Raw genomic sequence first — 126,992 nt, forward strand, 5'->3', positions numbered from 1 at the left:
AAAAGACACATGCACCCCAGTGTTCATTGCAGTACTATTTACAGTAGCCCAGACATGGAAGCAACCTAAAATTCCATCAATAGAGGAATGGATAAAGAAGATGTGGTACATATATACAATGTAATATTACTCAGCCATAATTAGGAACAAATTGTGCCATTTGCAGAGACATGTATGGACATAGAGGCTGTCATACAGAGTGAAGTAAGCCAGAAAGAGAAAAACAAATATTGTATAATATCACTTTTATGTGGAATCTGGAAAAATGATAAACTTATTTGCAAAGCAGAAACAGAGACACGGACCTAGAGAACAATCATTTGGATACCAAGCTGGGAATGGGGGTGGGGTGGGATGAACTGGGAGATTAGGATTGACATATCTACACTACTATGTATAAAATAGATAACTAGTGTGAACCTACTGTATAACACAGGGAACTCTACTCAATGTTCTGTGGTGACCTCAATGGAAAGGATATCCAAAAATGTCAGATATATTTATACAATTCACTTTGCTGTACAGCAGAAACTAACACAACATCGTAAATCAACTATACTCCCATACTAATTATTTAAAAATATAAAGAATTGATTATTTTTCCATTATTGCAAGAATTTATTCCTGAGTGAAGATAAAGGCTGTAGCATGTACTACAAAGTTTTTACTAGAAACAGAAAGTTGTAGGGTGTCTCAGTATGTACCCAAGTTTTAGGATCCATTTAGGATTTTGACATGTCTGACTATACTTGGAGAACTGGTGGAAAAGCAGTTCCAGGGGCCAAGCTACCAGAGGGGCCAAAGAACCTCTTGGAATATAACTCATGCACAGGGAAAAGAAAGTCACAGAACTCAATATGAGTTCAAAGACAATGGGTCAGCCCCATTAGCAAAAGTGATTACAGTTACAGCACAGGTGTATATCACTCAGTTGGATTAGTCACTGACCCAGCTCCCTCAGAGGGAGTCACGTTTCAGTCCTAGTGGGATACCAAACATGAAAAAGAGTGAAAATTATAATGAGCTCTTTTACCTTATCACACAGCATGACACAGCTGTTTTACCTTAGCTGTGCAATTTACATGGCACATTAAGTGTTTAATCCTTACCTCAAATTATCAGGACCATCAATGTCAGCAACCTGACATAGAAGATGGCATCCTCAGTTCTTATATCCCTCCCAGACAATGGCAGTAGATATCACCAGCCTTACTGTAAAAATGTCATCAGAGGCAAGAATCTTTAACAGTTAGCAGTAATTAGTGGTGCCTTCAGAGGCAATGGGTTCCATAGCTTTTGGGGACATAGTCAAGGACAGGAGACATTATTACAGCAAGGAGAGGAAGAAAGTGGGGGGCACCAAGTAGCAGCCAAGAGGACTGGTTCACACAGAATCTGAGAGATGCCCTAAGGACTCTCAAACCTGTTTGTGATGCACTGGGGCCTGAGACAGTTGAAGTAGAGCAGGTACTAGACTTTTTAAAGCAAATGAGTCCAGACTTATAGAAATACTTTTTGATGATTGTTAAAATAACTGTATCTTACATCCATGGTGATGTGACCCAGGAAATGAAAGTCACTTATGGTTATATTACTATTGTAGTAAGAAAATAAATGTATAACAGAAAAAGAACTATGTTAAAAAATGAAGAAAAATCAGGCAAAATCATTTTGTCTAGTGATGTTAATGACTTAATTTATTAAACTAAAAGTGGATGAACTAGGGGCATAAAGAGTAAAATCAACAATCCCTCAAACACTATAAATGAGTGATTATCAATGAAATATATCAGTGATGAAATGTATCAATTATCAGTGAGAGATTATCAGCTAACTGGTAATATGTGTATACTGAGAAATGCTAATACATCTCAAATTCTCCAAATCTAACATTGAGTATATTAAATATCACAATACAACATCATAATTATATTATCTACAGTGTGCCAGATGCTTTATATAAACTAGTTCACTCAATCTTCACAGCAACTCTGAATGTTAGGTACTATTATTCCCATTATGCAGATGAAAAAACTGAGACTCAGAGAGCCTGTGACTTGGCCAGATATACTACAAATATGTGGTGGAACTGGGATTGCAATCCTGTTTTGATTGACTTCAAACTTGATGTTTCCTCTGCTACAACATGCTGCCTTCCAAGAAGGTTGATTTTAAATATTGAAATGAGTATGGAAAAATGTATAGCACTGTCACAAGAATAGCACATTGTTATTGTGACTCAGGGAAATCTGCTTTTATTTAACATCTAATTTGTATTACAAGTAACAAGTCTCATTTGGTGAATATTAAGTGATGGACAAAGTGTGTTTTGGAGATCTGCTTATGAGGAAACTGGATTTTATAATTGAACCAACCAATGGTGATGAAACTGTAGCTTTCATCACAGAAAAAACATGCATCTTATGTAAGTGGGAAGGGAAATGAATGACACTGAAGTAACATCTGAAAAGGTAATGACTGTACAATTTTTCTTTTTTCACAAGTATAACTTATTTTCTCTTCAAAAAGAAACTTTTGAACCCTGAATTCTTATATGTCAGGTAGCAGGTCAGTTCTAGTTCTGCATAAACTTTGGGAGCTGATGGAAATGTGAAGAGAAATGTAATGGCATGTTTCCAGTCTTGACAACATAATTTACTCAGTTTTGACTCACAGGTTGGTGGATGAGAGCCAGACAGCTTCACATTTCCTTGTAAAATTTTTACGTGAGCTAGTTAATCAGCATACAAATATTCAGAATTTTCCTGAGCTGAAGATGTACAATTGAAAAATTAAAACTATTCAATGACTTCCCATTGTTCTCAGGATAAAAGCCAAAATCATTAATGGGCCTAGAAAGCCCTGCATGGTTTAGCATCTGCCTCTCTCTTTGCACTTCACCTCTAGTCACTCAAACCCTTGCTTACTACACTCTGCCCACATTGCTTCAGGGTCATTGTACATACTGTACCCAAATATGATACATTACTAAAATTATTTTGTCCTCCCATCAGAAAATATTTCAAATATAACAATAAGTATATAAAATGCTAACTGATAAATATGCTCACAAGGGAACTATTTGAGGAATTCTGGATTAATGAAATAAAGTTTACATTTATCAAAAAAATTACCTTTTATGAATCACATGTCTTGATAAAATTAAACATGCTGGGCAAAGCTAAATGTTATTTGCTTTTTTAAATACAATATTATTTTTTTCTCCAAAGAATTTGAGGAAGCTCTAAAGCCAGTTTTAAAGAGCGACATTGTACTCTTCTCATTCCCTTCTGTCTGCTACTTAAATGTATGTACATAACAGGGGGAAAAAGCAGGGGGATGTAGAATAAAACAAACTTAAGAGATCTAACAACCAAACGTGATGTGTGGAACTTATCTGGATACTGACAAGGGAAAAATAAATTAAAGTCATCTTTGTGGTAATCAGGAAAAATTTAATATAGCCTGGGTATCAGATGGCTTTAAGGAATTACTGTTAATTTTGTTAGGTATGATAATGTCATGGTAGTTACATGAAAAAATAAGTTCTATCAGTTAGACATGCATACTGAAGTATTTAGGAGTGAACAGACATCATGTCTGGATTTGCTTTAAGATATTCCAATAAAAGGCAAAGGAAGAAACAGATACAAGGAGATTATACTAATGTACATTGAACACCCAGAATAAACTCTGAATGTTACAAAAAAAAAGAAGCTACAAAAAGACAAAAGGAAAACACCAGTGAATTTTTTTTTTTTTTTTTTATAATCGAGGTATAGTAAAGGACTTTTTAACTATGGCTTAAAATCCAGAAGCCAAAAAAGAAAAGATTGATAATGTCAACTACTTAAAAAAATATCTTCTGCATGACAGGGACAAAACCATGAAAGAATTTTTTTTTTCTCAAATGAGTAATGAAAAGCTGGAAAAATACTTGCAACTGATATAACAGAAGAGAGCTAATCTTCCTAGTTTATTAAGAGGCCTTAGAAATTGATATGAAAAAGACAAATAATCCATTAGAAAAAGGGGAAAAAGACATAAATGCACAGTTCAGGGAAAAAGGAATATGAATTCCCCATATATATATATATATATATATATATATATATATATATATATATATATATATATATAATGCTCAACCTCACTCATAATAAGAGAAATATACATTAAGATACAAATATAATTTTTACCAATCAGCTTTGGCAAACAAGAATTCTCATATATTTCAGTAGGACAATTCCTATGGATAATTTGGTAATTATAAAAAATACAAATGAATTTATTCTTTGACTCAGTACTCCTAATGAGAATGTATGTCTACAGATATACTTGCATATGTATACAAGGATATTTATTGGTATACTGTTTATAATTAATAAAAGATTGGAAATAGCCCAAATGTCCATCATTAGTTTAATAAATTATGGGATACCAATACAATGGAATACTATGCATCTGTTTACAAAACAAAGGAACCTCTCTATATATACTGATATGGGAAGACCTCCAGGATACATAGTTAAGTGAAAAAAAGTAAGAAAAAGAATAATTCATCCTTTTGAATAAATAAAGGATGGAAGTGATATGACATATATCTTCATTTTCTTGTATTTACATAAACACTGGAAGTATCCACAAGAGCTAATAAAAGTAGTTACTTGTAGGAAAGGGAAGAGTGGTGTAGATGAGGAGGGGATGGGACTTAATATAAACCTTGATTTATTGTTATATTTTTGAACCACTTGAGTATATTACATATTCAAAACAATATAAATAAATAAAATTTTAAAAGTTAACTCCTCAGCAAACCTTCCACATTTTATATCATACAGGATTAAGTCTTTTCCTTTACTGTGCTCCCACATTATTTTATATGCAGTTTTTTATAACACTCCACAGTTAGTACCATAATTTTTCTTTCTTTTCAGTCAATCCTACAAAGGTATGAACTTAAGTGTAGGAATTTTATGTTAATGCATCTCTGTCTGTTTCATAACGTGCACAGTGCCTGGCATGTGATAGTTGCCCAATAAATTGTCTTTTGAATGAATATAACCTTTTCAGGTACACCTTGTCTTAATGAATCTTTTCCTATAGCATCTTGCTTTTGCCTCTTTTATTGCATTTGTAACACCATTGTAGTAGAATTATTTACTTAGATGTGTTTGTCTTTATGAGATTGTGAATCCCTGAAGTATAATAGGTATTCAATTAGGATGGTGAACTTACAGACCTTGAAAAATTAGAAATAATTTTTCCATAATTCTTAACAAAAGATACCAATACTATCATAATATGTAGTGATATCTAAGATGAGCACTCTCCAGTAAAGTAATAGATTCTCGGTAGTGGAAAATAAGAATCTAAACTTTAAGAAAATCTTTGTTCATTACACTGATGCCTTTATCCATGGAGACTTCACACATCCTACAGTCCTTTATTCAAGTGTATGCAGAAATCTATTAAGCTGTTTTAACAATCTCCTTTTGGTTTAATTTCCAGAATTTCAATGATTAATTTTGAAATACATTAGTGGCATTTAGTTGGACTTTATAGAACAACATTACGTAGAACAACACTAATGAATTGGAATTGAAATTCCAAGAATGATAGGGATATTATCCTAGAGCACATAAAATACTTGAATGCATGAAAGCCCCTTGGCCTAGCTGAAATGTAGTTATTTATATATTCATTCATTCAGCAAATATTTTTTGAGCAACTACTATGCTAGGCATTCTGAAGTATCACAATATAAAAATATATGGTCTTTGTCCTCAAGGAGGCATTATAGCATAGTGGTTAAGAACACATTGACAAAAAAAAATCATAAATCACTATATTGTACTCCTGTAACTTATATAATATTGTACATCAACTATACATCAATCAATAAGAATGTGAAAAAAACTGCACATGAAATCAAATAAACCTACTTTTGAAATATTGCTTCTCGCTTTACTAGTTACATTAACTTGAGCAAGTTACTTAAACACTGTGCTTAGTTTTCTGTCAAACAGGGACAATAATAGTTATTTCATAGGCTTTTCATGAAGGTTTAAATGAAACAATGGACATACAGTGGTATACACAGTTGTTGGCACATAATAACTACTCCCAAAGTGTTTCTTTTCAGTCTTATCACCTAAAAATAGAAGTGTTATTTTCTGCAGTCAACATTTTCATAATATTAGAATTCATCTGCTTTATTATAGTATATCAACGCATTCCAAATACTTACAGGTAGACTTGGTATTCACACATGGTATGCTTATCCTAATTCTCAGGCTCTATGAGGCATGGGGGAACAACTTCTTAGAGTAGTGAGGATGTTAGTGAATGAAATTGATGAATGATTATTAGTAATCTTAAGAAGAATAAAAGAGGTTCCATAAGACTGATGATGGGAGGATATCATGTTATTTATTTGAGTGAAAAAATGGAATTCTAAGAAAGATTCTAAATGTACTAAAAGGTACTTTGAAAGGAAATGGTGATCACTAAAAGTCAGTATGGGTTCACTAAGAATATATTATATATATTATGTTAGTCCAGCAGACCACTGTTACCTAACTGATAACCCTCAGAACATTGAAAGTTAATAGGATAGTGCTGCTAAAACAAACATACAATAAAACCACACAAACACACACACACACACACACACACACACACACCAAACTTTTCTATGACCAAATAAATTTAGGAAACATGAGATTAAGCAAAGTTAAACGTGCCTTCACATGTATCTACTGCAGGACTTTTCAGTGTTTTAATATACTAAAGTGTGTTATGTTTCCAACAGCATAACATATTACGTAGTCTTTCCCAAATGGTAACACAGAACTATTTTGTGGGGTTTGTGTGTGTGTGTGTGTGTGTGTGCGCACATTACTTATCAACATTACCCAAACTAATTTTTTTTTTTTTTTTTTTTTTTTTTCTGTATGCAGGCCTCTCACTGTTGTGGCCTCTCCCGTTGCAAAGCACAGACTCCGAACGCGCAGGCTCAGTGGCCATGGCTCACGGGCCCAGCTGCTCTGCAGCATGTGGGATCTTCCTGGACCGGGGAATGAACACATGTCCCCTGCATCAGCAGGTGGACTCTCAACCACTGCGCCACCAGGGAAGCCGCCAAACTAATATTTTATAAAATAGTTTTGGAAACACAGGTCTAGTTTGTTTCTTTATAGTTACTAGAGTAGTAGAAAGGATAATGAGCAGACATATTTCAGTTTTAGAGGGCTGAAAAAAATAATTTTATTAATCTAAGATGAAAAACTGTCTTCTAGATGAGTCAGCTTTAAACATTTTTCTTGCATAACCCCTGAAAGAATTTTGAAAAAAAAATCCTCTCACACATTTTTAAGTTGACATCAAATGTTTTTCATCATAATTTAAAATTTAATTTTAGAAAAAGTTGGATCACAGGACATTCCTGGTGTTGCAGTGGTTAAGAATCCTCCTGCCAATGCAAGGGACACAGTTTTGAGCCCTGGTCCAGGAAGATCCCACATGCCGTGGAGCAACTAAGCTCGTGCACCACAACTAATGAGCCCACACGCCACAGCTACTGAAGCCTGCACGCCTAGAGCCTGTGCTCCGTAATAAGAGAAGCCACTGCAATCAGAAACCCATGCACTGAAACGAAGGGTAGCCCCTGCTTACCACAACTAGAGAAAGCCCACATGCAGCAACAAAGACCCAGTGCAGCCAAAAAAAAAAAAAAAAAAAGTTGGATCACAGATGCTCAGAATTGCCTTCATTATAAACATTTTTAATGACATACTCTATTCATTGGTCTCATACGTAGACTACTTTTAGTTATTTATTAGTAAATCAGTATTTATAATATAATAGCATGTACAAACCCAACACCCAAAAGGAAACATAAGTCTTGACAGTAATTTGACTTTTAACCATATATTTTCCCCGTGCTGTTCCATTCCCCTGGGTCACCTACCCTGAATCCTGTGTTCACTGTTCCCTGGCTTTCTTTTTTATTTAGCTTTATTGCATTTGTATGTATTGTGAAGATATATATCTTATATCTTATATATTATATATGTTATATATATATATAATTTTAGATGTTTTAACTTTATAAAAAAGGCTTAATGCTATCTATAATCTTCTGGAACTTAATATTTTCATTCAACATTATTTTTCTAAGGTTCATGCATATTTTTGGACATCTTTATTATTTTAAAAATATTTTATTGGGCTTCCCTGGTGGCACAGTGGTTGAGAATCTGCCTGCCAATGCAGGGGACACAGGTTCGAGCCCTGGTCTGGGAAGATCCCACATGCCGCGGAGCGACTGGGCCCGTGAGCCACAACTACTGAGCCTGCGCGTCTGGAGCCCGTGCTCCGCAACAGGAGAGACCGCGACAGTGAGAGGCCCGTGCAGCGCGATGAAGAGTGTCCCCCGCTCACCGCAACTAGAGAAAGACCTCGCACAGAAACGAAGACCCAATGCAGCCAAATAAATAAATTAAATTAATTTAAAAATATTTTATTCAAGTATATAACATATGTAAAACATATATACCCCCATAAAGTGTGCAAATCATAGGTACAACTTGATGAATTGAAATAAACACACCTGTATAACTACTACCTACATCAAGAAATAGATTTATGTAGGTATTTGATATATTTTATATTATTTAAATGATGTTTCAAAAAGTTCAGACCCAAGTTTGTTGTTAATATGTTGGGATAGCGTTTTATTTATGTATTGATCTTGCAACCAGCTATTTTGCTAAATAAATTCGTTTATTATTTAAAGTAGTTTATCCATAGACTTCTTGGATATTCTATATACATGTATATTATTTATAAATAATACATTTAGATTTCTTCCCTCCTATCATTTATGTCTTTTATTTTTAACACCTTTATTGGAGTATAATTGCTTAACAATGGTGTGTTAGTTTCTGCTTTATAACAAAGTGAATCAGATATACATATACATATATCCCCATATCTCTTCCCTCTTGCATCTCCCTCTCTCCCACCCGCCCTATCCCACCCCTCTAGATGGTAACAAAGCACCGAGCTTATCTCCCGGTGCTATGTGGCTGCTTCCCACTAGCTATCAGTTTTAAATTTGGTAGTGTATATATGTCCATGCCACTCTCTCAGTTTGTCCCAGTTTATACTTCCCCCTCCCTGCGTCCTCAAGTCCTTTCTCTAGTAGTTCTGAGTCCTTACTCCCATCATGCTCCTAGGTTCTTCACGACCATTTTTTTAAGAGTATATATATATGTGTGTGTGTGTTAGAATATGGAATTTGCTTTTCCCTTTCTGACTTATTTCACTCTGTATGACAGTCTCTAGGTCCATCCACCTCACTACAAATAACTCAGTTTCGTTCCTTTTAATGGCTGAGTAATATTCCATTGTATATTTGTGACACATCTTCTTTATCCATTCATTTCTTGATGGACACTTAGGTTGCTTCCATTTCCTGACTATTGTAAATAGAGCTGCAATGAACATTGTGGTACATGACCCTTCTGGAATTATGGTTTTCTAAGGGTATATGCCTAGTAGTGGGATTGCTGGGTCATATGGTAGTTCTATTTTTAGTTTTTAAGAAAGGTCCATACTATTCTCCATAGTGGCTGTATGAACTTACATTCCTATCAGCAGTGCAAGAGGGTTCTCTTTTCTACACAACCTCTCCAGCATTTATTGTTTGTAGATATTTTGATGATGACCATTCTGACTGGTGTGAGATGATATCTCATTGTAGTTTTGATTTGCATTTCTCTAATGATTAATCATGCTGAGCATTCTTTCATGTGTCTGTTGGTAATCTGTATATCTTCTTTTGGAGAAATGTCTATTTAGGACTTCTGCCCATTTTTGGATTGGGTTGTTTGTTTTTTTTAATATTGAGCTGCATGAGCTGCTTGTAAATTTCAGAGATTAATCCTTTGTCAGTTGCTTCATTTGCAAATATTTTCCCCCATTCTGAGGGTTGTCTTTTCATCTTGTTTATGGTTTCCTTTGCTTTGCAAAAACTTTTAAGTTTCATTAGGTCTCATTTGTTTATTTTTGTTTTTATTTCCATTTCTCTAGGAGGTGGGTCAAAAAAGACCTTGCTGTGATTTATGTCATAGAGTGTCCTGCCTATGTTTTCGTCTAAGAGTTTGATGGTGTCTGGCCATACATTTAGGTCTTTAATCCATTTTGAGTTTATTTTTGAGTATGGTGTTAGGGAGTGTTCTAATTTCGTTCTTTTACATGTAGCTGTCCAGTTCTTACAGCACCACTTATTGAAGAGGCTGACTTTTCTCCACTGTATATTCTTGCCTCCTTTATCAAAGATAAGATGACCATATGTGCATGGGTTTATCTCTGGGCTTTCTATCCTGTTCCATTGATCTATATATCTGTTCTTGTGCCAGTACCATACTGTCTTGATTACTGTAACTTTGTAGTATAGTGTGAAGACAGGGAGCCTGATTTCTCCACTTCCCTTTTCCTTTCTCAAGATTGATTTGGCTATTCGGGGTCTTTTGTGTTTTGATACAAATTGTGAAATTTTTTGTTCAACTTCTGTGAAAAATGCCAGTGGTAGTTTAATAGGGATTGCATTCAATCTGTAGATTGCTTTGGGTAGTAGAGTCATTTTCACAATGTTGATTCTTCCAATCCAATAACATGGTATATCTCTCCATCTATTTGTATCATCTTTAATTCCTTTCATCAGTGTATTATAGTTTTCTGCATACAGGTTTTTTGTCTCCTTAGGTAGGTATATTCTGAGATATTTTATTCTTTTTGTTGCAATGGTAAATGGGAGTGTTTTCTTAATTTCTTTTTCAGATTTTTCACCAGTAGTGTATAGGAATGCAAGCAATGTCTATGAATCAATTTTTTACCAAGCTACTTTACCAAATTCATTGATTAGCTCTACTACTTTTCTGGTAGCATCTTTAGGATTCTCTATGTATAATATAATGTCATCTGCAAACAGTGACAGTTTTACTACTTCTTTGCCACTTTGGATTCCTTTTATTTCTTTTTCTTCTCTGATTGCTGTGGCTAAAACTTCCAAAACTATGTTGAATAATAGTGGTGAGAATGGGCAGACTTGTCTTGTTCCAGATCTTAGTGGAAATGGTTTCAGTTTTTCACCATTGAGGACGATGTTAGGTATGGGTTTCTCGTATATGGTTTTTATTATGTTGAGGAAAGTTCCCAATATGTCTACTTTCTTGAGGGTTTTTATCATAAATGGGTGTTGAATTTTATTGAAAGCTTTCTCTGCATCTACTGAGATAATCATATGGTTTTTCTCCTTCAATTTGTTAATATCATGTATCATGTTGATTGATTTGCATATATTGAAGAAGACTTACATTCCAGGGATAAGCCCCACTTGATCATGGTGTATGATCCTTTTAATGTGCTATTGGATTCTGTTTGCTAGTATTTGGTTGAGGATTTTTGCATCTTTGTTCATGAGTGATATTGGCCTGTTGTTTTCTTTCTTTGTGACATCTTTGTCTGTTTTTGTTTTCAGAGTGATGTTGGCCTCATAGAATGAGTTTGGGAGTGTTCCTCCCTCTGCTATATTTTGGAAGAGTTTGAGAAGGATAGGTGTTAGCTCTTTTCTAAATGTTTGATAGAATTCACCTGTAAAGTCATCTGGTCCTGGGCTTGTGTTTGTTGGAAGATTTTTAATCACAGTTTCAATTTCAGTGCTTGTGATTGGTCTGTTCATATTTTCTATTTCTTCCTGGTTCAGTCTTGGAAGGTTTTGCATTTCTAAGAATTTGTCCATTTCTTCCAGGTTGTCCATTTTATTGGCATATAGTTGCTTGTAGTAATCTCTCATGATCCTTTTTATTTCTGCAGTGTCTGTTATTACTTCCCCTTTTTCATTTCTAATTCTATTGATTTGAGTCTTCTGCCTTTTTTTCTTGATAAGTCTGGCTCACAGTTTATCATTTTTTTTTATCTTTTCAAAGAACTAGCTTTTAGTTTTATTTATCTTTTCTAACGTTTCCTTCATTTCTTTTCCATTTATTTCTGATCTGATCTTTATTATTTCTTTCCTTCTGCTAACTTTGGGGATTTTTTGTTCTTCTTTCTCTAACTTCTTTATGTGTAAGGTTAGATTGTTTACTTGAGATGTATCTTGTTTCTTAAGGTAATGATGTATTGCTATAATCTTCCCTCTTAGAACTGCCTTTGCTGAATCCCGTAGATTTTAGGTCATGGTGTTTTCATTGTCATTTGGTTCTACGTATTTTTTGATTTCCTCTTTGATTTTTTCAGTGATCTCTTGGTTATTAAGTAGTGTGTTGTTTTGCCTCCATGTGTTTGTATTTCTTACAGGTTTTTTCCTGTAACTGATATCTAGTCTCATAGTGCTGTGGTCAGAAAAGATACTTGGTACAATTTCAATTTTCTTAAATTTACCAAGGCTTGATTTGTGACCCAAGATATGATCTATCCTGGAGAATGTTCCATGAGTACTTGAGAATAAAGTGCATTCTGTTGTTTTTGGATGGAATGTCTTATAAGTATCAATTAAGTCCATCTTGTTTAATTTATCATTTAAAGCTTGTGTTTCCTTATTTATTTTCATTTTGGATGATCTGTCCATTTGTGAAAGTGGGATGTTGAAGTCCCCTACTATGATTGTGTTACTGTCGATATCCCCTTTTATGGCTGTTAGTATTTGCCTTATGTATTGAGGTGCTCCTATGTTGGGTGCATAAATAATTACAACTGTTATATCTTCTTCTTAGATCGATCCCTTGATCATTATGTAGTGTCCTTCCTTGTGTCTTTAATAGTCTTTGTTTTAAAGTCTATTTTGTCTGTTGTGAGAATTGCTACTCCAACTTTCTTTTGGTTTCCATTTGCATGGAATATTTTTTACCATCCCCTCACTTTCAGTCTGTATGTATCCCTAGGTCTGAAATGTGTCTCTTGTAGACAACATATATACAGGTCTTGTTTTTGTATCCATTCAACCAATCTATGTCTTTTGGTTGGAGCATGCAATCCATTTACATTTAAGGTAATTATCTATATGTATGTTCCTATTACCATTTTCATAATTGTTTTGGGTTTATTATTGTACATCTTTTCCTTCTCTTGTGTTTCCTGTCTAGAGAACTTCCTTTAGCATTTGTTGTAAAGCTGGTTTTGTGGTGCTAAATTCTCTTAGCTTTTGATTGTCTGTAAAGGTTTTAATTTCTCCATCAAATCTGAATGAGTTCCTTCCTAGGTAGAGTAATCTTGGTTGTCGATTTTTCTCCTTCATAACTTTAAATATGTCCTGCCACTCCCTACTGGCTTGCAGGGTTTCTGCTGAAAGATCAGCTGTTAAACTTATGAGAATTCCCTTATGTGTTATTAGTTGTTTTTCCCTTACTGCTTTTAATATTTCTTCTTTGTATTTAATTTCTGATAGTTTGATTAATATATTTTGGCATGTTTCTCCTTGGATTTATGCTGTATGGGACTATCTGTGCTTCCTGGACTTGATTAACTATTTGCTTTCCCATATTATGGAAGTTTTCAACTATAATCTCTTCAAATATTTTCTTAGTCCCTTTCTTTTTCTCTTCTTCTTCTGGGACCCCTATAATTTGAATGTTGGTGCGTTTAATGTTATCCCAGAGGTCTCTGAGACAGTCCTCTATTTTTTTCTTTGTTTTTTCTTTATTCTGCTATGTAGTAGTTATTTCCACTATTTTATCTTCCAAGTCACTTATCCTTTCTTCTGACTCAGTTATTCTGCTATTGGTCCCTTCTAGAGAATTTTTAATTTCATTTATTGTGTTGTTCATCACTGTTTGTTTGCTCTTTAGGTCTTCTAGGTCCTTGTTAAACGTTTCTTGTATTTTCTCCATTCTATTTCCAAGATTTTGGATCATCTTTTCTATCATTTTTCTGAATTATTTTTCAGGCAGACTGCCTGGTTCCTCTTCATTTGTTAGGTCTGGTGGGTTTTTGCCTTGCTCTTCCATCTGCTGTATGTTTCTCTGTCTTCTAATTTTGCTTAACTTGTTGTGCTTGTGGTCTCCTTTTCTCAGGCTGCAGGTTCATAGTTTCCATTGTTTTTGGTGTCTGTCCCCAGTGGTAAGGTTTTTTCCGTGGGTTTTGTAGGCTTCCTGGTGGAGGGGACTAGTGTCTGTGTTCTCATGGATGAGGCTGTATCTTGTCTTTCTGGTGGGCCATTCATGTCCGGTGATGTGTTTTGCAGTGTCAGTGGCCTTATTATGATTTTAGGCAGCCTCTGTGCTAATGGATGGGTTTGTGTTCTTGTCTTGCTAGTTGTTTGGCATAGGGTGTCCTGTACTGTAGCTTGCTGGTCATTGAGTGGAGCTGGGTCTTGGCATTGAGATGGAGATCTGTTGGAGATTTTCAACTTTTGATATTACATGGAGCTGGGAGGTCATTTTTTTACTAGTGTGCTGAACTTGGCTCTCCGACTTCAGTGGCACAGCCCTAATGCCAATCTGGAGCACCAAGAGCCTGTCCTCCACACGGCTCAGAATAAAAGGGAGAAAGAAGAGAATGAAAGAAAGAAGAAAATAAAATAAAGTTATTAAAATAAAAAATAATTATTAAGAAATAAATTTTAGGTAATAAAAAAATAAAAATAATGGACAGACAGAACCCTAGGACAAATGGTTAAAGCAAAGCCATACAGACAAAATCCCACACAGAATCATACACATACACACTCATAAAAAGAGAAAAGGGGGAATATATATATATATATATATATATATATATATATATATATATATATATAATTGCTCCCAAAGTCCACCTCCTTAATTTGCGATGATTTTTTGTCTATTCAGGTATTCCACAGATGCAGGGTAAATCAAGTTGATTGTGGAGATTTAATCCACTGCTCCTGAAGATGCTGGGAGAGACTTCCCTTTCTCTTCTTTGTTTGCACAGCTCCCAGTTTCAGCTTTGGATTTGGAACCCCTTTTGCTTGTAGGTCACCTGAGGGTGTCTGTTCTTCACTCAGACAGGGCGGTGTTAAAGGAGCAGGTGATTTGGGGGCTCTGGCTCATTCAGGCCGGGGGAAGAGAGTGGTACAGATGCAGGGCACATCTGCTGGGGCAGAGGCCAGCGTGTCATTGCACCAGCCTGAGGCGCACTGTGTGTTCTCCCGGGGAAGTTGTCCGTGGATCACTGGACACTGGCAGTGGCGAGTTGCACAGGCTCCCAGAAGGGGAGCTGTGGATGGTGACCTGTGCTTGCACGCAGGCTTCTTGGTGGCGGCAGCAGCAGCCTTAGCATCTCTTGCCCGTCTCTGGGGTCCGTGCTGATAGCCGTGGCTCCCGCCCATCTCTGGAGCTCCTTTAAGCAACACTCTTAATCCCCTCTCCTCACGCACCAGGAAACAAAGAGGGAAGAAAAAGTGTCTTGCCTCTTTGGCAGTTCCAGACTTTTTCCCGGACTCCCTCCCGGCTAGCCGTGGTGCACTAGCCCCCTTCAGGCTGTGTTCATGCTGCCAACCCCAGTCCTCTCCCTGCACTCCGACCGAAGCCTGAGCCTCAGCTCTCAGCCCACGCCCGCCCCGGTGGGTGAGCATACAAGCCTCTCGAGCTGGTGAGTGCTGGCCAGCACTGATCCTCTGTGTGGGAATCTCTCTGCTTTGCCCTCTGCACCCCTGTTACTGCGCTCTTGTCTGTGGCTCCAAAGCTTCCCCCCCCGCCACCCACATTCTCCGCCCGCGAAGTGGCTTCTAGTGTGTGGAAAACTTTCCTCCTCACATCTCCCTCCCACTGGTGCAGGTCCAGTCCCTATTCTTTGTCTCTGTGTTTTCTTTTTTCTTTTACCCTACCCAGGTACGTGGGGAGTTCCTTGTCTTTTGGGAGGTCTGAGGTCTTCTGCCAGCGTTCATTCTGTGTTCTGTAGGAGTTGTTCCACATGTAGATGTATTTCTGATGTATTTGGGGGAGGAAGGTGATCTCCATGTCTTACTCTTCTGCCATCTTGAAGCTCCTCCAATTGTGTTTTTATATTGTAGTTACAGACATTCTAACTTTTTAAAAGGAAATATAAATGACTACAAACACACTTAATGAAGGAGACCACAATAGGAGAACTTGCCTTACAAGTTTTCAAGATGCCCGTCTCTGAGGTCCGTGCCAGAGATGGGCATAGTAAAATTGATAGTAATTAAGATAGTGTGGTATTGACACAATGATATATAAATAGACAAGTGGAACAGAATAGAGATACCAGAAGCAGACTCATGCATGTATGATCACTTGATCTTTGGCAAATGTGACATTGCAAAGTGGTGCAAAAATAATTTTTTTTCAATTACTAGTGCTAGAATAATTTGATATCTGTTTGGAAAAAAATTAAATTTTATCTCTATCTCATACCTTACATGCAAATCAATTATGGGTGGATTGTAGCTCTAAAAGTAATTTAAAAACCACCACAATTAAGCTTTTTTAAATGAATATGAGAACATCTTCATGCCCTCAGTGTCTGGAAAGACTTCTTAAATAATTGACATAAAGCCAACTAACCATAAAGGGAAAGATTGATATATTTAAATAACAAAATTAAGAGCTATTGTTTATAATATGAAACTATTAAGTCAGGCTGGAAGACGTTATTTATAGTACAGATAGGGGACACAAAGCTGCTATTTGGGATAGAGACAAAGAAAGACAAACACATTTAAAAATGGGCAAAAGTTCTGAACAGATATACTGCAAAATAAAATATCAAAAAGACAATAAATATATGAAAAGGTGCACAACTTCTTAGTATACAGGGAAATGCACAATAAGATTACCATTCCCCACTAATAGGAGAGCTAAAAGAGAAACACAGGGTCCAGAATGAGAACCCCATAGTACTCTACATGATGCTAGTCATACCATGCTTGGAGCATGATATTCATTTCTGGGGATCACCCTTTGCAGAAGAGAGAAATTGACAAACCAGAACATATTTAGAGGAGAGACCTCTAGACATCTATCACAGCATATGAACAATGGTTAGAAAAACTGGAAATATAAACTTGGAGGAGAGAAGTCTCCCTGTTATAAAGGCTTTCACAAGAATAGAGATGAGTTAATAACTGGAAATTATTAGTATCAAAGAAATATAAAAGAAAATAGTTCTCAGCTCAACCTCATAAATTATTTTCTAAAGTTTTGAGCTCACCCCAAAATGGAATGGGAATGCATCAGGAATTGTGAGTTCACTGTAACTGGAGGTTTTCACAAGAATTGTCTAGGCAACTACTTGATGGAGTTATTATTACTAGGGTGTGGAGGGAGCTAGGGGTTTAGACTGACTTCTGAGGCCCTTTTAAGATTTATAATTACATAAATCGTGGTGTGTTTGCATGTGTATGTGTGTGTGTGTGAGAGAGAGAGAGAGAGACAGAGAAAGAGAGAGAGAGAGAGAGAGAGAGAGAGAGAGAGAGAGAGAGAGAGAGAGACCTCAGAGCAGGCCACTCTTTGGAAGAAATAATACCTGAGAAATCATCCTCCACCCTAACTTCATCACATTTCTTCTAATGACAAATGAAGAGTCAACCTTCACAGGTTGACTCACTACTCTTCTGGAATCAATGATAACCACTGAAAGAATAAGGGTCCAGTGGCCCTAGGTATCAAAAGATGTTTAGAAATAGTTGTTTCTCTTGCCAATGGAGTCCCATTGTTCCCTGAGATACTTTCTTGTTACTGTTCAGGGACAATGGATGAAATGACCTTGTAACTCTCTTCTGGAATTCTGTACAGTGCTAACAATGTTAAATCTTGCCTTTCCAAGCACAGAACATTTTTCCTATGGGTATGTGGCACCCTCTAGCGGCCACAATTATGGACATAATGTCTTGGGGGAAATCAGAATTCTAGACCCAACCAAGACAATTTGTGGCACCAAGTCCTAAAGTCGTGTCCTGCTGATGCACAACACCATGTAGCAGGTGACTGAGACAGGCTTAGAAATCCTAAGTACAACACTCTGTCATTGACTTACCCTATTCCCACTGCAGATATTGCCCTTGCTGCTGACACTTGGAAAGAACAACAGTAAGCCCTTCAGCTTGCAGGGGGAGTTTGTTTTTTGGGTTTTTTTTTGGATTTAGATATTGTTGTAATAATGTGTTGTCTGTTAATAGAAGAAAAAAAAGGTTATATTCCTAGTCTCCCATCTGCCAGAGCAGGAAGAGAGGTGGGGACCAGGGAATCATTGAAAAACATTGTTGGTGGTTCCAGCTAACTATCAAGACTCTTTGAATACCATCAAGAACCCAGCCACTGGGAGACCTTCAAGATGGCGAAGGACTAAGACGTGGAGATCAACTTCCTCTCCACAAATACATCAGAAATACATTTACATGTGGAACAACTCCTACAGAACACCTACTGAACACAGGAAGAAGACCTCAGATTTCCCAAAAGACGGGAAACTCCCCAAGTACCTGGGCAGGGCAAAAGAAAAAAGAAAAAGCAGAGACAAAAGAATAGGGACAGGACCTGCAGCTCTGGGAGGGAGCTGTGAAGGAGGAAATGTTTCCACACACTGGGAAGCCCCTTCACTGGAAGACATGGGGAGTTGCAGCGGGAAGCTTTGGAGCCACAGAGGAGAGTACAGCAACAGGGTTGCAGAGAACAAAGTGGAGACATTCCCACACAGAAGATCAGTGTGGACCAGCACTCACCAGCCTCAGAGGCTTGCCTGCTCACCTGCTCACCTGCCGGGGCGGGTGCGGGTTGGGAGCTGAGGCTCAGGCTTCAGAGGTCAGATCCCAGGGAGAGGACTGGGGTTGGCTGTGTGAACACAGCCTGAATGGGGCTAGTGCACCGCAGCTACTCTGGAGGGAGTCCGGGAAATAGTCTGTACCTGCCTAAGAGGCAAGAGACCATTGTTTCAGGGTGCAGGTTGAGAGGGGATTCAGAGCACTGCCTAAATGAGTTCCAGAGATGGGCACGAGCCACGGCTATCAGTGCGGACACCAGGGACAGGCATGGGATGCTTAGGCTGCTGCTTCAGCCACCAAGAAGCCTGTGTGCAACCACACATCACTATCCACACCTCCCTTCCCAGGAGCCTGGGTAGCCCGCCACTGCCACGGTCCCATGATCCAGGGACAACTTCCCCGGGAGAACACAAAGCACGCTTCAGGCTGTGGCACCACAGGCTCGCCCCACATTCTGTACTCCTCCCTTCCCCCGGCCTGAAGGAGCCAGAGCCCCTATATCAGCTGCTACTTTAACCCTATCCTGTCTGAGCAAAGAAGAGACACCTTCAGGGGACTTGCACACAGAGGCAGGACCAAATGCAAAGCTGAACCACAGGAGCTGTGTGAACACAGAAGAGAAAGTGAAATTTCTCCCAGGAGACTCAGGAGCAGTGGATTAAACCTCCACAATCAACTTGATGTACCCTGCATCCCTAGAATACCTGAATAGACAACAAATCCTTCCAAAATTGAGGTGGTGACTTTGGGAGCAACTGTAGACTTGGGGCTTGCTTTCTTCATGTAGCTTGTTTCTGGTTTTATGTTTATCTTAGTTTAGTATTTAGAGCTTACTACGATTGGTAGATTTTTTAATTGATTTGGTAGCTCTCTCTCTCTCTCTATATATATATATTTTTCTTTTTCTTTTTCTCTTTTTGTGAAGGGGCATGTGTGTATGCTTCTTTGTGTGACTTTGTCTGTACAGCTTTGCTTTTACCATTTGTCTTGTGGTTCTGTCTGTCCACTTATTTTCTTTTTTTTAATTACTTTTTAACATTTTAAAATTTTTGTTAATTTTTTTTAATTTTTTGCTTTAATAATTTTTCTTTCTTTCTTATTTTTTTCTCCTTTTTCAACTGAGCCATGTAGCTGAAAGGGTCTTGAGGTTCTGGCTGCATGTCAGGCCTGTGCCTCTGAGTTGGGAGAGCCATGTTTTGGACATTGGGCCACCAGAGACCTCCTGGTTCCATGTAATATCAAAGGGCAAAAGCTCTCCCAGAGATCTCCACCTCAGCGATAAGACCCAGCTCCACTCAATGACCAGCAAGTTATATTTCTGGACACCCCACGTGAAACAAACAACTAGCAAGACAGGAACACAACTCAACCCATTAGCAGAGAGTCTGCCTAAAATCATAATAAGGTCACAGATACCCCAAATCACACCACTGAACATGGTCCTGCCCAACAGAAAAAAAAATCCATGCTCATCCATCAGAACACAGGCACCAGTCCCCTCCACTAGGAAGCTGACACAACCCACTGAACCAACCTTAGACACTGGGGACAGACACCAAACACAACGGGAAATATGAACCTGAAGCCTGCGAAAAGGAGACCCCAAACACAGCAAGTTAAGCAAAATGAGAAGACATAGAATCACACAGCTGATGAAGGAGTAAGGTAAAAACCCATCAGACCAAACAAATGAAGAGGAAATAGGCAGCCTACCCGAAAAAGAATTCAGAGCATTGATAGTAAAGATGATCCAAAATCTTAGAAATAGAAAGGAGAAAACACAAGAAACATTTAAGAACCTAGAAGAAAAAAAGAGCAAGTAAACAATGATGAACAGCACAATAAATGAATTTTAAAATTCTCTAGAGGGAATCAATAGCAGAATAACTGAGTCAGAAGAATGGATAAGTGACTGAGAAGATAAAATATTAGTAATAACTACCACAGAGCAAAATAAAGAAAAAAGAATGAAAAGAATTGAGGACAGTCTGAGAGACCTCTGGGATAACATTAAATGCACCAACATATCAATTATAGGGATCCCAGAAGAAGAAGAGAAAAAGAAAGGGACTGAGAAAATATTTGAAGAGATTATAGTTGAAAACTTCCCAAATATGGGAGAGAAAATAGTGAATCACATCCAGGAAATGCAGAGACTCTCATACAGGATAAATCCAAGGAGAAACATGCCAAGACACATATTAATCAAACTATCAAATTTAAATACAAAGAAAAAATATTAAAATCAGCAAGGGATAAACAGCAAATAACACACAAGGGAATCCCCATGAGGTTAACAGCTGATCTTTCAGCAGAAACCCTGCAAGCCAAAAGGGAGTGGCCGGACATAATAAAGCAATAAAAGGGAAAAACCTACAACCAAGATTACTCTACACAGCAAGGATCTCTTTCAGATTCGATGGAGAAATTAAAACCTATACAGACAATCAAAAGCTAAGAGAATTCAGTACCACAAAACCAGTTTACAACAAATGCTAAATGAACTTCCCTAGGCAGGAAACTGAAGAGAATGAAAAGACCTACAATAAGAAACCTAAAGCAAATAGAAAATGGGAACATACATACAGATAATTACCTTAAATGTAAATGGATTAAATGTTCCAACCAAAAGACATAGACTGGATGAATGGATACAAAAACAAGACCTGTATATATGCTCTCTACAAAAGACCCACTTCAGACCTAGGGACACATACAGACTGAAAGTGAAGGGATGGAAAAAGATATTCCATGCAAATGGAAATCAAAAGAAAGATGGAGTAGCAGATCTCATATCAGACAAAATAGATTTTAAACTAAAGACTATTACAAGAGACAAGGAACAACACTACATAATGACCAAAGGAACAAATCAAAAAGCAGATATAACAATTGTAAATATTTAAGCACCCAACATAGGAACACCTCAATATATAGGGCAAATGCAAACAGCCATAAAAGGAGAAATCAACAGTAATGCAGTCATAATCGGGGACTTTACACCCCACTTTCACCAATGGACAGGTCCTCCAAAATGAAAATAAATAAGGAAACACAGGCTTTAAATGATACATTATAAAAGATGGATTTAATTGATATTTATAGGACAATCCATCCAAAAACAGCAGATTACACTTTCTTCTCAAGTTCTCATGGAACGTTCTCCAGGATACATCATATTTTGGGTCACAAATTGAGCCTTGGTAAATTTAAGAAAATTGAAGTTGTATCAAGTATATTTTCAGACTGCAACATGATGAGACTAGATATCAATTACACGAACAAACCTGTAAAAAATAAAAACACATGGTGGCTAAACAATACACTACTAAATAACCATGAGATCACTGAAGAAATCAAAGAGTAAACTAAAAAATACCTAGAGACAAATGACAATGAATACGCAATGACCCAAAACCTATGGGATGCAGCAAAAGCAGTTCTAAGAGGGAAGTTTATAGCACTACAGTCCTACCTCAGGAAACAAGAAACATCTCAAATAAACAATCAAAACTTACACCTAAAGCAACTAGAGAAAGAAGAAAAAAAAAAAAAAACAAAGTTAGCAGAAGGAAAGAAATCATAAATATCAGATCAGAAAGAAATGAAGGAAACAATAACAAAGATCAATAAATCTAAAAGCTAGTTCATTGAGAAGGTAAAGAATATTGATAAACCATTAGTCAGACTCATCAAGAAAAAAAGAGAGAACACTCAAATCAATAAAACTAGAAACGAAAAAGGAGAGGTAACAACTGACACTGCAGAAATGCAAAGGATCATGAGAGATTACTACAAGCTACTATATGCCAATAAAATGGACAACCTGGAAGAAATGGAAAAATTCTTAGAAAAGCACAACCTTCTGAGACTGAACCAGGAAGAAATAGAAAATATAAACAGACAAGTAACAAGCACTGAAATTGAAACTGTGATTAAAAATCTTCCAACAGGGGCTTCCCTGGTGGCGCAGTGGTTGAGAGTCTGCCTGCCGATGCAGGGGACACGGGTTCGTGCCCTGGTCTGGGAAGACCCCACATGCCGCGGAGCAACTGGGCCCGTGAGCCAAAATTACTGAGCCTGCGCGTCTGGAGCCTGTGCTCCGCAACAAGAGAGGCCGCGATAGTGAGAGGCCCGTGCACCGCGATGAAGAGTGGCCCCCGCTCTCCACAACTAGAGAAAGCCCTCGCACAGAAACGAAGACCCAACACAGCCATAAATAAATAAATAAATAAAGCAAACTGTCAACAAGTAAAAATAAACACTATAAAAAAAAGAGTGAATATTCTTCTAAAAAAAAAAAATCTTCCAACAAACAAAAGCCCAGGACCAGATGGATTCACAGGCGAATTCTATCAAACATGTAGCAAAAAGCTAACCTCTACCCTTTTCAAACACTTGCAAAATATAGCAGAGACAAATGCTCCCAAGCTCATTCTACGAGGCCACTATCACACTGACACCAAAACAAGACAAAGATGTTACAAAGAAAGAAAGCTACAGGCTAATATCACTGATAAACATAGAAGCAAAAATCCTCAACAAAATACGAGCAAACAGAATCCAACAGCACATTAAAAGGATCATACACCATGATCACGTGGGCTTTATCCCAGGAATACAAGGATTCTTCAACATATGCAAATCAATCAATGTGATAAACCACATTAACATATTGAAGGAGAAAAACCATATGATCTTCTCAATAGATGCAGATAAAGCTTTCAACAAAATTCAACACCCATTTATGATAGAAACCCTCCAGAAAGTAGGCATAGAGAGAACTTACCTCAACATAACAAAGGCCATATATGACAAACCCACAGCCAACATTGTTCACAATGGTGAAAAACTGAAAACATTTCCTCTTAGATCAGGAGTAAGAAAATGTTGTCCACTTTCTCCTTTATTAGTCAATATAGTCTTGAAAGTTTTAGCCACAGCAATCAGAGAAGAAAAAGAAATAAAAGAAATCAGAATTGGAAACGAAGAAGTAAAGCTGTCACTGTTTGCAGATGACATGATACTATACATAGAGAATCCTAAAGATGCTACCAGAAAAGTACTACAGCTAATCAATTAATGTGATAAACTAGCAGGACACAAAATTAATGCACAGAAATCTCTTGCATTCCTATACACTAATGATGAAGAATCTGAAAGAGAAATTAAGGAAACTCTCACATGTACCACTGCAACAAAAAGAATAAAATACCTAGGAATAAACCTACCTAAGGAGACAAAAGACCTGTATGAAGAAAACTATAAGACACTGATGAAAGAAATTAAAAATGATGCAAACAGATGGGGAGATATACCCTGTTCTTGGGTTGGAAGAATCAACATTGGAAAATGTCTATACTACCCAAAGCTTCACATTCAGTGCAATCCCTATCAAACTACCACTGACATTTTTCACAGAAATAGAACAAAAATTTTTCACAATTTGTATGGAAACACAAAAGACCCCAAATAGCCAAAGCAATCTTGAGAAAGAAAAACAGAAGTGGAGGAATCAGGCTTCCTGACTTCAGACTATACTACAAAGTTACAGTAATCAAGACAGTATGGTACTGGCACAAAAACAGAAATATAGAGCAATGGAACAGTATAGAAAGCCCAGAGATAAACCCACGCACCTATGGTCACCTTATCTTTGATAAAGGAGGCAAAAATATACAATGGAGAAAGGAGAGCCTCTTCAATAAGTGGTGCTGTAAGAACTGGACAGCTACATGTAAAAGAATGTAGTTAGAACACTCCCTAACACCATACACAAAAATAAACACAAAATGGATTAAGCACCTAAATATAAGGCTAGACACTATAAAATTCTTAGAAGAAAACATAGGCAAAACACTCTATGACATAAATCACAGCAAGATCCTTTTTGACCCACTTCCTAGAGAATTGGAAATAAAAATAAAAATAAACAAATACGACCTAATGAAACTTAAATACTTTTGCACAGCAAAAGAAACCATAAACAAGATGAAAAGACAACCTTCAGAATGGGAGAAAATATTTGCAAATGAAGCAACTGACCAAGGATGAATCTCCAAAATTTGCAAGTGGCTCATGCAGCTTAATATCAAAAAAATAAACAACCCAATCCAAAAATGGGCAGAAGACCTAAATAGACTTTTCTCCAAAGAAGATATACAGATTACCAACAAACCCATGAAAGGATGCTCAGCATGATTAATCATTAGAGAAATGCAAATCGAGACTACAATGGGGTATCACCTCACACCAGGCAGAATGACCATTATCAAAAAATCTACAAACAGTAAAAGCTGGAGAGGGTATGGAGAAAAGGGAACCCTCTTGCACTGTTGGTGGGAATGTAAATTGGTACAGCCACTATGGAGAACAGTATGGAGGTTCCTTAAAAAAACTAAAAGTAGAATTGCTGTAAGACACAGCAATCCCATTACTGGGCATGTACCCTTAGAAAACCATAATTCAATTAGAGTCATGTAACACAATGTTCATTGCAGCTCTATTTACAACAGCCAGGACATGGAAGCAACCTAAGTGTCCATCAACAGATGAATGGATAAAGAAGATATGGCACATATATACAATGGAATATTACTCAGCCATAAAAAGAAATGAAATTGAGTTATTTGTAATGAGGTAGATAGACCTAGATTCTGTCATACAGAGTGAAGTAAGTCAGAAAGAGAAAATCAAATACCGTATGCTAACACATATATATGGAATCTAAAAAAAAAATGATTCTGAAGAACCTAGGGTCAGGACAGGAATAAAGACACAGACATAGAAAATGGACTTTAGGACACTGGGAGTGGGAATGTTAAGTTGGGACGACGTGAGAGAGTGGCATGGACATATATACACTACCAAATGTAAAATAGTGGGAAGCAGCCGCATAGCTCAGGGAGATCGGCTCAGTGCTTTGTGACTGCCTAGAGTGGTGGGATAGGGAGGGTGGGAGGGAAGCTCAAGAGGGAGGGGATATGGGGATATATGTATACGTATAGCTGATTCACTTTGTTATAAAGCAGAAAGTAACACACCATTGTAAAGCAATTATACTCCAATAAAGATGTTAAAAAATTATATAAAACAGGCACTCTCATTTTGGATACACTACTCCACAGTGTATCAAAATATAAAAATTCAAATGTACCTACCCTCTTACCTAGATATAAATATTTAAACAACTATTATTAAGAGATTATAGTTTGTTTTAATTTTAAAATCATTCAGCACCACACAATTAATTAAATTATGCTTGACAGTTATTCTCTGCAACTATTATATATACTTGGAAATTCTGCTGATGTAGAAAAAAATCTAACCTCCAAATTGTTTTCAAATGAAATGAAATTTTATGAATACCAAATTTAATATTTAAAGAAGTTGACATAGTAATATTTTGTAGATATTTCATTAAATATTTTCTAATTGTGATTTTATCATCTTCTTTCTGTGTTATAGGGTAAATAATATTTTTACTTTCTCACAGTTTAAAAATAGGGGAAATTTCTGTTCTGGCAATGGTGGACTGGGTAATCTGAACAACCCTCTTACTAAAGGCAATTTAGAATTTTAGAAGACACTTAACAAAGTCTTTAAAAAAAACTTCAAAGACCTTGACAAGAAAGTGAGGAATTACCAGTGTAAGAAAAGGGGATGAATTTTAACTTCAAAGAGCTCAGTGATGAGTTAGCACTGCTTTTGCCCAGAGTGGGCATTTGCTGAGCAAGATAATGAAGCTCCTAGGCAGACTTCTCTTTCGGCATGCAGAATGAAAATAACCCACCTGGAGACAACTAACCCTGAGAGGGGTGTAAGAGCATAAGCAGTCTCCACTTGTGTAAGGAAAAAGCTGTCCTGAAGAAGTATCAGTTACGGCAAGGAGATAGAAGGAAAATTTAGAGAAAAGATTGATGTGGGAGAGTTTTCTCATCATAAAGCAGAACCTCTAGTGAATACAACAAAATGTTTCAGAGGAGTGAAGCATGGAGATTGAAACCTGAAGTAGAATTTCTGGATGAGAGACATCTTCTAGTTCTTATCCTATGTCATATGCACGACCCATATCTACCAGAAATTATTAGACACCTGTGTGGAACCGTTCCATGTGACAGATATCCTCAATTCTGTAACCTTCATTTTCTATCTGTTCACCTATGCCCATGCCATACACCCCAATTCTACCACTGTATGTACATCTCACTGAAACTGTCCTATGCCCTCCAGCTCAGCAGTTGGCCCAAAAATTCAGCACAGGGAACCAAAATGTATGTTTTTGGGTAGTGCTGTACTCATTCTGATGCCATTATCAGTATGAGTGCCTGGTGCATCAAAGGAGGTATGGGGCAGGGAAGTATATGTAGGAACTTACCTGCCACCTCAGAAAAGTTCCAAACGTTAGGGACTTATATCAGGAAAATCAGTGAGGGAGAAGAGGAGAGTAAAACCTGCTAAGAACTGTCCTTAGATTCCATTCTCTACAACCATGGCTATAAAGCCTCTACTCAAACCTCCCCAACTGAATACTTGTGATTGGGAAAACATCAGCTAGTTTTTCAATGAAATCAACATTCTTTTCCTCTCATATCAGGGCAATATTGGGTCCAAATTATAACATTATAACAATAGGCTGGTGTAACTATCCAGTTTGCTAGCAATTGCACAGCTAGGAATTTACTTTGAAAAAAATTTTAGAGATGTGGGCAAAGATTTATTGATACATGGATACTGCAGTCCTAACTACATAGAATAATTGAAAACAAGCAATATGTTCAATAATACAGAAATATTTAAATACATTTGGTACATCTGTAAAATGGAATCATGTAAAGCCATTAAAATAATGTAGGATAATATTTTCCGTCCTGTGCTAAGTTTTTTTTTTTTTTTTTTTTTTTTTTTTTTTTTTTTTTTTTTTTTTTTTTGTGGTACACGGGCCTCTCACTGTTGTGGCCTCTCCCATTGCAGAGCACAGGCTCCGGACACGCAGGCTCAGCAGCCATGGCTCACGGGCCCAGCCGCTCCACGGCATGTGGGATCTTCCCGGACCAGGGCACGAACCCGTGTCCCCTGCATCGGCAGGCGGACTCTCAACCACTGTGCCACCAGGAAAGCCCTGTGCTAAGTTTTAAAATATATTTTCTAAGTGACAAAGAGCCATTTACAAAATAGTAGGTATCTTGTAATAAATTTGAAAACTACATTCTCTCTCTCTCTTCCTCTTTACCACTTCTCTCAACCCCTCAACCCACCCTCTTCTATCTATCTCTGACTAGTTCGGAAAGGCTTACACCACCATATTAAAAGTAGTTATCTCCAGATACTGGGGGTGTGGGTGATTTTTTTCTTTTCAATGTTTGTTGTTTTCTGCACAAAGTATAAAATAATTTTATAATTTTTGAAAAATATTACTTCATTAAAAAATGAATAGATTTCCTGTGGCAATTGGTCACAAATACTGTTTGAAAACCCTTGATCCATCTTCTTTAGTCAGACCTTAACCTTTCCAGTTGAATTATATGAACAGATGGTTTTGGAGACTGCTCTATGAACTATTAAAATGAAGCAAAAATGACCATTCTAAAATGTACATTCCAGAGATGATTAAATATAGTAAGGAACAAGTATAATATAACCTACAATGTTATTTTCTAGGATAAAAGCATTGGTAAAGCCCCCCTGCCCCTTGTATCCCAAGTATTGTTAATAAGGACCAATAGATTTTGTTTATATATGAATTTATGGGGAAATTTTTAACTTAGGTTAATACATCTGTATTTAAAAGAAATGAAACACCTGAAATTGTCTTCCCATTTCTCAAAGTTCCTGATAAGATCCACTGGACTCATTGCTAATCCTGTCTGCCACTCAGTTCTCTGGAGATATTAATTTTGTCATATGGGTATGTAGAATACATAGAAGAGTTTTTCTTTCTTTCTCTTTATTTATTTTTTTTCATCAATTCAAAATAAACTATAGGTCCAAATAGAATATATGTTGACCACTAAGAGGTGGTAGGTTAGATTATGTTATTATATGGCAAATTATGCCCATTATGCCAAATCACAACCTGAGGGAAGATTTTCCTGTTCTGTGGTCTGGGAAGCACAATAAGTCACCCTGACGTTGACCATGATGAGGGTGGCTAGGTCACCCTGACTTACTTCAGCCTGATCATTTGTATAAAGATTTTGATTTGCATCTAATAAAAGTAAGAGTTGGACAGATGGAGAAGGCAGAAAAGTATGACGATGTGGGGAAAAGGCAAAGAAAGGAACAGGAAGAGCAAAGGCATGGGAATGGTAATAATTATGGTTATTGTAGTGGGGAGTCAACAATGATTATTCAAGGAAGTTAGTTTGGGGGAGCAATGGGTAAGACTGTATGGATAGTGTAGAGCCAGATGATGGTGGGAGCTCCTTAGAAACATAATCTAGGATTGGTTTGATAGTCAATAGAAACCTATTTTTTTTTTATGGTACACAGGCCTCTCACTGTCGTGGCCTCTCCCATTGTGGAGCACAGGCTCTGGACACGCAGGCTCAGCAGCCATGGCTCAGGGGCCCAGCCACTCCTCAGCATGTGGGATCTTCCCAGACCGGGGCATGAACCCGTGTCGCCTGCATCGGCAGGCAGACTCTCAACCACCGTGCCACCAGGTAAGCCCTGGAAACCTCTCTTAAGTATTTCAGCCTACATTGTCTTTAGTGACACATGAAACGATATTTTAGGAAGAAAAATAGCTAACAATTATTGAGTACTTTCCCTGTTACAGGCAGTGTATTAAAATGATATTTAAGAGGGTGGCCTTTGGAGTTGGTTGGACTTGAAGTCCAATCTTAACTCTGGAATTTACTAGCTAAATAACTTTAGGAATATTATTTTCCTGGGTTTGCTTCTTCATCTGAAAAATTGATGTGATAATATCCACCTCTTGAGGTTGTTGTATGGATCACAGAGTTTGGAGAAGGGGGAATCTGGGAACAGGAAACAGTTAGGAAGCTGTTACAATTACTGAACCTAGACAAAGATGATAAACCACTAGAATGGAGAGGGAGGACAAACTTCAAAGTAAAGGCAAAGAAGTAGGGCAGGTGACTGACACCCTCTCTCCACTCTCATTCATCTTGCAAGTTCCTTATTTCTGTTCATTTGACATAATTTGGGAAGGTGAAATTACACTCTTGAAGTATATGGTCCCTCTTTGGGCATTATCAATTGTTTGCTCATTTCCTTAGAGCTACAAATAACCATTTGCTCTCTCTGTTCACCATTTCCACATCTCCTGCAACATATGATCCAAACTCCCTTTCCACAGTCAGTTAGAAAGCAAACAAAACATAACAGAAATCATTCACGTTCTTACACTGTATTTTCAGTTTTTTTGATTTGCAGTTTCTTTCTCCATTCTTGAGTTTGCCAGTCAATCAGGTTTTCTGCAAATTCTCATGGAAGTAGGATTCTGTAATCTAATAAAAAGCAAAACTCAAAAAGAAAACCAATCCTGCTGTTTCTGGGCTTTGGGAAACCTGACACTTTTCCTAAACCTTCCAAAGCAGCGCTCAGTGCTTCAAGGTCCAATTCCTGCCACCATCTAACATCAGAACAATCACTACGTAATAGGAGTCTTAAAATGCACAAGGCTTTGAGAACTTGGTCTTTATCACTAGTGTCTGGATTCAACACAGAACTTCCTCTTTTAAAGAAGGCATCTTATTTGCATACATTTCTGAGCAGGAAGTTACACGCAGAAGTTTGAGTCTACGTGGGAAAAGACCTTTCATTGCAATCTAATTTAATTCAACTCTCCCTCTTTCTTTTTCTTTCTCCTTTCCCTCTTCTCAGGGAGGGAATAGTCAAAAATGAATGTTTCAACAGATCTCGCGGTGCTATTCGAGATTCCCAATTAAAAAAAAAAATTAGAAATGATGCAAACGAGCCTGTGCCTTCCGGGGTTTGGGGCTGGGACTGCCGCCCTCTGAGCCCAGTGAAAGCAGCCAAGAGAGGAGGCGGGGCTCTGGCGAGTTCCCCTTCCACCTTCCCCCACCCTTCTCTTCAAACCTCTGTAAGGCCCCTAGCTTGATTCCAGCCTTTGTTGCAGCTGCTCTCCAGGCGTTTGCAGGACTCAAACAACTACAGCCGCTGTTCCCAACCAAGATGGTGATCCGTGTGTATATTGCATCTTCCTCTGGCTCCACGGCGGTAAGGAGGGTGGGAAGCCCACCTTTGTTGTTTTTCAACACATCAGTCTCCTGCTGCCCCAGAACCGTTAAATTGCAGAAGTTAGTCTGGCAGATTCTCCTTCGGTAGACACCCGCATTTCCCACCCCACCCCCTTCTTCCCTTTCTTCTCTTTGTTGCATCGATTTCATTTTTCCATGGAGTTTAGCTTTGTTTGCCTAGTGATGTTAGTCCCACATTTCTTCTCTGAAGAAAAAATAAAGCTACCGAGTTTTGGTAAATGGGAGATGGTGGTATAGGGTCTTTGGGGTTAGGTGAAGAAGTCAAGAAAGTCTCACACTGGTAAGTTTCAAGAGTGGGACATTTCACATATTTGCTGTAGGTACTGAGGCAGGGGCAGGAGTGCACATCTGTAAAGGATGTAAAACATGCTGTTACTGATGATGACTGAGTGGAGGCCTACTGAGGCACTGTGATTATACTTCACAGAGTGAGACCCTTGTAATCAAAGAGTCATATTTTGCCACTGTGTAGGAGGGAGTATTTAACTTCAGCCTAAAGAGTCTGTTAGAACTAGACAGAATGGGAGAGGACGTTGGGAACAATGATATAAAGTTGTGTTTTTTTTTAAAGCAATGTAACAAGGGACCTGTTTTTCCCTTCCATATTGTCCCTTATTTTGACCTTTTTTTTTCTTTCAAAAGATGCTACTTCCAACAGTTTCTAACTGCTTCAAATACATTGAGAACTGGAAGGGAACTAACAAGTGCCTTCTTGTGTATTTGCAGATTCCAGTGGTGACTTCTTCAAATGATAGGGCAACCCTCTCTCATCCCCTGTGCTCTTAATTTTGAATAACAATTTTCAGCAGTTGTGGGGAGCAATAGGCTAAGCTGGGGTGAAAGCAGAGTGTATATCCATGGTAAATGAAAGTGTCTCTGTGTTTCACAGTTTAGGAGAAAAGCCAACAGTGGCAAGAGCAGATGTGTGGGCTCAGAATGTAGAATGTATGAACCCCCTCCCTCTTCTGAGCTTCAGAGCAGCAGCTATCCCATGTTTTTTGTTGTTGTTGTGTTTTTGTTTTTCTTTTGTTTACCCCCTAAGAGGATTTGGAATAGAACTGAAAGGTGCATGAAAGCACAAGGAGCTTGAACCTTCAACTTGTTTTCTCTGGCTACCCCTTGTGGGTGTGTTTAGACAGTTTTGAAATAGAATACTTAAAGTTACACTTTTGGAGCAAGTTTAGGTTGAAAAAAAGAAAACTTTTTATATCGTCTTTGAACTTCACTTTATGAGTCTCTTGCCTTATTATTTTCCATATATATTATTATACTTAAAATAATGTTCAAGCTGCCCAGAGTCTCAATTCCAATAAAATACTTGTAAAATTTAAAACATCAGCTTAATACCTTTAGTTAAATCCCTAATTAGGTTAAACAGATCAGGAAGCTAGTTTTGCTGATTTCACTTTGGGTGACATGAAGTTTCAGTGCTGCTATTTATTCTTTGCTATCTTGCTCTTCTACTCCTCCCCGAAAAGCAGATTCAAGAAGAAACTCCTTTCAGAATTTCTATTCAAATAAGAACAACTATATCTCTCTCTTTGTTAAGACTTAAGTTTCTTAGGGCCTTAAAAATGACTACTGTCTCCTACTATGTACATTATTAGATTCCATTGTTGAAGACTATGCAAATAAGAAATATTTATGCTTTTTTTTTGTTTTGTTTCAATTGTTTTTCTTATGGGTAATTATATATTTGTTTGTTGTTGCAGTAATTATAGTTCCTATGAACCTGTTATCAAAATTCTACTGCATATTGCCAAAATAAATTCTTATTTTATTATAATCTTATAGTATTTTTAAATAATATTAAAACAGGATAAAATGAGTAGACTTCAGAAGAGCTCCTTTATAACATAAATGGGGACTCTTCGGTTTGCAATACTAAGGTTTTTCCTTTAAGAAAGCTGTCATGTTGTTTTTAACATACGGTTTAGAAATTTTGGGGCAAACATCCTAACACGAATCCAGCAATTGTACAAAGTGAGATGGTTCTATAAGTGACTAAGTGTAGTTTTCTGAAGAGCATTTAAAAGAAAGCTTTTGGTTTTGGATTGTGAATATTTGACTGTTTTCTTACTCCTGCTAGTGATTTTCATAAAAATAACCAGTATTAGATGTTTTATCAGGCAAGGGAGGCTCTATGATGATTGCAACTTAGTGTGACCTTAACTCAAGACTCCGTTTCCTTCATAGACCAATTAAAAAAAAAAAACTTTTCAAACTTGTACGCAACTCTGCCCTAATACTGAGGTATAGCACTTGCTTCTCAAAAGTTTAGAAATGAGGGCTTCCCTGGTGGCTCAGTGGTTGACAGTCCGCCTGCCGATGCAGGGGACACGGGTTCGTGCCCCGGTCCGGGAGGATCTCACATGCCACTGGGTCCGTGAGCCATGGCCGCTGAGCCTGCACATCCGTAGCCTGTGCTCCACAACGGGAGAGGCCACAACAGTGAGAGGCCTGCATACCACACAAAAAAAAATTAGAAATGAAAGCAGGTATATTGGTTTTTGCAATGAATTTCTTGATAGTAGCCATAATAGTATTAGTTAGTAGGAACACTTAAGTGTGTCGGGTACTATCCCATTTTTTCTTGGCAATTTCTAGTCCTATGAGTTAGATACTATGATTATCTCTATTTTCAAGATAAGGAAATACAGGTTCAGAGAGGTTAAACAACGTTCTCAAGGTCACACAACTAGTAAGCCACAGAGCTTGAATTCAACACAGGCTGTTTGAATCCAAATGGCATATGTTTAAAGAAATACATCCTCCCAGTGATGCATGACAGCTAGGAGGGATACAGAGATAAATGTGAACATGAGGTGAGAGGTACAGAAGGGAGTAAGTCCTGTAAGTGGAATTGCTTGTGCATATACATACAGGAGAATAGAAAAAATGAGGAGCTAGTGTAGAGGAGGGATAGCATGTCTAAAGGTGAATGTCAGTAAATGGGCTAAATTCACTGAAGGCCAGGAAGATAGAGAAGACGCACATTTGGAACTGGTCTAGTATAGGTCAAGATGAAAATTCAGGTCTTAATACTTTTTTTTTATGAAAACCATTTAGCAAGAATGCACCTCCCAAGTTGTCTGTCTGTAGGAAGTGATTTCTGCCTGTTCAGAACTGTTCGTGCATGTTTTGACCTATTGTAACACAATAATATATGCCTTACTTTTTTCCTTGAAATTGTAATGTCCTATAAGTTTGCAGTTAATGGAAAAAGAATAGTAAGCACAGAACCTATAATAAACTTAATAAATTTCAATAACTTTTAACAAAAATCAACACTGACCTTTGATCAGGATTGCTAGAGAGATGATAGCTTGGAGAATTATAACTGGTTTGGAGTTTTCTTCCCATACTTCTTTCTCTCAGATCCATAATAATCTGCATTTCACGGTCTCTATGCATTTTAGGTGTGCTTGGTGTAGAAATTTTAAGATTGTGGTATATAGATAGATTGTAGATTTCTGACGGTATTATTTATGGTCTAACTTTTGTAAAATGATCTCTTTTATGACTGCTAAAACATAAACTAGTTGTAGCTTGGATTGTCCCTGTAGTAAATGAAATATATGCGATTTTCCTCTGTGGCATTATTCTGTGCACGAGTTATAGAAACAAGCAAATAAAATGAACACTTGTGATGGCCAAATCATTAGTCACTAGGCAGTATTTTCTTCATTGGGATAATATGGATATAGAACAACAAGCCACAGTTCTTCATCTATATGATTCAAAAGTAATTGCATTTAAGTGAAGAGTATTTTGCTCCTCTGTCTCTTTTTTTTTCATGATAAGGCATTTTATTTTAAATATAGCAGTGTGTATATGTCAATCCCAAACTCCCAGTCTATCCCCCCCACATCCCCCCTGGTAATCATAAGTTCATTCTCTAAGTCTGTGAGTCTGTTTCTCTTTTGTAAATAAGGTCATTTGTATCATTTTTTTTTGGATTCCACATACAAGCGATATCATATGATATTTGTATTTCTCTGTCTGACTTACTTCACTTAGTATGATAATCTCCAGGTGCATCCATGTTGCTGCAAATGGCATTATTTCATTCTTTTTAATGGCTGGGTGATATTCCATTATATATATGTACCACATCTTCTTTATCCATTAATCTGTCGATGGACATTTAGGTTGCTTCCCTCCCTCTCTTGGCTATTGTAACAGTGCTGCAGTGAACACTTGGGTGCATGTATCCTTTCCAACCATAGTTTTCTCCAGATATATGCCCAGGAGTGTGATTGCTGAATCATATGGTAGCTCTATTTTTAGTTTTTTAGTGAACCTCCATACTGTTCTCCATGCTCACTGTACTAATTTACATTCCCACTAACAGTGTAGGAGATTTCCCTTTTCTCCACATCCTCTCCAGCATTTATTGTTTTCAGACTTTTTGAAGATGCCCATTCTAACTGGTGTGATGTGATATTTCAATGCAGTTTTGATTTGCATTTCTCTAATAATTAGCAACGTTGAGTGTCTTTACATGTTCCTCTTGGCCATCTGTATGTCTTCTTTGTAGAAATGTCTCTTTAGGTCTTCTGCCTATTTTTGATTAGGTTGTTTGCTTTTTTTGATATTGAGCTGCATGAGCTGTTTGTAAAATTTGGAGATTAATCCCTTGCCAGTTTCTTTGTTTGCAAATATTTTCTCCCATTCTGTGGGTTGTCTTTTCAGTTTGTTTATGGTTTCCTTTGCTGTGCAAAAGCTTTGGGGTTTAGTTAGGTCCCATTTGTTTATTTTTGTTTTTATTTCCATTACTCTGGGAGACAGATCAAAAAAGATCTTGCTGTGATTTATGTCAAAGAGTGTACTGCCTATGTTTTCCTCTAAGAGTTTTATAGTGTCTGGTCTTACATTTAGGTCTTTAATCCATTTTGAGTTTTTTTTTTAATGTGTGTCTGGTGTTAAAGGATATTCTAATTTCATTTTTTTTATATGTAGCTGTTCAGTTTTCCCAGCACCATTTACTGAGGAGACTGTCTTTCTTCCACTTTATAGTCTTGTCTCCTTTGTCATAGATTAATTGGCCATAGGTGTGTGGGTTTATTTCTGGGTTTTCTATCTTGTTCCATTGAGCTATATTTCTGTTTTTGTGCCAGTACCATATTGCTCTGATGACTATAGCTTTGTAGTATAGTCTGAAGTCATGGAGCCTGATTCCTCCAGCTCTGTTTTTCTTTCTCAAGATTGCTTTGGGGCTTCCCTGGTGGTGCAGTTGTTGAGAGTCTGCCTGTAGATGCAGGGGACACGGGTTCATGTCCCAGTCCGGGAGGATCCCACATGCCGCGGAACTGCTAGGCCCGTGAGCCATGGCTGTTGAGCCTGCGTGTCCAGAGCCTGTGCTCTGCAACGGGAGAGGCCACAACAGTGAGAGGCCTGCATACTGCAAAAAAACCCCAAAAAACAAAAAACAAAAAAGATTGCTTTGGTTACTTGGGTTCGTTCGTGTCTCCATACAAATTTTAAGATTTTTTTTTGTTCTAGTTCTGTGAAAAATGCCATTGGTAATTTGATAGAGATTGCACTGAATCTGTAGATTGCCTTGTGTAGTATAGTCATTTTGACAATACTGATTCTTACAATCCAAGGACATGGTATATCTTTCCATCTGTCTGTGTTGTCCTTGATTTCTTTCATCAGCATCTTATAGTTTTCGGGGTACAGGTCTTTTGTCTGCTTAGGTAGGTATATTCCTAAGTTTGTATTATTATTATTTTTTGATGTGATGGTAAATGGTATTGTTTCTTCAATTTCTCTCTCTGATCTTTCATTGTTAGTGTATATAAATGCAACAGATGTCTGTATTAATTTTGTATCCTGCAACTTTACTGAATTCATTGATGAGCTCTAGAAATTTTCTGGTAGCATCTTTAGGATTTTCTGTGTACAGTATCATGTTGTCTGCAAACAATGACAGTTCTTTTCCAATTTGAATTCCTTTTATTTCTTTCTCTTCTGTGATTGCCATAGCTAGGACTTCCAAAACTATGTTGAAAAAAGTGGATAGAGTGGACATCCTTGTCTTGTTCCTGATCTTAGAGGAAATGCTTTCAGCTTTTCACCATTGAGTTTGAAGTTAGCTGTAGGTTTGTCATATATGGTAGCTTCTCTGTCTTTGTATTTATAAATTGAACATCAGTTTGATGTATGCTATGGTCTTTGTCGTAACTGCCAAGGTTTGTTTGAATGCTGTGTAAAGGTATTCATAAACTAAGAGCAAAATTAGAAACTCTTCATGAGATGACTGTTTTGATATGCTTTTTGGATGCCCTGAACAATGGAAAATGGCAGCTCTCCCGTGGCAAATGCGGGAACTCGAGATCATTGCCTTCAGATTGGTGCCCTATATTTGGTGACTGATTTCCTTAAACTTAGAGCAACAATGGCAAAGCCTTTGGAATAATTTGGCCCAATTTAAAGAGGCTTGGGAAACACCGTTATCAATGATGGTGATTATTTGGTACTTGAAAGTAGAATGGTTATAAGAAAGAATATATTGCAGAAGTGTAGTAAAAGTTTCCTCATCTAGTAGGAGGAAAGGATAAAATAGATTCATTTTAGCTCAAAGACTAGTTACTCTATTGAGGAAAGGGTTTTGATCAATAAACCTTAAGGTCAACCCTCCCCGTGTGTTGAGCTGGAAAAAAAAAACAAAACATAAATTGAAGCCCCAGACACAATCAGAGAGAATGTTCTAATTCTCTGTAGTTAACCTCTAAATTATTTTCTAAAAAATATATTGTGCCATAAAACATATATCTTTTACAGGAATATTTTCTGCTTTAATTGTATTTTCAAGGGTGAATGTTGTGTTTCATTTCTTACCGATAAAATTAAACAGGTTGAGAATCTGTTGATGACTATCTGACCATCTGTTTGCTTTCAGCTCTAATTTGCAACCCACCAGGAAACCTTTTAAACCCAGTACTCAATTACTTCCTCTGATGCAGACCAAAATTAAACAAACATATGTTTAGAGAGAAGGGGCAGCTTATTTATGATGACTATTTTTATTGATATGAGAGCAAAGCTGACTTTTCACACTTGACCAATAGAGAAGAATTCTAAGCAGGGGGATTATTTTCTAGCTCAGTCCTTCACATTTTGGCTTTATTAGTTTGTTTGAGCTGTTTTAGGTTGCCAGAACATCAGGCAAAAGTTAAATATAAACTGTAAAATATCACGACAAATTAAAAATTATATATTTAAAATTATTCAGTATTAGCGCTGCTAGATTTTTGTTTCATTACTTTTCATTAATGTGACTAATCAAGATTTGACTTTAGTAATAGTAAAGCCTAACATTTATTTATGCATTGTGTATGTCAGGTACTGTACCCAGTGCTTTACATACTTTATCTCAATTAGTTTAATACTTGTGATAACATTTTGAGGTAAGTACTAGTATTAGATCCATTTCATGTAAGTGGAAGGGATATCTCTAAGACCCAGAAACTAGGTACATTGCTCAAGATCAAATGGTTACAAATGGCAGAACTAGGATTAGAACCCAGGTTGTTCTGACTCCAGAACAGGCTCCTGAACACTGTGTTATTTACACTCCCTTTTAGAGTATAGATATTGGACAGAAATCGTGTCAATAATACATTAAAATCTTATGTGATTGGGAATCTATAACTGCCATTTAATAACTGATCGTGCTTGAAAAGAAAGAGAAAGACTGGATGATGCCTAACTAGGCAAATGTGTCTTCATCCATAATCTGCATGTGAGAGTTATGTGGAAGTGAGGGAGATAGGTTAGTAGCAACATATTCATATACAATTTAGTTCTTTTTCAAATAAAATTGCCTAACCAAGGGCACATTTTTAAATAGCATTTGTGACACATATTGAACTTTTATAACTTTGGTTCTCTTCCTTGAAAAGTATCTTTGTGTGGTTATAGACCAACATAATTAAAATGTGGCTTTTTATGATTCTATGAATCTAAATTGATCAAGAAAGCAGTACATCTATGACTTGTAAACTCTGATTCTGGACTCTAGTCTTTGAGTTCTGTCCTTTTGGCTTAGTCCTTTCTGGAAATAAGACCCTATCACAGAGTTGGAGCAGAGCCAAACAGTTTTGCTGAGAGGATTTCCATCAGTAGTCAAGACAAAAAGAAATTCACCTTTTAAACACCAGAGAATGTTCATCCCAGTTAAGAGTTACAACATGGGAAAATTTTGTGTTTGTTTCACCACTACTCAGCCAATTGTTTCACCAGTAGTGCAGCATATTTCTCAACACTGAAATTAAAACAGTAAATATATATTTAATAATGGCTGTATTATATGAGAAACCATTCTATCCAGTGTGATTTGGAAGCAAGATGAGCGTAGACAAGTACTTAATATGTTAAAAATATGATAAAGCATTGCATTTTAATTTCTCATGCAAATAATTTGTCAGCTTTAGTTGATAATAATAAGAGCTATCATTCATTGAGCACTTAAAATGTGCCAGGCATAGTGATAAGAACTTTAGGTGTGTTATATCATTTAATTCTTGTGACAACCCAATGAAGTCAGTATTCCTATTATGCCCATTATTTTCTTCATTTTTTTCCTTCTTTTTTATTGTGATATAGTTGGTTTACAATATTATATGTTTCAGGTGTACAACTAGTGATTCACAGTTTTTAAAGGTTGTGCTCCATTTATAGTTAATATAAAATATTGGCTATATTCCATGTGCTGTACAATATATCCTTGTAGCTGATACATTTTACACATAGTAGTTTGCACCTCTTAATCCCCTGTTATTTTCCCTATTTTTAGGAACAGGAAACAGGCTCAGAGAGCTAGCAATGTCAGAGAGCTAGCAAAGCACCCCTCGTGTCTGTCTGATTCCAGAGCCCATAATCTTAACCTTTATGCTGTTCTGCCTACTGAGTGTTATTTATTAACTACCCAGTATGAATGTAGCTATGAAACTACTTTAAAAGTCATTGTAAAATTGCTTTTCTTCTGAACTTGGAAAATCATGAAAAGTACTTCTTAATTGGTCTATAGCAGTACCAAGAATAATTCTAGTGGCCTGTTACATCATGTAAAAAACTTAAAATTCTTTAGAGCAGAAAATTAAAGTCATAATAGCTTAGTGTATATGATTAGTTAGATTGCAGAACATGTACTTTTATCCCAATATAAGAAAATTACCTTGTGTAAGACAGTCTAACTAAAAGTAAATAAGACACATTGTTTTGGGAAGGGAGTTTAAGATTTAGCTAGAGCATGTAGATTTAGGGTGAGGTATGTGTTATGGCCTGTTGTCTGTGAGATTTGAGTACGTCACTAAACCTTTCTTTGTTGCTCATCACCCTCACAAGTGAAATATAAGTGACATAAAATTAAGAGTATTATGGAAGAAAACTTCTGCAAGTATCATCATTGGAAATCTATTATTGAAAATTGTAGAATCTGACCTCATACTTTCAGAAACTTAAACGTAATTAATTGGTCTTGCACATCAACTAAATATTTTGAACTCATAAGAAGGAAGTGGTTTGGGTGAAGATTTTTCAATGAGTTTCTACTTAAAAAATTTAGAAATAAAGGTCTTAAATTAAATCTTCAGAGCAATGTTGAGAGGGCACTCAGGCATGGTGGTGGTGATATAGAGACTGGGCCAGGCAATAAGACAAACACCTGGTGAGTTTTTTTTAACATCTTTATTGGAGTATAATTGCTTTACAATAGTGTGTTAGATTCTGCTGTATAACAAAGTGAATCAGCTATACATATACATACAACCCCATATCTCCTCCCTCATGCATCTCCTTCACATCCTCCTTATCCACCCCTCTAGGTGGACAAAAAGCACCAAGCTGATGTCCCTGTGCTATGTGGCTGCTTCCCACTAGCTATCAATTTTACATTTGATAGTGTATATATGTCCCTGCCACTCTCTCACTTCGTCCCAACTTACACGTCCCCCTGCCCGTGTCCTCAAGTCCATTCTCTATGTCTGCGTATTTATTCCTGTCCTCCCCATAGGCTCTTCAGAACCATTTTTTTTTAGGTTCCATATATATGTGCTAGCATATGGTATTTGTTTTTCTCTTCCTGAATTACTTCACTCTGTATGACAGACTCTAGGTCCATCCACCTCACTACAAATAACTCAATTTTGTTTCCTTTTATGGCTGAGTAATATTCCATTGTATATATGTGGCACATCTCCCTTATCCATTCATCTGTTGATGGACACTTAGGTTGCTTCCATGTCCTGGCTATTGTAAATAGAGCTGCAGTGAACATTGTGGTACATGACTCTTTTTTTTTAAAAAAATAATTTATTTATTTATTTTTTTTGGCCGTGTTCGGTCTTTGTTTCTGTGTGAGGGTTTTCTCTAGTTGCGGCAGGCGGGGGCCACTCTTCATCGTGGTGTGTGGGCCTCTCATTGCTGCAGCCTCTCTTGTTGTGGAGCACAGGTTCCAGACGCGTAGGCTCAGTAGTTGTGGCTCACGGGCCAAGTTGCTCCACAGCATGTGGGATCTTCCCAGACCAGGGCTTGAATCCGTTTACCATGCATTGGCAGGCAGATTCTCAAGCACTGTGCTACCAGGGAAGCCCTACATGACTATTTTTGAATTATGGTTTTCTCAGGGTATGTGCCCAGAAGTGAGATTACTGGGTCGTATGGTAGTTATATTTTTAGTTTTTTGAGGAACCTCCATACTGTTCTCCATAGTGGCTGTATCAATTTACATTCTCACTAACAGTGCAGGAGAGTTCCCTTTTCTCCATACACTCTCCAGCATTTATTCTTTATAGATTTTTTGATGATGGCCATTCTTACCAGTGTGAGGTGATACCACATTGCAGTTTTGATTTGCATTTCTCTGACGATTAGTGATGATGAGCATCGTTTCATGGGTTTGTTGGTAATCTGTATATCTTCTTTGGAGAAATGTCTATTTAGGTCTTCTGCCCACTTTTGTATTGGGTTGTTAGTTTTTTTTTTGATATTGAGCTGCATGAACTGCTTGTAAATTTTGGAGATTAATCCTTTGTCAGTTGCTTCATTTGCAAATATTTTCTCCATTCTGAGGGTTGTCTTTTTGTCTTGTTTATGGTTTCCTTTGCTGTGCAAAATGCTTTTAAGTTTGATTAGGTCCCAATTGTTTATTTTTGTTTTTATTTCCATTTCTCTCAGAGGTGTGTCAAAAAGGATCTTGCTGTGGTATGTCATGGAGTGTTCTACCTATGTTTTCCTCTAAGTGTTTATAGTGTCTGGCCTTACATTTAGGTTTTTAACCCACTTGAATTTATTTTTTATGTATGGTATTAGGGAGTGTTCTAATTTCATTCCTTTACATGTAGCTATCCAGTTTTCCAAGCACCACTTATTGAAGAGGCTGTCTTTTCTCCATTGTATATTCTTGCCTCCTTTATAAAAGATAAGTTGACCATAGGTGCGTGGGTTTATCTCTGGGCTTTCTATCCTGTTCCATTGATCTATATTTCTGTTTTTGTGCCAGTACCATACTGTCTTGATTGCTGTAACTTTGTAGTATAGTCTGAAATCAGGGAGACTGATTCCTCCACTTCCATTTTTCTTTCTCAAGATTGCTTTGGCTATTCGGGGTCTTTTGTGTTTCCATACAAATTGTGAAAATGTTTGTTCTGGTTCTGTGAAAAATGTCATTGGTAGTTTGATATGTATTGCATTGAATGTGTAGATTGCTTTGGATAGTATAGACATTTTCACAATGTTGATTCTTCCAATCCAATAACATGGTATATCTCCCCATCTGTTTGTATCATCTTTAATTTCTTGCATCCGTATCTTATAGTTTTCTGCATACAGGTCTTTTGTCTCCTTAGGTAGGTTTATTTCTAGGTATTTTATTCTTTTTGTTGCAGTGGTACATGGGAGTGTTTCCTTCATTTCTCTTTCAGATTTTTCATCATTAGTGTATAGGAATGCAAGAGGTTTCTGTGCATTAATTTTGTATCCTGCTACTTTACCAAATTCACTGATTATCCCTAGTAGTTTTCTGGTAGCATCTTTAGGATTCTCTATATATAGTATCATGTCATCTGCAAATAGTGACAGCTTTTCTTCTTCTTTTCCAATTTGGATTCCTTTTATTTCTTTTTCTTCTCTGATTGCTGTGGCTAAAACTTCCAAAATTATGTTGACTAATACTAGTGAGAGTGGACAACACTTTCTTGCTCCTGATCTTAGAGGAAATGGTTTCAGTTTTCCACCATTGAGAATGATATTGGCTGTGGGTTTGTCATATTTGGCCTTTATTTTGTTGAGGTAAGTTCCCTCTATGCCTACTTTCTGAAGGGTTTTTATCATAAATGGGTGATGAATTTTGTCAAAAGGTTTTTCTGCATCTGTTGAGAAGATCATATGGTTTTTCTCCTTCAATATATTAATATGGCTTATCACATTGATTGATTTGCACATATTGAAGAATCCTTGCATTCCTGGGGTAAACCCCTCTTGATCATGGTGTATGATCCTTTTAATGTGCTGTTGGTTTCTGTTTGCTGGTATTTAGTGGAGGATTTTTGCATGTATATTCTTTATTGATATGGGCCTGTAGTTTTCTTTTTTTTGTGGCATCTTTGTCTGGTTTTGGTATCAGGGTGATGGTGGCCTCGTAGAATGCATTTGGGAGTGTTCCTCCCTCTGCTATATTTTAAAAGAGTTTGAGAAGGATAGGGGTTAGTTGTTCCCTAAATGTTGATAGAATTCACCTGTGAAGCCATCTTGTCCTGGGCTTTTATTTGTTGGAAGGTTTTAAATCACTGTTTCAATTTCAGTGCTTGTGATTTGTCTGTTTATATTTTCTATTATTTCTTCCCGGTTCAGTCTGAGAAGGTTGTGCTTGTCTAGGAATTTGTCCATTTCTTCCAGGTTGTCCATTTTATTGGCATATAGTTGCTTGTAGTAATCTCTCATGATCCTTTTTATTTCTGCAGTGTCAGTTGTTACTTCTCCTTTTCATTTCTAATTCTATTGATTTGAATCTTCTCCCTTTTTTAATCAATGAGTCTGGCTAATGGTTTATCAATTTTGTTTATCTTCTCAAAGAACCAGCATATAGTTTTATTTATTTTTGCTATTGTTTCCTTCATTTATTTTTCATTTATTTCTAATCTGATCTTTTTGATTTCTTTCCTTCTGCTAACTTTGGGATTTTTTGTTCTTCTTTCTCTAATTTCTTTAGGTGTAAGGTTAGCTTGTTTATTTGAGATGTTTCTTGTTTCTTGAGGTAGGATTGTATTACTATAAACTTCCCTTTTAGAACTACTTTTGCTGCATCCCTTAAGTTTTGTGTCATAACGTCTTCATTGTCATATGTTTCTAGGAATATTTTGATTTCCTCTTTGATTTCTTCAGTGATCTCTTGGTTATTAGTACTGTATTGTTTAGCTTCCTTGTGTTTGTATTTTTACAGATTGTTTTCCTCTAATTGATATATCGTCTCAGAGCATTGTGGTTGAAAAAGATACTTGATACAATTTCAATTTTCTTACATTTACCAAGGGTTGATTTGTGACCCAAGGTATGATCTGTCCTGGAAAATATTTCATGAGCACTTGAGAAGAAAGTGTAATCTGCTGTTTCTGGTTAAAATGTTGTATAAATATCAATTAAGTTCATCTTGTTTAATATATAATTTAAAGTTTGTGTTTCCTTACTTATTTTCATTTTGGATGATCTGTCCATTGGTGAAAGTGGGGTGTTAAAGTCCCCTACTATGATTCTGTTACTGTTGATTTCCCCTTTTATGGCTGTTAGCATTTGCCTTATATATTGAGGTGCTCCTATGTTGGGTGCATAATATTTACAGTTGTTATATCTTCTTCTTGTATTGATCCCTTGACCATTATGTAGTGTCCTACTTTTTCTCTTGTAATAGTCTTTATTTTAAAGTCTATTTTGTCTGATATGTGAACTGCTACTCTATCTTTCTTTTGATTTCCATTTGCATAGAATATCTTTTTTCCATCCCCTCACTTTCAATCTCTATGTGTACTTAAGTCTGAAGTGGGTTTCTTGTTTTTGTATCTTTTCATCCAGTCTATGTCTTTTGTTGGGAGCTTTTAATCCGTTTACATTTAAGGTCATTATCAATATGTATGTTTCTATTACTATTTTCTTAATTGTTTTGGATTTGTTATTTTAGATATTTTCCTCCTCTTTTGTTCCCTGCCAGGAGAAGTTCCTTTAGCATTTGTTGTAAAGCTTGTTTGCTGGTGCTGAGTTCTCTTAGCTTTTGCTTGTCTGTAAAGATTTTAATTTCTCTGTCAAATCTGAATGAGATCCTTGCTGGGTAGAGTAATCTTGGTTGTAGGTTTTTCCCTTTCATCACTTCATATATGTCCTGCCACTCCCACTCCCTTTTGGCTTGCAGTGTTTCTGCTGAAGGATCAGCTGTTAACCTTATGGGGATTCCGTTGTATGTTATTTGTTGTTTTTCCCTTGCTGCTTTTAATATTTTTTCTTTGTATTTAGTTTTTGATACTTTGAATAATATGTGTCTTGGCATGTTTCTCCTTGGATTTATCCTGTATGGCACTCTCTGTGCCTCCTGGACTTGATTGACTATTTCCTCTCCCATATAGTTTCCCATTTTCAACTATAATCTCTTCAAATATTTTCTCAGTCCCTTTCTTTTTCTCTTCTTCTTCTGGAACCCCTATAATTTGCATGTTGCTGCATTTAATGTTGTCCCAGAGGTCTCTGAGATTGTCCTTAGTTCTTTTCATTCTTTTTTTTTTTCTTTTTTCTGCTCTGCAGTAGTTATTTCCACTATTTTTTTCCTTCAGGTCACTTATCCGTTCTTCTGTCTCAGTCATTCTGCTATTGATTCCTTCTAGATAATTTTTACTTTCATTTAGTGTGTTGTTCATCATTGTTTGTTTGCTCTTTAGTTATTTTAGGTCCGTGTTAAACGTTTCTTGTATTTTCTCCATTCTATTTTGGATCATCTTTACTATCATTACTCTGAGTTCCTTTTCAAGTAGACTGCCTATTTCTTTTTCATTTGTTTGGTCTGGTGAGTTTTTACCTTGCTCCTTCATCTGCTGTGTATTTTTCTGTCTTCTCAGTTTACTTAAGTTACTGTTCTTGGGTTCTCCATTTCACAGGCTACAGGTTCGTAGTTCCTGTTGTTTTTGGTGTCTGCTCCCAGTGGGTTAGGTTGGTTCCATGGGTTGCATAGGCTTCCTGGTGGAGGGCACTGGTGCCTGTGTTCTGATGGATGAGGCTGAATCTTGTCTTTCTGGTGGGTAGGACCATGTCCAGTGATGTGTTTTGGGTGTGTCTTTGACACTATTATGATTTTAGGCAGCCTCTCTGCTAATGGGTGGGGTTGTGTTCCTGTCTTGTGAGTTGTTTGGCATAGGGTGTCCATCACTGTAGCTTGCTGGTCATTGAGTGGAGCTGGGTCTTAGCGTTCAGGTGGAAATTTCTGGGAGAGCTTTTGCCCTTTGATATTACATGAAGCCAGGAGGTCTCTGGTGGACCAATGTCCTGAACTCGGCTCTTCCACCTCAGAGGGTCAGACCTGACACCTGGCCAGAACACCAAGACAATTTTAGCCACATGGCTCAGAAGAAAAGTGAGAAAAAGAAAGAAAGAAAGAAAGAAAAAGATAAATTAATAAAATAAAATATTATTAAAATACAAAATATATTAAAAATTAAAAATAAAAAAGTAATAAGAAAAAAGAAAGAGAGAAAGAAAAAAAGAGCAACCAAACCAAAAAACAAATCCATCAATGATAACAAGCACTAAAAATCATACTACAAAAAAAAAATGAAAAGAAAAAAGGACAGTTGGAACCCTAGGACAAATGGCAAAAGCAAAGCTATACAGACAAAATCACACAAAGAAGCATACACATACACACTCACAGAAAGAGAAAAAAGGAAAAAAAAATATAGATAGATAAAAAAGGAAGAGAACAGCCAAATCTTTAAACAAATCTACCAATGATAATAAGCTCTATATGCTAAACTAAGATAAACATAAAACCAGAAGCAAATTAGATGAAGAATGCAAACGCCAAATCTACAGTTGCTCCCAGAGTCCACCACCTCAACTTCGGGATGATTCATTGTCTATTGAAGTATTCCACAGATGAAGAATACATCAAGTTAATTGTGGAGATTTAATCCACTACTCCTGAGGCTGCTGCAAGAAATTTCCCTTTCTCTTCTTTGTTCACATTGCCCCGGGTTTCAGCTTTGGGTTTGGCCCCCCTCTGCATGTATGTCGTCTGAGGGCATCTTTTGAGACGTCTGAGGTCTTCTGCCAGCATTCAGTATGTGTTCTGTAGGTATTGTTCTATATGTAGATGTAATTTTGATGTATTTGTGGGGAGGAAGGTGATCTCCATCTCTTACTCCTCTGCCATCTTGAAGGCGCCCCCACACCTGGTGAGTTTGAAAGGGTATAAGTAGGAAGTGTGACAAGATCCAGAATAAAGCCAATTCTATACCAGACTTGGAGTTTATGTGATTTTTTAAAAAAAGAAGTCGTTGAAAGGCAAATATAAAAATATTGTAGGAGAATGTGACTAAACATTTACTTTTGTCCAGTTGCATTAGGACTTATCATTATACTTTGAAGTTCAAATTGAAGAATGATTTTTGTTTGATATGTATTTGTATCCCTTTTATTGTATGGTTATGATCAGGGTCTGCATGGGGGCTTAAGAGAGGTGTATGCATATATCTGTCTTGGCATTTAGTCTGACTCTACCAAAAAGGTGATCTTGAACTAAAGCTACACATCCCAGTGGATCCTTACACTGCACAAATGTCAGGGACTGTGTGGGGGAGGTCCCACCAACCACACAGCATATGTATTCTTTCAGAAATTCTGTGACTCTAGATTTCATGGAAAGTGATGTACCATGTGATGTTTTGAAACACAAAGCATCTAACACAATATTATCTAAATAATTCATGTCTGGATACCTAAGTAGATTTACTATAAATCAATATCTAATTACTTTTTGAAAATCATTCATTTACAGAGATGGATTTTAGTTTTTCACTGCATAACGTGGTTGAATAGAGAAGTATTAGAATTGTACTTTCAGGTCAATGTATAAAACTAGGGTCACAGTGTGTAAACGTCTTATTGCTTGGAATATATAGAGAACATCTAAAAGGGGGCTATCATTATAAGAATTAACTACCATATTGTGCAACAGCTTATGTTAAGAGATTCCGTGGGAAGAAAATTGCATAACCTGAACTTTTGTGTTGTCAAAACATGTATTTCTTCAGTAAGCAATTAAAAGGAAAGGTAGTTAGACAATCTCCTAATAAGTGAGATAATTATAACCTAATTCTATACCCACGTTTGCAAAAGGACCACCATTTGATGTCCTTATAAGGCTTCATGAAAATATTTGAAGTTGCAATGGTGGACATTAATTTACGTGTCTATTTTGTTTTAATAAAAATGTATACCACTTTTCATTTCATATGATTAGTTGTGAGCCTTTATTATATGTAAAAGAATATGATAAAATAGACAGATGCATGTTGCTGTATATAATAGCATTAATTCTTTTTTCTAAATATTTTCTCAAGCTATAGAGATTGTTTCTACTATAGTAATTGTTTTCAAGTTACGTAAGGCAGGTTTCTGTACATAAAATAACAGATATTAAAGCCAAGTCAAAACATTGAACAAATTTAATAGTATATGTATACATACATACCATATAAACACTTGGCAGAGATGCTCAAGTGCAGAGCCTTACATAGGGTAGACAGTTTGAATACATTATATGGGCAGGCCCTGCTAATGCTGGACCTATAGGCTGTGTTGGGGATTTTCTTCCTTTCACCCCCAAATTTATTAATTCATTGAGAAAACATTTATTGCCATCCACTGGGCTAGAGTCTGGACCCACGTCCTCAAGGGAAAAAAGCCAGAAATAAAGATTCCTCAGCCTCTTCCCTGAGCCAGAGGAAGTGAGGTAGTAAGGAGATGTCAATTTTAGGGACTATGTTATACAGTCTACAAATAAGGAGTTGTATGTGAGGGGCTCAAAGGCAGAAGTACTTCAGGAACTACTTGCCTGAAAGTTGGTATTGCTGTCTCACAGGAATCAGTATTCTACCTCCCAACGAATGTCTCAAAGTACTTTGTCTACCTCTTCTAGCCACCCTGATGATGATCTCCTCCTTGAATATCAATTCTGAAAACAGCAATAGTTTATTAGTTCAATTCAAGCTTTACTTAGTTTTCCTGCCATTTCACTAGAGAAGTGTGGGGGAAGTAGATCCTAGGCACAATTTACACTTTCTTCTTATATGTGAACATTTTTCACAGGCATGATTATTATACAGTTATGATTAAAGCCAAATGTAGCAGTGATGACAAATTAAAGATATGTGGTATCACTGCCTAACTATTTCTATCAGTTATCTTGGGATTCTGGAACAAAGCATACTACGCCCCTTTTTCATTATCTGAAAAAAATGCCTTTTAGACTTCTCTATAATCCCTTCACTTTGGGACCACCCTGACCTTGAGCTTTTGTGTAAACAATTATGCCTTACAAAAATCTGGGGTGTATTCATTAACTCTTTTATTTATAACACCCCAACCATTTTATGTTTGCTCTCCCTCCCTGTTTTCCTTGGCTGTTTCTTTTTTGTTTTTCAAGGATTATAGGATTAAACCAACAGTATGGTTTAATGTTTGGTTCAGGGTTCTATGTATCAATGCCCTTTATTTACTTTGGGTTTAACTCATGCCACTGCTATGTTAAATTTCATAAGGATCATCTCTTGAGCCAGACTTTCCAGTGTGGAGGCTATTCAGTGTTTGCCTTTGGTCAAGCATATAGCAAAGAGGCTAAGTGCTGAAATAATCAATATTTCTCCTTACGTTTCCACCAAATCATTAGATAAATAAAGATAATTTTAGCTCCTCCTTCCCCCTCCCAAAATATTTCTAACTCTCCCCACCACAAGCATTTGAACCTGGTCAAAAATGGTTCCATCCATTACCAAGATTAATAAGCATCAAAATCCAGTTGGGCCTTATTGTTCTTGTGGATAAATTTTCTCCTAGTACCAGACTGCTCTTAAAATAGCATTATGGGGAATTCCCTGGCAGTCCAGTGGTTAGGACTCCACACTTTCACTGCAGAGGACACGGATTCTGTCCCTTGTTAGAGAACTAGGATCCTGCAGGCTGCATGTCGTGGCCAAAAAAAAAATAGCATTATGGCTTTCAAATGTTTATAACAGTGCTTTAGCGGGCTAAAGCAACTATATCTAGATAGAAAGGGCATGGTAAAAATTAATCTATTTTTTGATTAATGTCACTTGTTATTAAGAAACCTAGAGTATAACACTGGAAGTCCCTTCTTCACTGTGGAAAAAAAAATGGCTTTCAGTCTTTTCCATTTTTCTCAGTATCAAACATGTTAAAAATAAAATATGAAGAGCATCTGGGTAGAAGGAATTATAGGAGGTCATCCAGTCTATACACATAAGGGCTGCCTGTGAACTGTCCCAGAAAGATCGTAATCAATTTTCTCTTAAAAAACCCTCCAAAGAAGGAAATATACAACCTCCCTTGATAATATGCTGCAGTACTACTTTCTATTCCTTGTTGTTCTAGACTCTGGGACTAAGATTGTGGAAATCTGGGTGACCAATGAAGGTTATTTTTTACCTCTTTTTGTATAGTGAAGAGAAAGATTAGATTCTTGAAGCCATGGAAGCAAAGGAAGTAAAGCACTCTACAATACATAGAGATCCACCAGTAATCAATTCAACACATATTTCCTGAATACCTTCTGATAAAAACATTCAGCTCTGTGGGGGACAAGGTGTTCATCCTGAAAGAGTTTACAACCTACCTTGTTTTGGAAAGCTTAAAATAGGTCTGATTTTTTTCCCCTCTTCTCTTCTGCCCCTCTTCTTTTTTAGGAAGCATTCTGGGCCTTGTTCATGCCTGTAGATTAGTACACTCTAAGATCATGCCATAAGAGAATATTCCCTTATATTGGTTATTTTGTGAGATGTGATTTATTGAATTTATACTAATCTCAAAATAAGCATGAGAGTAAAAAAAAATCATGAAAAATAACATTTTAAAATCAATAATCTCCTAAGTCCAAGTATTGGGCATTGTTCATTCATAATAGTTGAATGTGTTATTAATGAAAAAAAAATCATACAACATGGCTAATGTAAGACCTAATGTGATGCCTTTAAAAGGTTCAATTTTGAGAAAAAATATTTTGTTATAAAATTATGGATTATACTACTTACTGTTGTAGAGAAAACACAGCTGTATTAGAACTCTGAACTGAAGGCTGTGACTTTTTAATGATGTTTAATAGTAATTTGTTTGGAATCCTTCTGATCATTAGTGTACTAATCAACAAGGGAGCCTTGGATCAGGGAGTAAAGGCGTTAGGATAATGATTAATCTCTATGCTTTTTTCCCCCCCTGTAAAATAGAAGAAATGACCTTATCTCCACTTCCCATGAATGTTAGATTTTTTAAAATGTGATGAATAGCAAGTACTTTGAGTTTCTTTGAAAGGAAATAATTTTTCTTTAGCAGCCTGAAACATTTTGGTAAAACTCTTAAGGCAGAATGGTCTTTTCTATTTTTCTTTTATAAGTTGGCATTTTGCATTTTGTTTTTAGTAGTCCAAGATTAGGCTTCAAGAGAACCTCAACTCCTTGTTTTCTTTTGAAATCCTAATATTGCACATGAGAGAGTTTTACCTATCATTTCTTTTTCCATTGAAAATTAACTAACCCGTTAAGGAGAAATACTATAGACTTTTATGTTGTCTCTCTCCTTCTCTCTCTCTCTCTTTTCTTTCCTCCACTTCCCCCCTTCCTCTCTCCCTCTCTCTCTGATTCTTTTCTATGCCCTTGTAAGAATGCACAGTGATATGCAATTAGTTGAATGTGACGTTTAATAGCAAAGTTGCGACCTGAAGAAGTTATATTTTAAGCTAGGAAAAAGGTACTAAGAAAAGATTATACAGGACCTTCAACTCAACTCTAGAAAACAGGCTAATAATGCTGTTTGTGACATTCACATTTACGAATTGGAATTGACACATATAAAACCTTATAAATGTATAATATTATTGTGTTCTAGAAAGATAATTTTATGCTATTGAAAATGATCACATGATTTTCATTGATAATCACTCTTTTTGGATGATTTCCTCCCTACCCTTCATTTCTTCTGAATCTATGTCAGTAGCTCTTATGCTTACTTGTAAAATATTAAAAATCTACTCCCTTTGGGTATTTTTCAGCTATTTCAGGCAAATTTACAATAGGTTCCAGTCTCAAGACCTTCCTAAAATTTAAACAAATTTTGTGAAACCGTATTATATATACCCCAAATATGGCTTTTTTTTTTTTTTTTTTTTTTTTTTTTTTTTTTTCGGTACACGGGCGTCTCACCGCTGCGGCCCCTCCTGCTGTGGAGCACAGGCTCCGGACGTGCAGGCCCAGCGGCCATGGCTCACTGGCCCAACCGCTCCACGGCATGTGGGATCCTCCCAAACCGGGGCACGAACCCGCGTCCCTTGCATCGGCAGATGGACTCTCAAACACTGCGCCACCAGGGAAGCCCAAAATATGGCTTCTTTAAAGTAAAATTTATGAACCAAGAAGACAACCTGAGGCACAGGTTATGTGCTTAACCCCAAAGTACATAGTTCGAAGCAAAACTGTGAGTGCATCAAGAATAGACACTAAAAGGCGTTTTTTGGGGTCACAATCTGTGAGATTAAGATGGTTTGTATATACTAACTTAATTTTATACAAAAGCTTATTTTAAGTCTCCCTTATGATTCCACTGCATTTGTCTTAAACTCCATTTTTTGACACAGTGTAATAAAAGGACCACTAATCATCCTTTGTTCAGCTGTTTTGTTTTGTTTTTGTTTTTGTCAACAGTCTTGTTCCCCAACTCTGGGACTGGGAACACAGTTTTGTTTTGTTTTTTGTGTTTTTTTAAATTTTTTTGGCTGCGCCTCATGGCATGTAGGATCTTAGTTTCCTGACCAGGGATCGAACCTTTACCCCCTGAATTGGAAGCATGGATTCTTAACCACTGGACTGTCAGGGAAGTCTCCAGTTTTTTTTTTTTTTTAAACAAAGTCATTACAGAAACCATGAGGGGATGGTGGTGTTAGTTTCTTCTTGGAGATTGCTGCTTAAAGCTGACTCACTTTATGTCTTTTCCAAAGAAGATAATAGATCAGATAATGACCTGATGAGTGAAATGTAGAGCTAAGTAAACCTGGCACCCTCATAAAGACCCTGCAAAAATGGAGACTATATTTCACTCAACACCCATGCCTTTCTTCAAGCCTTTCAAGCCTGAAGAAAGTTCTGCCACCCCCAATACCAGTTCTATTAATTTTATATAATTAAGAGTAAGGAAACATAATGGTCCTAGTTGGACTGTTAACCAAAATTTGGGCCACTACCAATTATATTGTAAATAAAGTCAAGGCCTCAGAAAGATTGCTGTACCTTAACCTAAGTATGGGCAGTAATTTAATTTTTCTTCGGAAAAAAACTGAAGTTTCTTTTTAAAATTAGGCCTTTGTCACATTTTTAGGCATCTGCATTCAGCCCAAGGTTCTTTTGGATATTCTTTGGTGAAACCTATGTATTTATAAATATTAGCTGAACTTTTGCTCCTATAAAGTTTTTTTCCCATAGTGAGTGAGGTTATGTTGATAATATTAATCTTGAGAAATAGGAGGACATGAATTAGGAATCTTAGCATCCATTTGATAATGTGTATATTTCTGAGAACTACAGGGTAAAATTCCAGCTGACTTAAATTGATACTTTATCATTTATTGGGAGAAAAATCATTGCCTCTCCCTCTGCAATCCATTCCACACAGGATCCTCATATTAACCTTCCTAAATATACTTTAATCTTTTCCAGAAGACACCCTCAACTTAGGTTATGTGTCTTTTTATAATCTAGTAGCACCTTGTGCATATTTTTGTATCATGGCATTTTGGATTGGCCAAAAAGCTCGTTTGGGTTTTTCATATGAAAACCTGAACAAACTTTTCGGCCAACCCAGTATTATAATTTTCTGTTCATATCTGTCTTTCCCACTAGGGTGTGAACTCCTTGGGCTCAGAGTCTTTGTTTTGTGCACCTCTGTTGTATTCTTAGTCTGTAGCACAGTGCCCAGTCCCCAGAACTATGTAATGAATACATGCTTATGGACTTAGTGGATGTATAAATGAATGCATGTGTGAATAAAGCACTTGATTTATCCCAAACAATGATTTCAGTAAAATCATGGATTTAATGTGCTAATTACCTATTTTTTATATTACACATTAGCATAAACACATACAATTAAAGAAACATCTTTAATCAGGTACTAAAAATCACCTTGTGTGCCATCAATAGAAAGCGCTGCACTAGAGGCACTGTTTGGTCCAGACATCTGAGTTTACTACTTCCTGTATGTGCCAGGTATATCATCACCTCTGTGCCTCTACTTCCAGTGTTTCCTCCACCTGAGTTATCATTCTTTTCCCATTCCACAGGCCTTGGTCTTACCCATCTTTACCCCTCCTCTCTAATGAAGTCTTTTCTGGCTACTTAAAGTAAGGCAGTTCTCTCTACCTCTAAACTCCTTTAGCATTCATTTGCTATATGTTTCATAGGGGGCACTCATCATATTGTTAGCTATGTTCTGATTACTCCATTAAACTCTCTGAGGATAGAGACTATATCATATATGTCTTCAGTCCCTAGCCCAGAAGAGATGTTCAGTAAATGCTTGTTGCTCAATTACTTTTCTCAGTGATGTTATTGCCTTAATAAAATAAGCAACATTAGTGTAAGATTTTATGTGGAAGGAATTGTATTTATCAGTGAAGTCTAATTCAAGACCCATATAATTTTTTAGGTGAACTGGACCTATAGCCCAATCTGTCTAACATTTTACCCAATGCAAACATGTTTTTTTAACAGCCTTTTAAATATTGACCTTCTCCATGGATACTTCTAGTAATTCTTCAAATAGATTGTTCCATTGTCAGAAAACTCTGGTTAATGTATACTAATAACTACTACTATTAACTCCTAAGTTAATAAATAGAACTTCTAGAAGATATCCAAGTCCTAATTTCTGGAACCTGTGAAGATTACCTTAAAAAGGGTAAACTTCACAGGTTCCAGAAAAAGGGACTTTGCTGCTATGATTCAGTTAAGGATCTTGAGATGGGGAGATTATTCTGGATTATCTAAGTGGGCACTAAATGTAAATATAAGGGTCCTTATAAGAGGGTAGCAGAGGAAGATTTGATGACAGAAGGGAAATAGGAGATATGATTATGGAAATAGGTTGAGAGTGATGCAAGGAAGGCGTCATAAGCCAAGAAATGCAGGTGGCCTCTAGAAACTAAAAGAGGCAAGGAAAACAGAATCCCTCCTAGAGCCCTCAGAAGGAACCAGCACTGCCACCATCTTGATTTTAGTTCCATGAAGCTAATTTCAAACTCTGACCTCCAGAACTGTAAGTGAATAAATCTGCACTGTTTTAACCTACTAAACTTGTGTTAATTTCTTTTTGTGACAATAAGGAACTAATGGAACTCCCAGCTCTGCCATTGATAAGTCGTATATTCTTGGCCAAGTCACTTAACTCTGTCACTGTTTTTGTTTCTCTTAGGTAAAGAGAATGGATTTAACATTGCCTATATTACAGATCATTCAAGCCTGTTGTGAGGAAATTCATAAAGTTGTACCTGAAATAAATGCTTTGGGCTTTTACAACAGAGATATCATCATGAAAAATGGAGGGCCAAAGACCAAATGAGAAATTGGTTGTTAGACCCCCAACACCAGTTAAAAACGTGATGCAAATTTTTAGATACTTCATGGATTTTAAACTGCCACATTCCATTTTGATCTGAAGGAAATTCCAGAGCTATTACTAAGGCAATCAATTAGTCTCTCATTTAAGAGTTCTATTTTATTTTTCTGCTTAAAAGCAACCGAAATGTTCTCTTCTGTACATTTCCCACCACCATATGCCCTTACTCTGCTGATCTATTTCAGAACAGAGAGCCTGTCTCATTGCTTACAAAATCCTTGGGGCTCGAATCTATGTGAAGAATGCACAATAATTCCTGAACAAACTATCAGATGGGACTGTTGACAGCTTCCTAGTTTGAAGGAAACCAGTTGTCTTATGTTTTCACTTTTGCTTTAGAAATGAGTTATTTTTTATTTGCTGTTTTGATAAGTCTCTATAAGGCACAATGATTTCATTTGCTTTTTAAGCTTTTAGTAATAATAATCTTTTACTTGCAAATATCCTTTAAATCATAGGATTTTTGAAAATCTGTTGTTGTTTTTTAGTTATTGTAAGCTGGGTGTGCTATTAAATCGCCTAAACCAAGAGTGGGCTGAGTACAATGAATGGTGAACGAATGCTTGGAGTATTAACCCACATGATAACATATTTCACTCATTTCATGGATTTGCACTCTCTTGCAATTCACAGAAGTTATTACAAAATAAACTGTGACCATGTTCATGTTCTCTCATATATTTCACTAAGCAGGCAATTTTAGATACTAGGGCTCTAGAAAATACGATTACAGTGATTGCACATAAATATCTATAGACCTTTCTTTGTGATAGTTAATGTGTTTACAAGAACAGTCCATTTTAACAGTCCAGAGTATATAGCTAATCCACTTTGTTTATATGTTTTGTGTATATAACTCTAAATTCCTTTTTTCAACAAAATGACATGAAGTGTGACACATGAGGTATAGCTTGTGAGTTACATATAGAACTTAAAGGTTTTAAGATTAGCTCCACTGAAGTTTGGGAATCCTGAGTGGCCTGGATGGAATGGTGGTCCTCTTTTGAAAAGAACATAGATAATTGGTTAACTCTTTTTTAGGGAAGTCTGTGATGCATATTCATCTCGGCTGCCTAGAATTCATTTTCTAGGAGGCTACGGAGGAGATATCAATGATTAAATTACATGGGGTTACTAGTAATTAGAGCATTTCTGGCCATGTGGTATAGTGGAAAATATACTGGATTTGGAGTAGAAAGTTCAGAGGTTGAGTTTTAGTTCCACCATTCATAGCTATCTTATAGTTTCCCTAGTTTCTGTGAACCTCTGTGACCTCAACTAAAAAATGAATATACTAATACTTGTTATACCTATTCCATTAGGTTATCGTAATGAATGAGTGAATATATATTCATTTATCAAGCATATTTTGAACATTTTCTATGTGCTTGGTTCTGTACTAGGCCCCAGGGATTCAGCAGTGAACATGATTGACATAACTCCTACTTTCATTAAGCTTACATTCTGATGGAAAAAGTAGTAAACACATAAATAAATATGTAATTACAACTTGTGATAAGTACCATGTAGGAAGAAGACAGGGTTTAGCATGAGAGCATAACAAGAGACTTACTTTAGGTGGTGTGATAATTAAGCTTAGTCCTGAAGGAAAAAAGGAAGAACCTGGTAGATGACATGCAAGAAAAAGAACATTTCAGGCAGAGGAATGGCAACTGCAAAGACCGAGAAGAGGAAATGAGCTTGGCATACTTGAGGAATACAGACAATCCCTGGTGTGGTTGGAACAAATTGAAAATTTTGAAATAAAAATGGAGTAGAAGTCAGAAGATAGAACAAATAGAGCCTTGATAGTACAATGGCAAACTTTATGAACTCTAAAATCTTCTGTAGGTTTAAAGTGGTGATAGCGTTGGTGGCACCACTATTATCAACATAATATCCCTGAGTCCTTTCATCCCTGTAATGTGTGGTATTAAGTGACTTGACATGTGAAGATAAGCCTGTGGATTCCTGTATTTGTACTTAGAGCTAAATGGGATGAAAACCAGATTTCTCTCACTTGCCTTAAGATCAAAAGTATGCTAGGTGTCTACCGTGGTTACTTTCCCCCAAATGAGATTATTGGTTCCTTGGAGTTCCTAATTAGTCCATACTAGGTTGAAGAGTTTTAGCTGTTTGTAACATCAACAGTTTCATTCATGTAAAATCAGTAAAGAATTCTTCTATCGAGAGTGGCCACTAGAAAGTATACGTCTTTACATAACACTTTTCAAGTAAAGCAAGGGCTTACTTTTCCAACTAATTTCTGGAGGAGATAGAGATTCAGGGAGAACTGCACATCCCTTTCCCTACCTGGATTATCTGGTTGTTAAAATGGAAGACTTCTTGGAACAACAACATAGCAGAGTAGGAAGTGTCCTTAGAAATTAGCTATTTCATATTCCTTGTTATATATATAAAAGAACTGTAGCTCAGGGACTAGACTCCAGGTCACCAGAATCCCAGGTCAGTGCTCTTTAGAACAATGTGTTCATATGTTGAAGTAAGGCAAATATGTCCGCTAGTTGGTGGTCTGTGGCTCTTCAGGGAGAGAAGCCAGAAAAAGCATGTTGAATTGCCCTTGGAAAATTTTCATGTAGAAATAGGTTTAAATATTGTTTTAGTAGAAGCCTGTGAACACAAGCATTGTTCACTCTTAATCTTTTAGGAAAATAGTTTTCTGCCAACAAGAATAATACATTTCACCAGACATATCTAAAGAGATGGACTTGCAGATGAAGTTTTATTTGTAAATTCGGAGTCAAGCAAATACTTATCACTCCTAACTCCTTTTGTCATTTAAAACAGCTGTGAAGAACAGTGTCTTTTTTTTTTAAGTGAGGAGAATTGAATTTCATTTTGTGTATATTATTAGCCTTTGAAGGTATCAGTATCTAACATTTGTCATTTTTAGAACAGAAAAATTAGGTTATAGTTTTGGACACTTCCTTTTATTAAGCTTTTCTATCTGAACCTAAGGATCTAAATAAAGTAGTAAACTGTATTATGGGATTTTTTCCTCTGTTAGAAAGCAGTCAACTTGTTGCTATAGCTGATTAGAGGAGGATTCCTAACTTAATAACTGCTAGTAGTTATCAATTTAACTGAATTGCTATCTGTTAAATGGTGATTGTGTTGTCAGTTTTTGTGAAGAACTAGTCAAATTTTTGCTGAAAAGTTAAGTATAGTTAAGTTCAAAAGAGATTATCCAATATGTGCAAGATTAAGGTGTGCTAGCAGTTTGCAAAATGACTCTTCATTTAAGTATTTGAATAACATTGGGATATTATATATATATATGTGTATATATATATATATCTATTTGGTCTGTCTCTGGTTCCTGGCACAGAACTCCTAAAACCTTTGGAGTATCCTTAGAGATAGGAGTGCCTTTTGTTATTCATAATGACACCTTTCAACCACACCTGAGTTTATTCTAATGCGGTGGCTCTTGGCAGGGTGGGGCCTCTAGATAGCTTCCAGGATTGGGGGGCTGGTCTCCAGAGACACTAACCAATAGATTAGAGGGTTGGAACATTTATCCCTTCAACCCCGGGGAGGGGAGAAGGGCTGGAGATTGAATTCAGTCACCAATGGTCAATGATTTAATCAATCATGACTACATAAAACCTCCATTAAAAACTCCTAAATGACAGGGTCTGGGGAGCTTCCAAGTTTGTGAACACTATATTCACATTCCAGGGGGTGGTTCACCTTGACTCCACAGGGACAGAGGCTTCTGTGCATGGGACCCTTCCAACCCTCACCCTATTTACCTATTCAACTGGTTGCTTATTTGTATCCTTTATAATAAACTATAATAGGAAGTAGGGCACATTCCTGAGTTCTATGGGTTGTTCTAGTGAATTATTGATGCTGAAGGGGGCTTGTGGGAGCTTGAATTTGTAGTTGGCCAGGCAGAAGTGTGAGTCGCCTGGGAACTCTACTTGTGGCTGGCATATGAATTGAGGGCAGTCTTGTGGGACTGAGCCCTCTAAATTGTGGTATCTGATCTAACTACAGGTAGTGTCAGAACTGTATTGATGGACACCCAGTTGGTGTTGGAGAATTGGTTGTTGGTATAGAAAAATGACATGTAGTTGTCAGAAAAACCACACAGTCATGTTGGTCAGTTTGTTTTGAGATTAGAATGTGAATATTTGCCATTTAAATTACAAGAGTCTTTTTTGATTCTGGTTTCATAACCTTATTAGCTTCCATAGGTTATAGCAGTAATATCTCTATGAGAACCTTTTGGAGCCTTATACTATATGGAACTCAGTCAGATAAAGACTAATGCCACGTTGATAGAAGGACCCCAGTTGTAAAAATGGCTGCTTTTGGTACAAGACTGCAGTGGCAGTATTCTCTGCGCATGAGCAAATGAAATTAAATGAGACAATGTATGTGGTACTTAGCATAATAATCTGCTACAAAGTAGATGCTAAATATATTACATATATGTTCATATATATGTGTACATATATATGTGTATATATATATATATATATATATATATATATGGTTAAAAATGATTAGATAAAACAATTTAGGAGATACAAACTTTAACTCTTCATGAAGCAGGCAGTCTCTATTCAGAGAACTGCAAAATGGAACAGAGGGCAGGAAATTTGTATAGAATGAAGAATAATGAACAAGGAAGAGAAAAATAGAAAATACTTAATTGGTTGGGACCACATAGTCAACCTTGTTTGGGGTAAGAAGGCCCAGGGTTGGCTTGGCGTTTGGGGATTGGCTGACTGGATATACTGCGTTTCGGTCAAATGGAATATTTACAGGGACATGAAAATGGTCTAAGTTTGGGTTTGCTGGCACGGCACCCTGGGCAGGAGGAGCTCCATCTTGTGTCTAGAAATTTATTTCAACTATACAGTTGACCCTTGAACAGCAAGTTTTGGAACAGCACAGACCCATTTATAGGTGGAATTTTTCAATAAATATAGTATCTGTTTTTTCATTTTACAGATCTTTAAGTTAACTAAGTTTGGGAAAACTTAGTGTTTAATTAGAGATCACAGTATGTGGAATCACAAGAGCTAGGGTTTGAGTCCTGATTCTATCCAAACTGTTTCAGCTTCCTGCCCGTGGGTGAGTCATTTATCAATCATTTTTTTTTTTTTTGAGGCAGAGATTTCCCCTGTTGTATGGGGATTTTTGACTGTGTCGGGGGGCAATACCCCTAACTCCTACCTTGTGCAAGGGTCAACTGTGTGTGTGTGCACACGTGCATGCACACAAACACACAGACACACACAGAGTAAAAACAGTGATAGTATTACCTAACTTCCTTGGCTGCTATAAAGTTTAAGTGAGATAAAATATTTAGCACAGTGCTTAAAACAGTAACAGTTCAGTGTTATTTGATATTATTGTTTTTATTATTTTTAAAATTATTATTATTATTTTATTAGTTATTATTTACTTTTTATTATTTTTATTGTTGTTATTATTGTTATTTTAGGTATACCTGGATATATTCATATTGTCCATAAACTTCTTTACTAGGTTCAACACTGTATACAAGTCATTTAATTCCCTCTGAAACTCAGTTAATAAAATGGGGGTAATAGTACATATACATCACAGAATCATTGTGATGACTAAACAGGATGAAGCTCTTAATGTAGTGTTTTGCATACCGTTAAGTATTCAGCAAATAGTAGTGATGATGATGATGATGATAAAGAAGATGGTGTCTCCTGCCCTCTGGAAAATAAGTGTAGGCTAGCTGTCACCTTTCCGAACAGTAAGACTTTTACTGCTTCACTGATACTCTCCCAGAACTGTTTTTCCTATTACTAAATTCAGACTTTCAACATGCATACCCATCTCTCTCTCTGTTCTCATGCCTTCCCCAGAGCTCTCGTACTTGCAGTGGTTTTTGCATGCCAACGTCAACTTTTTATTTGTGAAAGCACTCTCGGCATGGATTAGCTTACTCTTTTGGAGATCCAGCTAAAAACTGTAATGAACACTACATATTGTAAAATAATGACCCAGTATTTCATTCTTCGTTAGACATTCAGGGTCAAATCCTCAAAATGCCTATGAACCAGAATCTGACCCTGCACTTGTCTGACTCATCTCATATACCTCCCCACAATCCTGGCCCTGTCAGATCATGTCTTATTTAAAAATTTGATATTTTGTTCATTATCTATATTTGCATTAATTTATATTTTAAAAATGTCTTTAACATGTTATCTATCTTGATTACTGAGCTTTTATGTGCCCCTCAAATTTTCAGTTGAAGTGAGTGCCTCACTTCCTTCAACCTAGTCCAGGCTTGCTTGAAACAACTGGAGAATGTCATACAAAAATAGAAACACGTGATAGTGGGAGTCAACTTTTTCAGAGTATAAATATGGAAATCTACCATAATATTAGTTACATTTTTACTATCCTTTGGCTAAGAAAATAAATAATAACAAAAACTACTATACCACTTTCTATGGGGATATATGTATATGTATAGCTGATTCACTTTGTTATAAAGCAGAAACTAACACACCATTGTAAAGCAATTATACTCCAATAAAGATGTTAAGATTTCAAAAAAAAAACTACCATAAATTTGCTAACACTTTGAAATGAATTTGTATTTTAATTTACACAACAGTATCTAGACATATTAGAAAAGAGTTGTATGTTTTAGTGCAAAACTTATTCTTTTAGTCTCTAGAAAATGCTTTGTGTACTTAGAGATTTGTCAGCTTTTTGCAATAACTGTTCTTCCCTCTCCCTCCCCCTCCCCACAGTGATCTCTGGACCACAGATCAGAAACTAGTGCTATAAGAATTCAGATCTAAGAAAAATCAGTGCGCCTAAAATATATTCTAGGGAAGGTAAGGCTTGAGTTTGAAGAATGAATAGGACAAAAGGAGGAGATGGGTGTGGAAAGACTTTCTATTTATTGAGTGCCTTTGGGGATCCAGGCTCAAAGCCAGGCACTTTACATTCCTCTTCTCATTTAGCCCTTACATCTCTAGGAAGTAGGTGTATTATGCCCATTTTACATATAGGAAAACTGAGTCTCAAATTGCTTGAATAACTTGGCCTATAGCCAGTAAATTTGCAGAGCCAGTATCCATACCCAGGATTTTACGTTATCGTTAATCTAATAAGAAGGGCAGAAGTCAGCTACTGTTAATGCTGGTAAAGAAAGTGTGAATTTGAACTGGTAAGCCTGGAGTCCATAGAAATTATAGCAGTTGTACTTTCTCACTTGGCAGGCCCATCTTAATTACCTCAATGTTTTTGAATATCCTGTAGAGAAAGCTTATGTTGTTTCTAGACTATCATTCAACAGATTATTTCATCTTTGCCTTTACTATTAATGTTTAAATCTACTGCCTGGACTCATTCTATGGTCCAGAATAATCTATTTTCAACAGGCCATCTGAAGCAGGGCATAAAAACATCAGTGGTCCTGTGATTGACTCTCTAAATTCCTCAAGTTGCACGTGAAGAAGTAGCTTCCCATTACAAATAGGTTGTGCCAAAGTAGAAATACCTTAACTTGCTCACTTGCTGAAAATAATAAAGCAAGAAGTATAAAATTAATTCTGCATTATTCATGAGGAAATAGTTTTCCTTACTTTCTCTTTAGTTGTCTTTGATTAATTTTGCAAAGTGCATTTGTGAATAGTTCACTGAAACTTTTATTTTTAAGATTTCAATGATTCTTTTCTTCCAATGTTGTTCTGATTATTTTACATCCAAAGATAGCTAGTAGATGTGATTGTTGATTACATTATTTTAAGATTTATGTTACAGCAAAGTGTTCTTCATTGAGTTTTTTTTTCCCCCTATAACATGGAAGAACTTTCTTCTATTGTCAGAGGATACAGGACATTTAACATAGTAATAGACTTTATGGAAATTTCAAAATTTTTAGATGAGACGTAATTGGAATTACTCATCTTTTTATCTCCCCAATCCTGTCTCCCTCTAAAATTATTAAACCTTTCTGGATCTTGAGGCACACAAATACTTGATCATGACTGTAAACCTTGGTGGTAGAGGTTTACCAGGCATGTTTTAATATCATGAAGGATTTTAATTCTGGGCTTTAGACTGTGTCCGTTTTTCTTACTTTTAAAATTTGTGCATCAGTGTCTTTGCCTCATGCCAGTAGTTACTGCAGATATTTATGAGCTGGCATGTAGTCATGAAACACCTGGGTTTCCACAGGCTGCATAAGTTCAAATCCCATGTAGTAGTTTAAACCACCATTTACCGGCGGTTGTCTTGAGTAGGTTACTCAACTTTTCCCTCTCAGAGACTCTGTTCCTTTATCTGTCAAATAAATATAATAATATCAATCTTACAGATTTCTTTTGAAGATTAAGAGAACATGTGATATGCTTCACACTGTGCCTAGTGCATAGTGGGCACTTGATAAAATGTAAGGGATGATGATGATGTTTAACTTTAGCAAAGTAAACATGTGTTTATGAGCTTAAGGGTTTGGGATCTAGTATGCCTTTCAGAGACCACCTACCAAGCTGTCTCAGAAACGTAGTTGTCCTTATCCTTTGGGAAGTTTAAATGAGTTTCTTCCCATTTAGGTCACCACAGAGCATTGAGTAGAGTTCCCTGTGCTGTACAGTCAGCTCTCACTAGTTATCTATTTTATTCATGGTATCAATAGTGTATATATGTCGACCTCAATCTCCCAATCAATCCCAACCCCCTCCTTCCCCCCTTGGTATCCATACCTTTGTTCTTTATGTCTGTGTCTCTATTTCTGCAAAAAAAAAAGGAGTTTCTAATTTTAAAAACCCAGATCTTGGAAGAATTGGGCAAAGAGGACAGAGGGAAAGAGGTCAGATAATTTATCTTTTTAATGCTTGGGGTTCCTAGGTAGTTGGGTATCTCTGAAAGGCTGAAGTGGAAATAGGGAGAAGGAGAGAAAGAGTGCCTCAAGCAAACTGAGAAGCAGTAGTTCAGTTTCTTATATATGATTTACACACTGCCCACTTGCACCTAGAGGGGTGTTTTTTAATGCAGATCCCTGGGACATGTCTAGAACTCCTGAATTATATTCCAAGTCACATTAAGGTTTGAAAATCCATTAGTACAGAGAAATCAGATTGATCTGGGTTCAGGTCTCTATTTTGCCACTTATTAGCTGTACTCATGGCTTCCATCCTTCTCAAGTGTCCCTACCATCTCTACTCTTAGCTCCCTCTTTCCCTTCTTTTCTCCTTGTTATTTTATAACCTACACCAACCACACAAACTCACTTAGGCAGTTGTGTACTAGCCATCTTTTCCCCTGAGACCATTGAGATGTTATCACTTGACTAATCCTTAACTGAACTTGTACAATTTTCTAGCTGACAACTATTTTTTATTTGTTTATTTCTCATTCTCAATTGTTGGTCCTGACATGGCTGCCAGTCCTCCTTTCTAGTTTCTATGTGGTTTGAGTTACTACCTTGATCAATCTGATGCTAAGTATTTTTTACTTTTCTATTAGTCTACCCAGTTTACAGGCTTTATAGCAAGCTTAACTCAAGGGCACAGACTCAGATGTAAAACTTCAGTTTATAAAAGCTAAAGACCCTATCATCACTCAATACTTCCTTGTACCCCAGTGCTGATAATGTCCCATAGCTTGTTCAATAGAAAAGAGCACATCTGCTGGGCATGGGGGAAATGGACTAGGAGGCTGCATTTGAGCTGGATCTCAAAAACTAAGCAATATTTTCATTATCAGAGAAAGGGAAAGATCATTCCTGAGAGAGGCAACAGTAAGAGCAAAGATATGACTAGGGTACTGGTGAGTGACTCAATGTTAGGTATTCAATAAACATTTCATTGCTCCTCACAGTGTAGTATGGAGATCATCTGCTTCAGAAATCTCACAGGATGCTTGTTCAAAATTTCATTCATGGATGCTGTAAACCTATTGAATTAGGATCTATGGGAATATGACTCAAGAAGCTGCACTTTGAGTAACAGGTACAGCGTCAAAAAGCAACAAGTAGCTATGTATAACTAAGACTACAGAGCTGAGGACCTGGGAAGACAAACCCAGGTCTTTTTTAAAGGGCTAAAAACTACATAATTTGGAGAGTGAATACTGACTTTCTAAAAGAAGTGGCAGTGTTTGAAATTAGTCTCAGTCCATGGAACCGACCGAGATATAATACATAGGATTTTAGGAGAAAAGGAAGGAAACTGATCTGAAGTCCAGTAAGTTTTGTGGTTGTGTGTGTGTGTGTGTGTGTGTGTGTGAGAGAGAGAGAGAGAGAGAGAGAGACAGAGAGAGAATAGGATAATAGTACAAAGAATTACTGATATGACTTTGAAGTACAAGGGAACTTATAGTAAGAAAGAAGACACAGCCTGGAGACTTTGAGACCATGGGGATTAGATAGACTTAAGTGAGGAGTATGATAGTGAAAGAAAAGTGGGATGATTATATTGAGTTACATCTTTGATTATATTTACAAATTTCTTTCACATACATTTGCAGTAATACTCATGATAACTTATAAGTGTAAGCACCCATGTTACTCTATTGGACATTAGGAAGCAGAGGCCCAGAAATTTAAGTGACTTGCTTATGATTACATATCTAGTAGGTAGAATAGACAAATTTTTAAGCAAGCTTTCTGACTCAAAGTCCAGTATTATTGCCAATACACCAATACTGCCTCTCTCACCTCTGGATATAATAATAACTTCAGTAATAACAACAACTAACATTAATTGAATCCTATGTGTCAGACATTGTTTAAAGCATTTTATATATATTAATTCATTTTGATCCTTTTTTATTGAGTGCTTTTTGTCTGTCAAAGATTGGTTTCCCATCCTGACTTCTAAAATCTTTATATTTAACATATGTGCCTTTCCTATATAGACCCTCATAACTCTATGAAACAGACCAAAAGAAAAAAAAGTGTGAGAAAAGCCAAGAAAAGGGAGTGGTGGAAGGACACATAAATTACAGGACTGGACAGGTCATGTTTACTTGAGCTATGTTCATGAAGCCATCTCTGCCAATCAGTTGTGAGACAGTAGGTAAGTAGTAAGGCACCACCTAATTTTAAAGTGTTGATCAACATGAAGATTTTAACTGAGCCTCATCTTTTATGAACCTTGAGGTATTATGAGTATATGCAGCACATAATTTCATGCCTGTAGCCCAAAGGTATACTTTTCACCTTTGAATCGTTTCCCTTCTCAAAATAGACAGGCAGAGAGCAAAAACCAGTTGTGTATATATAGTAATCTTTGAACTTTAACCAATTCTAGATAGCTCTTCTAGTGGCTCATACATCAAGTATTTGGTTAACAGCTTTAAGAAAGAGTCTTTACTGTCCACAAACAGAGGACATTTTAGGAGTTGGGGAGAGGAAAATAAAACCCTAGGAGTAGTCAGAGATGCTAGCAAAGCATTTTTACTTACTTCACTCCTTTGCCTGCCTCTTTTCTGGCTTAGTTCTTGGGCCTGAAAGTTCGTATATTCTGCTTTTTTTGTGTTCCTTTTCTTCTTATTTAGAATTAGACCAAAACAGGCTTTGATTAAAAAATGAAAATACTGCTTACAGTGGTAACAGTGCCAATAGAATAAATCCAGTTAGTATTCTCAGGACGGGAGAACCATCAAAGTGATGCACTGTGTTTTAAAAAAGATCTTGAAGGAGTCTTTACTTAAAAGTATTTATTGAGTACTAGCAATGTATAAAGCATTCTGTTTGCTATTCTGAGGGACACAAACATAAATTAGGTATGTAACCTGCCCTTGAGGAGATTGTAATCTAGTAAGGATAACAAGACATATATGTTAATATGTGTATATATTTTTTTCAGAACTTTTTTTTCCACACAAGGACTAATAGGATGAGCAAGCGTGCTTTTTCTCAACAGTTAACTGTGAGAGTAGAAAGCAAAAGAGAAGCACAATGAATTGATTTACCAATTCTTCATTCTCTACTGTGAATAGCCATTATATGTTTATAATAAACTAAAACCTCTTCACTTGTAAACATAGCATTTATTGAATATATCATCTTGTTTTGCTGTACCAAGGTAGTTTTTTAAAAATTCTGATAGTACATTTGTTATTATACTCATGGGTTGTTTTCTCCTGAAAATAGAAGTCTTCTAGCTCAATTTATTTAAAACTTAACTCATCGTCTTTACTCTCTGCCACTCCCCTCACCATTCTTCCCTTCTTAGATATACTTCCCCCCCCAAACATATACAATACACATACATATTGAAGGTCTGCCTTCACAATGTCCTGTGTTTGCCAGTGGTTCCATGTTATTGTAAGTATCATATTTTAATTAAATGAGATAATTTGTCTTAAAAAGCCTAGTCCAGGGCTTCCCTGGTGGCGCAGTGGTTGAGAGTCCGCCTGCTGATGCAGGGGACACGGGTTCATGCCCCAGTCCAGGAAGATCCCACATGCCGCAGAGCGCCTGGGCCCTTGAACCATGGCCGCTTAGCCTACGCGTCCGGAGCCTGTGCTCCGCAACGGGAGAGGCTACAACACTGAGAGGCCTGCGTACCGCAAAAAAAAAAAAAAAAAAAAAAAGCCTAGTCCATTAATTAGTACATATTTAGTCCCCTTGCACTTGTCCCTTTGTATCCTGGAAGTCATCTTTCATACTGATACTTTGATAACTTATAGAATTTATCAGTTAATCACTGTCTGAAATTATTTTGTCTATTAATTTGTTTTCCTGTTATTAGATTATAAACTGTTTCCTCTCATTAGATTATAAACTCTGTGGGGACAGGAGCCTTCCTTGTCTGTCTTGTTTATTGCTCTTTCTCTGATGCCTAGAACGAGTGCCAGGAACCTAATAGGCTCGGCTCAATAAATACATGTTAAATGAGTGATTGATTAAATAAATCTTATTCCTTAAACTTTCCCAACGTATCCATCAGTGAAGCCTATCAATTTTTCTTTTAATAATGTCTCTTAGATTCTCCTCTGCACTTTTACAGCTCACACCTTCCAATTGACCCTGGACCCTTTAAACCTAAACAATAACTTCTTACCCATAGTCTGTTTTCAACTCATCCATTTCAACCCATCCATCCTGCATACTACTGCTCTTCTAATTTTCCTCAAACACTGTTTCCTTCATCTCATTTCATGGCTTAAGAACCTTCTCCAAATGCTTCTTGGTTCAAATGAAAGTAACGGGTGTAAAAGCTTAAAGTGCTATGTGGAGGTTGTCTTTCTGTTGCTTATTGGATTGTAAGATTTACCAGCAATCATTTCCATCCTGCCTCTTCCATTGTTATTTCCTTTCTAAAACACCTATGGATCTTTCACTCTAGTCAACATGATAACCTGATGGAAGCTCTGGAGCTTCTACCCAAAGACATACACATACACATTTTAGGGGAGTCACAGACCCTAAGTTCTAAGTTAAGAATACCTTTCATAATCTCACAATTAAGCATTCCATTAAATAACGTCTTGTACTGCTGTAAAGTTTCACATGCCTATGAGCTCCCTTCTTATGTAGTATTTTTATCTTCCCTTGTAGTCCCCAGAGAATGTAGTGCAATGCTGGGCCCAGAACAAACGTTTCATAAATATTTGCTGACCTGACATACAGACCCTTATCCATTTGTTTCTGTGAAAAAGCTAATAATAAGAATTCAGCAAAAGGGTTGAGAGAAACCGAGAAACCAGTAAGTAACTAGTAGTTAAGAAGAATATCTGTGAACTGAAATTTTAATTACAAAAACTAATTCTGCAAGGGGGTAGCACAAGGGAATTTGGGGGGGGGAGTCAGAGAATTGTTTTGATTGTGGTGGTGGTTACATGACTCTATGCATTTTTGAAAATCCATAGAAATGCATACCAAGTGAGTAAATTTCACAGTGTATAAGTAAAAATAAATTAAAAATATTTTTAATATAGTAGAGGTTTTTGTTTTGGGCCACACCATGTGGCTTGTGGGATCTTAGTTCCCCAACCAGGGATTGAACCTGGGCCCTCAGCAGTGAGAGCCTGGAGTCCTAACCACTGGACCACCAGGGAATTCCCTATAGTAGAGGTTTTAACTTTTAAAATTCAATCTACTAAGCAGCATTCTGGTCTCCATGTTTTAGAATTATGGACTTGTGATTATTCTAATCTAAGTCATAATACCTTCTATAATGCAAATTTGGTGTTGTACTTCCTCTTCCTCGTCTCTTTTTTCCTCCTCCTCCTTTAAAATTTATTTTTTGGTACGGTTGGTGAAAGTTTGCATTCATTGGTATACAGTAGCCTAATTTATATAAAGTTTACAAACCAGCTAAATTTTTTTCCTTTAAAGAACAAATTTTCAGGGCCAAATTGTGGTTCTTCATAAGGGGAGCCATATGTGCATTAAAAATGCAGAATTTAGACCTTAATTTAAGGTTTTTTTCCCTCTCACTAAATGGTGTTCACAAACAGGCATGTCTTTTTTTCAGTTGACTAGTAGATTTATTAGAATCATGTATTGAATGTATCCAAATGTGTTCCTTCCCTCTGCTGGATGGAAGAGCTAGAGACCTACATTCTGTGTCCTGCTGCCCCGCTGAATAAACAGAAATTATGGGTATCCCCTTTCTAGACCAGGCCATGCCATATAAATCAGTTCTCTTGCCGTGAGGGAGGGTTTGGTGAGGGGCCTACTCTGTGCTAAGTTAGAGGGAAAATTACTCCGATATACCAGATATCTTGATAGAAAAGGGTGAAATAATTGCAGCTGTCCTTTCAATGGAAAACTTTAACATTGCAAATAAATTCCATGTGTCTGCACGTGTAGTAGTTACAAAAAAATATGCCACCCTTAACTTTTGGTCAAACGACTTCACAGTGGTTCGATAAGAAAGACCAGAATTTCCAGACCTTCACTAAACACACCTTCATCTAGATGAATGTCACAGATCATACTGATCAGAAGTTGTAATGAGAATTGTTCTCTGAACTGGTCAGCAGCTGTGTTGATTTAGAAATGAATGTATTCAGTACAGCCTCAAGGGAAATATATTCGATAACATACCATCTGGTGGAGAGTAGAAACGCAATACAGTTTTAACTTAGATTTTAGATACCATAGATTTTACTCTAAATTTCTGATATTTCAAAAAAAAAGCCTGTTGTTTTAAATGAATACTACATAATTAAAGAAATTTTCAAGGACTTTCCCAAAGCAGGGAACACCTAGCTCTCTCCTTTTTATCATAAACTAAGTTGGGCAATCTAATAAATTGTATGATTATTGCTTGCTTTTTATACATTTTAAATCCATTTTTAATTTTAGTTCTAGTTTTGAAAAGAAAGTAATGCTGGGAAAATGTATTAGACAAAAATATGTACTAAAATGGAGAAAACTGCTTAAAGTATGTTTCTGTAAGTCTTAAAAGAAAGTAATTTTATATTTTAATCTTATACTTTTCTAAAGTCATTGGTTTTTTCATTGACTACTGGTTACCTTACTCCTTTTCAATCCTTAGAATGAAAACTTTCCTAATTATTTTAAATATACCAGCATTATTTTCTTATTTATACCTCAATTACTTAACTTCCATTTGTATAATGTGGTGGATTCAAGCAGCTGGAGTCAAGCTGCTTACTTTGAATCTCCATTCCACCATTATCTCACTGTGTCTTCTTGGGAAACGTTAACGTCTCTAAGAGCTATATTCTCATCTATTAAAATGAGATAATGCATGTAAAGTGCTTAGTGTAATATTTAGCACATGACATAAATATTTAAGAATATTTACCTATCACAAATATTTTACTAAGTGTAGCAAATTGAATTTAGTGTCCTACTAAATTTTAAACTTTTCTAAAACAGGAATGGTGTTTTCTCCTTTTATGTTCCCTGAAGAGCTAGGTTGTGGAACAAGAACTTATCTACAAGATTTCGGGGTTGGGGGGGGATTTCATGGACTGAAGAAAATAGAAAAAAAAAATTATTTTTAAATTAAGTACAGTATAGCAGCAAATCTCTTTAAACTATGTTCAACACTTTCACTTGTTTTTACACTAAGAAAAGTATATTTAGTGATTTTTCCCTGTTCCCCTACAAGACTAGTCACCAAAGTGTTTATGTGTATCAAACCTAATGTTAAAAATTTGCAGGATACTATGATGAAGAATCATTAACAAATACTTCTCATGTAGATCTTTTAAAAAATCCATTAATGCTTAAGGAAACTGCATATCTGCCAGTCAACAAACAGGTATTATGAGATTTTTTTGCTTTGGTAGATTGCACAGGGTTAATAAGTAACATTTAAATTTTAGAAAGGCCATGATAGGCATGGATTCAATACTTGTTTTCTGTTAATTATACCTGTGATTCTTTACTATAGAATGAGTGAGTCAGATGCTTAGGGAAATTAGATATATGTCAGTAAATTATCTACTATCAGATCATGAGGTGATTCCTTGGAATAATTCATTCCCCTGTGTGTATAAATTTTAATGAAGAGAATATATCTTATTGGCTTCCCATGGACAATGTCCTATAATCTGTTGTAAGCAGTGAAACACTTTAAAAATCATAAGGTAAAATGAGTATTTTAATTTCTGCAATTTACATTCCTTACGATTTATGCTTCCTTTTAATATTGATTAAAGTAAAAACAGAACAAAATAAAAAACAATTATCCTTACATAGCATTTTAGTAGTAACACCAGACATTAAAATCCTTCTTTCATATACTTTACTTTTAATAGGAATTCTGTAAAGATAACTGCCAGTTTTTGTTCTTTTTGCTTTTTTAAACTTGAATAGTATTAGATTTATTTCAACAAATAATTTCCTGAATCAGGAACAAAATCCTTAGGGTAAAAGCATGTTTACAGAGAGAATAAATGCTTTGCAGCTTGTCTAGACTTTAAAATGAGATCATGATTTAGTTTCTGTCTTTTGGCACACATATGGATATTTGGGTTTAGAGTGAGAGAAGTTAAAGATGTAACATTGGTCACAAGAATTGATTTTACAAATAAACAACCCATATTATGAGGGACTGCTGAATGAATGTGTTATCTCTGGATGTAGAAGAGTTCAGTCTTACAGAATCCATGATTTCTATTTTTAATTGAATTGCTATACAACTTTACTCCTACAATTTTCTATTCAGCCAGGTGGTGAAACTACAGGATTTCATCACCCAAAACTGCATTTGATGTTGATATTAGCTTCCCCTTCAGAAATGTATAAGACAAGAGCTGAGAACTCTATAATAGCCAAATAGGTTGTACATGGTAGATGCTGGCAGACAGTTTTCCATTCATCTCTTGTATTTGCGTACATCTTGTAAGCAGAGGCAATGACTTTTTGTTCTGTATTATCTTTTCAAGGATGCAAACAGCCTTGAAAAAATGAGATAGTGTCTCTCTCTAAAGCAAAGGGAAGATTTGCTTACTGCTCATTATGAAAGATCCAGGTTCCCTAACCTGGCACCCTGTGTCACCCTATAAGAATTGAGGGTCAGGGAATAGGTACAAGAAAATGCTGATACTCTGGCTACTGCTGTTGCTATGACCCAGAAATCTCATATTTTCTGCCACTATCCTTAAAACTGTGGCAGGTTTACTTATTAGTTTGAAAGTGGAGTAAAAATAGCAGACATTTCACCATCTTTGACAGCAGTTCTTATTTCTGGACATGCTGTTGTTCTCGATGGTCATAGTCCAAATAACAATGGTAGCAATTAAATTGCACCAAAAAGTCACTGATGAGCCCACAGAACTACCTGACTCAGGCCTCTTTTGTTTTAGCAGCCTTAGCTTGCTAGTTGGTTAATTTCTTAGACCATTTGATCCTGGTCTTATTTAACTAATTAGGTAATACATGGCAATTGTTCTCAGCTGGACAGTTTGGAATATGCTTTATGGCTTGAGTCTGGGAGTACATTCATATTGTTCACTGGAATGTTCATGTGAGGCACACTGTTCAGGCTTCAGACTAATTTTTATCCTATGGCAAATGCATTTGTTTGGGCCAGGATACAGAATTCTCTGAGTTGCCATGCTCCCTTGAAAGGAAAGTGTTTAATTTCCTTTGTTATGAAATATTAATCACCTCACTAACTATAGAGGAAAAAAATCAGTACTACAGCGAAGTTAGTGTGAAATGGTAGTATTTGTGTTTTTGTTTGTTTGTTTGTTTTTGTGTTTTCTGAAATCACAGGCAGCCCTTTAGGTGTAAGGATTATGCTATGGACCCACCATTAGCTGGATGTGGTTAGCAGTTATTTTCCCAGAAGGGTCTAGAGAGAGTGACCAGGGACATGCAGTTTTTTGTGTATGTGAAGGTAACCAGACCAAGAATTATATACTAACTGAGCCTACAACCCTGAAGAAGAATTCATATAAAAAACTTTTAGATTGTTAAACATTTAGTAATATACATTTCCTTGTGGATATTCTCACAAATTCCACTAAAAAAGCAAAAAAAAAAAAAAAAACATGTAATCATCATATGTTTGTGTAAGGCCACTTAAAGTTCTTTACCTTAAATAGACTGTAACTGAGGGTTAGCTTTAAATTGGGTGGCTATATTTGTTTTCAGTATGAAAAAAAGTGAAGTCATACCTATTTGTCTCACTATATGACAGTAATAAAGCATGCTATTTAGTTAGATAAGGTTTTAATTATTTGGAAAGCTGACCCTGTGATCTAAAATCTGACAATTATTTGTGAAAATTGCCCCATTAGATAATGTATACAAAGATTCACTATCTCTTGTTATTACAGGTTTGATAAAATAGTAATTTTAAGGGTAAATAAATTGAATTTAAGGAAGATGAACTGGAGCATTTTGTGCCATTTCCATGAATTTGATCAATGTGAAAAGATTATGGTTCTTTTCTGCATTTGATGCTTTGCTTCATGGTGGGTGTTAGACTGAGATTCTCTGCCTGCTTTGAGTGATGCCATTAGCAATAGGTCAGACCTCCCTAAAACAGTCTTTATGTTTTGTTCCCCTTCTGTCTATTGCTACAGTAATATGACTCTTGAATTTGAAAAAGTAATTGCCTTAAAATATTTTTATCGTACTGAGGGAGAATTTGGTCATAGCAAAGAGATGTCTTTGGGTTGAAAATTCAGTAGGAAATATGTAAATACAGCTTCCTTTCCCTCTGAAAAAGTAAAAGGAAGTGGAGAAATCATTTTCTTTCAACCTAGAGTGATTAGAAATTGCATTTCTGAGAATGTGAATGTGTCTTTGTCTGTGTGAGTATTATTGTTTTTCTTCACAAAATGATTTGGGGGACTTTCAGAGATTGAGTCAATGACTTCCTTACTCATTGTTCACCAATATTTTTAGTCTTCCCTTTTTCACAGAAACAAATATTGGTGGATTTTTACAGTGAATACTAGCTGAGTGTTGTGAGTATAGGTTTTGTGATTCAAATTGACTTAACTTTGGAATTTTTTCTACTGCTTCAGATTTATTTATCAATTGGAAGCCTTTTAATAGATGTCAGAAAAAGAAGCCAATCTATTAAAAAGAGCAATTTTACAATATGGCAGGATGTTTTTAATGGAAATTGACTTAAGTCTCAAGGAATGTATTGCTTGACAATATTTACCTGCCAGTCAATTTTCTATTAGATTCTCTTATATTAGAAGTACTTTTTAATGGATTGTTATCAGAGTAAATTTTTTTACTTTGGTAGACACTTTTTCTGAGCACAATGCTGGAATTTTGCTGTAACACAATAAATAGTTGCATCTTTCTGAGGTTTCTCATGGAGAATTTTACAGTCTCTGAGTGGTCCCTCAAACATTTCCTGGAGGTGCTAAATAGCCCACTTTACTTCTCAAGAGCCCCATGAAGTGACTGAGGAAAGTTTTTAGACTTTACAAATGTTCAGGCATCAGTCTAGCATTTTACAAACCACTCATCGTGACTATCTAGTGACTACATTGCTTGATTTAAATACCTCTTTTATAATCTTCATATAAGTATATTTTCTATTGATACTGATAGTAGTTTATCAAAAGATTACATTGAATTGTGCAGATACAATTTTCTTATGTTTGATTCCAGAGTCTGGCTCCTTATCTGCATATCCTCACTATCATACTGCTCCGGAAAGGATGTCCTATATTGTGATTGATGCACTGTGTTGTAATTCATTCTTTTTAATACCTTGAAGGCAGGGGTTCTCTTTCAATTATGTATAACTACAGTTCCTTATGTATATTTAAAGTAGCTACATTTCCTTGAGAGCTTATCTTCATTTATTTATTCATTTGGTGCATATTTATAGAACACCTGCTATGGGTCAGATATGATTATAGGCACTGTATAGAATGATGAGCAAGATAGATAAGGTTTCAGCCTTGAGAGACCGTATAATTTACAATCTAGCGTATTTTGTGGCAGTCAGTGTTAAAGGCACATTGCTTCTGTTGTCTGTAATTTTCTGTACAACAGTTCTGTGAGGCGAGTATTATTACTCTCAATTAATAAATGAGGAATTTGAGAGTCAGAGAGGTTAATCAATTTGCTCTGTCACACAGATAATAAGTGAAGGATCTGAGATTCAAACCCAAGTCATTCGGGTTCTGTATTAGTTTTCTTTTCTGTTTAACAAATTACTATAAATTTAGTGGCTTAAAATAATACACATCTATTAGATCACAGTGCCTGTAGGTCAGGAGTCCTGGTATAGCTTAGCTGGGTCCTACAAGGCTGTAATCAAGGTGTCAACCAGGACAGGTTTCTCATCTGGAGACTCTACTATAAAAGAATCCATCTCAAACTCATGTGATCGTTGGCAGAATTCATTTCCTTGACGCTGTTATACTCTTGGCAGTTGCTTCTTTGTATCCAGCAAAGGAGAGAGAGACTCTAGTGTGAGTCAGCTAGAAAGATAAAGCCTTGTGTAATAACATCATCAATAGAGTGACATCCCAACACTTTTGCCATATTCTACTGATTGGAAGCAAGTAACAGCTCCTGCCCACACTCTAGGGGAAGGAATTCTATAAAGAAGTAAATGCCAGGAGGTGAGGATCGTTGGGGCCATAGTCAGTGGTCTTTCCATTATATTGTATTACCTCTACTATGAGCTCAATATACATGAATTGATTTTTTTGAAATATTTTTTTTAAAATTATGTAAAGCTATATAAAACCACTGGAAAAGTTTGGCAGGGGGAATTCCCATAATCTCATAATCCCAACACAGCTTAATTAGTCATCTGAACAAGGTGCTAAGCCCTCAGTCCTGTTCTAAGAGGTTGTAATAATTGTGTTTGAATTCCTGTCTAGTCTTTTAAAAACATACATAGTTCTCCTTTTCACAGTTGGAATCACAGCAAAAACATGATTCTGTAGACTTCTTTTTTCACTCTTTATATCATAACTATTTTTCCTTGTTGCTACATAATTGTACAGTGGTCAGTTTTAATGTGTTCATAGCAATCTTTTGAATGATCACATCACTGTTTATTTAACTAAGTACAAATGGTTGGACATGCAGGCAACTTTCAATTCTCCACCACTAAAAAACAAACAAATTAATTAAAACAAGAAAAACGCACCAAAACATTGCATAACCTCTTCAGGCACACAATTTCTACCCTCTTTTGGATTATTTACTTAGACTAGGAATCCAGAAGAGAAATTACTAGATCAAGGAACATGAAGGTTTCCATGGCTCTTGATGCACCCTCTCAGAATACTTTTGGTTTTATTTGACTTTGACTGAATTAGCAGCTTTCAGAATTACCAAGGCATATTGATAATGCTAATTAGAATTCTATGATCATTGGAAAAAAGGACAGTATCTTACCTGCTGTTAATCATGGGGTTTTGGTAGTGAGAAGTAGGGGGAATTATCTTCTCTTTATGTTGTTCTATTCTTGAGTTTAAATGAGGACAAGGATCCCGCAGGACTTATCCTTAGTATCAAATCATATCACTTATATGGATATTTTTCTTAGTCATAGTGTAGGACAGTGCCTTCCTTACAATGGGGCAGACACTATTCTCATGGAGCTCTTGGAAAATCTGTATTTCTTTCTGTAGGCAGATTGGACTAGTTTATTTAGATGTAATACCCTGTTGCCCACTTCAGCTGCACATTTCACAGTAGCCTTTCCTACCACAGAAAAGGAAAATATGAAAAAGGCAGAGCTGGTGTAATATACGGTAGACTGAATCATATTTGTCATCCAGTCAGCACTAATAAAAATAGATTAATTGCTTATTACTTTACTTGTGATTCAAGAACTTGGACTTCATGGTTACAGGGTTTTTTTTTTAAGTATCTGTTGTGAGCTGGAGAATTTAACTACCATATTTGGTTCTCATGTGCCTGCCCTGTGACCTTACATCAGCCTGTTGGAGGATTTCTGTGTTTTTGCTTACCCTTATATGGCTGCCTGGAGAATCTGTCTGACTGGAATTCGAAGCCCTGTAGCATTTGCAGGAAGTGTGGTTTTAGGAGAAAGCTGTGGTTTTTGTAATTAAGTTTCCTCGCTGCCAGAATTTGTTTCATAGAGAGGTGATGAGTTGGAGAATATCTTTGCTGACTATAAAGTCACCAGCGTTTTATACCTCTTCATTTTATATCTCTTCATAGACCAAATTCCCTTCCTTCTATTATGACAAAATTCTCCTAAAGAGAAATGAAGTCTGTATAGTAACTCACTGTACTGAGTTGATAATGATAGTGATTAAAGCAGGGAGGTGGAAGCTGAAATGAATTGGTCCATTTATTTTTAAATTCTTACTGCAATCTGAAATTTTATGGAACATAAAATCCACCTATGTTAGACTAGTACTTGTCACAAATATTTAGCTTTGATGTTTGATTGTATTGTAACAGTGTGATTTGTTTCAAGGAAGGCTTTTGCTTTAAGGACACTCCTAAAGCTGCCAGAACAGCCTCAAGCACCTGTTACCCTATTTCCCCCTCAGCACTCATTTCCCATAGGCACCTTTGGTCACAAGTCACTGATACTTCTGTGGAAACACTTTGGACTGTTCTCAACTTCATATTTTATTTGTCCAAACAATTGGACTGTTCTCAACGTCATATTTTATTTGTCCAAACATATGACAGTTTTAAATGAAGATAATTTTTCTTCTTTTGGTATAAGCAATGGAATTAATATGAATCATTGATTCTTCATGGTAACTTTTTCTTACCAAGTCTTAAAGTTCCAGGAGGCTTTTATTGCTTTTGGCATGTTTCTTTGTTTCATTATCACAGTACTTCAGAGTGGGAAAGGACTGAAGGGGTCATATAGGAAAATCTATCCTGTGTATTAAACCTTTAAAATAATCAACAGGTTTTCTTGCCCTTACTTTAGACCAAGCTTTGGAATTAAGAAGGATACAAAAGAATTATGAGCCATTTCCGCACTCACGGAGACGTCATTAAGTTGACAGTCTAATTAGCATGAGATAACAAGTATGGTAATATTTTTGTTATTCATTATGCTTAGTGTTTAAGTGGTGCCTTTTACTTTGACAGATCGTGGGCAAGTGTGTGCTTAGGAGAAAGTTTCTAATACATTTGAATATTAGTTTCTTCATCTGTGAATCTGGAATGAAAATAATAGCAGCTCATAAGATTTTTGTGATAATTAAATAATGTAAGCATGTATAGTGCCTGGCCCATAAAAAACACTTAGTCAATAATATTATTATACTATAATCTAGAGTAAGAGTAAATTTGGTGCAAAGCAGAGAGGACTTGCTACATATAAAAGTATGCGGTCCACTGTTAACACATCCTAAATCGGGGCTTGTGTCCCTTTGTTTCCCTTTTTCAGCCCGCTCCTAATCCACACATTTCCCTGCAGCAGAAAGAGACCAGTCTTTGATTAAGGGATGGCTATATTCCATTGCTTAAATCGCCTGCTAGTATGGAATTTATAATCTTAGAGTTTATAAATTCCTTGAGCCCATAAATAACATCTCTATTTTATTTTATTTTTACTGATATTAAGGTAAGAACACTGGCCTTAAGGCCCAGTGTGTACTTAGGAACTGCATTCTTTCTTTTACTCTTTTTTCACAGAAAGATGCAACTTTATTTTTTATCCAGTATTACTGAGATATAATTGACATACAACACTGTATAAGTTTAAGGTGTACAATATAATGTTTGACTTACATAATCATGAAATTATTACTACAATAAATGTAGTGAATATCCATCATGTCATATGAATACAAATTTAATGAAATAGGAAAAAATATTTTCCTTGTGATGAGAACTCTTGGGATTTACTGTCTTTAACAACTTTCGTATATAGTATATAGCTGTTTTAATTATATTTCTTAATTGTACATTACATCCCTAGCACTCATTTATCTTATAACTGGAAATTTATACTTTTTGACTACCTTCATCCAGTTTCCCCTCCCTCCAACCTCTGCCTCTGGTAAACACAAATATAATCTATTTTTCTATGAGTTTGTTGTACTGTTTAGTTTTGAAGTATAATTGACCTATGACACTATGTTAGTTCTTAGTACACAGCACAGTAATTCAATATTGCTATACGTTTCAAAATGATCACCATGATAAGTCTAGATACCCTCTGTCACTTTACAAAGATATTACATAATAATTGGCTATATTCCCCACACTGTACGTTTCATAACCTTAACTCATTTATTTTGTAAGTGGAACTTTCTATCCCTTAATCTCCCTCACCTATTTCTCTCCTCCCCAGCTTTCCCTTCCCTCTGCCAACTACCTGTTTGTTCTCCTTATCTATGACACTATTTCTCTTTTGTTATGATTGCTCATTTTTGTTTCTTAGATTTGACATATAAGTGAAATCATATAGTATTTGACCTTTTGTCTGAATTATTTCATTTGTATAACACCCTCTAGGGCCATCCATGTTGTCACATATGGCAAGATTTCATTCTTTCTTATGGCCGAGTAATATTTCAGAGTGTAGGGACATCCCTGGTGGTGCAGTAGTTAAGAATCTGCTTGCCAATGCAGGGCACATGGGTTCAGTCCCTGGTCTGGGAAGATCCCATATGCTACAGGGCAACTAAGCCTGTGTGCCACAACTACTGAGCCTGCACCCTAGAGCCCGTGAGCCACAACTACTAAGTCCCTGTGTTGCAACTACTGAAGCCCAAGTGCCCAGAGCCCATGCTCTGCAACAAGAGAAGACACAACAGTGAGAAGCCCTCTCACCACAACGAAGAGTAGCCCCGGCTTGCCGCAACTGGAGAAAGCCTGTGTGCAGCAATGAAGACCCAAAGCAGCCAAAAAATTAATAATAAATAAATAAATAAATAAAATACACAACATAATTTTTTTTTATTATTCCAGTGTGTATATATATCACATTTTCTTTATCCATTCATGTATTGATGGGCACTTAGGTTGTGTCCATATCTTGGCTATTGTAAATAATGCTGCAATGAATATAAGGGTGCATGTATCTTTTCAAATTAGTGTTTTCTTTTTTTTTTTTGGCTAAACACGCAGGAATGGAATTGCTGGATTGTATGGTAGTTCTATTTTTAATATTTTTGGAAAACTCAGTATTGTTTTTAAATAGTGGCTGCACCAATTTATATTCCCAGTGTTACTGCATGAGGTTTCCCTTTTCTCTATATCCTTGCCAACACTGGTTATTTATTGTCTTTTGGATAATAGCCATTCTGACAGGTATGAGGTGATATCTCATTTTGGTTTTGATTTCCCTGATGATTAATGATGTTGAGCTTCTTTTCATGTTCCTGTCCATCTGTATGTCTTCTTTAGAAAAAAATGTCTATTCAGGTCCTCTGCCCACTTTTTAATCAGCTTGTTTCTTTGATGTTAGTTGTTTGAGTTTGTTGTATATTTTAGATATTAACACCTAATTGGATATATTGTTTGTAATCTCCCATTAAGTAGGCAGCCTTTTCATTTTGTTTAGTTTCCTTCACTGTGCAAGAAGCTTTTTAGTTTAATGTAGTCTCATTTGTTTATTTTTATTTTGTTTCCCTTGCCTGAAGAGACATATCCAAAAAGTATTGCTGAGACTGATGTCAAAGAGCATATTGCCCATGCTTTCTCCTAGAAGTTTTATGGTTTCAGGTCTTACATTTAAATCTTTTATCCACTTTGAGTTTATTTTTGTATATGGTGTGAAAAAGTAGGTTTGTTTGCTTCTTTTACATGTAGCTGTACAGTTATACCAGCACCATTTATTGAAGAGGCTTTCTTTTCCCCACTGTATATTCTTGCCTCCTTTGTCATATATTAATAGGCCATATAATGGGTGCACTTCTGTGCTCTCAATTCAGTCCCAGTAATCTGTGTCTGTTTTTGTGCTGGTACCATACTGTTTTGATTACTGTAGCTTTTTAGTATAGTTTGAAATCAGGAACTTTGATACCTTCAGTTTTGTTCCTCTTTCTCAAGATTGTTTTGGCTATTTGGGGTCTTTTGAGTTTCCATAGAAATTATAGAATTATTTGTTTTAGTTCTGTGAAAAATGCCATTGGTGTTTTGGTAGGTATTGCATTGAATCTGTAGATCACCTTGAATAGTATGTTAATTTTAACAATATTAATTCTTCCACTCTATGAACACAGTATATCTTTCCATCTCTTTGTGTCATCTTCAATTTCTTTTATCAGTCTCTTATAGTTTTTCGAGTACAGATCTTCTATCTCCTTACTTAGATTTATTCCTAGACATTGTATTCTTTTTTTTTTTTTTTTTACATCTTTACTGGAGTATAATTGCTTTACATTGGTGTGATAGTTTCTACTTTATAACAAAGTGAATCAGTTATACATATACATATGTTCCCATATCTATTCCCTCTTGTGTCGCCCTCCCTCCCACCCTCCCTATCCCACCCCTCTAGGTGGTCACAAAGCACTGAGCTGATCTCCCTGTGCTATGTGGCTGCTTCCCACTAACTACCTATTTTACGTTTGGTAGTATATATATGTCCATGCCTCTCTCTCGCTTTGTCACAGCTTATCCTTCCCCCTCCCCATATCCTCAAGTCCATTCTCTAGTAGGTCTGTGTCTTTATTCCTGTCTTACCTCTAGGTTCTTCATGACACTTTTTTTCTTAAATTCCATATATATGTGTTAGCATACGGTATTTGTCTTTCTCTTTCTGACTTACTTCACTCTGTATGACAGACTCTAGGTCTATCCACCTCAATACAAATAGCTCAATTTCGTTTCTTTTTATGGCTGAGTAAGATTCCATTGTATATATGCACCACATCTTCTTTATCCATTCATCTGATGATGGACACTTAGGTTGTTTCCATCTCCAGGCTATTGTAAATAGAGCTGTAATGAACATTTTGTTACATGACTCTTTTTGAATGTTGTGACAGTAAATAGGGTTGTTTTCTTAATTTTTCTTTCTGATAGTTTGTTTATAACATATAGAAATATAACAGATTCCTGTGTATTAATTTTGTATCCTGCAACTTTACCAACTTCATTGACAAGTTCTAATAGTTTTATTGTGGCATCTGTAGGATTTTCTATATGTAGTATCATGTGATCTGCAAATAGTGACAGTTTTACTTCTTCTTTTCCAATGTGGACTCCTTTTATTTCTTTCTTTTTTTCTGTCTGATTGCTGTGGCTAGGATTGCTAATACTGTGTTGAATAATAGTGGTGAGAGTGGGCATCCTTATATTGTTCCTGATCTAGGAGGAGGTGATTTCAGCTTTTCACCATTGAGTATAATGTTATCTGTGGACTTGTCATATATGGTCTTTATTATGTTGAGGTGTGTTCCCTCTATGCCCACTTTCTGGAGAGTTTTTATCATAATTGGATGTTGAATTTTATCAAAAGCTCTTTCTGCATCTATTTAGATGATCATATGGGTTTTTTCCTTCCATTTGTTAATGTGGTGTATCACATCGATTGATTTGCTGATATTGAAAAATCCTTGCATCCCTGGGATAAATCCCACTTAATCATGGTGTATGATCCTTTTAATATATTGTTGGAGTTGCTGTGCTAATATCTTGTTGAAGATTGTTGCATATATGTTCATCAGTGATATTGCCCTGTAATTTTCTTCTTTTGTGTGATATATTTGTCTGTTTTTGGTATCAGGGTGATGCTGGCCTCATAGAATGAGTTTGGAAGTTCCTTCCTCTGCAGTTTTTTGGAATAATTTGAGAAGGATAGGTTTTATCTCTTCTACATATGTTTGTTAGAATTCACCTGTTAAGCCATATGGTCCTGGAGTTTTGTTTGTTGAGAGTATTTTAAATTATTGATTCAATTTCATTACTGGTAATCTTTCTGTTCATATTTTCTATTTCTTCCTGATTGAATCTTGGGGGGTTGTACATTTCTAGGCTGTTGTCCATTTCTTCTAGGTTGTCCATTTTATTAATGTATAATAGTTCATAGCAATCTCTTATGATCCTTTGTATTTCTGTTGTGTTGGTTGTAACTTTTACCCTTTAATTTCTGATTTATTGATTTGGGCCCTCTCTCTTTTTCTTCTTGATGAGTCCGGCTAAAGGTTTATCATTTTGTTTATGTTTTCAAAGAACCAGCTCTTAGTTTCATTGTTTCTTTTTCTATTGTTATTTTTTTCAGTATTTCATTTATTTCTGCTCTGCTCTTTATTATTTATTTTCTTCTACTAACTTTGTTCTTCTCTTTCTAGTTCCTTTAGATGTAAGTTTAGACTGTTATTTGAAATTTTTCTTGTTTTCTGAGATAAGCTTGTATTACTATAAACTTCTCTGTTAAAACAACTTTCACTGCATCCCATAGTTTTAGGACCATTGTGTTTTCATTTTTATTTGTCTCCAGGTATTTTTTTATTTCCTCTTTGATTTCTTCAGTGATTCATTGTTTAGTAACATAATGTGTAGCCTCCATGTGTTTGTCTTTTATATTTTGCAGCTTTTTTTTTAATTGGGGTATAGTCTCTTTACCATATTGTGTTAGTTTCTGCTGTACAATGAAGCGAGTCAACTATATGTATACATATATCCCCTCCCCCTTGGACCTCCCTCCCCCATATCCCATCTATCTAGGTCACCACAGAGCAGCAAGCTGAGCTCCCTGTGCTATACAACAGGTCCCTATAGCTATCTGTTTTACACAGGGTAGTGTATTTATGTCAATCCCGATCTCCCAATTGGGGAAAGAGGGGCAGGAGAAATTGGGAGATTGGGATTGACATATATACACTATTGATACCATGTATAAAATAGGTAACTAATGAGGGCATACAGTGTAGCACAGGGAACTCTACTTATGCACTGTGGTAACCTAAATGGCAAGTAAATCCAAAAAAGAGGGGATATATGTATATGTATAGCTGATTCATTTTGTTGTACAGTAGAAACTAACACAACTTTGTAAAGCAACTCTACTACAATAAAAATTAATCAAAAAAAAAAGAAAAGAAAATAGGGGGCTTCCCTAGTGGCGCAGTGGTTGAGAGTCCACCTGCTGATGCAGGGAACATGGGTTCGTGCCCCGGTCTGGGAAGATCCCACATGCCACGGAGTGGCTGGGCCCATGAGCCATGGCCACTGAGCCTGTGCATCCAGAGCCTGTGCTCCACAACGGGAGAGGCCACAACAGTGAGAGGCCTGCATACCACAAAAAAATAAATAAATTAATTAATAATAATAATAATAATGCAGCTTTTTATCTTATATTTTATTTCTTGTCTCATAACACTATGGTCAGAAAAATGCTTGATATGATTTCAGTCTTTTTAAATTTACTGAGTTGTTCTGTGGCCTAGCATGTGATCTATCCTGGAGAATGTTCCATGTGCACTTTAAAAGAATGTGTATTCTGTTGCTTTTGGATGGAATGTTCTATATATGTATATTAAGCCCATTTGGTCTATTGTATCCTTTAAGACCCGTGTTTCCTTATTGATTTTCAGTCTGAATGATCTGTCCATTGATGTAAGTTGGCTGTTGAAGTCTCCTACTATGATTGTGTTACTGTCAGTTTCTCCCTTTATGTCTGTTAATATTTGCTTTATGTATTTAGGAGCTCCTATATTGGGTGGATATATATTTACAATAGTTATATCTTCCAATTCTGTGTTTTAAACTCTATTTTTTTCTGTGTACAAAGGAACTCATGTACATGGTTGGTGAAAATGTAAATTGGTGCAGCCACTATGGAAAACAGTATGGATGTCTCTCAATAAACTAAAGATAGAACTACTATATGACCCAGCATTTCCACTCCTGGGTATATAGCCAGAAAATCCCAAAACACTAATTCAAAATGATACCACACCCTGATGTTCATAACAGCATTATTTACAATAGCCAAGATATGGAAGCAACCTAATTGTTTATCAACAGATGAATGGATAAAAATATGTGATATATATATATATATATATATATATATATATATATATATACACACACACACACACACACAATGGAATCCTATTCAGCCATAAAAAAGAACAAAATTTTACCATTTGCAGCATCATGGATGGACTTGGAGGGCGTTATGCTAAGTGAAATGAGTCAGAAAGAGAAAAACATATACTGTATGATATCACTTACATGTGGAATCTAAAAAATAAAAGTGACTATAACAACAACAAAAAAGAAGCAGACTCACAGATATAGAAAACAAACTAGTGGTTAGCAGTGGGGTGGGGGCAAGGGCAATACAGTGGTGGGTGAGTGGGAAGTACAATATGGGTGAATATAGCCAATATTTTGTAGTAACTGTAAATAGAAAATAATCTTTAAAATTTGTATACAAAATTTAAAAAAAAAATAAGAGATGGAGACACAAAAAAATAAGAATTTACCGGCACAATTGTCCTTGAAGTAGAATGAGCTCATAGAAATGGCTACTGCCAGAGTCTGTGTCCCAACGTGGTTCCTAGTTGCCTCCTGCCTCTCGAGGAGGCTCTCCAAGATCAGAAAGTTGGTTTGACCCAGGCTTCTTTCAAATAACTGCTTCTGCCCTGTGTCTCGGAGTGTGTGAGCTTCTGTGTACCCCTTTAAAGAGTGGAGTGTCTGTTTCCTACAGCATTCTGGTTCTTCCGAAAGTAAGCCCCACTGGCCTTCAAAGCCAAATGTTCTGGAGGGTCATCTTCCTGGTGCAGGACCCTGGGGCTGGGGAGCCTGCTGTGTATCTTGGATCCCTCACTCCTTGGGAGGAACCTTTGCAATTGTATTTATCCTCCCGTTTGTGGGTCACCTACCCGGGGGTATGGGTCTTTTGACTGTACCTCATCTCTATCCCTCCTACCTGTCTCTGTGGTTTCTCCTTTATATCTTTAGTTGTTGAAGACCTTTTCTGCTAGTCTTCAGGTTGTTCTCATTGACAGTTGCTCTGTAAATCGTTGTAATTTTGGTGTGCCTGAGGGAGGAGGTGAACTCAGAGTCTTCCTACTCTGTCATCTTGGTCAGTCCATGAACTGCATTCCTGACTGAATGGTAGTGTCTAACATCACTTAGGCAGGAGTCTGACACTAATCCTTTCCTAGCAGCAGAGGATCCTAGAGTTAGAATTGGGTATTCCAGTCACTTTTTGCTAATAATAATTTGAAGATTGATTAGATTGTATGCATACTCATTTGGATGATAATGGGAACAAAATCATGGTCTGGTAAGTAGAATTTAGAATTAAATTATATAGTAAGAACACATCAAAAAGTGGTATTACTCGGGCTTCCCTGGTGGCACAGTGGTTGAGAGTCTGCCTGCCGATGCAGGGGACATGGGTTCATGCCCCGGTCTGGGAGGATCCCACATGCCGTGGAGTGGCTGGGCCCGTGAGCCATGGCCGCTGGGCCTGCGTGTCCGGAGCCTGTGCTCCGCAGCGGGAGAGGCCACAATGGTGAGAGGCCCGCATACTGCAAAAAAAAAAAAAAAAAAAAGTGGTATTACTCTTTGTAAGAGCTTGTCGACCTTATATAAAAATCTCTTAAGAAAAAAAATCCCATGCAGAATATCTTGAAGCTAGACAGGGCAATGTATTGGAACAAACTTAATCATTGGAATTAGAGACATTTAGGTTTGAATGCCAGCTCTGCCACTGAATAACTTTGTGACTTTGGGTAAATTTACTTAACCTTTTTCAGCCTCAATATTCTAATCTGCAAAATGAGGGTAATAATATTTACCTTACAGAGTTATTATGAATATTAAGTTAAATAATGTATCAAAACACCTGCTTTAGCATCTGTCACTTAATTGGCCTTCTATAACTGGTATGAATAATAAGACAATATCTGTCTCCCAGTCTTGTCTGAACTCAAAATTCCTGTGAATTTGGGAATAATTCCTGAATACCTTCTGATACCCCAACGTATGCTGGATGAGCCCATAGCTTCTGTGAGTCCAAAAGCTCTAAATCTTGTGAAACTTTTGAGCTTTAATTCTTCTAAGCTTTGCTTAGAGCAGCTGCTATCTCCTTACCATGGAATGTGCTAGCAATGAGGTGCTCTGTTTGGGTCTGGAGATTTCTGAAGGCTGTATTTTATAATCAGCTTTGTTCTTGGATTGCCAAGTGGTAATTTGGAGAATAAAGACTTACTTCGCTAGTTAGGGATGAATGAGAGTCTATGTGCAAATAGTAATAACCAACAATATTTCCCTGCACTCAAATCCTAGGTAATTGTAATTTATATTGTCATATTGTACATTCCAGTCATTAGTACTTCAAGGGAGCAGGAAATATCTGATATTGAAAACAGTGGCTAAAACATAACTAAAACCCACCATTAAATGGCATTTTCTCCAATCCCTTTTGGAGAACCCATCAATCTAATATGATGCACGAAATGTTTAATCCTGGGAATTTTTTTGAAGACATATTTCCAGATAACATTTAATCTGTGAGAAATCCAGCCCAGTCAGCCACAAAGACTAATGTATATTACTTTAGAATAGGCTCTCATAGGTTTCAGATTATAGCTACCTACTTTTCTCAAACTTCCTTGACTCTTTTGAAACTTTCTTAGAAGGTATTTTCAGATTCACAGTATGCTGTAAGAGCTTTAAAAAGAGAGCTTTTCTTGCTTTATATAGCTGGAGTTATTTTTTTTCCAGATTTATTGATGTATAATTTATTTATTGAATTGCTTCCAAAACATAGAGTGTGGAAATATAATCATCCGAAAAACATCAGACAAACCTGAATTGAGGGGCATTTTACAAAATACCTGACCAATACTCCTCTGAACTGTCAAGATCATGGGGAACAAGAAAAGTCTGAGAAACTGTCACAGGCCAGAGGAGACTAAAGAGACATGACTAAATGTAATGTGGTATCCTGGAAGGGATCTTGAAACAAACAAATAGACATTAGTGGAAAAACTGGTGAAATCCAAATAGTCTGGAGTTTAGCTAATAGTACTATACCAATGTATCAGTGTTGGTTTCTTAGCTGTGACAAATGTGCCACTGTGAGTTAAGGTGTTACAATAGGGGAAACAGAGTGAGAGTTATATGGGAACTCTCTATATTATATCTGCAAATTTTCTGTAAATCTAAAATTATTCCAAAATTGAAGTTTATTAAAATAAAAAAAATACTAAAAACAAGCATTTTGGAGGTCCTGGATTTAAAACGAAGTTGTTAGATCAATCAGTATTAACTACATTGTGTCCAGCCTATGAGGTGAGCACTATGTAGGAAAGCTTAAGCAAAAGGCATGGCCCCTACCTGCAGGTGTTTTACCAACTAATTGAAGAGATGAGACTTTGACATGTGAAAAGATTAGCGATCATTGGTACTACTTGATTAAACTCCAAACTGGGTGATCCTGACTGTAGGAGGTCAGAGGGAGAAGGCTGCAGTGGCCACCAAGGGTTTCACAGAGGGAGTGCTCCTGGATGAATCAGTTAGAATTGCATCAGTGGAGAGAGGGGAGACTTGCAGTAGAAGGTAACAAAGAGAAAAGCACTAAGGTCTTGGGCACAGCAAACTCAGGGAAAAATAAAGGCAGCTTGATATGTTGTGGGGTGCCCGGGGAGTGCATATTTTTAGAGAAGATAGAACATTATGCAGAACCTTGAAAGTTAAGCAGTAGGGGGTGAGGTTGAAATTGGCCACAGGGGAACCAGTGTAGCAGCAGTAGGATTACAGTATATGTTTTGATTCTGTGGCTTTCAGCCTTTTGCCAAATTTGTCTATTATTTATTAATCTGCCAACACTTCACTCAGCATGTACATTTGATAAGACTATATGGGGATGAAATTCACCTGCAAGAGATGAAAGTACAGTCATGCTCATTTTCCGAATTAAAAGGGCTTTTCTTGACTAAATGAAATTTCAGTTCTGAATAATCTCATCTTTATAAGATAATGAGAATTTGGGAATAATTATTTGAGAATGATTCCTGAATACCTTTCTTACCTGGCACTTTTCTCTGTCCATACTGTTTCCCAGAGTCAGAAGGAACTTTAGTCCCACTGTTACTGACTCAGTAAAAGCTTGTTTTTACTTTTAAAAAAATATTTATTTATTTATTTTGGCTGCATTGGGTCTTCATTGCTGTGCACGGGCTTTTTCTAGTTGCGGCGAGTGGGGGCTACTCTTCATTGTGGTGCACGGGCTTCTCATTATGGTGGCTTCTCTTGTTGTGGAGCATGGGCTCTAGGCGCACAGGCTTCAGTAGTTGTTTCACACAGGCTCAGTAGTGGTGGCTCGCAGGCTCTAGAGCGTAGGCTCTGTAGTTGTGGTGCACGGGCTTAGTTGCTCCATGGCATGTGGGATCTTCCCGGACCAGGGCTCAAACCCATGTCTTCTGCATTGGCAAGCAGATTCTTAACCACTGCTCCACCAGGGAAGTCCCTGTTTTTACTTTCAAGTGAGTAGTGCATTGTGTTCAGATCATTTTGCTCTTTGAAAAGGTTGTTGGAGGTTTGTTTTTTTTTTTAAGTGATGTGTACATTGCTTATTTTTAAAAAAGTAAAGAATGGGAGGAGTCTGATGCCCTTACACTTTCTCATCTGTTTATCTGTAAATTTAAAGTACAGAAATATGCCTCTATACCAGCTTTGCCCACTCAGAACTATTAAGTGACCGAGATTTGACAAAGGGGAGGCATGGACTACATTGTTCTCAGTGTAGTCAACAAGAAAGCAGAGGCCTCATGACATTCCATTCAGTTCTTCTGTGTGTATGCTTCCCATGTGCAAGCAAGCCCACAAGTTGGTGGGCTTAGGAATTCAGTGGGGTCAGTTTAGACTGGTCAAGGGGAAAGAGACCATAATAACTAGGAAATCAAATTCAGTAAATGAGGCTATTTGGAAGAGAACATAAGATATCTCAGCTTTCGTTGTCTTTCTATTTTGTATCACATAGTTTAGAAGAACTCTTTCATATATTTCCATCTTATTTCCCCAGCAAGACTGGGAATTCTAATATGTACTGCATGTAGTGAAAAAGAACAGGGTTTTGCAGTCAGATAGCTTTATATTTGTAATTTAGTACAGGCAATTAATAGATCATTCTTCTTGGGCAGGTATCTTAACCTATCTAAGCCTCAATTTCCTTTGTTTTAAAATGGGGATAATCATACTAACCTTTCAGAATTGTTGTGAGGATTTCAGGGGATATATGTACATAGGCTCACAAAGAGTTTGGTACTCAGCAAGCACTCAACAAGTCTTAGTCTCCCTTTCTCCTTAAAGGTCTTTATCTGGTACAAATCTTAACCCAGTACTAACATATAATAAGGCTTGGACATTTCCTCTTGGGATTATCTTGGGAGGCCATTCCAGCAGCTTTTTTGTGTACCCCTCTATTAGAGTTATATAGGGACAACTCTAGCAAAATTCAAAGGCAGACAAAGAAACTTCACTGTTTCCTTGACTACTTCTCTCCAGGCAGTCCCTCCCTCCACTCCAAATATGCACACTGCCTGCCCTTTCTATGAAGACCAAACTAGTAAACCGGTCATGGTAGAGTTTCAAGCATCAGAAGAATTGAATTTTAGGGTAGATGGTACTCCCAGTGCTCCTTCTTTCACAGCCTCCTGGGTCTACACATACAGCCATGTCTGAAGGAATTGGAGAGAGACTGCAGTTCCTTCTGACTCTGGAAAAAGCTCTAGATAAGAAAAGGCTGGATCCTCTTTAGTAAGTGGTGCTGTGAAAACTGGACAGCTACATGTAAAAGAATGAAATTAGATTACTCCCTAACACTGTACACAAAAATAAACTCAAAATGGATTAAAGACCTAAATGAAGGGCCAGACACTATAAAACTCTTAGCAGAAAACATAGGCAGAACACGCTATAACATAAATCACAGCAAGATCCTTTTTGAGCCATCTCCTAGAGAAATGGAAATAAAAACAAAAAATAAACAAATGGGACCTAATGAAACTTAAAAGCATTTTGCACAGCAAAGGAAACCATAAATGAGGAAAAGACAACACTTAGAATGGGAGAAAATATTTGTAAATGAAGCAACTGACAAATGATTAATCTCCAAAATATGCAAGCAGCTCATGCACTTCAATATCAAAACAAACAAACAAACAAACAAAAAACCCAATCCCAAAATGGGCAGGAGACCTAAATAGACATTTCTCCAAAAAATAGAAACAGATGGCCAACAAACACATGAAAAGATGCTCAACATCACTAATTATTAGAGAAATGCAAATCAAAACCATAGTGAGGTATCACCTCACACCAGTCAGAATGGCCATCATCAAAAAATCTACAAACAGTAAATGCTGGAGAGGGTGTGGAGAAAAGGGAACCCTCTTGCACTGTTGGTGGGAATATAAATTGATACAGCTGCTATGGAGAACAGTATGGAGGTTCCTCAAAAAACTAAAAGTAGAACTACCATACAACCCAGCAATCCCACTCCTATGCATGTATCCAGAGGAAACCATACTTCAAAAGGATACATGCACTCTGATGTTCATTGCACTATTTATAATAGCCAGGAAATGGAAGCAATGTAAATGTCCATCGACAGATGAATGGATAAAGAAGATGTGGCACATATATACAATGGAATATTACTCAGCCATAGAAAGGAACAAAATTGAGTTATTGGTAATGAGGTGGATGGACCTAGAGTCTGTCATACAGAGTGAAGTAAGTCAGAAAGAGAAAAACAAATACCATACACTAACGCATATATATGGAATCTAAAAAAAATGGTACTGATGAACCTAGTGGCAGGGCAGGAATAAAGACGCAGATGTAGAGAACGGACTTGAGGACACGGAGGGCAAGGGGAAGCTAGTACGAAGTGAGAGAGTGGCATGGGCATATATACACTACCAAATGTAAAATGGATGGCTAGTGGGAAGCTGCTGCACAGCACACGGAGATCAGCTTTATGCTCTGTGACGACCTAAAGGGGTGGGATAGAGAGGGTGAGAGGGAGGCTCAAGAGAGAGGGGATATGGTGATATATGTATAAATATAGCTGATTCACTGTGTTGTACAGCCGAAACTAACACAACATCGTAAAGCAATTATACTCCAATAAAGATAAACTTTAAAAAGAAAAGGCTGGATAGGTGAGATTTTTCAGAACTGATAAAGAAAAGTCTTTTTAACCCAGAAAATTAGGCATGACTGTACTTTCTTTACTGTGACCACCTTAAGACATAGCTGTTTTTGAGAAACTACCTTTAAATGTCTACATTCTCCTCATTTCACACAAGTCTCTATTGAACTTACTTGAGCCTTAACATCTCTCTAGACATAATGTGGTAGAATTGCAACTGAAAAAGAAAATAATAACAGTATTTGGGGAGGCAGACAGCAGTAAAATAGCAAACCTTACATTATGCTCTTATGCTGCCACATCTCGGAACATCTGTCAGGAGAACTCCAGGGAGCTAGGGGTAGAGATGGGAGATCAACAAGAAAATTCTTAATAGTCTTACCCTAGATTTGTTGTAGACTTGTTGGTGAATTACAAGTTTTACATGGCTGATTGTGACCAAAGCACTTTTTTTTAAATATTTAAAAACAATTCAAGCTGAAAACAAGTGTCTCTTGCTGTGGTTATACCATTAGATTAAGCAGTAGGAAGCCAGTGGCTTAAGGACTCATGACAGTATTCATTTAAAATGCACACACATCTCTTGGTTTACCAAATGACTACACAGTGGCAACACTGCATAGTCTAGTGCCAAACAGACTAACTGGGGATTCAGACTTGATTTTCCTTTTGGGTGTATTTTGTAAGTAGATTAGTAAAAGACTGAAAAGGCAGCTTTAAATTCTATTTGTTCATGCTTCCTTCACCCCACTCTTAAATCGATAGGCACTGGCTAAGCAAAGACAGTCTTATTATTTAACTACAAATTAGCGTAGCCCTCTTGTGGCAGCATTTGAAACAAACAGAACCAATTGGAAAGAATTTATATATCTGAATTTCTCTTTGCAGAAGTTGACTGGGTCACAAATTATAACCTGTTTAAAAGACAAAATACACACCCACACAAGTGTTTATTCATTTAGAGATTTCAATTATGTGTGAGAATTTAGTCATAGAAATTATAAGCATCCATTTAGAAAGTTTCCAAGTTTATTTTGTAATACTGTACCTTTATTGTTCTAGTTCAATATGCTGTAATATTTGTGAGCTCATTTTTCACAGCTAGACAATTATATTAAGCTTTACTAAGTACATCATGCTTTCACTAAAACCACAGACTGTATGCAATATAGATGGATGTAGTATGCAGCATGTATGCTGTCATTATTAAGCTTAGTCTAAGTGGCATCACTCATAGCAATAAGCACTTGCTCTCTCTTTTAAGTCTCTTGCACTCTTGGCTTTGTCATTCACTTGACTCCTCTCACCTGACCACCTTAGCTTCATATTTAAATACCATGTTATAATTGAAAATTTTAATATATCTATGTCTAATACCTCCCTCTAGATTTTAATTTTAGGCGGGAATCTGCTATTTTTCTTTAGACATTTTAAATAACCTGATAAATTTCTTACACACTTAAGAGGCACCAAAGAAATATTGTTGAATAGCTATTAAATACAGTTTTGGACAATCATTTTAGATTTTAGTGCATCACACTTGGAACCTCTGTTGATCTTCAATAAAGTGTTAGCTGAGAAAATGTGACAGGTTGATTATAAAACAAGACAAAATCCCATCTTGATTAAATGTGTTGTTGTAGCTCAGCACTTTCATGAAAAAGACTCTTGTTTTCTTGTTCAGCTTCTGTTCCAAATGATGAAAATTGACACATAGAGTCTTGTAACATTCTCAAGGAAAGATTCATTTCTGTTAACTGTGTGATGCTTATTAAGACAGGAAGTAGACTCAGGTCATTTGGAATGACTTTCAACAAAGGCTAAAATTAAGAGAGGCTTGTAGATAATCGGAAAACACACCTTCCCACTACTCAAACTTTTGAGTTAATTGCACTTAAGGTTATTGATATGCATCAGCTAGCTTTTCTTCTTCATGATTAGATGTGAGCATTTCAGTGAAAAAAAGAAAAAGTTGGGTTGATAAAAGGATCTGTGAACTGAAAGCTCTTCAATCCACTTGTGAGACAACATTAACAACAAAATAATAGAGGGAAAACTATATATCTTCGGTTAAACCACAAATCTTGATCCATGTCTGAATTCATTTCTGCTAGTTCATTAACACTTTTCTGTTGAATATGATAAACAAAAATAATAAAAGCTTTTTGTTCAACAATATAACTTTTTGTCCTTTGGGCCCTAGATTAAGAAGAAACAGCAAGATGTGCTTGGTTTCTTAGAAGCTAACAAAATAGGATTTGAAGAAAAAGATATTGCAGCCAATGAAGAGAATCGGAAATGGATGAGAGAAAATGTACCTGAAAACAGTCGACCAGCCACAGGGTACCCCCTGCCACCTCAGATTTTCAATGAAAGCCAGTACCGTGGGGTAAGGAACCAATTAAAATTATTGTTTTCTTTTTTTAAGTGGATTGCCTCAAACCCATCCTCTTTCTTTTACTCCCACCCCAAATCTACACACAGTCATTTCTCCTGTTCATCCTCTACATCCATCCTAGGCAGCTGGGGTATTTTGCCTTCTACTAGAAGGCAAATGTATGAGTCATTCACCAAAAAATTATCTGTGAATGTATAAGTACAGACGAGAGCATTTATGTTATTTCTGGTATGTCCATGAAGAAGCCACTGAAAAGAGGTGAGCTGTTTTACTTATTTAGTTTAAAATTAGTTTAAAAAGAGGAATATCTTAGTTTCTGCTTCAAGGTAGTAAAACTTTTATTTGGGTATTATTAATGAATTTTCTTAAAATTTTTAGTTAGCTAATTGAACTAATGTATGGATGAGGGAAACAAGAGTAGAGTTTTTACTTTGTGACTGGTGCTTTCAAGTTTGTCATCTTGGTTAGCCTTCATTTAAACCATGAAATAGTTCCTTTCAGTGTTCATTCACTGTGTATTTAAGTAACATTTGTAGCCTGTGGCCATTCTAGGTACCATGGCAAGTACAAGTCTGTATAAAACAAAGCCTCTTTTCTTAAAGAGCTGATTGGGAGTGTTGTGTGGGTAGAATCAAACACACCTGAAACAGAGAGAGTGGTTATGAGGCCACATCCATGTGATGACATGGTACAGAAAGCATATGTAAGGGCTATAGGAATCTCCAGTAAAGAACTGTTTGCTTTGCTGTGTCCTCAGAATTAGCATAATTGAGGAACAAATGTTTTTAGAGCCAGCAATCCAAATCTTCTAACTCATGTGTTTATATGGGAGTGAGAAGGAGAACACCTAGAGGAGGGTATGGCAAAATTGAGAAGTCCATTAGCATAAAGTATTTTCTCTGTGAATTGAATTTGTCACTTCTGAGGAGGGGCCAGAAGATTTCTTCTGCTGCTGCAAACAAGGCCAATGTGTAAAGACATACTATGTAGATAAGGAAAAGACAATTAGGCTATTCATTTAGAAGGTGAAACCTCAGTGCCTCTATATTTGAAATTTCTGCAAATTGTCAACTCTCAGGGGCTGAAAGAGGCCTCAGAGTTCATCCAGTCCAATCTAAGCCAGCATATATTGTCTTATCCTCTCCTTTTTGAAGCAGGAATTTCAATTTGTCTGACTTTTAAAACGAAACACATTTTGGGTTATAAGTGTGATGTTTGAGAAGCCAAATTTACCTGGTTTATTTCTCCCTCGGAAGCCACACTATAAGGGAATGGAGTATGTTATGGAAAAAAAGGCAAGTATCACTGAGAAATGGGAAGATGAAAAGGAAGGTGCAGGAGGTGAGACACAAATCAAACAAATATTTGTTAATGGAAAAGGAATCCATTTTCTATTGAGTGCCTGCTGTGTGCCAGGCACTGAGTTAGGAGTTTCATAACAATAATTAAGATTTGTCCCTATACAGACGTTAGGGACAAAAGTGTATAGCAACCATTCATAGAAAGCATATTATATGTCAGCTATTGTGCTACATACTTTATGTGTATTATATTAGTCAGTTCTCATACTAATCTCATGAGGTGTAGATATTATTATTCCTGTTTCATAGATGAAGATATTGAGGCCTAGAAGAGGTTAACTAGCTTCCTAAATCATACAATTATTAAGTGATGCAGCTAGAATTTTAACCTAGATCTCTCTTATTCTGAAGTTCTTACTCTTTCTGTTAAACCACTGTGTTGTTAATTTTCCTGTTTACACAAAGATCCCATCTTCGTTCTTTCCTTGTTTCATTCTGTATTGTGGGAGGCTGACCTCAGCAAATTATATTTCCCAGTGCCCATTGCCAACTGTCTGCCTATTAGGTTTGGCCGATAATAGGAGGCACTGGTTGGATGAGTGGAGGGCAGGAGGAGAGGAAAAGCCAAGGTATCCCCCTTTTTCTGGAGGTGTCCATGACAGTGGCTACATCTCCTTTGTGGTACCAGCTCTGTAATACTGCCTTCTCCACTTTTCCCTTCAGCAGTAGCTGTGGTAGCAGCTTCCTGCTATTTCTAGTCTCTGGGCTGCCTCACCGTCTCCTGTCTGCCTTTCAGCTCTTTAATCTTTTGTAAGTGGTTCTTCATATTAAATTCCCTTGTTTAAACTATCTCAAGGTTTCTCAACCTTGGCACTACTGATATGTTGGGTTTATGGGGGCTCCCTTGTGCATTGTAGAATGTTTAGCAGCATCCCTGGCTTCTATCCATGAGTGCTAGTAGCACCCGCCCAGTTGTGAAAAAACAAAAATGTTTCCAGATTTTGCAAGACGTCCCTGGGGGAAAATTACCTCCTTTATACAATCATTGAGCTATAGCTTAGGTTCTATTTCCATATTAGGATGTGACTGAAACAATTACACTGCCAACATAAATGAAGCTCTGCTATAGATGATACAAAAATTTTAAGGGTAATCTTTGTTCTGAAAGAGCTTATGCTATGTATATGAATAACTAAAGCATATTTTCATGAAATAATTAATATGATACAAATATATGGTAGAATACATTCTGGATTAATGTTACTGGAATCCTAAAGAGGTAAATAAAGTATATTTTTCCTCAAGAGAATTCCTATAGAAGAAGCAGACTATATTTTGTTTACTCTTGTATTCTTAGCACCAGGAACAGTGATTGGCATGCAGTATGTGCTCAATACATATTTGCACAATAAATTAATTAATCCTGCTTAATTGAGAAGCTGATGTTCTTTTCTCTCAGAGCTACAAATCTGTTTGTGTGTGCTAAGTTCAGGGCCGACAAATAATGTACTGTGATCCCCAAACACCTGAAACAGAGATAACTAGATTACCCTACAGAGTATTTTATGATCAGATTTTAATGTATTTGAAGATCTGCTTTCTTTCACATGAGTTTAAAGGTTGACACAGACTGTTTTTATTGATTTGATGATAATAAGAAATGTCTCTTGTATAACTGTTAGGTTCTTTTAACTAGCATTTTGAGGTTACTTCCAAGTGGCTGAGTATAGATATGATGTATATTGCTTATTTACTTTGAGTAACTTATAGGTCATGTGTCTCAGTATGGATTTTGTATCAAGATCCAGTTAGTTTCACTTTTGAATAATGAGTTCAAAGAGTATAGGAGGCTGGTCATAAATGCCTGTTGTTTATGATTTATTCCTTTGTCAACATCTAGGGTACACAAAAAGATGCTTTGAGACAATCCTTGAGAAGATCTCTGTGGCTCTAAACAATACTGACTGGGTTAAAATAGTCCCTAAATGAGAGAAATTCTGATGTTTCTTGAGTTAGGGGTCAGATTTAGGGTCATCAATGGCTTGAGAGGTGGTAAACTTTATACCTCCAGATCCTCCAAGTACCAGGAACTATATATGCTAGAAAAGAACCTTGTAATTGGTGATCTGTTGGTGAGGCAATCTCTAGAGAAGCCAGCAAATTATGAGTGCATTTTACCTCTAATAACTCAGCCAAAATGCCAAGCTTATCTCTGTGTTTTGGGGTTTTTTTAGAGAAATTTTGAAATACATTTTTTTAAAATTTTTAATTGTTTTTTTTATTTTTTGGCCATGCCATGAGGCGTTTGGGATCCCCGACCAGGGGTAGAAACTGTGCCCCCTGCATTGGAAGGGCAGAGTCTTAACCACTGGACCGCCAGGGAAGTCCCTCTCTGTGTGTTTTAAGTCAAACAAACTAAGGCCAGGTATAGACAATGGCTGTGTTTTCTAAGTATATTTGCTATTGATTATATGTCATAGTCAAATGTAGGCAGTTCGGTTGTTACTTTTGGAGCATGCATGGTGGTTTAGAGGATGACAATGGGAAGCCCAACTGAATTTAGTCATGTGAAGCTTTTATTGGATCCCCGGGTTGTTTGCTCTTCCAGTCATATTTCATGAAAGTCTCATACCCTTCCTCTGAACACAGCACAGATTTACTATTCTTATGGCCATGGGATAGCTAAAATCTGGTCTGCTGTAGGTTCTGAGGGCATCTCTACCTTAATAAATAATGCAAGAGAAATAATGGCAAACTGGAACAATAGCCTCCTCCCAAAAGTAAGCAACCTCTTACTGGCAAATAGTTGGCTGCTTTGGGCTATGGAGAAAGCTGCTTGCCCTGGGGCAGATTTAAGTTCTATGCAGTACGAAATAAGTCCTTTTGCTATTTCTGTCTCACAGATCAGCATATCTTCTAACCCACATTAATTGGGATCCAATAAGCCTTGCCTCTTTACTACTCTTTCCAGAATTCTAGCATTATTGAAGTTAGCTAGCCTGTTTGACTTCAAAGATATTGACCAGTCAGATAATTTTGAATTAATGTCCCCTTTTCTTTCCTTTGTTGGTTGCATATTGCTAATTCTTGTTGCCTTCTTTTATCAAGGACTATGATGCCTTCTTTGAAGCCAGAGAAAATAATGCAGTGTATGCCTTTTTAGGCTTGACAGCCCCACCTGGTTCAAAGGTATGATTCATTTTTCCCCTTCTTTATAGGCCATTTTATTGTTGCTGGTTTTTTTTAATCAGTAAGATTTCCACTTTATTAAGTACTCAGATTAAGCCAGAGGCAGTGCAACATAGCTAAAAGGAAATGTCCCTGCTCCGCATGCACTTAATCCCTAGTAGGGCAGGCAGATGTGCATAATTAAATACAAAAAGTATGTGGATAGAAGGTAGGCCAAGTGACTTCCCTTCAAGCTGCCCAAGGTAGCAAATTTCTCATTGACCCATTCGCAAATAAGTGGTTAACAAGTTTAAAGACGCCATTATTCCAGTTGTCATGTATGGTATTACGTGGAAAGAAAGCATTTAGTTCATAGTAATCTTCTTGTCAGTATCTATTGTCCTTGTGTGACAGCAAATGCTAGAGTCACCTATTCAAATTAACTAAGAGCATTTGAGTATCAAAACTCGTCACTAAATTGCTGGCTGAATTTGGTGCTTTTCTCCTGCCAACAACAAATTAACTTTTCAAGTGGTGGTGTTCCCAGGGAAGATCATACAAAGAAAAATATTAAAAAATTAAGTTGCCTGTTTAAAAAATGTCTCAGAGCTGTGGACTTTAAATATATGTTTGCCTTTTACCATATTTCTTCTCCACAAAGGCTGATTTAATCAAAGTGTATGTCCCCTGCTCTATCATTTTACATTTTTGCTCTCAGAAGCTAATTTTTGTTAAACAGATTCTTCAAACTCCAGCTCCTTCTCCAGTTTTGAGGGTCTGTGTTATTGTCTGTATTTTCACTAGAGACTGTTTAGAGGCATTGTTGTCTGAGTCACTATGAAATTCTGTTTTCTTGCCAAACTTTCTTTTCCCATGGATAAAATGGCTTATTTTAGGCTTTGTATAATTTAAGTTGTAGGAAATCTTAGGTAAGGCATTTTTCTTTAAACAAGTTAGTAAAACCCAAGTCATTGATTTCAGTGCATATTAGAGGAAGTATAAAAGGAAGGATAGTCTGTTTTCTGTGACTGATGACTCTCTTTCCTTCAGTGAAAAGTAGGATCCATTCATTCAATAAATATTTACTGAGTGTCAAACATTGACTTGACATTGATGGTAGGGCAAATACGGAGAATAAACATAATCTCTACCTTCAAAGTGTTTACAACCTAGTGAGGGACATGTATATGAATAATTATACAATAAATATGTCTACAAATAATTATGATATAGTATGGTAAATTCTGTATGGTTGGTATGAATAAAGTACAGTAAGCATCCAAAGGAAATAATCATAAATTACTACTAAGGAGTTTGGGGAAGGTTCCACAGAGGAATTGGCATTTGAGCTGTTAGGGATTCTAAAACACTGAAGTAACACTAGGTGTCTTTCACAGTGGCTGCAATAGGAACCACTGCATTGGGATGTACCTGAACCCAACGGTATGTTCAGGGAGCAGAGTGTAATGCAACATGAATCTACTATAGGACATATTAAATAAGGGAGATGCATTAGGAGGTAAGATTGGCTAGGTAGGATGGGGCCAGATTATGAATACTAAGCTAGATACTTTCAGCTTTATTCTCTAGGCATCTAAAAGCCATGGTAGGGAATGAGGGAAGACAATGATGTGATTATCTTTGTATTTTAAGATGTGATTTGACCTATGTCTCAAGAAAATAAAATTGGCAGATGTGTGGATTGTGAAACATTGGAGAAATGAGATATTAGAGATGGGCTGGCCCATTAGAGGGTTCCTTAAGAGTCCAGAAAAGCAATGGAGAAGGCCTAAAGTGGGACTGCAGTTACAGAAAGGAAAAGATGGATTTAGGAGACACAGAAAAATCACTTGTGATAGGATTTGGCAATTTATGAGATGCTTATGTATGCAAAGAACTGGGAAGGATTGAAGCTATCTCTGAGGCTTCTAACTGGGTGATAGGGAAATGAAGCAAAAGTCATGGAGGAAACAGAAAAGTGAGTGATCCAAGGGAGGAGTTAGTCTTGGCAAAGAGAGGGCATGCAGTTTTCTTCTGAGACTGGATAGAATGAAGAGAGAAGGATAAAAATAGAAATTTTAATGTGTGGGGAGGTTAGGGAAGTTCACATTTGAAAATGTCTTATCTTTAGTATGAGGTAGGAAGAATGATCATCTGCTAGGAATGATGGGAAATTTGAGAATTGTAAAGATCCATTTGCTGTAAATAAGCTAAAGAGTAGGCGAAGATCATGAATGGAAGGATGGCTGAGCAAGATGAAAGTCCCTGTTGAAGTTAGAGTTCATGAGCCCACAGTGGAGCCAGTCAGCTTGTTTACAGTGTTTTTTTTTTTTTTTTCATCTTTGTCTAACCCTAGAAGTAGGAATAGAGTAAAAGAACAGCAGATGTTATCAAGGATTGAACTAGAGGGAGCTGATAGATCGGGATAAAGCAAAGAGGTCTGGAATTGACAGTGGAGTTGAAGGGTGGATTGGTAATAGGGAGATTTTGAATGTTAGTATTTAATAGGTTTTTCCCAAGATTAAAAGTGATAAATTTGATATCATAAGGATGATTTTTCTATCCTTCAGCTCAGTTTCCAGAGTTTTCCCCTTTAATTTAACAGGACAATAAGTCTTCCAGAAAGAACTGGCTGAAAATAAAGTATACGCAATAAGAAATACAACTAATTAACCCGCATTGGAAAAGTGCATTCATAATAAAAAGAAATGTGATAAAATGAGATACAATATTCATCTGTGAAGTTAACAAAGCTAAAACAAAGTTATAATGCTCAGTGCTGAGAAGTGTGCATTAAACATATTCTCTCATATATTACTGGTGATGATATAAATAGGTGCTACTGTTTGAAAACCAAAATAGCAAACATATATCAAGGACCTCAAAAATGTTTATAGTTCTTCATCCAGTAATTTTACTGGGTAGTAAGGCCTAATGAAATAATTCTATACATGGAAAAGTCTTTATGGATAAAAAAGTAAATCAAAATGTTATTTATAATCTTAAAAAATTTGAAAAAAAAGTTAAATGTCTAAAAATAGGGTCAACAAAAATAATTTATCCACTGAGTGAACTCATGCTCTCATTAAAAAATGAGAGTTTGTGAAAAGATACATTATAATGAGCTACAGAATTGTTTTTACTGTGTAATTAACATTCTATTGATAATTACATTTAAAATCTATGTATAGGACAAAAAGATATTGAAAGGAACCATAGCTAATAATATGAATGTTTTTCTTTTTTTCTCCATTTATTTACTTTCCAAATAATTAGAATACATTCTCTTTACATTTAAAAATTATTGAGGGATTCCTTGGTGTCGCAGTGGTTGAGAGTCTGCCTGCCGATGCAGGGGACACGGGTTCATGCTCCGGTCTGGGAAGATCCCACATGCAACGGAGCGGCTAGGCCCGTGAGCCATGGCCACTGAGCCTGTGCATCCGGAGACTGTGCTACGCAATGGGAGAGGCCACAATAGTGAGAGGCCCGCGTACCAAAATAAATGAATAAATAAATAATTTAAAAAATAAAAATTATATTAAAAAATTATTGAAAGCCAGTGCACTGGAAAGCTTGATATTTAAAAGTACCCAATGGCAAATATTTCCATAAGGCAAGGTATCCTCTGTAAGACAAATTTTTTTTTATTCTTTTGTATATTAGATTCAGTTAAACATGGTATATAAATATTTGCTCTTTACTCTTTTATTAATACAGAAGATAATTTCATAGCACTAGCATTTCTTACATTGCAGTATAGTTAATAGTTTTGATATGGTATAAAATAACTGATCTATTTTTACTAAAAAAATAAAAATCCAGTGATGTTCATGTTGAGAGGAATACCACTCCTCTGGAAAATCCATGTTCACTAGTAGGTTGAGGGTATAGAAAATGCTGGTTAAAGAAGTGTTCTCATTGGCTTTGGTTAAACCACCTAGCTCTAGGGAGGGGCCATGAAAATCTGCTTCTGCTGTGAGATTTGAAGCATTCCTATTTCCACTAAGCCCATCCCATTTTATTGCATCTCCAAGAGAAACTGTATGTTAATAACACTTAGCTGTGGTGTTGGTCTTAGTGACTAGGAAGAAAGTGGAAAGGAAAACGGCAGGAAAGAAGTCTGGATACCTGCAATGGACTAAGCATTGAGCTACACAGTTCACATTCATCTCATTTTATCTTTACTCCATCCTTATGAGCTAGGTGTCCTCAATACCATTTTATAGAGGAGGAAACTGATGCTTAGATAATTTAAGTAATTTGTCCAAGGCTACATAATAATTGAGTAGCAGATATGGAATTTGAACCCAGGATTATCTAACTCAAAACCAATGCATTTATAGAATGATGTATATAGTGGGAGTAGAGGGTGAGAACACATCATATGCCTGTTTCTAAAGCTCTCTGGTTGATTAAATAACTCATGATACTATAAATACTGGCTACTTACTTTTAGATAATAATAAAGCTTGTAGCACAATTTACATATTTGATGAATAAAACATAATTTAAAAAGTACATAATTTAAATATGGTGTATTCTTAAAGACAAATTACAAAGAAGTTTGAATTGCCTTTTGTTTTGGATTTTTGTGCTAGTAATTTCTTCCATTAAAAAGGATAAGTGAGAGCTAAGGAATTTATGACAAATTACAACAAAGATTGATAAGTGTGACTTTAGGGAACTAGGCTGTCTCCAAAATACTAGTTACTCAGAGTCATTACGTGCTCATAAGAAGAAGAACTTCACATTAGCATGTATTCACATTTTTATACCACTGCTTCCCCACCTATATGTAGTATGCCATTGAGGGGTTTTATGTATTTTTATTTTTTTATATTAATTTATTAATTTATTTTTTGCCTCATTGGGTCTTCATTTTGGTGCACAGACTTCTCACTGTTGTGGCTTCTCTGCAGAGCATGGGCTCTAGGAGTGTGGACTTCAGTAGTTGTGGCACGCGGGCTCAGTAGTTGTGGCTTGCGGGCTCCAGAGCGCAGGCTCAGTAGTTGTTGCGCACGGGCTTAGTTGCTCCACGGCATGTGGGATCTTCCTGGACCAGGACTCGGACCCATATCCCCTGCAGTAGTAGGCGGATTCTTAACCACTGTGCCACCAGGGAAGCCCAATTGAGGGGTTTTAGTATAAAATTCATTGTGTTGTGTGAGGAAGTTGTTGGAAGCTTGTTCTATAAAATGAAACAAAATACATAATGTGGGTCTAAGATATATTCATTTAGATAGCCAAACACCATGTTAGAAATTTCAAAAGAGCTTAGGGACGTTTGTTTTTCGTTTTTGACTAAGAGTTTTGGAAGGTGAGTCAGTAGTGTATTGCATATGTTTTGTTAAGGATGTATTAAGAATGAATTACACTGTCCTCTGGTTTCCTTCTTTCTATCATTTCTACCTCTCTCTCTCTTTTCTTTTTTTTTTTGGTAAAAATATAGCATCTTTTTTTGTTTGTTTTTTCCCCTTCTTCTGGGGTTAGCATCAGAGGCTCATTTTGGAATATGCAGCTGCTGTCACACCTCCTGAGACTGTCAAGTACTCAATTAGTGACAGATGTTTAGAGTGACATTGTCTAGCATACATGATTTCTACAGCTCAAGTCTGAGGTTTTTTCACCAGAGTCACTCTTGCCACCCATCCTTATTTCCAGAAATTTTCCTTGAAGTGTATTTTGTGTCGAGTACTATGTTAAGTGCCAGAGCACACCTATAGGTCAGAGTTCCTATGCTAGAAGTACTCACCATCCACAGGAATAGAAAGACAACCTTACCTCTTCGAGCCTACTGCCATGAAATTTAAAAGCAACAATATTTTAGCAAATAACACATTTTCTAATTAGCTTAATCCTTAAACAAAACTCGCGTGACTGTAAACTGTAGGTGACAATGTTTTTGAACACTCAATTTTTGTGAAAAATCATTCAAAACAGAACTTAGCTACTTTTAAATAAAATGTCAACTATAATTGTAAATCACTTGCTTTTATGGAATTATAGACAGTTCTCTATGACATCTGTTTCTAGGCAGAAGTTTCTATTTTTTTTTAATTTTTCTATTAAGAATTTTTAAGCAGTCTTTTCTGGGGGCTGTTTTTCTGATTTTGAATATTCTTAGCAATTTAAGGTAATATAGTCTAACCAAAATACACACGGATGCCTGCTTTGTGATATTTAACTGTGTTGTTTGTTTTTCGTTTCAGGAAGCAGAAGCTCAGGCAAAGCAGCAAGCATGAACCTTAAACATTCTGCCTTAAGCATCCTGACAAAGGAGTCTCCACTGCTTTTTATAAAATAACAAAATTATCTTGGCTTCAAAAGAAATAGGCTTAATGTTGAAATAATAGATAGGTGTTGTTTTCACATGCAAACAATCAAAATGAATACATAATTAAAATGTGAACATTATGATGAGGAGAATGGGAGATGAACTTAAAATTTTAAGTAGGTGTCATGGAATAGTATTGTTGTCTGCTAAGGCATTTTATGTACATCAGTGATTTTAAAAAGCAAACACCTGTTCCCTTTTTTGATATTATTATTGCAACTTAAGTATATCTGTAGCTCTACATTGAGTAACTTTAAAAGATGAGTGACAAAGAAAGAATCTGTCTCTTGTTCCCAAATTGCCTCAATTTTACTCAACAAAAATATGTACTTTTTTGATGTGAAATTATTGTGATTAAAAAGTAGTTGCAGATAATGTTTATGATATGTCAGACATTGTAATTTCTGATGGTAATTATAACATTTACATTCTTTTGTAGTTAAAACTTCTATGTACTGAACCACAGGTTTTCTAGACTTCTAAATGTAGCCTTTCATTGCATGTTTCAGTGATCAGAACAGATGACCTCCCACCAAAATAAGGATGTATTCAGTTGACAGATTTCTTGCTTAACTACACAGCTATGATGCAATCATGCTACTAAGTTGTTTGCCCCAGTGAAATATGCATATGTATGCTATGGAAGTGGGATGGCAAATAAGTTAAAAACGGCATCCTTTTGCAAAGAACTCAGACTTTTAATTAAATATTTTAAAATAGGTTGGAACTCATTTTTCCCCTTTTAAAACAACTTGTGATCACGAATGCCACTATCTCTCAGATATTTGAACTTTTTGTTTCAGCTTAGGCATATATTGTATGAGTACATTAATCTAAGCAGGGAAAATCATTTCTATGACTCTATTCCAGTGAATAGCATAAGTATCAGATAAAAGGATCAATTTAAAAAGTGTTAATTTTGAAAACTTCTAAGAAGACAAGAAACATTATTGCCTAAATCACCCAGAAGACACATATATTGTACTTTAGTTCCACATTACTATTGTACTTTAGTTTCACATTACTAAAAACGAACACCTTTTACTTTATCATATCATTTGATGTATGCAAGTCTGTGCTCTTTGCCAAAATCAACATACAATGAAGACATGGCTTTGTTTACTGAGATTCAAACATGATTCAATGCTTTAAAATAAACTCAGTATTGTCAGAAACATAATTTTTGTGTTTGTGTTCGTGGAGTTTCTAAATAATGTAATAATAATTTTAGATGGGTAATATATTTTTTAGATGGTGGGGAAGGAGAAAAGAGAAAATAATAGAAAGAAAACAATTTGAATAAACTTTCTAAATTTCCTATTTAGGACTCTGAATTTTGCAATACACACTAGAGTCAAACAAGTACTCCATTGTTTTGTGTACAAAAATGCGCTATGGAGAACTCTAAAGTAAACAAGGTATCTTGTAATAAATTCTGGAAAATGCTAAAACATTTTTCAATATTTTCTCCTGAGCTTTATCAAATGCAGATGATGACACTTGCAATATTTTATGTGGGCATTTTTACTTTTAGTATCAAATAAGTTAACACTGTCAAAAAAATAGACATTCTTTAAAAATAGAAGATCTTTTTGAGATGTGTATGTCTACTAGACTATACCTTACAATTAGCATATATGTATATTTAAAGTAAAATGTTTTATTGAGTCTTGCCAAATTGAAATCTTTCTTTCTGTCAGCTGAGTACTATATGTCCTGTAGATACAAGAAAAGCAAGTGAAATTCTGAATATTAGGGAGCTGCCTTCAAGGCTATGCTGAGGCCACACCCACTTTTTTAAATTTTTATTTTATTTATTCATTTTTTTTCTGTGTTGGGTCTTCGTTGCTGCACATGGGCTTTCTCTAGTTGCGGTGAGTGGGGGCTACTCTTTGTTGCAGTGCACGGGCTTCTCATTGCAGTGGCTTCTCTTGTTGCAGAGCACAGGCTCTAGGTACGTGGGCTTCAGTAGTTGTGGCTCACGGGCTCTGGAGAGCAGGCTCAGTAGTTGTGGTGCATGGGCTTAGTTGCTGTGCAACATGTGGGATCTTCCCGGACTAGGGATCGAACCCGTGTCCCCTGCATTGGCAGGTAGATTCTTATCCACTGTGCCACCAGAGAAGCCCCTGAGGCCTCTTTTAAGAAGGACTAAAAGATGTCACACTGTCCTAAAGACACACTAAACTCCAAGAGATAGTAGGAAGCTGCAATAACTAAGCCAGTGAAATCAGTACACAAGCCTGAAAGCAAAGCAGAAGAAAGGTGGGGTTTGGGTCTCTGGTATTTCATGAGCAACTGAGCCCCTGTTTTCCTAGATTGCTCTTGATTCACCTTTCTGAGGTTGGGAGTGTGTACTCATTTTCTGAGATACCTACTCCCCAAAGTCTCCACCTCCATCGGTGTGCTGGTCTGCTCTGTTCCCTCCAATTCCCAAGCAGCACACTAAGCAAGGTAGTAGCATGGTTCCCCAATGTTAAAGCTCTCTTGGTTTCCAGAACCAAGAAACAAGAAGCTTTAGAAACAGCTTCATTAGTAGTAGTAGTAGTATTTAGGGAACAATATATAACCATCTACTTGTATGTATGAAATTAAACCAATATAGATACAGATGTGTGTGTGTGTGTGTGTATATATATATGTATATGTGTATATATGTATATGTATATATATGTGTATGTGTGTGTGTGTGTGTGTGTGTATATATATATATATATATATATATATATATATATATATTCACACAGAACCATCTACTATGACTCTTGGGGTATCTCAGGGAGTTAAGCAGGATTGCAAAATTATTTTTGCTCTACTAAGGTTTTCCAGAAATGACTATAAGGGAAGAGGTTTTCGGAAGCAGTGAGAAGAATTCCTAACTTCCTCCTGACAGGTAGGAACCCGAGGATTGAATGGAATTCCTTGTATCATGTGACTATTCTAGCTGTTGTGGGAAATGCCTGCATTTCCTAATGGCTCATTCAAGCTCCCAGATTATGGAAACTAATGGTGATCATGCAAGAGGTATCTGGAGAACAGGAGCAGGCATCTTACTCTGCTAGGCAGAATTTTAAATTAAGATCATTTTCAGCATAAGATGACAGACCACTAAGCATTTCTCCCATCCCACCTCTGTCACCTGTACTAGAAGAAGAGCTCTTCAGTCCCCTTGTATGACACTCCATAACCTTTCTGCTTCATTTTTTTAAAACGACTATATGAAATATAAAGGGAATTCCTCTGGACAAAAAAAAAAAAATCTAAAAACCCTGCAATTGAGGGGCCTTATATGCAAAGGGATAAATTTTATTACCCCAAGGAAGAGGGCTGTATAAATACAGAGGGGTTTTATATGCATATTAACCTTAGTTATCATTTTGGGTCTCTTTATTTCTTCCTGTGGAATTAAGTTAACATCTGGTGTCATTTCTTATTCCAGTATAGTTATATGCCCTTAGGACAACTTCCAGAACTTTCAGTTACTTTTGAAATTTCTTCAGTAAAATTGCTGTTTTGAAGGGGAAATTTCTGCCATACTCTTTACCACACCATTACAAAAGCACAGCATGATTGTCTTTCACGATAAAATATATCTCATTTCCTCCACAAGTTAAAACATTTTAACATTAGTTTTCTTTGGCTCTAACATGCTTGGAATGTACATGGAAATATAGTATGCCTTCAGTCCCTCCAACCTATCATGCCATGGGATTTATGAGAAAAATAAGTTTCCTCAAAGTTTTATCAAAATGACACAGCCGTAAAAGTAGGTGATCTTCCTAGGTTTCTTATTAAAATATACTGTGGGAAGGTTAACCTAATGACCAAAGTTAAAAATGAAAGGACAAAGAAAAGGTCTCAATTTCAGAAATTGTTCAAATCATTGAGTTTCTTGAAGACCTTGAGTTATTAATTTGTATTACTACTGGAGTAATTAATTTGCATTACTGCTGAATTAATGTAGGAAAAGAGGCAGAGAGACAGTAGTGGATACTTGTTTTGGCAACTTAATTTCTACTCTCCCTCTTTTAAGTAAAGAAAAAATAGCTACAGAGCATATAGGGCACCTTTTCCTTCTTCACTTTTTTCTCCACTCGAATCCTAATTATTTAGATTGTGACTGGGCATAGTGAAGGCTGTGTATCAACTCTGGGCACTCTGCTAGGTCATATGCCTACATAATTTTACTTAATCTTCACAACAGTCATGAGAAGTAGGTGTAATAGTTCAATTTATGTGTTAATTTGGCTAGGCTAAAATTCCCAGATATTTGGTCAAACACCAGTCTAGATGTTGCTGTGAAAGTATTTTTTAGATGTGGTCAACGTTTAAGTCAACAGACTGAGTAAAACAGGTAACCCTCTATACTGTGGGCAGACCTTTTCCAATTAGTTGAAGGCTTTAAGGGAAAAAGATCTAGACCTCCTGAGGAAGAAGGAATTATGCCTCCTGACTGCCTTTGGACTCAAAACTGCAATGTCAACTGTTGCTGGAATTTCCAGCCTGCTGTCCTGCTTTGCAAATTTCAAACTTTCAGACTTGCCAACCACTACAATCACATTAACCAATTATTTTAAATGGATGTATGTGTTTTTTCTATTATTTCTTTTTCTCTGGAGAACCCTAACTAATACAGTAGATATTATTATCTCCATATTTTTGATGGAAAAACTGAAGTTCTGTAACTTGCTTGGGTCACACAGCTGGGAAATGGCAGTTACCTAAGTCTTAGTAACTCTAACATCTGTGTTTTTTTGTCACCCTAAAAATTATCATGAAAGGAATCTTCATTTTCTGCCCATCTCTACTCTTAGGGCCCATATATGAAATAAATACATTTCTGAAAAATTGACTATAAAGTCAAATTCTGGGGCTTGAATACTTTGTAAAATTTGCTTACATTTAAAAATTAAATCCTGGTCCTACTGAATATTGCTGTTGTTATGACAGCATAAAGTCTGAGCTGTGAAATGGAATTCTGAGGCAAATACATGCAAGCAATTTAGAAAAACAAAGAGGAAGTAGAGATTTTACTTCAATGATTTTTCTTGTCCAATTTAAATCTGTCTCTTCACTCACAAAGCAGTTTGATTCTTTTTTTTTTTGCTGTACGCGGGCCTCTCACTGCTGTGGCCTCTCCCGTTGCGGAGCACAGGCTCCGGACACACAGGCTCCGCGGCCATGGCTCGCGGGCCCAGCCGCTCCGCGGCATGTGGGATCTTCCGGGATCGGGGCACGAACCCGTGTCCCCTGCATCGGCAGGCAGACTCTCAACCACTGCGCCACCAGGGAAGCCCCAGCATTTTGATTCTTATGCTGACTTTATCAGCTCACTCAGGGGAAAAAGTCAAATGAGGTATTGGATTGACAGCTTCTGGCCTGACTTCAATTGATTAAGTCAGTCAAAACAAGCAGGTTTGTTCATGTAGATGGAGCTTGGGATAAATTATGGATAATTCCATTTCTTTTCACTTTTCCTCTCAATAGAGGAAACATATGCAAATCACGTGCGGTTTTATCTATGTCTAAGTATTAGTAAAATATTAATGAAAGCACTGGAGAAGACTGTGCATTAAATTTATAATAACTAGCTTGAAGTGGAGGTGGGAAAAACCACAAAGTAAGCACCTGGTATAGTGACTGACACCTCAGCAAGTTGTACATCGGTCTACATAGCTGATGGCAAATAGGCTTTCCAACTCCATTCTACATTTTTTGTTTCCTACAATGGATTTGATATGCTCTGAGGAAATAAAAAGAAAAAATGCATTCCTGGTCGTCAAAGAACTTTGTTTTAAAACTCTTTTTCTCTACATTTCATAATGTCTAAATTTTAAGGTGCTACAATGAGGGGTAATTATAATTAATCATTCAACCCATATTTTTAGTCACATACTGTATATTGATAGCAGGCACATTTTTTAGGGCTGAGAACACTGCCATGAACAATACATTATCTCTACTTTTAAGAAACTAATAGTGTAGTGTGGGATGATGTACAAATTGCTAGACATTTCTAATACAGAAAGGTAAGTGGTGCTAAGAGAAGACTTAGGAGAGATACCTCATTATGTGTTGTATGTAGGAGGTAATCAGGCATACTTTCCTATAGGAAGTGATATATAATCCAAGACATAGAGACTAAGAAGGAGTTAGTCAGGTAAAAGAGTAAGGGGAGTGCAGCAGTATGTTCCCCGGCTTGGATGCAAGAGACATCATGGAGCATTAAAGAAACTATAAGTACTTCAGCATGGCTAAGGTAGAGACTCTCCGTGGTCAGCACACATATTACAAATGTGGGGGTGGTTGTGATAATATAAGAAGCTAGGGTGGTAGGCAAGTATATATATATATATATATATATATATATATATATATATATATATATATATATATAGTTTGTTTGTTTTGGCTGTGGTGGGTCTTAGTTGCAGCATGTGGGATATTTCGTTGCAGCGTGCAGGCTCCAGACCACGTGGGCTGTGTAGTTTGCTGCACACAGGCTCTCTAGTTGAGGAATGTGGGCTCAGTAGTTGTGGTGCATGGGCTTAGTTGCTCTGCGGCGGCATGTGGGATATTAGTTCTGGGACCAGGGATCAAACCCATGTCCCCTGAATTGGAAGGCAGATTCTTTACCACTGGACCACCAAGGAAGTCCCTTTAATATATTTTTATTCTTCTTTGAAACGTCCTACTGCCATTATTTGGCAGTCTGCTTTTGTAATGAGTGGTCCATGTAATTTTTTTCAGTTTAAAAGTTAATTAATAGATTACTTTTTAGAGCAGTTTTAGGATTAAAGAAAAATTGAGCAGAAAGCACAGAGTGTTCTCATACATTCCTCTCCATCTCCCAGTTTCCAGTATTATTAACATCTTGCATCATTGGAGTATATTTTGTTATGATTGATGAACCAATATTGATAAATTATTATTTACTTAAGTTCATAGCTTACATTAGGCTTTACTCTGTGTTTTACAGTTCTATGGGTTTTGACAAATGTGTAATGTCATATCCATTAGAGTATTATAATGTTATATTACATTACAGTAACATAATAATTTCATTGTCTTAAGAGTCCCTTCTCTTCCACCTATTCATCCCTCCCTGCCTGCCCCATTCAAGTCATTTGATTTTCTATCTGCTCAGAAATTTATTGCATTTTGTCATTTACTCATATGCTTTACATTTTACTTGATGTACTTTTTTACTTTTTTTTAAAAAAAATGTTACATTCCTTAAGATTGGAAAGGATTTTAAGAGATCATGTAGCCCAGGGGTGTTAAATAAATTGTCCAAAAGCTTTCCTTACCCATTCCGTTGTCCATGGAAGATATTGTTAAAGGATCATAGTGCTCTTTCCTACTGTGCCTCAGAATCCTTCTAAACACATTACTTTAGAAAGGCAATAACAATCACCAGATCTGGCACAAGAGTTAAAACCTATTTGCTACTTTAATCTTGTCTAAACCAACCTCATTTTACCAAAAAAGGAAATTGAAATCCAGAAAACTCAATTGATTTACGCTAGGACACAAAGCTGGTAACTTGCAAAATAAGAATAATTTGCAAGTTACTTATTCAAGAGTCTAGGGTTTCTTATTCAATCCAGTGATGTTTCTACTATGCCTCTCTTAGGGTCATCTTGAAAGAGAAGTTGGTGAAGTGACAAAAAAATCATTATAAAGTGCATACTTCAAGATTTTTTTTTCAAAAACATGCATTTCTATTTCCAATACTGATCACTTCTGATTATGAAGCAATCACCAGTTAGTGCTTTTTAAACCTGATCGGTACAACTTTTTCTTCAAGGTAAATATGAAATAGGTGCCCAGTATGGACGACATGCACGTGGAGTTTTTCTGATTAAAATAGGTGTGTGTGTATATGTGTATTTGGGGGAGTATGAGTCAGGCTGGCTCTATTTTCTCCCCCGTACTCTGCCAAACATCAAATAATTCTAGGGAACTCCTAAGACTCTAACAAGAATAGTTTGAAAGCCCTTGCACTAGAGGAACAAGTATTTATGCCTAAGGAATTATTAACTGTATATATTCATACTTTACAATGTATTTCCCCATCTCAGATACCATATATCTTTTATTAACACAAAGGCTCATAGACTAATGTATCGATTATCTACCCAAATTATGCCAACAAATTATTAATGACTCATCTTTATAATGTGCTTGATTTAAGAAACAGACTTCATATTAGATAATTAAATCAGGTCAATGATGCTATAGGAGACTATCTCTGTATAAGTAAGGTAAGATTACTGAAATATACCTTGCTTATTTATGCTATGTTATACACAATATTTCTGTTTTTTAAAAACTAACTTGAAATATATTCTAATCTCATTATTACACTCCTGTCATAGAAGGAAGGGACTCAGAACAATCCAAATGTTCTTTAGCCAGCTGTGTCTTCTTTCTTACTATAAGTTCCCTTGTACTTCAAAGCCATATCAGTAATTCTTTGCACTATCATCATATTCTCTCTCTCTCTCTCTCTCTCTCTCTCTCACACACACACACACACACACATACACACACACAGTCTGAAAAATGTATATTTTTAAAAAAAATAATGTAAAAAAGCCTTAATTTTAGGTTTGGGTCATCCGTTTCAACCCATTACAATAATGGCTTTCCAACTTTGTTGGTTATGATATCCAGTGACACACACACCCTAAATCATGATAATGAATAAATGAATACATGTCTATATGTGTATGTACCTCTGTCTACACCTATTTCTCTATATACACATTTACATACACGTAATCAATTTCTCCATATATGTTTATAACTGGAAAATAAATTTTACAAAAGAGTATTTTTTTCCTTTTCCCACTTTCTCTAATGTAATTAGGAAGAGTCTACCAATCTCATTATATTTGTGAGTTTGATGAAAATGTTCTAAGGCATCAAATACATGGTCACCCAGAACATTGTCTTTTATAAGTATTTTATTAGAAGTCCCAATGGCGATATTTTGCATTTCTCTATTAACACATAATTCCTGGACTATTGATTCCCTTTCTACCATTGGAAATAGAGTTATTAATGCATTTAAATCTGATAAGATTAGAGAAACAATTGCAGAAACCTCAGAACCAAAAGAGAAAAAAACTCAATCTTTAACATTCTGTTCCTATAAAACCGCTCTAGGTTCCAAAATCTCTATCAGTGAGGGTTCTTCAGAGGAACAGAACAGAAGAACAAATAGGATATATATGCATATCTAGGAGATATATATATATATATACATATATATATATGTATGTATGTATATATATATATATACATATATATATGTCCTATATATAAGTAGGAATTATTTTATATCTGAATTATAAATATATATGAATTATTTTAAGGAATTGACTCACACGATAATGGTGACTGGAAAGTCTGGAATTTGTAGAGCAGATTGGCAATCTAGAAACTCAGACAGGAGGTAATGCTGCAGCTTTTTGTTTGTTTGCTTATTTGTTTATTTTACGAAATTAAACTTCCTTGTTCATTAAGCAGTTTCTTCCCATTCCAACTCCCCCAAGCACCAGGCAACCAACAATCTGCATTCTGTTTTTATAGATTTATCTATTCTTGACATTTCATATAAATGGAATCGTACAATATGTGACCTTTTGTGTCTGGCTTCTTTCACTTAGCATAATGTTTTGGAGATTTATTCATGATATAGCATGTATCAGTACTTTAATCTTTTATGACTGAATAACATTCTATTGTTTGTATATACCAATTTAACTACTCATCTGTTAATGGACATTTGGGCTGTGTTCACCTTAGGCTATTATGATTAGGGTTACAATGAACATGTTTGTACATGTATATATATCTAGGAGTATATGTTTGGGATCATATGATAATTCTATGTTATTTTTGAGGAACTGATCAACTGTTTTCCAACATGGCTACACAATTTTGCATTTCCACCAGCAGTGCACAGAGTCCCAATTTTTCTGCATCCTCTCCAACACTTGTTAATATCTGTTTGTTTGATTTTTTTGTTTAGATAATAGCCATCCTAAGGGGTGTGGGGTGGTATCTTATTGTGGTTTTGATTTACATTTCCCAAATGACTAATGATGTTGAACATCTTTACGTGTGTGTTCGCCATTTGTATATTTTCTTTGGAAACATGTCTATTCAAGTCCTTGCCCATTTTTTAATTGGATTGTTTGTCTCTTTGTTTTTGAGTTATGAGTTCTTTATATATTCTAGATACTCCACTCTTACCAGATACATGATTTACAAATATTCTATCCCATTCTGTATGCTGTTTCTTCCCTTTCTTGATAGTCTTCTTTGAGGCACAAATATTTTTAATTTTGATGATATCCAATTATCTCTTTTTATGTTTGGTTGCTTGTGTTTTGGTGCAAGAAACTACTACCTAATCCAAAGACACAAAGGTTTAACTCTATGCTTATTTCTGAGAGGTTTATAGTTTCTGATCTTACATTTATGTCTTTAATCCATTTTCAGTTAATTTCTGTACCTGTATATGGTTTGAGATAGAGGTCCATATTAATTATTTTCCATGTAGATAGCCAGGTGTACCTGCATAATTTCTTTAAAAGACTATTCTTTCCCCAGTGAATAGTCATGGTACCATCATCAAAAATTAATTGATCATAGATATATAGGTTTTATTTCTGGGCCCTCAATTCAATTACATTTGTCTATATGTCTAACCTTATGCCAGTGTCACACTGTTTTGATTACTGTAACTTTGTAGTAAGTTTTGAAATTGAGAATTGTGAGTTTGCAACTTTGTTCTTCTTTTTCAAGATTGTTTTGGCTATTTGGGACGACTTGCAGATCCATATGAATTTGAGGAACAATTTACCCATTTCTGCAAGAAAAGGCTGTTGGAATTTTGGTATGGATTGAATTGAATCTGTAGATTGATTTGGGTACAGTACTGCCATTTTAACATTAAGTATTCCATTCCATGAATGCAGGATGTCTTTCCATTTATTCAGGTCTTCAATTTCCTTCCTGAGTAATTGGCAGTTTTCAGTGTATAAGTCTTTCATCTCCTTGGTTACATTTCTGCTTAGTTATTTTATTCTTTTGGATGCTATTGTAAATGGAATTGTTGTCTTAATTTTTTTTCATATTTTTCATTGCTCTTGTATAGAGACACAAGTGCCTTTTTGTGTGTTAATCTTTTACCCTGCAACTTTGCTGAATTAATATAAGCTCTAGTTGCTTCTTTGTGGATTCCTTGAGATTTTCTATACATAAGATCATGTTATCTGTGAATAGTAATAGTTTTGCTTCATCTTTTCCAAATTTGATGTCTTTTATTTCTTTTTCTTATCTAATTTTTATGGATGGAACTTCCAGTAAATTGTTGAATAGCAGTGGAGAAAGCAGACATCTTTGTCTTGTTTCTGATCTTAGGGAGAAATGTTTCAGTCTCTACCAATTTAGAATGATGTTAGTAATGTGTTGTTGTTGTTGTTGTTTTTAATAAATTCCCTTTATCATGTTGGAGAATTTCCCTTCTAGTCCTAGTTTTCTGAGAGTTTTTTTTTTTATCATGAAATGGTATTGGATTTTGTCAAATGCTTTTTTTTGCATCAATTGAGATGATTATGTGTTTTTTTAATTTCCTTCTGAATGTGGTATATTGCAATAATTGATTTTCTTATGTTGAACCACTCACATTCATAGGATAAGTCTCGCTTGTGGTGTATAATCATTTTAATATGCTGTTGCAATCAGTTTACAAGTAATTTTGTGAATATCTACACCTATATTCATAAAAAGATATTGGGCTGTAATTGTCCTTTCCTGTGATGTCTTTATCTGGCTTTGGTTTGAGAGTATGCTGGCTTCATAGAATGAGTTAGAAAACATTCCATTGTTTTCTATTTTTCAGAGTAGTTTGAGAAAGATTGGTGTTAATTCTTTTTCAAAAGTTTGGCAGAAATTACCATTAAATTTTTCTGTTCTAGGACTTTTCTTTGTTTGTAAAATTTTGATGACAGATTTAATCCCTTTACTTTATATAGTTCTCTCCAGATTTTCAATTCCTTCTTGAGTCAGTTTTGGTAGTTTGCATGTTTCTCATATTTTTGCCCATTTCATTTAGGTTATCTAATTTGTTGTTCTACAATCATTAATAGTATTATCTTATAATTCTTTCAACTTCTCTAGAATTAATAGTAATGTCTCCATCTTCTTTCCTTATTTTAATATTTTGAGGCTTTTCTCTTTTTTCTTTGTCAGTCTAGCTATAGTTTTATAATTTTTTTTTGATCTTTTCAAAGAACCAAACTTTGGTTCCATTGATGCGCTCTTGTCTTTCTATTCTTCCTATCTGGTCTATCCTAGAGAATAGCCCATATACTCTTGAGAAGAAGGTGTACTCTGCTGCCATTGGGTGGAGTCCTTTATATGCTTAGGTTATATTGTTATTCAAGTACCCTTTTTCCTTATTGACCTTCTATATTTCTAATTGATATCACCTTATCTGAAATAACATATAAAAAATTTGCTCTTATACAGCTTTTTCCAAACACCCCTATATGTTGTTTTTATCACAAATTGCATCTTTATTATGTAACCAATAACACAGATTTTTATGCATTATCTTTTAATTCACATAGGAAATAAACAGAGGAGTTACAAACAAAAATAAAATAATACTGGTTTTTATATTTATCTGTGTAGTTACCAATACTGTGATTCTTTACTTCTTTGTATGGCTTTGAATTATTGTCTAGTGTCCTTTCATTTTATTATGAATAAACCCCTTTAGCATTACTTGTATGGTACGTCTACTGGTAACAAAATCCCTCAGCATTTGTTTATCTGGTGAAGGTGGTTTTTCTTTTTTACAATTTTCTGGCTTCTTTTTAAACTGAGATGTAGTTGATGTACAATACTATGTAAGTTACAGGAGTACAATATAGTGATTCACTATTTTAAAGGTTATACTCCATTTATAGCTATTATAAAATAGTGGCTATATTTCCTGTGCTGTACAATATATCCTTGTATAGTATTTATTTTCAACATAATTGTTTTACCACTTAATCCCCTACTCCAAAATTTCCCCTCCCCCCTCCCCCTCCCCACTGGTAACCACTAATTTGTTCTCTATCTCTAAGTCTGTTTCTGTTTTGTTATATTCACTAGTTTGTTTCTTTTCTAATATTCCACATATAAGTGATATTATACAGTACTTGTATTTCTCTGACTTATTTCACTTAGCACAATACCCTCCAAGTCCATCCATGTTGTTGCAAACGGAAAAATTTCATTCTTTTTTGTGGCTGAGTAATATTCCATTGTATCTATATCTATCTATCTATCTATCTATCTATCTATCTATCTATCTATCTATATAGATATATACCACATCTTCTTTAACCGTTCCTCTGTTGATGAACACTTAGGTTGTTTCAATATCTTAGCAATCATAAATAATTCTGCTATGAACATTGGGGTGCATGTATCTTTTAGAATTATTATTTTTTTCAGATGTATACCCAGAAGTGGAATTGCTGGGTCATATTTGAGTTCTATTTTTAGTTTTTGGAGGAACCGCCATACTGTTTTCCATAGTGGTAGCACCAATTAACAATTAACAGTGTATGAGAGTTCCCTTTTCCACATCCTCACCAACATTTGTTATTTGTGGTCTTTTTGGTGACAGCCATTTTGACAGGTGTGAGGTGATATCTCACTGTGGTTTTAATTTGCATTTCCCTGATGATTCACAATGATGAACATCTTTTCATGTGTTTGTTGTCAATCTGTATGGTTTCTTTAGAAAAAGGACTATTCAGGTCTTCTGCCCATTTTTTGATTGGGTGTTTATTTATTTATTTGATGTTGAGTCTTATGAGCTGTTTCTATATTTTGAATATTAACCCATTATTGGTCATATCATTAACAAATATTTTCTTCCATTTGATAGGTTTTCTTTTCATTTTGTCTATGGATTCCTTAGCTATGCAAAAGATTTTAAGTTTAGTTAGGTCCCATTTATTTATTTTTATTTTCATTTCTTTTGCTTTAGGAGACAGACCCCAAAAAATATTGCTACAATTTATGTCAAAGTGTGTTCCGCATATGTTTTCTTCTAGGAGTTTTATGGTTTCTGGTCTAACATTTATGTCTTTAATCCACTTGACTTTAATTTTGTATATGGTATGAGAAAATGTTCCAATCTCATTCTTTTACATGTAGCTGTCCAGTTTTCCCAGCACCACTTATTGAAGAGTCTGTCTTTTCTCCATTGTATAACCTGCCTCTTTTGTCATTGATCAATTGAGTATAAGTGTATGGGTTTATTTTGGGCTCTCTATTATGTTCCATTTATCCATGTGTCTATTTTTGTGCCAGTACCATACTGTTTTGATTACAGGAGCTTTGCATTTTTAGTCTGAAGTCAGGGAGTATGATTCCTCCAGCTCTGTTCTTCTTTCTCAAAATTGTTTTGGCTATTTGGGGTCTTTGTGTTTCCATACAAATTTTAGAATTATTTGTTCTAGTTCTGTGAAAATTGCTCTTCTTATTTTGATAGGGGTTGCATTGAATCTGTAGATTGCCTTGGGTAGTATGGGAGAATTAACAATATTAATACTTCCAGTCCATGAACACAGTATAACTTTCCATCTGTTTGTCCTTAGCATTGTTTGCCTTTCTAAATTAACTAGTATACATGGGTACTTTTGAATGCTGTAATTCCCCAAAGAAACTCATTCCTCAGATATTCCTCTGAAGCTTTAGGCAATGTATTCTAGGTCTTAATTATAATTTTTGCCCCAGGTGGCTATGGGTTTTTAATTCACTTTGCAATGTTTTCAAGCAATACCCACTGCTTTTCTATCCTGAGTGAGTTCTGGGTTAAAAACTTTTAAAAAATATGTGTCATGTACTATAGTATTTTCTAGTGTTTTATTTCATTTTTAAGAAATACTGGTGGCATACAGCTATGTTAATTTCATTGTGTAGCCACTTGCCTTTTCAAAATACCTACATTGAAGAATTTATAAAGGTTACTTGGGACTTCGCAGTGACTCTTGCTTTATTCCACTAGCTTTATCATTTGTATTGTGAACTTAGTGGCATCCGCGTATTCATCCTCTAATGGTGTAAGGGGAAACCTCTTCCTCTTTTGACTTCACCCATGACCCTAGATGGTTTTATTCCCTTTTATCTTAATTTTGGGAAATTGCACATGGGGCATAATATTAGTTTCCTGTGACTTCCATCACAAATTACCACAAAATGTGTGGTTTAAAAGAACAGATATTTATTTCTCACTACCCTGGAGGCCAGAAGTTTGAAATCAATGTGTTAACAGGTCTGCATTCCCTCTGGAGGCTCTAGGGGAGAATCCATTATTTGCCTCTTTCAGCTTCTGTTGTTTCCAGAAATTCCTTGGCAAGAGGTCATATCACTCCAATCTCTCCCTTATTGGTCATGGTACCTTCTCTTCTTTCTATAATGTCACTCTAATAAGGATTATTGTCATTACATTTAGGACTCACCTGGATAATTTAGGATGATTTCCTCCTCTCAAGATCCTTACATTTACAAAGACCCTTTTCCCAAATAAGCTAATATTCATAGGTTGCAAGGAATAGTATGTGGACATATCTTTTCAGGGGCCATCATTCAATCCATTACAGGGGATTTAGAAGGGGACATGAGAAAAATGCCTTCTCAGGGGATGGATATTAGAGTGTTGTATCTGCAAAATCAGTGCACTTTTTATGCTACCCAGATTAATAGTCCTTTGGGCAGCTCCAGTTAATGTTGTTATGCTGAATGACAATCCTCCTCAGTTTTCTTAGTCTCTGCCTGAAAGCTGGAGGAATAAGGTGTTAAAGGAGAGAAAATTTTGCACATAATAGACATTTTCTCTATTTTAAAGAATAAACTGATTTTAAACTGCAGATGTTATGCCTATATCCCTCTATTCTCTGGCCACCAGGTTCATAACATCTCTCATCATCCATTTCCTGAATTTGAAGGTTTCTATATCTGCTGGCTCACACTCAGCCACCTTTGATCCTCTCTTAGAGTGGAGTGTGAAACTGAATACACAAACAGACAAAGGCCAGTCCTCATATAAAAATAGAACTGAAACACATAACCTGCAACAGCTAACTCAGGAAGCCAAACCCCAACCTCTGCAGTAAACTGTGCAGGAAGTCAAACAACCTCCTGTAACAATCAGTCCAAAAAGACCAGAACATGATAAACAACTGCCAGCTTGCCTAATTTTTGGTCCTGCTTACAAATTGGAAGTAAGTGGAGGAAACCAAATATGCCCCACTAACAGTTTTAATCTAGGATGCCCTGCTTCTAGTTAGCCTGTTTTCAGCTTCCCCAAGGTGAACAGCTTCCAATCAGGACACATCTGAAGCCTTCCCATTTTTCCATTATAAAGCTTTCCCACTCCTTTGCCTGCCTTTGAGCTTCTGAAAAATGTAAATGATGGTGGCTGACTCTTAGTTATAGCAATCTCTGAATAACCTTTAATTGTTCTCATTTGGTTGGTCTTTGTTTATTCCCATAAGAGGTGTGGGGAAGTTTGGGGTGTTCTTTCACTCACTGTAATGGAGATGTGAGGCTTTATAAGGCTGCCCTTAATCCCATTATCTTAGACCCTCACTTAAGAATTGCCCCTTCACAGTTGTGGTGCAGTGAGAGGCTGTGAGAATTCTCTGGCTCAACTTTAGAAATAAGAGGTACCACTCTTTTCTGTTTTCTGGTTCCCCCCAAAACTAGCTGGGAGTTTTAAGGACTCTATCTCCCATCTCTCTGGGGGTTTTGACCATAAGAAGGGCCAATCTGTGGGACTTATTTTATAGGGACCCACACCATTGACTCACTTTTTTGCTGCCTTCTCTTCTTTCCGATCCTCTTCTTATTAAGAGCCTTTTACTTCGTCTATGCAATGGCTCCAAAATCTAGGTTTATCACTTATTAGCTGTGTAGCTTTTTGAAAATTACTATTTGGCAACTCATTTTCCTCATCCATAGAATGAGGATGATTATAGAACCTATCTCATAGAGTTGTAAGGATTAAATAAGGTAAGTTCATACAAAGCGCTTTAGAACAGTGTCTGGAACATTGTGAGCACTGAAGAATTATTAACAATTATAACTTTCAAGGGAGGCAAAAGTTCTAAGCTGTTACTAGTGCTGCAGTAAAATAGGTAGTAGGTCATCTAGGTCATAAAGAAGAATAGTGTTTCATTCTCTAAGGGAGAAAGAGGTCACAAAAGGCATCTTAGAGGAGTTTTACTTGAAATATCTGTAATTATTTGTCAAGCAGATGGTGGGATGATGTAAGCCTGCAAGTGTGTACAAAAAAAAAAAAAAGCAAGATAATGCAAAGCTGATACATCCAGGAAACTACAAACAGGTAAGTAGGGTTAATGGTGAAGAGAGTTGGATGTAATAAAAAGTGTGAAAATAATGATCTACAGAAGTTTGTTTCAGAGAATGAATATGGAGTTTAGATTTTAACCTATAGATAAGCACTTCTCAAAAATTAGTGTGGTATCTGAAGCTACTCATATAAAATCCAAATATCTTTGCCCAGCTTTAGAGGTCTGGGGAAAAGTCCAGGAATCTACATATTTATTATGTTATCCAGATGATTCTGAGTAATGTGGTTTTCTTACACCACACTATGAGAAACATTTTGCTGCAGGCTACATAGACTTGACTAAACTTATGTTTTGAAAGATCTCTCTAATTCTATTGTTCACAACTTTAGGTGCACATTGAAATCATTAATGGTGGGATACAGACATGGTTTTACAACTTCTTCAGGTGATTCCAAAGTTCAGTAAAGGTTGAAAAGTCCTGACTTGGCAGCAATGTAAAGGGCAGATATTAGAATATTAAAACTGGAAGTAGGGAGTTAAGATATTACTGCAATGGCATGGCAAGAGTGATGAGGACAGGAGCAAGGGCAATAGCTGGACAGTTGGAGAAGTAACTGAGGTATTAAGACTAGCTCATCTAGAGTCTGGTCATTGATTGCATACAGGGGTGAGGGAGTGAGCGATATTAAGAATGACTCAGGGCTTCCCTGGTGGTGCAGTGGTTGAGAGTCCGCCTGCCGATGCAGGGGACACGGTTTCGTGCCCTGGTTTGGGAAAATCCCACATGCCGCGGAGCGGCTAGGCCCATGAGCCATGGCCACTGAGCCTGTGCGTCTGGAGCCTGTGCTCCACAACGGGAGAGGCCACAACAGTGAGAGGCCCATGTACCGCAAATAAATAAATAAATAAATAAATAAATAAATAAATAAATAAAAATAAAGAATGACTCAGGATTCAGAGTTGGGGTTTGAATGAATGGAGGTGTCATTCAGCAAGATAGAAACCACAGGAGGAGAAACATATTTGGAGGAAGACTACCTTATAGCACAGGTGGAAGTCAAGGGTGGGGTGACCTAAAATTTTTGTTATTCTTTGGTATTGGTTCCCAGAGTTTAGTGTACCAAAACAAAACAAAACAAAAAAAGTCACCTGGGGAGTTTGTTAACAATACAAATTCTTATTCCCTCCTTATTTCCATTTGGGAGGATTTGGAATGGAGTCCAGTGAGCTCCTTTTTTTTTTCTTTTCTTCTTTTAAACAGCCCCCGTACAGTATGTAGGCCTTTGTTAAATATACTGAGAAACATTAAAAAAATAATACTGAAAGTAAATTGAAAATTACATTAAAAGTATATTTCATGACTATAATTTGACAGCTACTAGTGATTTAAAAGAAAAGTTTGATGTTGATAGATATTTAACAGTTTTTCTTTTCACACAGCTTTATAAAATGTTCACAATGTAATAGAGTGATTTTAGTGCATGATGGAAATAGAAAGACTCACATGTTAGTGATTACAAATTAATCTAGGTAGCAATTAACTTTAATGAAACAGTTCTATTGTCATAATTAGAAGTAACTGATGTATGTGGAAGTATATGTAGATCCACCTTGGTAAACATCTTTTGTGTCATTGCTGCCCATTCATTCCATCTTCAGGAATTTCAGAATCTCTTTGTTCTCCTTTGCCTTGTGAAATATTTCAAAATCCTAAAAAGAATTAAAATTAACTTATAATGTCAATGTTGATAATTCCCAATTATGAAGTCACTAAACTCAATTGTCTAGGTGAGTTTGTTAATTGTCTTGCCTGGGCCTTTGCAAACCACTGCCAGCTAAGTTTGATAAAAAAATTGTCCTCAGAGTAGCAGTCATTTCATACTATAATGTATGATGAAAAATACCACATAAGTATCTCAAAACAAGTTGCATTACAAAATTTCCTTTTATGATGTTTTTGTAATAAAATACAAATTGCCTTGTCTCCAGGAACATAATTAAGTTATTCCACAAAGGGATAAACCTGCCCTTCATAACCCATAAATGTATTATTTCCCCATGTATATGACCTTAAAATATGAAGTCACAATAAAATAAACATGGACATTTATTCTTACTCCACAATATTCTTGGACATTGAATATCTGAGGTGGTAGAGTCTTAGGGGTGGAAACCTTCATCCTCATTTATTGAAGCACTTTCAAACTGACAGAAATATCTATTAATTCATACTTTATTTTGTAAGAATTTAAAATTCTGGTAACTTCTTCCTGTCTCTACTTCACTTAGATAGACAAAGATATATATATATATATATATATATATATAGATATAGATATAGATATAGATATAGATATAGATAGATATAGATATATAGATAGATAGATAGATAGATAGATAGAGAGAGGAGAGATACACACAGTATGTATGTAATATATAAATATGTTTAATATGTATATGAAGAATTACAGTAATGTGTCAGTGGGGGCTGAAAATCTCTAATGGGTTATAAATATTTACCAGATTGTTTTCATACTGTGCATGAAGTGGTATGAACATTCTACTAACAGTTGAAATAGGCTTTTGAATTCATCACTGCATTAATTCATGTTAATATCAGTGGTAACTCTGTGTAGAAAATGGACATGATACCAAGTTTTTAAATTTGAGGGAAACTTAATACATGTTCTAAAACCATAATCAGGCTGGTGGTGATCAAAATGATGGAGTAAGAGGATGTGGAACTCACGTCCGCCCGACGAACACATCCAAAATACATCTATTTACATGTGGAACAATCCTCACTGAAAACTAACTGGAAACTGGCAGAGATCCTGTACAACCAATGTTGTAAGAAAGATACGTGCTTAATTGGGTAGGAAGAGAAGAAAAGTGATCAGGTTAAGACCTGTGCCCCAGGGACGGGACTCAGTGTTAAAGGAAGATTGCACAAGCAGAAACACAACCTGGGGA

The 126,992-nt window shown here is 36.3% G+C and overlaps 1 protein-coding gene and 1 long non-coding RNA gene across 2 annotated transcripts; both read left to right on the forward strand.

Moving 5' to 3' along the window:
- Nucleotides 1–30,727: 30,727 nt before the first annotated feature.
- Nucleotides 30,728–107,803, forward strand: SH3BGRL (SH3 domain binding glutamate rich protein like). Its single transcript, XM_082610609.1, has 4 exons — nucleotides 30,728–30,955; nucleotides 95,623–95,808; nucleotides 100,227–100,307; nucleotides 106,499–107,803. Exons 1-4 carry the CDS (start codon nucleotides 30,911–30,913, stop codon nucleotides 106,529–106,531), a joined length of 345 nt encoding a protein of 114 aa, XP_082466735.1. The 5' UTR covers nucleotides 30,728–30,910; the 3' UTR covers nucleotides 106,532–107,803.
- On the forward strand, nucleotides 62,711–69,620 carry LOC309797157. Its single transcript, XR_014292555.1, has 3 exons — nucleotides 62,711–62,798; nucleotides 66,829–66,989; nucleotides 69,479–69,620. It is a non-coding gene; the product is annotated as an uncharacterized lncRNA (long non-coding RNA).
- Nucleotides 107,804–126,992: the final 19,189 nt, after the last annotated feature.

Source organism: Mesoplodon mirus (genome assembly GCF_964341445.2).
Source record: "Mesoplodon mirus genome assembly, chromosome: X".
NCBI lineage: Eukaryota > Metazoa > Chordata > Mammalia > Artiodactyla > Ziphiidae > Mesoplodon > Mesoplodon mirus.

What these genes read in the sequence shown, in the direction of transcription:
- SH3BGRL (XM_082610609.1), top strand. Translation starts at nt 30,911, where the DNA reads ATGGTGATCCGTGTGTATATTGCATCTTCCTCTGGCTCCACGGCG. An exon ending in CTTCCTCTGGCTCCACGGCG is followed by an intron (nt 30,956 to 95,622) that starts GTAAGGAGGGTG and finishes TTTGGGCCCTAG; the next exon opens with ATTAAGAAGAAACAGCAAGA. An exon ending in ATGAAAGCCAGTACCGTGGG is followed by an intron (nt 95,809 to 100,226) that starts GTAAGGAACCAA and finishes TCTTTTATCAAG; the next exon opens with GACTATGATGCCTTCTTTGA.